A 144,179-nucleotide genomic window follows, 5' to 3' on the forward strand; every position below is an offset into this window, starting at 1 on the left:
GAAAGTGCAGAAACCTAGAGGGCAAATCTCCCACACAGGTTGTCAAGAAAAATCCCTAACTGAGTGTTTCTCATACGATTATGTTGCTGAATCTCAAGTTCAGGAACTCGGATGTAGAAAAAAAAAAAAAAGAGTAGAAGTGTTTTTCATACCTTTGCACTTGATAATAGAGCGACAAAGCTAGCGACTTCATAAATGATATGCAATGACAACCACAACACAGTCAGGTCTGTAAAAATGAAATATTTTAATTGGTGGCTTGATGAGTCATTTTTGCAATCATAAGAAACAAACCCAGAATGATGCATACAGAAGGAGCCAGAGACAGACTGCACACCGATCCAAAAAAAAAAACAAAAAAACAAAAAAACAAGTCTCTATCACACTCTTTTTAACACATCTTTTTTTAAAAAAATAAAACAGGATGATGTTAGCGACACCTGGGTTGCTTCATTGTCACAAAGGAAAAGTTAAGACATCAGATATACATAGTGATGAGACATAAAATATTTGAGTACAGCTTTACAGCATCAAATCCTGGAATCATTTCAGTGAAAGGATAGTTTTTACTTTCACACACTGTTCAGGTACGAGCATTTTTTTATTTTGAGGGACTGCTTGAAATTGAAAAAATAATAAAAAGAAAAACACTCTCAGGGTAAAATAATCAGTTTTGTATTCTGTATTTGACCACGAACGAACAGCCAGATATGGGTTTGGAGCGCAGTCCAAGAGCGGGTCTGACTTTGAATAAGAGGGTTGTGGGCACAACGCCCGGAGCTGCAGTGTTTTCAGGTCTCCAGTTTCAAGAGTACAATGAAGGGGAAGTTAATACGAAAAACACGCACAAAAAAAAAGAAAAGAGGGACATCTCTCTTTCCATGTCCATTTTTGTTACTTTGAAGGCTACACAAAAAGCAGCACATTGACTCTGGATGTATCCAAATACCTTTCATCATCGCCCCCCCCCCCCCCCCTTGCTCTTCTCTCCTTCCCGTCATGAATCATCCCTGATCTGAAAGACGCTGATCAAAAAGGAGAGGATCCAGGCTGATTAGTTGAACCTTAACAGGGAGAGGGTGGGCAGATAAAAAAGTTGATTTCTACTTTTGTTCTTCTGACTTTAAAATAACTCTACTGTTAACAACCGGATACAACTTATTATTTAGCTTAGTTCAAAAGGAAGCTTGCTTGCATCCTCCCCTTCGCCTCCGGTTGACACCAAACTTTCATAACTACATTCAGTTTGATTAAAACGTGATGTGACGCGTCTTTTTTCCCTTCACGCTTTTTTACATTCTGTGCCCCAAGGTCTTATTGCTTTCCCCTCTTATTCTTAAGATCATTTGGATGTGGATAGGGTTGGGGTTCAATAACATTTTGAGAATTTGGTGCAATATACCGTAATCATACAAAGGCCACTTTTCTCAGACGTCAAGTTGTTATGCTGTCATGCTGCTGTGTTCCAGGTTGCAAGTAGTCGATCATTTGTTCAACCCTTTTAAAGGCAAAACAACATATTTGATTGCTCATTTGCTAACACTAGCATTTAAGCACTTCCTGGCTAACATGACTTGCAACCTGGAAAACAAAAGCACGACATTTAAGCTCAGTCTCCGAGGTAAATGTCCGCCTTGTGAATATGTGATGCACCGGTGGGGATTGTCAACCAACCCTACTTGTAAATTTTGCCGTACAGAGCAAAGACGCGTCACACAGGCAGATTTCTGAACCTATAAATTAGGATTTTAGATAATCATAGTGATACAGTCCTCATATAACCGCGTCATGGGGAGGAGACGAGGACAGGGGGGACATGAAGCTGTAAAGGAAAAAGGGCAGAGGGGAGTATTATTGGCTTGCATCGCTGCGACGGTCACGCCGCTGTGACATGCTGCTGGAGGGACTTCGTTTGCGGCGCCCTCCACCACCAGAACATGGCAAGAAAAAAATTGGTCATGGAACCAGTCACTCACAAAACTCATCCTCTCTCGCTCAGGCACACTATTTACAAAGGCATACACATACGCCAATCAAAGGCATACTGTACATACTATTTACACACACAGAAACACACTCATCCACGCAGACACACGAGTAGTCATTCAAATCACTGAAGTATAATGCAGACGTAATATCTGGCAATTATTATGTTGACTAATGATCCCAGTACATAGAGGCACTGCTACCTCACCCCGCGCGTTCTTCAGGGTAAACACTGGTCGCACTAATGAACTACGGGTCACCGGCGCTGTGCGTGCCCTTTCAGCAGGTGGGAAGGAGGCTTGCTTGTGACCGGCGCTTTTACAACTCAGCTCTTGGTCAGAGGGGAAAAAAAAAAAAGAAAAAAAAAAAAAGACTTACAAAAATGCCACCCACTACATTAAGGGCTCACATTGCCATGGTGACCAGTAGTTCCACAACTCCCATCTCGAGCATTTGTCTGAGTTAAGGCTTCCAAAGCGCTTGCCGCTCACACGGCACGGTTCCTGGCAACAACCTGCAGCAGACTCACTCCTCTCCCTGCCTTTGATTTTCTTCACACCTATGCGAGAATCAGCTCTGTAATTGGCTGTTATTCTCTGCAGGACTGAGACGCATGGAAAGAAATAAAAAAGACAGAGAAAAGGAGAAATAATGAAGTCGTTAAGCGACAGGAGCTTTGGGAACCTTCAACTGAGAAACAGGCCACCCCCCTCCACAACAAGATACAAGGCTTTAGTAATGGCTATGGTCCATTGTTCGTCCATCTGATTCGTTAGCTTTGACTTATATAAAACCAATAAAAATAAAGAAATAAAGGAATCACTTTTCTTTAGGCAGCAATATTGGTCTCAGTGTTATTACAATTCTGCTTTCAAAAAAGCATAAACACAAAGAAAAATACAAATAAAATCATCCTAAAATGAGAATGAGACTGTCACTATTTCATGACCAAAGCGTGTTCATGGGTGAAATGGCTGATTTTTTTTCTTTTTTTTTTAAGCAGAAAGCTTTATTACACAACTCGGTCCCACTCTTCTTTCATCCGAGTTCAGTCTCTCATGTGCTCCCACCATTTTTCTGTGTTGAGCTCAGCCATCAGCGTACTCTTATAGCTCTCCAAAGTCCCTTTGATACTGGAGCATCCAGGAAGTAGACTGGTCCTTTTTAGCAAAGATTAGTGGGAATTCACAGACTTAAAATTTTTATTTTCTCATGCTCCATATTAGGCCACAGAGAACGAAAGGAACACAGGAGGAGAAGGAAGAGGAGGAGGAGGAGGAGGAGGGGGAGGAGGAGGGAGAGATGGATGAGACACTCGGTTGTCAGCAACTCTTAAAAATATCTCTCTGCTCAGTCAGTAATGATGACAGGAGAGACAGAGAAACTCAGAGGGGGGGAAAGGGCAAGCGGGAGCTAATAACAACTGGGCGAGGCGCAAATAACACGAGCTGATGCAATCGACCAAGCCCAGCTCGCCATAGCTCCATAAATCTCTGCTAAAGTCTGTTTGTCAGTCATCTGGGTCTTTGATGCAGGCGCCACGCTCTGTGTATGTGTATGTGTATGTGTGTGTGTGTGTGTGTGTGTGTGTGTGTGTGTATTTCACATTACATATGCATGTCTGTGTGTTTGTTCTCATTCTGCTGCTACCAGCGGTTGATAATCTGGTTCATGTAGTCCTCGGTGGGGAGCCTGCTGCCCGCCTCCTCCGTTCTGCCTCCCTCCTCGCCCTCCTCCCGCTCCTCCCGCTCCCCTTCCCCGTCCTCCAGTGTTGACACCGAGCTCTGCCGGCTGTGGGAGGGCCACAGGTTGACGCCCAGGCCCAGGCCCTGGTGGGTCTGCTGCAGGTGGTTCTTGATGCGCTGCTGCCGCCTCTCCTGCTGCCGGGTGTACTGGTAGCGCTGCTGGAACAGGTCCCTGGCGTAGTCGTAGAGCTCCATGTCGAGCTCGTTCAGCTCCTCTATACGCTGGACCTGAGGGAGGAACAGGTAGAAAGTTTTTATAAGTTAGTTTAGAGGAAGAAAAGCACAAAGGAGAAGAAGTGGGTAAAGACCATGAAGAAAGTTACAGTCGGTTGCAGGATCAATGCAACTAAACTCCTTCCATTGTATTAACTGTTGCTCAAGTATGATGTTTGAGTGGATGAAATAAACAAATAGGAAGGGCAGACATGCGGAGGCAGAGAAGGAGACTGAACACTCCAACAGTGTGGGAGTCAAAAGAATTCTATCGACCTTCTAAACTTCTTAAGGAAATGACTCCTCTCTGCTGATGTTTAGGAGAGTGTCACCGACCTTGTACAAAAAACATGGCGTTCAAAGCCTTTCGCAACTGGAAGAATGTTGTTTTGCAACAGTGATGATTCGTGTTTGAATTCTTTCCTTGGTTGACTTGAAAATGTGTCTTAGGAGCAGTTTTGAGACCATTTGCTGTCGTTGTAGCACCGTTAAACCCAAATTACAGTTCTTAAATTATTACTGGGCATTCACACCGAAAACAGCCATGCATTAGAAACTACACCAGGTGAAGGAGTAATGGTGAGACAGTCATAAATAGGAAATTGAATCCAAGAAGTCCAGTTTGGGGAGCAGATTTATGCAGTTTAAGTTTAGAACTGTGGTATTTCAAATCTCTAAAAAGTCATTGCAAACTATTGCAAAAAAGGTTGAGCCAGGTTCAACTTTGTCATTCCTTACTTGACCTTATATTTTCACACCAAATTAGAATGTATATGCAGGCTTTTTAAACACAGGTAAACCATGAACTCATAATGAGAGATGGACACAGCGTCAGAGGCTCAGAGACACAGTCATTGGACATAGGACGTGTGTTGATTTGACTCTTTCCCCCTAAAGATAAAAGCCAAATGCTGGTGAGTGAGTGAAAGGTGTTTTAGAAAGTACCAGACATTTTGGCAGCTGGCACTATTTTTACATTTCACCTGGTTCCTTTCTTGAAACGCAGGTAAAGAGCTTGAATTTCTCAAAAGGTTATCACTCTCCTGGGAAGGCTCCAGCAGCGAAATCGCCCTAATACATGACATTTGTAAAAAAGCTTTACAGGACGTCTACATGGAGGGAGAACAGTGCGTCGGCAATATGTGGAGCGAGATAACAGAAACGTGTTTGATATGTGGTTGTGCAGTGCAGCTGGCTGCATCGGCGTGTGTCATCTGCTGCGTGCGAATTCAACACAGAGGGGGAAAAAATTTGTTTAATTAAGAGAATCCCTTTGAAATCTGTGATAGAGTGCTGGATTTCATTTGTGGGCAATGTGTGTGAGAACACAGGGAGGCGACGCGTCGCATCAGTGTTCGAAAATTAGAGATGTTTGATCGGCAGCACGGGGGACACCGGCACAATGCCAGGAAGACGGCGCTGAGCTCAAGTCGTCAGCACAAAGACTTCATGTATCAGAGAGCAGTCATCATATAATTTAGGAACCGGTCTCCATCAATAATGACTCACTGGGATCTTGCCGCCACGACGGCATAAGTGGGCTTTCAGCAGCTTTGCAGGAGGTGTAAAGAACCCGCTGATGTAATTACCTGGCTTTTTTTTATAAATAACTGAATAATGTCACAATTTTAAAAAGCACCTTTAGAAGTATTTAATTTAAAAGTTGATTTAAAAAAGAAAAACTTATTTTCACTCAAAATGCCCAACACAGCCTGGCACACCTGCCGAAAAACGTCTCCACGTGATATTCCTTTCTTTTTTTGGTAATAACAATCAGGTCCAGCTCTCCACCGCGGCTGTCAGCGGGGCACATTTTATTTTTTCTCTCCTCCCAACTGGTTTTGATGTATAAATCGCTGGTCTACTGTGTACTGGAGGATATTTTTTTCGCTGGGAAAATTGAGCCTAAGAACTCCCGCATTGGTCCAATCAAAGTGTGAAGAACATGTTTGAAGCTGCTGTTTTTCAACAGTGACAGTCATCCCAACTCATTTCACAGCTATATAAGACCGCTGTGTTTACTCTCTGCTTCTCTCTTCCTCTACTTCTTTTCTCCAACTAGTTTTTTTCACTTCTGTTTGAAATAAGTGTTTTATTTCCAACCTGTAAATGGATCTGCCACGGCTGCCATGTTTATTTACTGAGAGAGTTGTTCGCTAATTACAAAACTAATCTTAAGACAATAAGATGTTTTTTTTCCCTCTATAATCATTAGAAAGAAGATACATCTAACTAAAAATCCTTCATCTTTCAGAGATCCTATCAGCAAAATGGGTTTAAAGTATCAAAGTCAAAGTACTGAGCTGCAACTATAAGATAATACAATGATAATGAAAGAAAATTAGTTGCCAACTATTTTGATAACAACTTGACTGTTTAAAGCAAATTTGTCGATCAAATAGTTGGTTCAGGTTTCTTAGATGTGAAGATTTGCTGCTTTTCTTTGTCATTTCTGAAAGTAAATGAGTTTTTGACGTTCTGGGCTGTTGATTGGACGAAACGTCACTCTGGGCTCTGGGAAATTGTGGGGAGCATTTCTATAGACTGAACTATCAGTTAGTCAAAAACCAATCAGCTGATTAACCAATGAACGAAAATGATCGTTAGTTGCTTGCAGCAGTGGTTCCAAACCTAAGACTGAGATACCCAACTGTTCTCTAGCCTTTTCAGTGAGGGGTCACAAACCAAAAAGGTTGGGAGCCAATCGTAAAATTGCATTATGTGCAGTAACTTGTAATTACATCTGTCAAACACATGTAGTGAGGTAGAGGTATAAAACGCATAAAATAGAAATGATCAAATAAAGCAAAGGGACCCGAGAATGCTACTTTACAGTCACAGACACAGAACAATGTTGTCTTCCCTGCACTATTCTAGCGGTCAGCATCAAATCAGGACAACCTAAAGTTTCAGTCCGGCTTCATTAAAGTCCCAATTTTGCTTTTGCCAGTCAAACTTTTTATCGTGACCTTCAGAAAGTTCATTTTTTTCTACACTAAAAAGATGTACATGGATGTTTTAGACTTCTATATGATTTTGTGTCTATATCTGACATTTCCTAATTGACAAAGCATCAATCACAATCACTACGGAGCCCCTGAAGGCCCAAACAAGACGTGTGATACCACTGAAAAGCTGAGAAACTTCACATTTTCATGGGTTTAAAGACGTTACATTGTTTTAGCTGTCTGAGTCTTTGAGGGTTAGATCGAGTTTTTGACTAAATATACTTGGTTACTTTCCACCACTGACTTTCTGTTGTTAAGTAAGAGAAGCCTAAACTAGCAGCAGCACTCACCGTAGCGTTGTCCAGGTCCACCCCTGCAGCGCGGGTGCTGTTGTACTGCATGAACGGCCTGATGAAGCGCAACCTGAAGGTTCGTTCGAACAGGAACTGGGTTTTCCTCTGGTACTCGGTCAGACCGAAGAAAGCCATGTCTCGTAGGTTCTTCTTGGCTGACTCCAGGAGGAGCTGGGCCCTCTTCTTCTCTGGGACCGTGGACATGTTGTAGCAGCCGACGAGGCTCAGGTCTGCCAACATACGCACCTACAGACGCGGGAACAGGAAGTGATGGGAGTTAGAGAAGGCAGCGGATGTTTAGATTAAGGAACATACAGCAAGATCCTGATCTTAAAGTGAAAATCAATGAGGTGAGTTTTAACATCTTCTGGAATTCTGCTTCAGTTTTACAGTCAAGCGACAAAAGGGAATGTGGAGATCTCACTTGTTTTTAATGAAACATTCCATTTGTGGCACTGATGCTGAAAAGCTGAAATAACAGAGAATTAACTGATGGCAAGATAATTGATGAGTCATCTAACTATGACTGCAACCAATTTTTTATAATTGATTTAATCTCTGATTATTTTCTGGGTTAATTATTCAGTCCATGAAATATCACAAAGGCCACAGTGATATCTTCAATTTGCTTATTTTGTCTGACTCACAGCTGAAAAATCTTCTCTCATAAATGACAGAAAAACTAAAAATAGTCTTTGAGAGCTTGAAAAAAAAATTAGCTGTTTTTGCTCCGAGTATGATGGACAACGATCCATCAGTTATGTCGCCGCAGACACATTTCTTTGTTGGGTGACTAATTGCAGGGTTCCTACATCTTCTGAGGACTTTTCAAGCATTTTCAAGTTGCATTTTAATTTGCAGCTGTGGTAATTGACACTCAAAAACGATTATTTCACTTCATCACATTACATCAGACATGTTTGTGCTGTAAACAACCAAAGTCATGTTCCGTGACAGCATTCTACATTAACAGTGAGACCAACTCTGATGAAGTAAATGAGGACATCCTTTGGAGGTTTGGAAAGTTATTATGGTGGTATTTCTTTCATTTTTTTGATAATTTATAAATCAAAACACGTCAACAAAGGAGTTAAAGAAAGTAATTGAAAACAGGCGACAGCTTAAATAACTGAAAACGACTGAATCTAGTAGTTTCAGCCCTGGTCTGTGTTGCAAATCCAATATTACGTACCTACTTCAGGACATCTCTGTGTCATTAGCCACATTCTTTTTTCACTTAACAAACTAAATTCACTTTGATTCTGGTGGATTTGCTCCAGAATGAGAGATCACTTCATCACTGAGTGCAATCTGGAGCTGTTGTGCTACAGTACAGGAACAGGTACTGCATACTGATGATTTGGAGCCGCAAGAGTACACCGTGTGCACCTCAGCTTGCTCGTCCACCAGGGTGCCTCAAGAGTGTGTGTGTGTGCGTGAGAGAGAGAGAGAGTGTGCCACATTCATAAGTTATTGGACCCTGAGTAATAAAAGCCCCGGGCTCAGATGAGATAAGCTGGCCAACACGTTTAGGTGGGAGACTGAGATAGCATGAGAAAAGAAGCTGTGAATTGGAGGTGTTTGTGGCCAGCGGGCGAAACCCTGACTGTTTATGTGTGTGAGCTCACATGTGTACAACTCATATTAGATCTTTCGGACATTTGTGTATAACTTTCACTTGCTTAAAAAAAAAAAATGGTTATCTATCTACAAAGTATTTAATTCTACCATCAGATACATCGTTGTTTTCCACAGAGATGTCTTCCCTCTGTTGGTATTTTCCAGTAGGTATGGATTTATGATGCTAGAAGTCTGGCCAGGTGCTAAGATGCAGGTTAGCTCGGGACAGCGGTGATGAAATCAGCTGCTTGTTTGAGTGTTTTGCAATAAAACAGGGTCTGTAGAACATGGCCGAGAGAAGCCCAAAAGCAAAGTTTAATGGCTGAGGATTTGTATGCTCCTGCAGACAACCTGGCAACATATTCCATCTTTTGAAGCTTATAGCGTGCAGTTTTTATTGCCTTCCATCACCGCTACTGGTGTGGTTAAAAGCGTTTTCTCTGTACCTGTCTGTTATTGGCCAGGTTGTAGGGACAGTCCATGAACTGCTGCAGGGTGCACCCCGACCAATCGGAGCCCTCGTAGCAGGAGGGCAGCTCCTCTGGCGTCGGGGTCCGTCCATCGCACATGTGCAGGGACGTTTTCCACGTTGCTCCCCGCTGCACATGCCGCCACTCGCTGAGGTATCGAGACACGGGGTCCCTCAGCAGAGTGATGTAGTAGAACTTCCTGTTGGGAAAGAGAAAAGACTTGCATTAGCTCAGTTTTCGCACGATAAATTGTCTTTGATATAGGCTCGATCAATCACTCGACACATCCTGTAAAAAGCTCATTTGTTTGTGCTAGTGCAACTTATTTTTCTGCCTTTTTACTTTTTTGTCACCCTTTGGGAATGAGTCATCTTTTGATTGCTCAGATCAAGTGAAACGGCAGAGATGAGAGGCGGTAGAAGCAAAAAGTGCCGCAAAAATTCCTTCAAAAATCACTGCATCATGTGTAATTCCCCAGTTGCACATGTGGGGGCACTGTTTACAACGCTTTCGTGCAGCAATTCATCCGGCAGCCACTAAAACTCAGTAGGAGGGAGGATACAGACGGGAGGTTGTCATACTTAATACCATATTATTTGCATTTACTAGAAGCGGCCCTGTGATGCACAAAAGAAATCTGTGCAGCAGACAGGAAGTAAAACTACAAATGAGCGGTAGGAGGAGGAGGAGGAGGAGGAGGAGAGGGCGAGAGTTGATTTGTCAGGCAGAGGATCAGGTCAGTGTTCGGGCCACACGGAGCAGGAAAAGAAACTGCTGGCACAAGCACATCTCACTCTGCAACACACATCTCCGCGCCGCAAACATCCTTATATCTCTGACACACACACACACACACGGCAAACATCCTTCCTCACGCCCGCACCTCCTCGGTCTGCCTCGGAGAGATGACTCACCCCACATCTGAGATATGGATGGGACCGTCTCTGTGGTGTGTAGCGTAATGGTGCATAGCACAGTTCAATGTCTCTCCAGAGGGGGACACTCCCACCAGAGCGGAGACCTTTCCAGGCCTTCACACTCCAGCTAATTACTGCAGTCTAATCAATCAACACATCCTCATTAGCCGCACACACATGCAACGTATGCACGCGAGTGTTTATGTGCAGCTATGCGCCCGCAGTGTGTCTGGGTGCGTACGGTATGGATTTTGTCTGGGCAACAGGCGCACGCCGCCGGTCGAAAAAAAATACTCGTAGGCACACATGCCTGCCCTGCTCTCCTGGGGTTGCATCACGTCAGAGGAATGTTTGCAGAGAGAATTTTGTGTGCTGACAGGACTCCACGAAAACCCCTCCCCGGTCCACACAAGCCACCTCACATATACACACAGACTCTCTGCTTCCATCGCTAAATCTTTGGCTTCACACTACAAAGCTCACCCGGCGAGAGAGGAGGGGTTGCCGGGTGGACACAAAGCCCCAAGTGTCACACAAACAGTAGCAGTGCCTGGATATTAAAAAAGACTAAAACCCACGAAATCCAGTGGCAGCGGGGGGATCCTGCACTACAAAACAACTAAACCCCTAAATCTAGCAACAGCTGAGAGTCCGCGCGCGATAAAACAACCAAACTCTAAATCCGGTCGGCGGCAAGGAGATCCTGGACAATAAAACAAAAAACAAATTTTCATCTGGGAGATCCTGCGCAACAAAACAACCACACCCTGATCTGAGCTGCAGCACGGAGAGATCCCTGCAAATGAAACAAATCTAGTAGCAGCAGGGGGATCACGGACAATGAGACGACTAAACCCTAAATCCAGCGGCAGCTGGGAGAACCCAGGCAACGAGTCAAACTAGACCCTCAATCAGAGGACAGCGGGGGGATCATGGCCATAGAAACAAGTATCTAAACTCTAAATCCCATCAACCTAAACCTCAAATCTCATCCCTGATCTAATCAAAAGCAGAGGAGAGGAGAGGCAGCGTCACACTGGAGCCCGCAGGAGACCGGGGTACATTATGGAGATTCCTATGATGACATTATCAGGATTCCTCACACTCCCCAGAGTGCAGAGTGAGTTTGTGTGGCGGGTGGACGAGAGTCGGCTGTGCGTGTGTGTTTGTGTGTGTGTGTGTGTGTGTTTCTGAGTAAGACTACGCCTATTAAATCAGTGATGACATTTTCCCCCTTTTGGCTTCTATTCAGCTGAAGAAACACGGTACTGTTTGGCCCCTGCGACAGAGACGGGAGGAGAGGAAGAGGGTGAAAAGAGAGAGAGAGGGAGAGAGGGGGAGAGAGAGAGAGAGAGAGAGAGAGAGAGAGAGAGAGAGAGAGAGAGAGAGAGAGAGAGAGAGAGAGAGAGAGAAAGGAGGGGGCAGAAGAGAATTTCAATTAGTTTTCTAATACTGTGAAAGCAGTGAGGGCCCCGAGCCCAAGTGATTTATCAAAGTTATGGCTCCTGCTATAATGAAGGCTCAGGCATATTACCAGGCAAAATAAATAAATAACATGCACGTAAACACACTCTTTCCGCTCACGCACACACGCGGGCATACATGCAGACCCAGATAAATGATCTTAAACGGCGTGTCTGCTGGGTCGGTCGGACCGCAAAAAACTGGTGCCGTGGAGACTTTCTCACCTTAAAGCCTAATGATGTCTGGCCGTGCGCTCAGATCCCAAGGTAATGATGTTTCAACACACCAACACACGCGCACACACGCGGGTTTACTCACTCACCAGCACCAGTTCACTCCCTTGTATCACACTTTCTCTCACACACTCCCTGCCTCCGAGGCGACAGCACATTACAGCAGATATTTTCTTCTCACAGGTGAGACTGAAGCGTACGTGCGCTTGTCAAATTAACTTCAAAGCTAACACGCCGAGCTCAATCTCTTCGCTGTCCACATTTTAGCACCACGTCCTCCGGCTGAGCGCAGAAATCTGCAGTCTGGGAGCAGCAGCTCTTTCAGACTGTGCGCCTTTTTTTTGTTATCTGCCACAAATGGATGAATACCCCTCAACACTCCGGTGAAAAAAAAAATCACTCAAAACCGTATTTATCAGGTGCCAGACATGTCTACTAATCGGTGAGATTTATCTCATGTGTCAAGCAGGGCTGATAAAAAAAAGAGAAAGAAGTGTTAGGCAGGGTGGGGTGTGATGAAGCCTTTGTCTGGACCGCTACGGGATTCAGACTGAACAAGGCCATATTTGTCTTTTATTTCACACTTTGTTTCTCTGTTTTTTTGTTTTACCCTCATCACAATTCAAAACTGCGGCTGTGGGGACAGGATGAAGCATGGTAGCTGTCCGGCGGAATTAAAAAAAAAGCAAAGAAAGCAAGGAGAAAACATTCAATCTCCACTTCTTTAACATCTTGAGAGGGCTTTCTGACTTTTTTAAACCTCCCTTTATCATCATCTCTTCCATTTCCAGTGAATGTCTTTGTGTTTACACATGCTGTAAATAAGAAAGAATGAGACACTTGAGAGGCTTTTTCCAACTCGCCAAGAGTAGAAGTCACAGGAATACTTGTAAGTCTTTACCATTTTTGGCATCACAATAGTCAAACGTGAAGGTCTCACACTGTAGCAAGTGACACGCTGACGTCTTTTCTGGTTATAAAGCGGGCGCTGTATAAAATACTGTATTCGGTATTCATATTTAACAGATTGTCAGGACTTCTGTAAAGTTGTGATGCCACTACTATACTGTTGCCTCCCACAACAACACCCCTGGCACGGCGGTGGCTGTAAAAACTCCAGCAGCGCCAATGTGTAAACACAGTGGGCGGTGCCTGCTCAGGCCTGTGGGAGCTGACCAATCAGAACAGACTGGACTTTTCGGGAAAAGGGCCTTAAAGAGACAGGCACTGAAAAATAGAGCATTTAGACGGAGGGAGAAGAGGTGCTGCAGCAATGGGCAGCATGATAATGTGTGTTTTGAGTAATAAAGCATCTACATTTTCTAGTAGACACCCAAAATAAAAGTGTGGACCTGATAATTTGCATAATTTGGGACCTTGGGAACGATAACTGAATAAACATCATCAGCTACAGCTAGGGACTGATGATTATCAGTAGTGGTTCCTGCTATATCACCACTTAAAGTCCCTAATGACCTGCCCACAACACTTCAGCCTTTCAACACTGACTAATCTGAACCTGCAAAGTCACTAGTGACTAACATTATCAAATAAATGTAGAGGAGTGGAATAATACAGCAGCAGAAAATGGGATGCACATCTGATCCAAATCTTAGTTATCTGTCTTTTTATCGGCCCACAACCCACAAATGAGCAAGTCTGGTCCTCAGAACGTATGCGGGTTGAATTCTAGTGCACATGGGAGCCAGCACGAGAGCATGCAAGCGTTATCAGGAGGAAACACACAGCGCCCGGGCCTGTTATGTTCTCTCAGAGCCCGGGGAAAATGAGCCCTTTGCCTGTCTCCCGTGGATCACAAATCACCACGCGCACATCCCTCCACCTTCTCTCTTTAACCTCTCTTCCCTTTCCGTTTAAATCTCTTCCCCCCTTTCTGTCGCTCGTCTTCTTTCAGCCCATCTCTTATTCTCGTCCCAGCCCCTGTAGGTGTGTCTCGTCCTGATTACGACGTGTCCTCCCATCCAGGAGTTGTTTTTTTGTTAAAATCTCAAACCAAGACGTCTTGAGTAATTGCCCTGGAACCTCAAATTGAGTAATGGTGCGGTTTAAATGGTTTTTGTGGCGCCACTTTAGTTTTGGTTAGTGTCGTTAAAGGTTAGAAAACAGGAGAATGATTTATTGGGTTTAGGTCTACAATTTCACAAGTTTGGGTTGCTGTTTTTAGTTAAAGTTTCACGCAAATTAAGGCTGTTCTGGAAGCGTTCTTTTTATGACACGGAAGCAACAACGGGAGCACAAGTACTGGGGGTGGTTGGTGGCTGCAATACACAGGAGACACACAGACTTTCTTTTCTCACCCGAGTGTGAAAAGTTTAAAGGTTCGCTTCAGTCTAAGGTTACGGCTCACGGTAGGATTTATGCTTGCAGGCACACACGTATGAGCACCCAGACACACAAACACCATGAAGCCGGCAGCATCCCGCTGCGTCGAGCAATCCATGATTTATTAATAGTTCACGGATGTTTGCTGAAACCTGATCTGCTCAACAACACAGCTCTTTGCCACCTCTAAAAATGGACCTGAACCCGACAGCTTCTGAGTGGAGAAAAAAGAAATTGATAAAAACTGAGTGAGAAGAACCTTTTTTTTTTTTTTTTTTTTCTCTCACCTGAAGTTGAAAACCCACAGATGCACAGAGACAGCAGAGGGCTGTTTATTGAATCACTGCTGTCATCTGCCAACAATTCATCACCTGTCATAAATCATCGGCTTCCACGTTTCTGATGGGTTTTAGGTCTGGAATCGAGATCCAGGTCTCCAGTCAGCCGAGAGGATGAGTCTGTAAACTTTCATTTCCACTTATTGATTCTGCTACAGCGGGTAACTCATGTGTATCGATGTTTGTTCATTTATTGCATCATGAATGTGCTGAATAATGGTGAGTCCTCTCTGTGTGTAAACAGGCCAATCATTGTGAATCATGTTGCCAAACTGTCTTCGATTGATGTGTTTATTATATTTATTAAATGATGCAATATCAATCGATCAACCGGATTAGCTGTTGCAGTGACAAACATTTGAAACGATTTGTTGCATTTGGCTTGTCTCAAAGAACTGAAGCTCTTTGGATTTTGGACGGTTGGTCAGTCAAAATGAGCAGGTTAATGACATCATCTTGGACTTTTTCATTCTTTGTAGACAAATAAGAGGCTGAGCGAATGATGGATGATAAAAAAGAAAAAATGGCGGATTAATCAGGTATGGATAAAACCACCAGCTGCCTCCCAACATTATTGTATTTAGAGGATCTTGAATGTTCTGATTGAATTGATATCTTGGAATTTGTGCTGTATTGAAAACAGTATGATGTGTTCATGTGGATGTAACTGATGACAGGACTCCAAGGCTAAGGTGAAACAACACATCAATAGATATTTTGGGAGCTTCTATTCAGTGTACAGGCACAGTTTTTCTTTATATTACTTCTCGACTCCAGAAAGCAAAGTGTCGACCTTTTGTACTTCCGTCTACATCGCTGTCAACATGTGTTTGCTGTTTGACACAGTGGTTTCCAGGAATGAGTGTTATCATGATGGAAGATAAAAGTGGTGTTGGGCTTCACAAAAGACGGACAGAAAGCAATGGAAAGTGTGTCTGTAGTAGCACTCTCTGCAGTCTGGCAGGTTCTGGTTCCAGACATCTCAATTGCCACCCACATCTCTGATTTGTTCAGAGATTCAAACAGGGCCAGTTTGTTGTGCCTGTTGAAGGTTGCTTTCACTGTTCGGAGGAACAGATGACCGGTCGCTGAATGAGAACGAATGGATTGAGATTGACGCAGCTAAACTCTAAAAGCTGCTTCTTTTTAAATGCTTCCTGTAGCGTTTTAGTCTCTGTGACCCTCAGAGACCAACGGAATAATCTGAACTTGAGAAAAAAAAACCTTTCCTCCTGATAAGACACCGACTAATGCGTACAAAATGCTGGCCTTGCGGGACAACGCAGCATTTGCGATTTGCTCAAAACAACACCGTCTTACTGTGCTTCACTTTTTCTTTGAATTGAAATCTATATTTTTTTGAATATGCGCCAGAATACAAAAAAAAATCAGATTCGGTGAAAATCCAACCCTTTCCTGGAAGGACAGCATCTCTGTGTGTGTTTCTGTGTATGTGTGCGTGTAGCTTGACATTCAGGGAAAGCCCTGGGAGCTCTGGCCTGTGTGTCTCCACTCAGTCCCAAGGAATGTGTTAGCTGTAAATGGAGATGATATCAACCATGTCCCAGTGTGTCTGTGTGTGTCTCCTTGTGTGTGTGAGTGAGAGTGTTTAGAGAAGGGAGAGTGAGGAGCGACATGTCAGGACTTGAATCTCAATAGACCTCCAGTGAGTTCTTCCTGTTCCCTTTTTGCGGTAATACACATCATCATTGGGACACACACACACACACACACACACACACACAGTCGACCTGAAACACTTGGAGATGTACCAGGTTCACGCATCAGACAGCAGCTGACAGACTTCAGGCTACAGACAACTGAAAGCGGCCCGTCTACATCTCAATCTCTCAAATCAACGCTGACCTATTAAGACTAGGCCTGACCCTTCGCCCTCCCCTCCCACTCCTGTCCTCGTCTCCCCCGCTAACCGTTAGTCATCTTCCTCCCGTGTGTCCTGGGTGTCTTCTGTCCAATAATGACGCATCGAGACGGACAGAAATAGACCCCCCCCCTGTTCAGACAAGCTCTCAAGGCGTCCTCTTCGTCTTGGCCCGGCTCTCTCGTCTCTTTCTTTCTCTCTCTCTCTCTCTTTGTTAGTCGATCAATAACAGCCTCAGGACTCAGACAAGCCTGCCTTGGTAGTCTGGACTTTTAACACAGAAGACGTACAAGAGAAGGAGTGAAAGAACAGAAAAACAGAGAGTAAAGGAGAGCGAGAGAGCGAGAGGAGACAGAGGCGACAGTGTTGGAAAGAGGGGATACAGAGGGGGCAGGTTGGACTCCAGGAGCTCGTGGTTCAATATGAGGACACTTGTGGAAATTATTTGTTCTCTCCCTCTGCAAAGATATATCAGCCTGTGCCAAGAAGTTATGGTTTATGAATATTTTCCGTCGCAACTGCCCACATCTTCTATATATCATAAGATCCTGAGTCAGTTTTGCAGACTTTTGGACGTGATTTGATTTGCTGTGTGCTGATGTGGCTGAGCAACGGGACTGGGACAAGCAGGCCAAGTCTAGTCATCATAATTGAATAAATCTCCAGCAATTGCAACTACGGCTGGAACTAATGATGATTTTCATTATCGATTAATCTTGAAAATGTAAAAGAAATAGGGGGAAAAAAGGCTCAGAGTTTCTCAGAGCCAGAGGCGATGTCTTCAGACTGCTTGTTTTGTCCAACTAAAAGTCCAGAACCCAAAGATATAAAAATTACATGACATGTGTCACAGCAAATCATTACTGTTAAGAAGAGAAATGACTGAAACAATTAATAAACCATCCAAACAGTTGTTTTAGATCGAATCACAAAGCAGCGGCAACAAACTATTCGGTTAACAGTTGAAGTAATTTTAGGAGGAAATGACTGATTGATTATCAAGAATGGACATATTAAGAGGTAATGGAAATAATCAATTGTACTATTAAAATAGTCAGCAGAGACGGATCATAAAAAGCGTTTGCCAACATGCAAAAATTGAATTGTTACGTCTGTAAATAATAATTAAGTCACCGGCAAGGCAGCTGCCAAGCTAGAGACCACTGTTCAGGACAATGTTTCAACATTTGTAAGCACGACACCACTGGATATTTTTAAGGAGACCTCAGGACTATGAGGGAAATTATTATTTTTTTTTTTTCTTCGAAAGAAGTCAGGTATTAAGACAAAAGATGAACTTTTCGTAACTCTAACCGACTGTTTTTGTACCTAAACCTAACCAGACCCTCCGCACAGCATTGACACAATATTTTATTGAAAATTGGACCCAGAGGAACACAAAGTTGCAACATAAAGAAATGTCAAGTTTTATCACATCCATAGTTTATGGAAATGTACACTGCCAGCAATTATTCTGGCGACTGAGTTAAGAACTTTTTAGTTGCACTTTTTTTTATTTTAATGTAGGAATTCTGCTCAATAGACTCAAAATAACTCCACAGTGCGATTATGATTTTAAAAAGACTGTAAATAACTACCTTCTTTCATCAATTATTGCCTCAATTTACTAATTGACTGGTCTATATCGCCCTTTCTTTTTCGATCAAAATCCACCAACAGTGAAAAACATTTAGATACTCAGTTCACCATAATAAAAGACTATGAGAAGAAGCAATTTCTCACATTTAAGAAGCTAGATTTAATTCTGGTTAGGGCCCAAAAAGGAGACTCCTTATAGCGGCTGTGAACATTACAATGTCTTCAGCCACAGTCACGGGGAGACAATTAATTTTGGTTGAACAATGAACATGTTTCTGAGCTCCTGCCGTCACCATCGGAGAATTCAGGCAAGCTCCTCTATGCATGCAAGAAGTTCTTTACAAAAAATACAAGCTGGCAATGCAAGTGAAGAGTTGCCGTGTGACTGTAACTAAAGGAGCGTGTGAAAACTTGGCTTATGCCACGAGGTGAAAAATAACGGATGGCTCGCTGCATTTCAGCACAACAACACTGCATCCTTTCCGTGATTACCCGACAAAGAAAAAGGGTACAAACAAGGCGAAGAATGCCTCTGATAGAAAGTTCAGCCCGCGGCTCGAGTTGGACGCTACGGCGCAGGAATGGACAAAAACAAAGAGCGGGCAGAGGGAGAGACAGGGGAGGGAATCCCCTGAGTGCAGAGCTATGTTCAGCAGGAATGTACCGCCGCCTGTTCGCTCATGTAACTTGACTGGCAACAGCCCAGAGAGCTGTCTGACACAGACAGAGAGGGTGGGAGAGACGTGGAGGAAATAAGATGGATCTGCTGAGGGGGAGACTGGCGGAGCGCAGGACGAGTTGCACAACTAATCGCAGATCATTTTTCAGGTTTTCACAATTTTAAGTTATGTATCCCCGATGTTCCTGGGTGATATGATGACATAAGATACAGTGTTGGGAAATGTACATTTTTCAAAAGTCAGAGATTCTGCAATAAAGTTCACAGCAGCATCCCGATCCCATAACCGTCTCTGAATGTTTTCAGACATTGTTGGCAACAATGCAAATCCATAAAAAGGACCATATTGGATTTTTATTTGATTATAATTTGAATTTTTATATCAATTTGTACCTTCAATAGTCTGTTCTTTAAAATGCTGGCTTGGAGAAAATACATTCATTGCTGTTGGATACTTTATCTGTTGTTAAATAACATTTATTTTCATTATCGATTAATCTGCTCGTCTTTTTCTTGACTGATCAATTAATTCCACCAGTTTTCACCCGTGTCTGTTTGTTGGTTTGATTGGTTTTTCAGCAGGATTACAAAAAACACTACTGAACAGATTTCCATGAAACTTGGATGGAGTATGGGTCTGGATCCAGAATAGACCCCCATTAAATTTTGGTGCAGATCACGATAAAGGGACGGGTCGTATTTAGGTGGCTGGTATCCATGAGTGGGAATAATTTGATGCAGATCAAGGGGGCTGTTGGGCCATGGCGGAGGCATTAAGTTTATCATGATTCTTCATTTCGCCACAAAAGACTGTATCCATATGATTTCCACTACTCATCTCTGAAATATTAAACATGCACTTCCTGTATTTGATGCCCATTGTGTCACAAAAGCAAAAGGTTAAAAGGTTGAGTAGATTGTTTGAGCTACGACGAAAGAAAAATGAATCAGTGGAAAAACCTCAGTCGATCTTTGGTTTTAAGCCAAAGCTGAACCAATAACTGCTTCTTTGCTTACTTTGCCTTTGGGTTGCAGCTGCATCCCAAAGTAATAAAGAAGTGATTATTAACTGAGTTTTGTACGTGCGGACCACAGCGGCAGGACTGAAACTCTGCTGCTCTGCTGCTCCAAGAAATACTGCACTGAAACAAATAAAGTTCAAGTATATGCTTAGCTGCAAAAAAAAAAAAAAAAAAAAGGGGGAAAAAAAATCCAATAAAACAATTTGCTGAGACAAATAATCACGATTATGTGTGTGGACACAGTAGTAAGAAAAATCGTCATCGGGGTACTCGTGCAGCCATAAAGGAGAGGGGAATGTGAGCCAGACAGCAAGAGGAATCGAGGTGGAGCTTTAGGTTGTTCAGGGTAACACAAATCAACCTAATGGCCCCGTTTGTGTGTGTGTGCTGGAAGTGTGTGTGCATGTACAAATCCCCCCCCACCCCCCGCCCTGCGTCATATTCATATGCCTCTTGATACCGAGGTCAAAGCAATCACTTTGCTAACACGCCGACATATGGACATGCTGCACTCGCATTACCCCACCCAGTCCCACCACACACGCACAGAAACACACACCTGCACTGTATGACATAATCCCTGCTGTATGATGATGTCAGATTATTGATACGTCCCAATAGTTCGCTTAAGCAGAGATCACCGAGGGAGACGGGGCGAGGAAGGGCGAGGTAGGAGAGAAGAAAGACGAGGAGGAGGAGGAGGAGACATGATGCAGGGTTTTGGGGGGCAATTAAAAGGCTGGGTAACGAGGCTAATGAGTAGACAGGTGGCCCCATTACAGAAGCAGCCGCACACACTCATACACACCAAACCTCCCCTCTGGCTGGGATTAGTGTGTGCGCGAGTGTGTGTGTGTGTGTGTGACCCCCCTGTTTCCCTGTTAATCAGTCTTCATATACGAGACTGGAGGCAACAGGGTGTTTCTGTGCGTGTGCATTGTGTGTGTGTGTTTGTGTAACTGGAGGCGAGAGTGTGAAATTGGAGTGATAAGGCAGGTAACATTCAAACCACCCCACCTGCCCTGCCCTGCACACACACACACACACACACATATATATATATATATAGCCGTAAACACACACTTCAGTATTTGTTTCTTTGCCTCTCCATTCCAGCGCTACACCTGTATAAGAGTGTGTGTGGGTGCGGAAAAGTTGTTTGTATGAATAAACAGGATAATGAGATATCGCTGAACAAGACGTGGTGGTGAATAGCATATATATGTGTGTGTGTGTGTGTGTATGTGTGTGTGTGGAAGAGAAAAAGACAGGAGGCAGAAGCGAGACTAGAAAACAGTCTTTCAAGGTAGTGTCAAAAGGCAAAAAAACTATTGGCTGATGTGGCTGTAATTACACAGACTGAGATAGGAGTGGTGATGCTTCACATTTACCCGCAGAGCTCGGCAGATGCGCACACGCACACAAACAAACACAAAACAGAAGAGGAGGAAGAGGAGTCGCATGAGGATAACTCCCAGTCCTTGAGAACTAGAGGCAAAAAGGAAAGGGTAAAAAAAAAAAAAAAAAAAAAAAAAAAAAATTGGGATGCGGGGAAAACAGTCCCTGAGGGAAGGGTTGAAAAATTCTCGCGCAAACCGAGACACAAAGAAACACAGAGAGTCCAGTTGGGATGGAGCCAGAGAGGAAGAAAAAAAAGGAAGATAGAGAGGTGATGGGGAGGTAAAGAAGTCGAGGTGGAGAGGCAGGGGAGGAGCCAGAGCGCTCGGAGACATTCGGGGGATACGTCTGCATATCAATGGGGCTTTCTACGCGTAGTGGTTATTATCTTCTAGAAGAGAAGGGAGAGAGAGAGAGGCGACAGGGGGGACAGCCGGGAGGCCAGTCAGTCAGTCAGTCAGTCAGTCAATCTGTCAGCCAGGCCTGGAGACAAGCCTGGGGCTGGATTTACACTCTCCGGTCCGGGAACCACAACCTCACCCTGGGGAATAGCAAGGGGACAATTGGCTCTTTAAGAATGGAGGGAAAAGTGTGAAGGGAGGGGTGCATATGAGGGATGCATGCATGCGTGTGTGTGTGTGTGTGTGTAAATGTGTGTGTGTTGGGGGGTGGATAAGGGGTCCTCCAAGCCCAATTAAGCCTGACTGCATGTCGGAGGGCTGTGCCAAACATGCCCCACCTGTTTAGAGAGGGCCAAAGGGGCTAATGAGCACTGCCTGGAGGGGGAATAGCATGTGTGAGAGAAAAATAGTGGAAAAACCGGGAAAGAAAATTCCAGGGAATTAAGGAATAAAGATGACATTCCCCAGTTTTTGTCCCCCCGCTTTCTCTCTCATTATGCAGCCGCAAGTCGAGAGACACAATGTCAGAGGGATTTCACAGCTAAAATTAGTCTTTGTTATCATATGCGGTACAGGCAAGAAACATGTGACAGGGCGGCGCACAAACACACATGCACACCGACACACACACACACACGCGCACACACAGAGCCTCCAATCAGTCAGACAAGAAAGAAACAAAACCAGCAGCCACGAAAATTAAAACCAGAAACGGGCGGAGAGGCAGGAAGCAGGGGGCATAATGAAATAATAAGAGCCAAATATTGTGCAACAGGAGCAACAACAGTTTTCAAGACAGAACGCCTCTGTCTTGTGTGTGTGTGTGTGTGTGTCTCAGAGTGTGTAATGCGGGTGAGTTTGGGTGAAAGAAGCCCATTGTCTGGCAGTGTAACTCAAGCTCCCAGCCTCAGCTCTGCCTCGAATGAGCAGCAAGGATGTGGCATCCTTCCTTCCTACCTTCCTTCTGTTCCCCTCCACCGCATTCAACCGGACGAAATCGCTTCTGGAAGGAGCAGTTCAACATTTGGGGAAATAAACTAATCTTCTTTTGTTTTCTTGCAGAGGCTTGACTGAAAAGTTGGGACAACTCTTACGTTCAACAAATACCAAGCGACAGCCAGCAGCCGGTTAGCTTAGCTTAGCATAAAGACTGGAAACGAGGGGGAAACACCTAGTCTGGCAGCCCTAGTCGACCACATAACCTACTGGGAAAATTATCCAGTTTCTAGTTTACACATTTTGTAACTGATTAAACAAAAGCGGAATGTGTTACTTGGTGGGCTTTAAAGGTGATTTTTGTAATCTTTGTTTGGACGGAACCACAATCAAAACACAATATAGTCGTGTTTATAACCCTGATGACAAAATTACAGAGATTGTAATGTGTTTGCACTGTTCCTTTAATTAGCAGCTGACCGAGGGCTTCAAACAAACTAACAGAAAACATTCAGGTGACCAGTGAGAGGAATGCAATTGCTGATTTGATTTTTTCCACACTACATGACACTCCCACACACACACACACACACACACACAGACACACACAATCAACTGGCAGCTGCTAACCCCGAGATTAAGGCCAGTGTGACAGACGTGATTTCAGGCTACATCTGTGGCAGAGAGAGAAAGAGAGCAGAACAAACAAACGTGGAGGAACACGAGGTGGACGTACACTGAGCAGCAAATTGTTACTAGCTAGTGGAGAGGGAAGAAAAAAAAAAAAAAAAAAAAAAAACAAGTGTTGGAGGAAAAAAAAGAAGAAAAGCAGCAGAGGCACGCACCATCTGTTGGGTGCATACTGACTGTGCATTCAGAGATTCAAAAGGCCGTTAATTCCACGGCAGAGGAGACCCAGAAAATGCTGTTATCAAACGACGTTTTAACAGAAATGAGAGAAATGAAGGTGGGGATGGATGCAGAGTCGCTGCCCTTTTATTTTGATTTAGCTGAAAAGAAGACAGGGATTTAAAAAAAAAAAGAAACCAGATGTCGTGTTTGTGTTTGATGCGCGCGGGCTTTTAGTAAAGAGGAACCTGGGCTTTTGGCCGTAGCTACAATTGAATTAGATCTCCATTCAGCCCCGCCGCAAAACCGCTACCGTGCTCTCCTCTGCGTTCCCCTCCCTCTTCTGTCCTTCCCAAACCATTACGACTGACACCGGAGATAATTGAAAAGCCCGCTCAGTCCGCCGCCAAAACTTCAAACCTGCTTTTCAAGAAAGGCACGGTGGAAGAAAAAAAAATAAAAAATGGAGGGAGGGAGATAGGAGAGAGGCTGAAAAAGAAAAAGTGAGGAGGAGAGAGGGGAGAGCTGCTCATTGATATGACAATTTGATTTTCTGGGCTCTGGTGTGAAGCAGCTTAAGAGGCCATCCCTCTATTATAAGGCCTGTGACATCTAGCCTCTCCAGCTCTTCAGCCCCCACCCCTCTATATATATTCATATGTGTGTGTGTGTGTGTGTGTGTGTGTGTGTGTGTGATTGTGAGCTGGTGCATGTGCGCCTCGGAGTACATGTGTTTGTGTGTGCGTCTGTCCCATGCAGACTCTCCCCCGAGTTTCCAATCCGGGATCACATGCGGGGGAATGTGAAGTCGGAGCAGCTGTCGGCCTGGCAACGCTCCTCGCCAACCCAAGCGGGATAGAAACTTACCGAGCATCAGCACCCCGACATTCACCACAGCGGAGGACAGGGCACATGCAGGGCGCGCTAGTGTGTGTGCGTGTGCATGTGTGTGTTTGTGTGCGTCAGCTTCAATAACCATTCATGTTGTCAGAAACTATTAGGCATTGCGCTGACGACCCCGCCCAGCATGATTGAGTCAGAATTTAAAAAGAAGCAGGGTGAATGTAATTGTCGGTATTTGGAGCGTTTTGGCGTCAATAAATCACCGCTAAATTAATTTTCGAGCCTGGCAGCCTCCAACCGCATCTACAGTGCCTTTTGCTATTTTGTGCCACCTGGTTGGATTTGGCATGAAAATCCGCTCGTTCGCCTTTACAGAACTTCCCTGGCATACGGCTGCTGTTCTCCCAGCGCAAACAGAGCTCCGAGCATTTGGGATTTTTCTCGCCGACGGAAGATGGAAAAACAACAAGCGAAATGAGGTTGACGGAAAAAAATTATACATCACAGCTGACATGTTTATCTTATTCTCCAAAATGAAAGTAAACAGAGGCCAGGGTTCATAACCAGAGCAATGCAGAGAGAGAGAGAAATTAAAATAAAGTCAACAAATATTCCCTTTAATGGTCATGTGTGCCTCAGTGCAGACATAAAAAGCTGTTTTAAAGGGAGGAACAAAATCAGGTGAATAAAAGGGGACTGGAAAAGGGCGTAGCATGTGTTTGTCTGAGGTAATGGAAGTCTTTACATGTGCAAAATGTGGGCCAAGGTGCTAAAAAAAAAAAAAGAGGAACCAAAAGACGAGGCAAAAGGCTATTTCCAGTTTATTGTAAAGGGTCCTATTTCGAGAATCGTTGCCGTCAAATTAACTCCAAAGATCTGGGAACACAGGAATATTGCTAAAAAAGTAGTCAGATGGGACGAGCAACACAAGGAGGCAAGTTTTAAACAAACCATCTGATTGGCCAGATTCATGAAGGCAAAGAGTAAACTTTTATTTTCCTTTTATTAGAAGAAATAAGTAAGAAAACAATGAATACATTGTCTGAAAACGTGTTCTATTGTCTCACAGAATTGCTTCCTTCCAGGTGACTGTCTCATATTAGGCGTAACAGATGTTTTTGATTAGAAACTAGACAAATATACCAGGTGAGATTGTGGATTTCAGCAGCAAAAACATTTCCAAACTCTCCCTCCTAACAAATGTTACACCGCACTGCCTGATATTCAAGTATGTACAGGTTTAAATGTACTTTCTGCTCCATTTCAATTTGCAACACAAAACATCACCAGTGTAAAGCAAATCACTAACTAAACAAAAATACTGTGTGCACTGACATCATCTACAACAACAATGACCAATAAACACTTTTAAGCACAGACATTTAGACTTTTCCTGGCAGGAAACAGCTGAAACAAGCTTTGTAAATTGGCGACTCGGTTCAAGAGCAGGACTAAGAGCCTGGAACTAGCTCACCCAAATGGTATGTAGTCATTCTTAATGTCAATTACACCTTTGAGCTTCCTGCCACAACAAGCCAAAACATCGGATTCGATGTTACACATGTGCTGCCTGAACTCCACTTAGAGGACTTTTCCTGCCCCGTGCTGCTGTGGAACAAGAGGCCTGACTGACTTACTGGCTAAACTCTGACCTGCAGTTTCTGCTGTAGTTTTACTATGCAGCGGAGATCTGTCATTAACATTTTGGGTGCGCTTAAACCCTGTCTGAACGTCTTATCGCATGTCTCTTGCCATGACTGACTTTGTGCACAGACCTCAGCAATTACTCGTGTTATCGCAACGGATAGAAATGACTGCGCAAACGGAGCATAATGACCGAATTTTCATTTTTGGGTGAACTGATCATCGGAAGATTGTATTTCACATAGTTTGGTTTGGCATTTAGTCGTAAAAGCAAAGTTGTGTGTGTGTGTGTGTGTGTGTGTGTGTGTGTGTGTGTGTGTGTGTGTGTGTGTGTGTGTGTGTGTGTGTGTGTGTGTGTGTGTGTGTGAGAGAGAGAGTCAGAGAGAATGTGTTACAGCACATCCAACCCTCAACAAGGCTAACAATACAAGATGTTGTCTCCTTGGAAGATATCAAACCACTGTTTGGGTGCAGGCTGATGTGTAATTAAACTCATGTGCCCAGCCAGAAGAAACACGTACTGACGAGCGTGCGCCCCAAAACTCCTCTGATCACATACAGGGGGGTGCAGGAGAGGAAATAACGAGGGGCAGATTATGCGTGAGGATTGTGTCCAAAGGTCAGAGTTGGAGTGTGTGTGTTGATGTGCTGAGTATATTACGGCTGAAACTCACAAGAGACCATGTGCCAAGGGAACAATACATTATGCAAATGAAGCTTCCCCATATGGTGAAAGTCAACTGAGCGCTCAACACACAAGCACAGAAACACGTGGACGAGCCAAGTGCTTTCCCTCATTTTCATGCTAAATCTGCAAATCCTTGTAACCGCCATCTCTGCTCAGTCTGCGACAGAGGAAAAAAAAAAAAAAAAGAGAGAAGACAGGAGAGGAAAACAGAATGAGAGGAGAGGACAAGAGATGGATAGCGAAGAGGCAGACGCTCAATAGAGGAAATAAGAGTAACCAGCCAATACCGTCTCCTGCTCCGACTGATTAGCATTCAGTAGGAACTGGAGGAAACAGTTAGCAGTCGGGCCCTTATCAGGGCCTGCCTGCATACCTCCCACACTGGGTCACTGTGCTGAAAGCTCACTGTGTCTTTTTACCGCGTCTTCCCACCGCCTATTATCTGTTAATCCACCCACACTGGTTCATCCCAGTGTAACAGGAAACATTATTAACTGCTGAAAAAAGATCGACCTCCAGACACGTGGGGAAAGCTAATCGCCCAAAAGCCTCCAGGACGAGTCTGCTCATCTAGCCTACGCCGTGTCGTCTCGCCTGACAGCGCGGCCGCTCTACCTACGCGGCGCTTTTGGACAGCGAAACCCGTGAGTTCACAGCCCGTCCCCCCGGGGGAGGGATGGCAAGACAGAGGGATACGGAAGAAATAGGAGGGATCGGAGGAGTAAAATATAGACTTCTGTAGAGGTCAGAAAAGGTTCAGCGATGAGAACGTGTACCAAAGACATGCAGCTGTAACAGAGGGATTTTGGTTTATTTTGTAGTATTTAACCTCCAGCGTACTACCAGCAGCTGGCAGGAGCTTCAAACTCGCAAACATAAATCCTTGTAAAAAGTAAATAAAACCATCTGTGATGGTTGGAGGTAGCCACCGCTCCCCGGCTGGGGGTTAAATTCCCCCTTAAACTTTCTCCCCTTGATGGTCGTACAGCGAAGAATGTTCCACGGGAATGTGTGTGTGGATCTAAGTACGGTGTGCGTGTGTGTGTTGGAAGGAAAAAGGTAAGCAGCGGTGGAATGATGATCCTGTGATTTCCCCTGAGGCCACATCTGCCCTCGTTGAGCAGGCCTCCTCTAAAAAAGCCCCGTCCAACATTCCTGGAGCATTCCGCCAGCATTCATCACCCGCTCCAGGACCCCTCCTCGAAACCCCCACGCGTCCCCCCTGTGTGCACCTCTCCCCCCTCAACTCCCACAAAAGATCTCTGAAGCTAGATCCAGAATGTCTGCTGTGAGACTTTCCAGAGCCAGAGCGCGATCCCTCCCTCCCTCCCTGCAGCACCGGGGTCATTGTTCATCCTCCTCTGTTCATTTCTCATCCAATCGCTCCCTCCATCCCCTTTCCCCCTCTTCCTCTCCGTCTGCAGGGATTTGCGCCTCTCTAATAGAGGCATCTACCATGTCCCACTGACTGCCGGAACAGCTGGAACTGGGATGCGTGCGGAGTGCTGCCCATTATGTGTGTGTGCGTGTGCGGCTGGGTGTGTGATCGGGCATGCACAGGCGAACATCTGTGCTGAGAAGAGCGATGGGAAATGATGTCGCGAGCGCCAAGCCAGAAATATCTGTCACACTCTGACATGTCAACGGGTCCGGCTGCATGCACTCGCAAGCACGTACGGCCGAGGACGGCGGCGCACAGACACGCCGACACCCAGCCCAACACGGTGGCGCCTCTGTTTTTTATCACGCGCTATAAATCACCCATCTTCTAATTGTCCCCGACTTCCCTGGTCTCTGACAATCTGCTCCTTGACAACCAGCCCGTATAACTGACAAACGGTGCCCCCAACAACCGTCGTCCTGGGTAACTGGGGCGTTTATCAGGAGCTTCCATCCCTTTTGGAGCTTGGCAAACCCCTGAAAGTTTGATAAGGTGAAGGTGGGCATGAAGCTCCATATTTAGACACCGCTGTCAGAGTCTGATTTAGCACCGCAGGTAATTGCACAGAGTCACAACGAAGCAGGCAGGGAGTGAGTTAGGGGTGCGGGAAAGGGAGGAGAACGAGGAGGTGGAGGGAGAGTAGGCTAAATTATGCTGAATAGCACTGCAGTGATATCCCCCCCCCCCCCCCCCCTTGCTGTTGAAACAATGCATCGCCGCCAACCACTTTTCATTGAGACAGCAGCATCAAAGCAAGAATAATGGATCCTTGCAGAAACCTCGGCTCGATAGTCGGAGAAACAAAAGCTCTCATTGTAATCTCGGGCTCTCTCCCTCCTCTCGTGCATTCATCCCAGTGTTAATCCCTTTCACATTACTCTGACTCTACTGTAGGCCATTAGAGGAGGAGAATTAGAATTCTACTGTAGATTTCTAATCTGTTCCATTACGTTCTTCTCCCGTGTTCAATCAGCCCTTGGCAGCAGGATAAAGAAAAATACAAGGAATCTATAATGCAGTTAGTCAGATACATTGGAGCCAGGCACGGATGCTCACTGGAAACAGAGTCTGGAGTTCGGGATGCAGGGGAGAGCCATCCGGCCCGAAAAAAAAGATATCACAAGTTACTTAATCGCAATCACAATCCATGACCTGAACCGTGGTCTTTGCTCTAACTTTTGATTCCGACACCAATATTAAAACACAAATAGAATTAAAGATAGTTTTGGCAAAAGCTCCTCGTCCGAACTGCCGCTAGCCGGGAGTTACGCTGCACGCACGAAGAGCCATGTGAAGCGATTTGTCCAATTAAAATAGCCATCTAGTTGGCTTCATCACTCTATTGCGATGCTCACAAAGTGCGGATCTGCTAATCAGTGGGGTTATATGAAGTTTTGAAACAAAAGAGGACATTAAAGGCAGCTACATATACAATTTGCCAGAACAGTCGGAAATGTTGTCACGATATTGGAACTTCTAACTTTGATACATGGCTTGAAAAAAACAGCGATACTCAACGCCACGTTCCAAACGACTTTTCTTCAGCGAAACAGCAGGACTGTGGTACAAGTAAATATCTATTATATATCTATCTAACACATTAAATATCACACTTTATTTAAGAAATATTTGTTTCACTTTGCTCTTCAGATTAGGATTTAAAAACAACACTGCTGAAGAGAAGAGAAAGTACTAAAGGAAATATTCAGCATCCACACAAATCAGTGTTTTTGACAACATAAGTGGAATGTTGATGCCTTCAGGATTAATCACGATCAATAATCGTCAGACCACTCACCCCTATTTTGTTGTGTCAGATATCAGCTGATGTCTAGTCGCAGTGTACAGTATTATTCTGAAGCAGTGACATCTGCGGATATCAGACATGTCGTTTATCTGGCTAATATCTTAGACTGAGATCGATAGAGGAAACAGATGTTAACAAAAGAATGTCAGCTCGAGGTCCGTTTAGTCGTTCTGGAGCTTCTGAAAACATCAAATTTTTTTCTTCACTGCTGTGTCTAAGGTCAACTTTTTTCCACACTTTTAGGCCAACATGGACAAGAACTTGATGCCCTGAAGAAGACTCAAGTCAAAACACGTAGGCGTATCTATTAATTCGATAAAGGATTTTTAACCATATCAGAGTTCCTCTGATTTTCAGTCAGGCTGCCTACATGTACCTTGGACAAGCCCGACTTCACTGATTTTTCATTTGTTATTTGCATTCAACCTGTGTCCTCATCCTTGAAGAGCACCTGATACTTAACATCGGCATCAATCCTGACCCAGTGCAGCGCTCGCCTGTTTTTTCCTCTATATGGACAAGAGGTACTCGAAATATCACGCCATAAGCTTAAAATCAATTAAATGCGTCTTTATTATCCAAAAGAGGAAATTAATTTGGTACGCAGTGTAAAGAATACATCGAGAAAAACAATAAAATGAATCCAGGAAATTAGCCACAATAGAAGAAAGCTGTACTCATCTCATATTCATCATCTTGAAAGCTGCAGAACAGCGACTAAATGTACAGGGTGAGACCATTTTCTCAATAAGGTGTTTTTATTTTGACTGATCACATTGTCAAAGCACATTCATACTCATATTTGTCTCCAGTCTACATCATTAACTGCTGCCAAATACTCACACAGTTTCTAATGAATTACCAATCAGTACACTTGCTAATGGGTTAAATGTGTAATAAGGTAAAATGAAAAAGGTCAAATGAAAAAAATTAAAGCACTTAAATTGCGGTTTAATCAAGTAATGTTATTAGGTGTAAGCTCAGAGTAGATAGTAGAGTCACTACTGACTTTGTACATTGTCATTCCACGAGAACAAATTTAAGAGACGCTATCGCGGCTACTGACGAGGCAAAATATTTCAGACTCTTCAAGGCTTCGTGGATTTCCCATCCAGTCCATCAAAACAAACTCTGCGGCAAGCTTTGGAAACCATCTCCAATTATCGCTGGCATTGTGCGGCTCTGACATCCAGTCTGTGACTTCTCCTTTTCTACACTTTCACAGAGAAATAAAATCTCCCAGTGATGAAATTGATTCCTCCCCCGGTTGTCCCATGCGATGAGCTGAAAGGTCTATACGGTGGACGGTGTGACCGCAGGGTTAAAAAAACAGCGACCACAGATACAAAACTACAGGATGCTATTGACTACACCTCCACAGATCCATAGCCACTGGACTGGAACTGGCCTTGCAGGGGAATAAGGCCAGCTGGAAAAATAGATGTGGGAATGTGATGTATAGCATCTCCGAGGCGCCTGGGGGGTTCAGTGATGATGATGAGCATAACGGATTTTACAGGGTTTCCCGCATCGACTGTGGTGAGTCAGAGCAAGTCAAATCCCAAATTCGGCTTCAAGGCAGGGTTCAAGGTTTTGTTTGCACAGTGTGGGGCAAAGAGGCCAAAGAGCATGTGTGTCTGGGACTGTTTATATATGGAGAATACTGAGAAACCCGACAAAGACATAATACAGGACACAACAGATAAGAGAGTCCCGGTTTGTGTCCGCTAACTGAAGTCCAAACATTCCTCTTTTCCAGTCTGCTCAGCTCATACACCACTACGTATAAAAGGACAGGATGAGCCTAAAAAATCCTCTTAATATGAATAAAACAAAAATAAATTGAATCCTTATCTTGTCTTTAAAAGTTAATGAACAGTATTAAAGTAGAAACAGACCGTCTGGCGAAGGGGAAATTAAGAAATAGCTGCGCGCGGATTAATTTTGTCAAGAAACTTCTTGCTTTATTAGAGTACAGCTGAGAGGGTCAGCGACGAGGGGAGCGACATGATACAAATTTGAATTGACCACCGAGCTGAGAGGACACCTCCGCCTCAGCAGCAGACGTTCAGTCTGAGAATTCAGGCTCACTTGTCTGCACTGGATGACCACATTACTAATCACCCCTGCGGGAGACACATTTAAAAAGCTCTAAACTATCATGCAGCCTGGAGCTTTTGAGCCGCTGGCGTCCATAATGTGATTATGAGAGTATTCACAGTTCTCCAGGGGGGCAGCACCAGGTCTGCCAGGTATGGCCCATGGCCATTATGAAGGAATTTTTTTGTGATGTGTGATAACTATCTGAGGGTCTGAGGCTGACTTGCACAAGGACACCTCTGCCAGGTTGATGTTTGCTAGGGGGGGAATATGACCACAGGCCTTCCAGCTGGAGACCAGTCGAGCCATTTATCATAATTGTGGGCAATTATGCTGTCTTGGGTATCCTATATATTTCACAGATTAGGATTTATTAATAGCGATTCAAATTCAGTGTATGCAAAGACTGCCAGATGAGGGTCTTTCTTTGCATACAGATGTAGCCAATGCAAGAATTTATAAGCAGCATTACAAGCCGCAGCTGAGACTGTAAGTTGATTAATTGATTATTCAATCAATCAAAAGTATGAGAGAGTACTCCATCGATTTAGCATTGCACTTGTCATGATGGATGGTTAAAGGAAAAAAGGATTAAAATCAATGCAGGAGAAGCTAAATAAATAAGTAAGTAAGTAAGTAAGTAAGTAAGTAAGTAAGTAAGTAAGTAAGTAAGTAAATAAATAAATAACTGCCGCCTACATCACCAACAATCCAACGCCATCGCCGACAGTGCGGTCAGAGATTACGGTTTATTCTGACATTTATGACTACTGAGACATTAATCACTAGATTCATCAGTTAAACAGTGAACAGCAGGTTAATGTGACAACACAAAAAGTATACTACTTCTTCGAGTTTCACTTCTTCACTGAGCTTTAATTGTTGTTTTATGAACCAGCTTGTAGGTGCATTATGGCCACCTACTGGACTGGAGTGCAGCTGTTAACTGTCAGGGAAAAAACAACAACTACATTTCCTCGGTTATTCCTATTGCTCGAAGGCAACTCCTTAGATTGCTTACTTTCCATGATGTCTTTCCTTGTAGATTCCCCAATGTCAATACCGTGTTTTCCATTAGTTAGTGCTGATATTAATTCCCTTCTTTCCTCCTGATACCTGTTTCCACTGTATCACAGTGTGTAGTAGGTCCAGAGGGATGCTTGCCTTTTTCTATGGAGTGCTAATTTAACAACAAGTTTACAGTAAATAAATGCACTGAACTACTTCAGCTGCAGTACAGTACAGTTTTGAGTTTAAAGAATATCCATTTTTGCCCTTTTCCCACTTAGCATAAATATCTTACACTTGGAACCATTTAATATGACTTTGTCTTATGGCTACATACGGAACAGCAGCCTATACACTGGAAACTATTCGCCAAATGGATTTATCTGACCTGCAGGGCATCATCTATGTTCCCCTGCTTCTTTATGCAACTCCTGAACACAGTCAGCATTAATTAAAATATGTGGGCTCGTTTCCTGACCTAAAGGGGGATTACCATTAGCTGCCATTCGTATTCATATGAGAGAGAGAGAGGCAGAGAGAGAGAGAGAGAGAGCGAGATAGAGAGCAGAGAGAGAGCAGAGAGAGAGCATAGATAGATAGAGAGAGAGAGGAGAGATATAGAGAGAGAGAGAGAGGCAGAGAGAGAGAGAGAGAGAGATAGAGTCATATATATAGATATGATATATAGATATAGAGATAGATATGATATATATATATATAATATATATTATATAGATATATTATATATATATATAATATATATATAATATATATATATATATATATATATATATATATATATATATATATATATATAATGAAAAAGAGCCTCTGCAGACTTGTCTTAGTGAGATGGTCTCAATTCAGTTTTGCCCTTGTTGCTGTGTTATTGTTATTTCACTGTGGCAGGCCCAATGACTGCTGCGTCATGTTACTCTGCTTACTGTCAATCGGCTGACACTCGCAGGAAAGCTCTGCCAGGAAACAGACCTGCAATAACATGAAAGTACCGTATGCACTTTGAAATCCCTGTTCTCTTAATTGGGATGTATGTAAGCCAGGACAGATGTGGTTTTTGAACCATGTTTACACAATGATGCAATGCTGAGACTGTTAAATGTACTGCGGAAGGGCAGATATGCAGTGGGAATTGTGCTTTTGCACCTGGAAAATAAGGATACAATTCAGCGGGGCTTTTACTTCTCACCAGTGTTCAGGTTTCCGACAGCTAAATATACTTGAGTCCCTTGAAACCTGCGAGCTTGAAAATGCTTGGACATCGAATAAGGTGCGGTGAGATTCATTGCACCCGCTGTCGGAAAAATAAAAATCCCAAAAAAGCCTCTCTGATACCCGTAGCTCTTTCCGGCTCCCAGACACACGCTCGCACAGAGTGAGTCCGGTCTGATCCAGTCTGATCCAGTCCCACGCCGGCCCACCGTGCAGCCGAGGTCAAGGGCACCCCAGTGCAACCTCCACCTGTCAGCTCAGGTTGGCAGGGGAGGGATTATGGCGCGGCGTGGGGGGACAGATTAAAGGGCGACACAAGCAGAGATCTGGAGTGCCAATCTGCCAAGCGGCGGGGGATCCCCCACTTTTAGAGCGCCGGTGGATGAGAAGTGATCGATGTCGCGAAAGACACACTCGCACACATGAGCTGGCGAGAACGGTCACGTATACACAAAGAGGCAGATGCTCAAACAAATGCTTCACTGTTTCACGGTGGACATGCAATTTCATTTGAACCCTTCCTCTCAGTAACGTCCGAGCCGGTTACCTCACCAAACAGCCCTGAGTCATGACGAATAGACTCACAAAGTAGTGCTGATACAAACTTTGCCATCTTAGCTTTAATGCGCTGTAGTTTGAAGGCACTGCAGCGAGTAATAAGCCTTGGGGCCTGGCTGTGGCGCCTGGGCTGTGAGGCTTTTGAGCACACTGCCTGAGGAGCTTAAGGCTGGGGGAAAAAAAAAAAAATTAGTGCTACCTTTAGATTCACTTGTTAAAACACAGTTTTCCCAGGCAAGCTCTCACATTATCTAGCTTTAGTTTGATTGCAGCGGTGTTCTCCTGCAGTCACGCTTTTAATTCTTGTCTAGAGGTTTCATCTCATTATACCATTAATCTAAATGGCTTTGCTTCCTCGCCGTTTTAGGCAAGCCCTCAGATGTCTTTGAGAAAACTGCAAAAAAAGAGGGAAGTTTACTGTAACTCAAGCCGCGCTGCTCAAGTAATTGTCTAAATTGGAATTCATGAATATAAGGGGAAACATTTTATTTCGCCTCCGCCGCTGTCTGACAGCTTAGCGCGGCAGAGAGCACAATCAGCGGCGGATGACACAGCATTAATGCCGGTTGTTATAGAGGGGCGAAAGCATTTCGGTGTAACAACTTTCACTATAAGGTGATTCTGTGTCCAAATGCTGACATCAGTGGAAAATGTGCACTACACACACTTACAATTTGCCGCTTGGGGAACGGTGGGTTGTTGTTGGAAACTGTTTAAGTTTAACACACACACAGAAACACACACAGAGTAAATGAGAGGGAGGGGAACGAAATCCAGATGAGTTAATAACAACGCTCCATGAGAATACACACATGCACTACGACCACACGCGCCCTTATCGTCTACGATGTCCAGCTTTCAACAGGCCCTCATATTCTCCCTCCGTCTCCCTCTCTCACTTCTTCGCGCTCCCTCCCTCTCTCTCTCTCTCTCTCTCTCCGTCCTCCCTCCTTGTTTGCCACCATTCAGAAAAGCAAAATGTGAAAAACACTCTCGCCTCCAAACACTGATTTAATTAGATGATTTAATTAACTGATTACCAAACTTCCATCTCAATGCTACAAACAGCAGCCAGCATTATTAATCTTTACAGCAATACTGCTGCACTTCCCACTCGCTGCCGAGGCTGTTGCACTGAAGGAGACAGGACAGCTGCCCTACTTACACGCCACAGTATAGCATATACTTACAATCAAACCCGCTTTAGCATTCAAACGCACCCACTGTGATATGCGCTAAGTGAACATGCGGCCAAACACGTGATACATCGGCGTGCTTTCGAGTCGGGACAGATGCTGTGGAACAAAAAAATGAAATAAAATAAAATAAAATAAAAACACACTTTGGTTCAGAAACTGTCCCAGTGGTACCCATGAGCCAACGCTTCTATTCTCCTGCTGCGATTAATCCTGTGACAGTGTGTGTGTGAGTGAATGAGGGAGGGAGTGTGTGTGTGTGTGTGTGTGTGTGTGTGTGTGTGTGTGTGTGTGTGTGTGTGTGTGTGCGTGTGTGTATCAAAGTCCCCGTTGCCTGTTGTCTTTCTCTAACAAAAGGAAAGAGAAGGTCCCAGTTAAATTAGCGAGTTTCATTCCATCAATGTTCATCATTATTTCATGGACTGTTGAATATTTTATGCCCTGTGTGTGTGTGTGTGTGTGTGTGTGTGTGTGTGTGTGTGTGTGTGTGTGTGTGTGTGTGTGTAAGCATGTCTCCCCGTCTTTGTGTATGGGAGTGCACATGTGTGTTTATGACTGTGCAACCGCTGTACTTTTGAGTGTGTGTGTGTGTGTGTGTGTGTGTGTGCGCAGGGACATTAAGTATTAACTGAGCTGGGGGGCTCGGAGATGAGCGTCCGGGTCCTCTACTATCCCAGCATGCTCCGCTGCTCTCCTGTCTCGCCTTTCCAGGATAGGAGCCTGGGGAGCTGTCAAGATGCACTGCACTGCTTTCCGTGTGTGTGTGTGTGTGTTTAAGTGTGTTTAAGAGTGTGTGTGTGTGTGTGTGTGTGTGCGTGCGTGATGTCTGAGAATGGGAGGCAACTCATGCAAAACCCAGATGAGTTAATAATGCTGTTTGAGAATCCCTCTTCAAACACACACACATTCTCAGACAGACAAGTGCATCCTCTCACACGCACACGCGCGCACACACACACACACACACACACACACACACACGGGATGCTCCCTCACTGCATGACATGTTCTTGTCTGTCCCCTCCTATTCCCTCGTCCTTTCGTTTCACGGGCAGAGAGGAGGGAAAAAAAAAAAGGAAATGCAGAAGAAGAGACAGCTCGAGGAGAGAGACGAGGGAGAGGAAAGAATGTGTCTGTTTCGACGGAGCGCTGACATGAAGCAGGTGTCGCCAGTAAATTTCTCAGCCGCCATCCCTCCCTCCCTCCCCCCTCCTCCTCCTCCTCCCCTTCTTCCTCTCACTCAATCCCACCTTTTCGTGTTTTTCGTGCCTCGGCGCCCTCTGTTCCTCCTTGTTCGTTCGCTCGTTTTCTCCTATCTAGGTCATCCTTTCTTCTGTTTCCCTGCCGGTGTACAGCAGGTACAGAGCGAGGCGTGAAAAAGTAAAAAGTGAAAAAAAGAAAAAAGAAAAAGAAAAAAGGAAAGACAGCGAGGAAAAGCTTCTGATACAATATCAGCGGAAGAGAGTCCAGCACCCCGCGAGTCTCCACCGACAGTTCTCTCACCAACATCTCCACGAGCCGAGACAATTATATATCTGTGTGTCTGTGTACTGGTTGCCAGCCTGAGGAGCAGAGCAGCAGATTCTGGCTGGCATCGCGGTGGTGGAAGCGTTTATTTTTTTTATTTATTTATTTTTATTTGGCTGTTGTTGCTGGTGTGTTGGCCTTCTGGTTAGTTAACGAGTAAATGGGCGAAATAGAAAAAGGAAGACGAAGAAGGAGGAGGAGGAGCAGCAGAAGAAGATGAAGAAGATGAAGAGGCTGCTTTCATGTCGACATCAGTGGCTCGATGCACCAGAGAACAGGGACAGCACGCGCACGGACTTGCATACTGTATGCACACAGATGAACATACGCACACTTGGATGTGCAGGAGGAAGCAGGGCGCTGGGCTGGAAACACAGATTTTCAACAGATTGTAAAACTGAAGACCACTCAGGGGAGAGACGGGGGAGGGGGGGAGGGGTGAGAGATTGGGGGGGGGAGGATGAGAAGAGGGTAAATGGAGGATAAAAAAAATGAATTGGAGAAAACAGACGGGTGGGCGGTGGAACGTGGAGAAACACCTTTCCTCACTACACCAGAGTGCACCAAAGAACACACACACACACACACACACACACACACACACACACACACACACACACACACACACACTCACACTCACACTCACACACACCAATACACACACACACACACACACAGGTCTGTACAGGTACTGTTTATGGGCCTGGCTCCGCTGCAAAGAGGAGATAAGGGACTGAAGGGAGAGGATGGCAGAAGAAGGAGGAAGGGAGAGAATACAGAATGATGGGAAATTAGAGGAGAGGCGCTTCGGAGGCGAGAGGGATCACAAGAGACAGCTCAGGGAAAACAACATCCTGCAGGTGATCGCATGCACACACGCGCACACACACACACGCGCACACACACGCTACACAATGTTCTCACTTATAAAGAAATCACACAAACACAAACTAGTCCCACAGGTTGTGTGAATGGAAGGAAGGAAGAGGGCCAATCCCATCTGGGATGGCACAAGTGTCCCACTGGGGGGATAACACACGCACACACACACACACACACACACACACACACACACACACACACCGCAAAGGAGAGCAAACACAGACACAAAGACCTTCAGACCTTCAAAGTCGAGTTAACATTTAACTAGTTTCGTAAATCAACACCAGCATAGTGAATCAACACACATGGAGCATGTGTGTGTGTGACCCGAGATTGTGAGTGCATGTGAGACAAATAAAGAGCGCGTGTGTGTGTGTGTGTGTGTGTGTGTGTGTGTGTGTGTGTGTGTGTGTGTGTGTGTGTGTAAAGCCCCAAGGACAGCCTGATTAACAAACCTGCATGACATGACTTCGACCTTTGAGACAACAGAACTGATTTACACAGACATAACAGATAAAAAAAGAAAAAAAGTATTACCTGTTGCAGAAGAGGCCACGTTCAGGAGGAGGACGGGACGGCCATGAAAAAGACAAGCAGAAGAGAGAGAGAGAGAGAGAGAGAAGACATTAAGTGATGAGCTGCATTGGTATGGGGGCGGCACAACATGTCCTGATAACAGAGTGACGCTGTGTAAACATTAGACAACCATATAAAATCCCTAAGCAATCACACCGTCCGAGATCAATAGCTCAAAATGCCACTCCTTGGCTCATTCAAGGGATGCAGGAGAATTAATTTGACAGACTGACAAGCGGAGGAAAAATGAACAGAGAGACGGGCCGACAGCTGCGGAGACAGACAGGAAAGAAAGGCCAGTCAGGAGGACAAATTGATAGGTGGATGACCTATTTATTTGGCAAAAGGCGTGACAGGCGGGCCAGCAAACAGACAGGTAGACAGATGTATAAATTGGGGGAAAAAAGAGAGAGAGAGAGAGAGGGAGAGAGATGGACAAGAAGACATATGGACACGTTGGGCAAAAAAGCAGGGAGTCTGTGCAACCGCGGGGACAGGAATGTCTGACACCTCATTATAAATGAATGAGAGATGTGTGCTCAAAGAGGCTGACGCTCTGGGGAGAAACACACAGTGAGAAATCCCCTCCCCGGAGTGGGCGACCAGATGGACAGGTAAAGAAACGGGAGGAAGAAGTGGCGGAGGAGCGATCGCTTTTGTCTTCCTCCAGACCTTCTCCTCCTCCGGCCCGGGCTTCAGAAACCGATCCAACTTGGACACTCGCTTGCGTGCAGGTACGTTTGCAGGAGGGTGGAGAAAATTACCGGAGCAGCTGACAAACAGAGAGAGAAAGTGCAAAACAGGGAGCGCGAGGGAGAGCGTGTGCGTGTGCCAGCGCCTGAAATAAGCCTGATGGCAGCTGTCAGCTTCTATCTGATGGAGGGAGGAAGAGGAGCAGCGGAGAGAGATACAGAGAAGGCAGAGAGAGAGATGAGGCGATGACAGCGTGAGCACAGGTAAGAAACGGAGAGATGCTGAGGCAGGGACGGAGGGAGAGGGAGTCAGAGATAGCATCTCCTATTCCGTCGGGGCCACGTCCTAGTCGAGGCGTACACAGCAGCCGACGCTGTCAGGAGCCGTGTGTGTACACGCAGTCACGTTAAAGTCAAATTAATCAAACAGGAGACGTGGCAAAGCTGACAGCTAAATGCGTCTAAGGTCATACATATGCATTAAGGCATTACAATGCAATGTTACTATCAAGCCAACAGACACAGATGGGTGGGGGTGGATACGAGAGTCGAGAACAAACCACACATCCTAACCTCAAAGCAGGGAGTCAATAGCGAGAGTGAGGCAAGCTTCTCATTAAGCTGCTTTTCCTCGTTAATTGGAGGATAATTTTGCTTTATTACAACTCGGCTCTTATTTTACCCATTTTTTTTCCCCACGTCGGTTATGATAAAATTGTCCAACCGGGTAAGAAACGATCAAACAGGTTGTCACAAAGCCGGCAGCTTAACCAAGATTATCTAAAGCGCTTCATCTGCAGGTAAAAAACTGAGTGGATGCACCTGAAATGTAATAATCCTGCTTTTGCAAACCTCAAACTGGCAACAGAGATCTATTTTGGTCATACTGATGTAAAAACTGATTGCACAGTGTAACGGCCGTAGAGAAATGACACCATCACGCATAGATTGGTTCATCGTAAGCCTCTGTTCGGTTTGGTCTGCCACAGGGACTGACGAAGGTCGAATCACAGTGCAGAGGATGAGCCTCTGCCATCGCGCAGCCAAAACAGGAAGGAGGCATTGTTTTCCCCAGGCGACCATCCCCAGGTAACAGTGGAATCAACTGGAGTAACTGTGGAAACTCAACACTGCAGAAGAAAGAAACCCTGCTGGTGGAGGAGGCAAAGAAGAAGGTGAAGATGGAGAGCGATAGAAACAGAGTTAAAACAAGAGCGAGCGGCTTTCAATCGAGGATGATGAATAATTCTTCCAACGCAGTATGGGTATTAATTTTAATTGTTTGCCTCCGTCTTCCATAAATAGTTAATGCATCTGTCGGAGGTTTGCTTAAAATACGTACAATCGTCTAATTGGTTTTAGATCTCAGAAACGATGACCAAAACAGAAATATAATATCCTTCCAAGCGCACGTCTTAACATGAATATATTGTCATATGCAGTTCTTCAATACAACGTTGTAGAGCCTCCGCTGTGCTCCCTGTGAAACGAGGCAGCGTTACTAAATATAGCTCTGGTATTTTTATTTTTTTTCCCCAAAGTGTAGAAATGTAAACAAACGCTGAAGCGCAGGCAGATCCGAACCGACTTCTTCGGTTTTAAGAATACAACAAAGCACTTTCATCCGTTCAAAATTCAAATTGAAACTGTATTTGATGACTAAAGAAGCGGATTTGACCCCTCTGATCCTCTTTTCTTTGTTAGTAAGATATTTGTAGCCGGGGAGGACTTCCTCGCCAGCTAAACAAACACGAAGCATCAGCATCTGCGGCGGATGTGGATCGCTGCACTGATTACCACACTCCCTGTAGAAATTGTGTCTCTCGTCGTTCTAATGTACAACAAAGGATTATCCCACTATTTATGAAATGAGATTCTGAATAATTAACAACCCCTTTCTGTTTAATTTCTCGGGGTTTACAATACGTTTACTGGAAACACTAATTGAACCACCGCGAAAACGCTTTCCTTCCTCATTCATACCGTTCGGTGTTTGTGCGGCTGAGGTGGATTGCGCTCGGATCTCATCCTCACTCCAAACAATTCTCGCTTCAGAGGTGCAGTGAGACGAGTCCACCCCCTCAACGAGGTCTGGGTTTGATTGTTTTGGTCCCAAGTGAAATTACACGGCCCAATTTCTTATACGGCCCAATAAACTGAAATAAGGGAAAAGCACTTCTAGCTCGGAAAAAAGCTGCTCCAAGTGATTTAGCTGTAAAAATGACCTCAGCAAAGGAGAGCGACACAAACTGGCAGTCCTAACACGGGACTAGCGACCCGAGAAATGCGGCAATCAGTGTGAAATGTGTAAAATAAGGTGGTGAGAGAAGACTGACCAAGCACATCGGGAGGCCCAAATAAAACGCAAGACAAAAAACCACTTCTAATGAATAGCTTTGCAACGACTGATATCCACTTTACGTCACAATATGTAATGCAAGAGTGTTAACCACAATTACTTTGTGAAGACAGCACAACATGCCCCACTTCTCATGTGTTGGAACAGCCCAGCGCCGGAGTAAAACATGCAAATGTTTCTGCGACCGAATGAGAGCGAAACCACCGGATATTTTTAGGGAGACCTCAGGACAATTTCCAGCTGTGCTCGTGGTGACAGAACCAGGCGTTTTTAACAAGACCTTGAAACACACTGAATTTCAGAACACACAACGAGAAGATGTGAAACATTTGCATACATGTAGAGTCTTGCTATTTGACACCTGATGGGTACTTTCTCTCTTTTTAGCGCTGTCTTTGTTCTCCACCAGCTCCTGAGGGGCCAGCGCCAGGGTAAAATGCAAACCTCTCATGTTAAATATCACGTTCACTTAACCTACTTTCAGATCAGGAGGTGAAAAGGATGTTTGCGAAGTTACAAGGGAGAAGGCTGCCAAGACAGTGACTGCCGTTTGTGACCTCATTTCAACATTTATAAGAGATATTTTTAAGCCCCACGTGTTTGTGGCAACAAAAGCCAAAACGTGATCTTGTCCTTACCCTAACCAAGTGGCATTTGTGCCTAAACCTAGCTAGAGCATAAGTAAAGTGCTGTCATGACATAAAATTCAGTTTTCACATATCCGTGGTTTGCAGAATCGTACATTACTGATTATCTATTCTGCCCACTGGGTTGGGGGAAGGTCTGCCTCTTTAGCTTCATGAAATTTACAAGCTAGTCGTCAACTTCATCCAACTATGCCGTTTGATTGTGAGCAGGCAGTGAGCAGCGGATTCATGGGGCCATTTTTGCTGCCTTTACCTGGAAGCAACACCGAAGAGAGCGGTGAGAATGAACCAAGACAGTAAATGTGCAGGTGAGACAACCAAAACAATGAGCTGCAAGACACTAAGGGCGTTTTTTATGTCACGTCGTATGAAGTGATTGGACCCAGTCTTAATATACAAACATTGATTAAAGCCGTTCTAATAACTCAGTTGAAGTAGCTTTGTGTGATGCGTGGAACTGCCTTTCTACAGCACCTGACCACTATGTCTAACACAGAACTCGACAGACATCCTTAGAAAGATAACTTTGAAAGGTTTATATTTTATGATTTCTCATAACCGCAGCCTTCCCGACTCAAACCTGCCTCTGTACTGGGACTACACAATGAATCATATAAAGAAAAGCCAATTCAATACCGCTGCTATTTCCAATATCACCTGAGGCTGTCATTTTTTTTAATTTTTTTTTTCATTAAAAGCAAAGAAATGTTTCAGAGACTGCTTCCTACACAACTTAATTTGGTGCTGTGGAGAATCTCCTGGCCAGTAAACAAAGACGCATGCAGGAGAAAAATCCTTCAGTTCATTTAACCCTGGCAAATCCTGAAGCATCGCCGTCTCACGAGTGCACTTTCATTTATGCATTGTGTGTTATTTTTGAGCAGTGAAAATCAAATTTGAGTGCGGAATAGAGCCGTGTCGAAACGCGATGCAACTCGTGCCAACATGCACAATTCATAATGGATAAAACTACGATGGTTTTGTCAACGCCGCACAAGCTTTTTGTCTAACCCTCAGGCTGCTGCTGCCCTTGTATATATGATTCCAACAGACCTATTTGATAAAAAAAAAAAACATGCAGTGTACAATATAATTCAGACCATTGCCATGCATGACACGGCTGATTTGTGCTGTACAACGCTCTGTGTTTGCCTGCCAAAGTTAACCCACTGGCAGAAAAAGAACAGAATTCCCTCTTTGAGAAAAAAAAAAAAAAGCCAAGAAAAGATGTTTGGATTCGAAAATATAATAAATCCGCGCTTGAAACAGCTGACAGCTGCTCTCACAACTTAATGACAGAAGGAAAAGGAAAGATAACTTGAACAACAAAAAGTTCCACAAAAGATGAAAAAGCACGATCAATGCATCACGCTGGATATTTAACGTCTCGGAATGAAGCCCCTTCATTCAGCCTCGTCATTATCATGATAATGCCGCCAAAACTGATGAATCAAAGAAGTGTTTATCTGAATTCGGTGGCTGGGGGGGGTGTGATGTAAAGAAAGTTGTAAAGGGCATTGTAATGGACCCCTGTGTGCAGTTGTTCACTTGAAGCACTTCAGACAAGGCTCCAAAAGGCCAGAACACCATGTCCGACCTTTTCACCCCAACACACACACACACACAAACACACACACACACACACACACAGAAACGCCAAAAGGGCTGACCTCTTTACGCTGATTAACATTCCATCGGGGGAGGAGGGGGAGACGAAGAGATACTTTCCCTCACCTTCTTGCCCTCAGCTTTCCTCCATTACGGCCACCATCTTTCTTTCTTTACTCTCTTTACCTCCACCTGTTCGGTCTACACTCCTCTTTCTTTAAGTTCCTCGAGCACATATATCCCCACCTTCCAACTACCTCCTCCCATGGAGCTTTTTTTTCTCCTCTCTCTCTTTTTTTAAAAAAAAAGCTCCGACTTTCCACCTCCGATCTCCATTTTCTCCCGCGGTACACTCAATGTGTCTGTGCACGCATGTGTCTGAGTGTTGTTGAGACATGTCGTGGCAGGTCCCCCGTCACTCAGCTCGCAGGCTTTCAGGAACTCGCCTGACTCACCGCATTGCACCGAGTGTGCTCACGTAATTCACACGCTCATTTCTGCTAAAAGAAAACAAATGTTTTTCCATGTACGTGAAGCCACTTACACACAGAAGACACGAGCCACTTCTGGCGATCGGAGAGACGAAACTAAAGAGACGACGGGGTGTTTCATTAACTTTTTCCTCACCTCCTCGGCTTTATTAAGACCCGCGACTCGCTCGTCTCCACACCTGCTCTCTTAAAGCCTTTCGTGGCCGTTGGTGTGCGCTGGCACGTGGCAGCATGTGTGTGTCCAGCATGGTCAAGCGTAGCCCTATAAAGATTGTGAGTGTGTGGACATGGTATTTGACTCTCGACATCCAAACACTGTGGTTTGTGGACACGGTTATTCTCGGTGCCAACGTTTTGATGGATTCCCACTGGCTGAAGTTCCTCTTCTGTTACTTTTGCTCCTCCGGTTTGAAAAATGCAGCGACACAGAAATGTTTTAGTGGCTTTTTGGGTTCATTTGGGTTTTGAATTAATTAGTACGGTTGAGTTTAAATGAGGATTACAGTGTTCAAGTGTAAAGCTCTCTAATTTAACATCAGTTTCAACTTTACAATAAACAGAATTTGAGTTTGTTAACAGTGAAATAACTTTTAAATGAACTATTCGTCTACCAACTATTAAAATGTTTATTGTAAAGTGTTACCACAGAGTTTAATTAACACTAAAGCATTACAAAAAGGTAGAATTTATCAAAGGGGTTTTGAATTGACTTGTCTAGGATTGAGAAAGTGTATCTTAATTAAGTCATTTTTCTCTCTTAACTTATTCATAAGGCCCCTCCTCCAGAATACCCAGTGTGCTCTGATTGGTCGATTCATGCACGTCTGAGCTAGCACCGCTCACCATGTCTCCAGTCGGCTCTGTTTTGTTTCCAGCTTCCAGTTAGCTTCACTTCTAATCGTGGATATAGGCATAGATTATACAAATACGTTACACAGTGACAAAGAAGTCACAGGATTATGGGTGGGACTACTGACGACATGTTCAAGGCACTTCAGGAGCAGTGGGAGAGAGGAGCTACCATTGGTGGGACTTTAACTTTCAAGATCTTTTACATGCACAAGAACCCTTATGATACTGAAGGAAAATGAAACGAAAAAAAAAACCACTTAATATGTCTCCTGCAATAAACTAAACCTCTTCAGGTTTTGGTTGGAAAAAGTTGAGGTTTTAAGACTGCAGGAAGTCACGATGAGCATTTTTCACTACTTTGTGAAATTTCATCAACAAAACCCATTAACGAGGAAACTATTAGCGGTAGCTGAGAGCACGTTAATGTATGCTTTCACTTTCAACAAAAGATGAAACGCTAACTCAAGTCTTTTGTTGCCAAAATAAAAGCACATCCTCTGGCTATGTGGATAGACTACTGAGGAAACGAAAATGATCTGATAAACTTTTGAAACCTATACGCCGTGATAAGTGCTCTTACATAAAACCAGATTATTTCTAGCAATAAAAACATCAGAACCGGCTTGTCGAGCGGGGAAAGGTTATCCTGGGTAGAGGAGATTTACATACATATATGCCCACACACACACAAACAAGGTGAGTCATAAAAGAAATCTCCTCTCTCCTTCACACAGAAAGTGAACAACCACAACAACGAAAAAAAAACTGAAAAAAACAGGCCGAGGCGAGCGCCACACAGAGCGTGACAGACTTTCAGTTATGACTTATTACTTGAGGGAGAAAAACGAATAAACAACGGAATAATGAAGAGACAAAAGGCGGATGAAAAGCTACCTGGCACACCTACGAGCGGTGCATCTTTTACAAGCCAGGCAACCGTGTATACAAGACCACACAACCACATGTCCGTATAAACCACTCACACAAAGAGGGAGAGAGAGGGAGAGAGGGCGGAGAACGAGAAGAAAAAAAAAAGTGTGCATATCTTTGTGTGTGTGTGTTTGTGTGCAGTTGAGTGTGAGCCAGACTCCAGCTGAGAGGGGAAGCAATAGCAATTCCCACTGACCTGAAAACTAGCTTGCCAGCCACCTCAAAATACAGAGGAACGGGAAGAGAAAAAAAGAAAGGAAAGAGGGAGAATGTCAGCGAGCACGAAGGCGATGAAAATACAGAAGGCGAGATTTAAAGAAATATGGGAGAGTGGCTGGAGTGTAGAAAAGATTCTGGAAAAAAAAAAAAAAAATGACACACACGCGCGCACACACAGGTGCAGCGAGGGATTACGGGAAGGAACAGGCCTCGACATCCCCCTTTTGTACTGCCGGCTCAAGTGAAAGGAATGAAGGAGATAGAAAGAAGACAGATCGACAGGGGAGAAAGAAAAAAAAAAAAAAAAAAGAGAGGAAGGGATCATGTGTGCCGCATCGGAACACACCCAACAGGACAAAAACAACACACACAAAAAAAAAGGAGTGTGTGGAAGTGTCGAGTGTGACTTTGTATGGGTGTGTAGCTGTGTGGGAGTGTGTTCCTTTTTTAAATTTTTTTATTTTGTTGTTGTGACTCCCCGAGGTTCCCCGCGGTCAAGAGCGGATCCTCTTTCTCTCTCGTGCCCTCCTTTCATACACTCGTTCCCCCTCTATTTTTTTTTTATACACTCACTCCTCGTCCCCTCCCTCTCTTTTAGCGCAGCGCTGAATGGCCCCCTCTCTCTGATGAGTGACTGATGAATGAAGTAGCTCTTTGAAGTCAAGAGTCACAGCAAGGCTGGTCAAGCGTGAAGAGACGCCGGACAAAAGACGGCGGAGAGGGAGAGGAGGGAGAGAAGGGGAGAAAGGAAGGAAGGGAGGAGGAAGAGGAGAACAGGGGAGAGGAGGCGGTGGGGAAGGGGGGGGGGGGGGGACGTCAAACAGTGAACATCCATAAAGTCAGCGAGGGGACGGAGGGCTGAATGCGTGTGGCGGAGGAGAGAGTGTGAGAGAGAGCGTGGTCTGCATTTTTTTGCATGAGCGCCCCGGGGGTATTTGCATTGAGGCGCTCAACATGCAAAAGGTCCGGCATCACGCAAGCGGGAAACAACCCGAGTCGGTACAGAGCGACATCTTTTCTTTTTTCCAGGGCAGGCCTTCTGGACAACAGGGACGTCCTGGAGGTCTTTGGGTTTCTGTCTTTTTATTAGGGGGGGCTAAAAAATTGCACTCGACTCGCCCTTTGTTTTTTTGCTCGGGGGGGCGGGGGGGGAAACGGAAGCCAACAGATTGCTTACGGGACGGATTTTTTGAAACATTGCTCTCGCAGCGCACCACCATTTAATCACTTTTGGTGGTTTTCTTGTTGCTTTTGTAGCGTTGCGGGCATTGTTTTGGTCTTCTGCTGCTTTCTGCAAATGATTAGCCTTTTATTCTTGCGACCATGGTGTGTTTCTTTTCTCCCTTTATGTGTGTTTGCCATCTAATTTAAATGTTTTCTTTACTTCAGTCCTGCTCTCTCATTGCCCCTTGGTAAAGCAATATGAATACGCCTGCAATAGGAGATTGGTGTACATGAGGGTTTGTTTGTCAGTGACTTTCCCAGTTAAACTTCAATTAAACAGAAAAATCAACTATTTACTCAGGAAACGTTGTCTGGCAGGGTGTCTACGCTTATTCCAAAGTGTTTTTCAAGCACTTTCATCCTCACAGCTGTGGTAAATTACATACCTATACACTCAAAATGAGTATTTCACTGCCTCAGTCGGATTTTAATTGTGCTACAAACCACCAAAATTCTACAGAGGGGTGACAAATTCAAGGAAAACACAGAAAGAAATCATGGTATTACCAGTTTGTAGACTTGGCATCTTATGTAACCTGGCTGAGCCAATATACAGCGCTCAAACAAACCACATATTATTATCTATTTTTATGGATTCACAGCACCCCTAAGAACTCTGGTCTCGGCGCACCTTGATCTCTGATATCTTCACAGTGCATGAAAAAAAGGCTCCTTTGGTGACGAGGGAGGATTTCTTGGGAAGCTTTTGAGCCATCACCAACAATTTTCTTGGCTGTCTAAGAGCGACACCAGCCTCTGAGCCCGTTTTTTTTTCTACAGAGAATATGAAATTTAGATGGCAGCAGTTTGACAGGCAGCCGCGCAGAAGGCTGTTTGATCGTCATTGTTTTGGTTCCGATTTGTCTAGTAATTGGAAAGGGAAATAATCAGCCAAATTCAACTCTGATGAGCGAAAAACCCAAAGACTAAATTATTCAAACATCGCAGAACTGTTTATACAGCGCGGATGATCGTACTCGATCCACCAAAGGCTCATTTTATCTGCACTTGGGCAGTTTGGAAGGGGGAATTCTGCAAACGGTCTGCCTTCCGTCACAGGGGAAAAGCAAAGACACAGATCCCAAGAAAATTTGACCTTGCTCGACTTTCGCTGGACCAAAATGCGCTGCATCTGGCAAGACGCTGCAACTGTCAATCAAATGCACGCAAGCGCACATTCCCGGTGACTGTCTTTGTAATGTGAGCGCCGTGTTTCTAATGTCTACCTCACAATCGTTGCAACAAAAGATAAAATGACTGCTGTGAGTACTGAGAGTTTCTGAGTACTATGAACTACTATGCAGCGCTCTGGCCTCCGATAAGCCCTCAGACTCACAGATTTGTTCCTCAAACTGGACTTACTGGATCCATTTCATGTCTCAAGAGGCACTTGAGAGCACGCAGGGGAAGATGTTCTCAGTAGGAATGTCTGCTAACCCCTTACAAAAGATACAGATTTCTCACGACCCTGAAACGTTTGGCCATCTTCAGTACCGAGGACGTAGTTTGCAGTTCCTTCATTGCTACAATACTAGAGGATTGCAAAGTCGTATATTTCTGAAGCGAACTAGAATTGAATCAGTGGAGTGCATACCTTGTGCAAGGCCCAACTTCAAGTCTTTTGTGCTCACTCATAGATACCAGCTGTTATATATATATATATCAAAGAAAGTGAAAAAATGCCCTGGATGAGCGCATTTCTTCGGCTTCGCGTCTCAAGACAATGGGGTCTATTCTCCATCCTCCATCCAAGTTTCATGGAAATCCGTTCAGCACTTTTTGGGTAGTCCTGACAAACCAACCAACCAATCAACCAACCAACCAACACATAAACAAACCGACACGCTCATTCACATAATAGATCGTTCAGAGCACCCTTTCCACCAGCATGGTACCATTTTAAATTCTGGCCTGCACACTAAATTTACACCATTCTGATCCTTTCAATATTCGTAACCAAAAAAAAAAAGAAAGGTGGTTCCCGTGTGAAACCACAAAACAGGTTTCCCTCGAGCTGAAATGTGGATCTAAGTAGGCGAGTCGTATTCTAGAGAACTGGCGGAAATGTGGGCTGTTTTGCTAGATAACATCAAGGTGCCAAGAATCGAGAGCACGAGCTCATTTCATCTGCTTAAAAAAAGGTCATTTGTAACTTTCGGGTCTCGCAGCAGTCGTGGGCGATGAAGACGCGGATTCGAACTTCGACTTGCGATGAACGGCATCCTGTCGCGCCTCGAGTCTTCTCAGTGTGCATGTGTGAACTTCATTGTGATAAAGATCAAGAAAGCGCATCCATTAGCTGAAGGACAGCGCCTTTGTTGTTACCATGTCGACCATGTACAGAAAGAAAACCACAAACTAGCTGTCCAATCTGACAGATAATCAACAACCCTCTTGGCTTTGGTTTGACCTTCATCAGTGGTTGATGAATGTGCATCAGCCTCTCCATGTGTATCTAGCTTAACACACAGAGAGGTTTTTTTTTTCAAATGGAGACACGACACCGACTCCGGAAAATAGAGTCTGGTCTCAGTGGGACCGGCTTTTCCCTTCCTATTAAACTCTAAGCGGCCGATCCATGTGCTCATTAGGACAACCCAGGGCAAAATCTGAAATATTGATATACTTTCCATCTTTTTACCGCACAAGCCTCTGGAGTGTCACAGCAGTGTATTGTGCATGTTTAGGAGGCTCCTGAAAATGATCCGATAGATGTTTTCTGCAGTCTAACATAAAGATGGTGGAGGTTTAGTTAGTTAAGATAACTTTGACAGACAACACAGGGCTGTCGGCAGTCGTGTTTCATATTGCGAGGGAGCAACTGGTCACAAGAGTACTTCCTAAACTTCTCTCATCGGGTTTCGCAGCAGGTTTTTCTTTTTAAAAAGACATTCCAGGGATGAACAGGTTTGAAAGATACACTCGAGTATTCCCTTTGTAATTTGGGGAAATCGACCCAAGACCACCAGATATTTCTGTCTGAGCACACGAGGACAAAGCATTCAGAGGCATAAAAAAAAAAAAAAGGGCCTCTCCATCCTACAGCTCCCTTGGGTGAGAGAGAGAGTGAGGGTGAGAGAGAGAACAGTACACTCGTCCTGTGCTTATCTCAATCTCACATCAGATCAGATCACTGGTGGATAAAAGCACTTCCTGTCACATCACTTCCTCTCTCTGGAGGAAGCCGACACGCGCTGGGAACCCAATACGACAGGATGGTGGCGAGGACGATGAAAAAAATTAAACTTTTTTTCTGGACAAGGCGGGAGGCTGGGGGGAGAGAGAGAGAGAACAGGAGTGAGGGAGGGGGGGAAAATAAAGTATAAAGAGAGATAAAGGTGAAACCTACATTCTGATGGCCCAGATCCGAAGAGGAGGAGGAGGAGGAGGAGAGACAAAGAGGTGAAGAGACACTAAGAATAGTATAACTGGATTAGCTTTAACACTGACCTTTATTCAGCAGGGTAACACTCCCTCGCTCTCTCAATTGCTCTTAACCGCCGTTACAGGAGAAGCCTGTCCTACTTCTTCACTGTTAAAGTTTGACTCAGCGAAGGATGAGACGCATATTTATTTAACCCCTGCTTGACGAGACCACATCAGCAGCCATTTTGATTACATTATTAACAATGTTTTAACGGGATGCAGTAGAATTTGAGTGGAAACAAAGCATGAAGACGACCATCCCCAGCAAAGACGATCATGTGAAGTGAATTATCACGAGTTTCATGCGTTTGGCAACCCACAAAATGTGGACTAAAGTCAGCTTCATGGATAATATTCTCTGTGCATGCCCAAGTCTGAACCATTTATACTTAACTGAAGCTTCAGTTCCACAGTATGTAAATTACTGTTAACAGGAATAAGGGTGAAACTCAGCACACGTAACAAGAAATTATGATTTGTTTGATTGTTAAAATAATAAACTGCCAAATTTCAGGTGCGCTGAGAGACACAGAGACAGAGTGACACATCTGAAAGTCACAATCACTTTTATTATGACTAGAATTAACAGATTACGAATTAACGTCGGTCATGTTAATGAAACATCTTTCCAAGAGTGTAATTGTTAAATAGTAATACAAAATGAACCCTGGGAGAACTTCAAAAACAAGAACCTGCATTACACCAAGAGTTATTAACTTGATTTCCTCTTTTTCTGCAGCTTTCAACCTCATCCAAACCTTCTAGTCTTCAAAAGGTGATAGGAAGGAAAGCTAATAAGTTAAACTAGAGTAAGAATTTCAGGTCAAAAAAATGCATTTGAACACTCAAACTTTCATAATACTTCTCTTGTTTCTTACTACTTACAACAACCGTTCGAGCCTAAAATGCATTTAGAGAAAATAATCACGATTTAAATCACCAGTATTGGTAACACAAATCGGCATGAGAAAATAACATAACAGAAAGCGGCAGTGGAAGCAACAGAGCCACCTTTCATCACTCACACACACACACACACACACACACACACACACACACACACAGAGAGAGAGAAACACCCCACAGGCTTGTGAACACAAAAATCACACAGGCCACAGATTCACACGGCAAACACCCGGACACATGCAAACCTCTGCTTGAATGCACAAACGAAGGGAGAGGACAAACTCACTCACTCACTCGCTCACTCTCTCTCTTCTCAGAGAACGTGTGCAGCTTAAAAAAAAAGGAGCAACTCTGGTGATCTACAGCTCTGCCCTGGAGCGAGGCAGACAAACCAAGTGTAGCAGAACGAGGAATCTCTGCTTTTTCTGTCTCTCCATGAGTGGCATCAGCACTTTAGTTGTTCTGGTGGAACTCTCACACGCACACTATGCACACACACACACACACACACACAGACAAAAGACACTGGCATGATGGGCAGAAAAATAGAGGGGAATGATGGGAAACAAGACGGGTTGAGGCGTGGAAGGATGCAGACACAACGCTATCATTCATTCTCTTTTTTGTGGATTTGGTAAAAGTTAGCATACCGTGTGCGTGTGTGTGTGTGTGTGTGTGCCAAAAGAGGAGACAGTCCCAATCAGTAAAAAAACTCCTCCCCTTAATTCAAAGAGGCAGTATGGGATTTGCATTTTTCCCACAATTCAATTAACACGCCTGTCAGCCTTCTCCTCGCCGTTCACATGCCTCCTTTGGCCATCTCTCCCTCACACACTCATGCAAACACACAGACTCCCGCACACACACACACACACACACACACACACACACACACACACACACACACACACACACACACACACACATCTATATCAGCTTCATGAATAGATGCATTTATTCAAAAACACACAAATGCAGAGAATTGATGCATTTATTTGTTTTTACAAATAAATTCGAGGGCACTCCGGCTGAGAGACGCGGAGGAGCTCCCGAGCCACATCCTGTCTGGACTTGTCACATTCAGGCGCATGAAAAGACAGAGCTGTTAATGGATGCAGGGTGCAGTCTCACTCTCTCTCTCTCTCTCTCTCTCTCTGTCCTTCTCTGTCTCAGAAGAAGGGAAGGAGGGGGACAGACAGTGAGTGGCAATACGCGGTGTTACAAGAAAAGACAGACACTCGGGGGTCGTTATGTAGCGAGAGACCAGACGATTCAGACAAGGCCAAACCGGATTTAGAAACCAGGAACTGGGATCAGCCACAGATGCGCTGACTTTGCCGCGGGGCCGGCTAATGACTTCAGCTAGCCCTCTTGTCTGATTAATAGCCTGTAATCCCATTCTCGTGGACGGCATACCATAGCACTCTGCGGCACCACTCATTAACCACTATAGAAATGCCCCCTAATCAGCCCGTCCCTTTTTAGCTATCGAGGCTAATGCTAGGCTAGGCTAATCAATAGGCGGTAATCCTGTTGGCGGAGCTGCTGCAGCGTGGCGCCCCTCATTACCAGCCATAGAAATGTCTGCTAATCATTCGTCGCACGGTTATTTGTCCACAGGGCCGCAGAATCACTTTGATGATGATGTCGGTGTGTGTGTGTGTGCGTGTGTGTGCGTGTGGTGGGGGGGTGTTGACATTTGACAGTCGAGACAGAGGGTGAAAGAGAGAGAGTGACACACAGGGACGCAGAGTCGCTGTAATGATTAAGAAACACATCACTCTTGCTTTTCTCTCCTCGTCTGCCCTCTCCGTCGAGCGTAAGGAGAGGCTCTGCTCCACATCGGCGTCATTCAAGTTTTATCAATCAATGAAAAAAAAAAACAACCCCTCTCCGATCTATAACGGCTAATCAATAACGAGGGCTTGCAGGCTTCACAGACCACCAATAGAGACGGCTGACGGTGGTCATGCGGATCCCGCTCCTGTCTTTACAATTCACTGAGGTGAAACAGACGGGTCAGATCAATGGCTGCAACAGCCTCAAGTCAACTTGACCGGACGGGTTTTTGCGTCCTTTACGGTTTGGATTGGATATGTTGATGCTGTGATCCTCCTAAAAGACTGCGAGGATCCACACCTGACATCACTGAACACCAACAGTACGGTCAGAACGGCATTATTTTGACATTTGATGGGATTGCCATTCGATTCCAGATCAGTGGGAATGATCATTTTTGTATCGTAAACTTGCACCGTCTGTTGCAAAAGGGCTGCAAGCGCTCAGTGTCGGAAGGGAGTTGAACTAAAGCCCCGTCCGCGTGAGTTCGTAGCGAGAGGCCCAACGGAGGCATCCACGTATCCTATTGAGCTAAAGTCTCTCAACTCTGAATTGCGAGGCCGGGTTACACGCTACGGTGACCCGAGGCTGAACCTGAGCTGAACTCTTCTAGTTGGAGTGGAAGCAGCGTTGTAGCTGAGAGGGGCCTGTCAACACTCGCCTCAAGCAACTGAAGAAGAAAACACATAGGGGCCATATCTCACCCTTTTATGTGAGAGATTGCGTGACTGTCCGACATCCTTTCACTGTACTGTGAAAGGCGGTGAATAACACTTGAGGAGCCACTCGCTTGACTGCATTATCCGCCGTTTGAGGGATGAGCTGGTGTCGGACTGTGGGCCATTGTATTGTGTGAGTGTATATAAACAACAATTATAGAAGTCTTTTTTAAAAAACAAAAACCTAGAAAGCATCTATATGTACCACAAAAGGGGAGAAAATATGTTTTTGACCTTGATACACAAAATATTAACACAATGAGATCTGAGAATGGATCATCAATAATGTGGATATACTGACAAAGTGGGCAAAGACAAGAACAGAACAAGTAGATAATAAGTATAATAAGTTCAGATAATTACATCAAAACCAGGAAACGACAACACCTATTCCATATCACGATATCCAGAATCCAACACGATATATAGTTCTATATCACGATAACAATATCATAACGATAAATCTCCCAGTCCTACATGACAGGCACTGGTATTAAGCCACCGCTGGTAAAACCCCATTAGAGTCTGGTTTCCACTAAGACAAGCGGGCTTAGGTCCCATAAGTGAAGGCGATTTGAGCCGACCCACGGGCAGGGAATAACTGGCTGGAGGGATGTGGGAATGTTTGTTGGGAACGCTGGAACGCGATGCATCCGCGGGATGAGCGGACGTAACCGGCTTTGGAGCGCCCGGCCGCCAGCGCTTAAACCTGGCTAATCTGATTGGATTAACACCAACCTGCATGGTAACGCGTGAGCGCGCGCGAGTACACACCCGTACAGACGCGGACGAACACGCACATTTGCACTGTATGCCAATCAGCCGGAGCTGCCGCTGCAGCTTCCTGGAGTTCATCTGGATTCTGGGTTGTGCTGGCTGGCTGGCTGGCTGATGGCACCACGCTGGGCCTACCGCACGCACGCGCATCCGCTCTCATGCCATGCAACACACACACACACACACACACACACACACACACACACACACACACACACACACACACACACACACACACACACACACACACACACACACAGAGCCATCTTAGAGTGCAGTGATTTGTGCTGTGAATCTGAAACAGACCTATTGAAAGAACAGTAAAGCCCAGTGCTTGACAACCGTGCTAATTGAGTAGCCCCCTCCCCAGCAATGAAACTAAACGTTTTCACCCCCCACTCCTTTATCTTTTCAATCACTCCCTGACAGCTCTCCTCTTGTCCCACACTCATCCCATCCTCTTCCTCATATCACTCTTCATCGCCTCCATCTCCCCCCCCTCCAGCCACCACCCCCCCCCTCCCTACCCTTTCCCTCATACTCATACATGTAATCATTCATTAGAACCAAGGCAGTTGTCCATTAGGCAAAGCAGCCATTTTGGAAATTGCAGCAAATCTTCCATGAAAAGACATTTCCTCTAATGCGGTGGTCACGCTCGGAGGGAGAGGGAGGGAAAGATGGCAAAGGAGGGAGAGAGAGAAAGACGAGTGGGCAGAGATGGAGAGAGGAGAAAAGAGGAGAGAGGGTGGGTGGGGGGGGAGAGAAGAAAAGTGAAGGAGTGAGATAGAGAGCGAGGCCCCCCCCAGCCATAAAGCCAGCAAGCGGAAAGCAAGCCTGCTGTTTGATTAGAGAGTGACACCATCAGGGAGGGAGGGAGGGAGGGAGGGAGGAAAGGATGGGAGGCGAGGGAGGGAAAGTGTTTGCAAGGCGAGCGGAGGGGATGAGGGGGAGGCGGGAGAGAAAAGAGATGGAGAGAAAAAACAGGGAGCGATTGGAGAAGGGCCGCGATAGAGGCAGTAAAATTAGCCCCATCACTTTACTTACTAAGACGCTCTATGACACACTAGGATTAAAAACAGACACACACACATGCAAAGGACAGATGGTATCCTCCATCTGAAAGTGTGGCTCTAATTTGAGTAAAGTGATAGGAACCTCCTTAACCAATTAGAAGGCCCATATCTACGGCCCTGCATTAAGGCCGGCGTCTGTTTGTTTCACGCACTCATTAAAGTGTGTGTGTGTGTGTGTGTGTGTGTGTGTGTGTGTGTGTTGGTGTGTCCCCTGGGATCCGTGAAGAACATTAAAACTGATATAAGAGGTAGGAAGTGACAGATTCACTCTGAGTGGCTCTCTGCTGACTGCGCGACTTTCTTTTCTCCCAGAATGCCACTGTTCATCTCGATCTCATCTCATCACCGATCAAAGGCCGACCTGTCTCTCCTACTACCAACCATTCATCCCCGCCGCCGCTCGCTCGCGCATTAATGCGCCTTCCTCTAAAGCTGACACATTTGTCACCAAACCAAACTAAGCCTAATCCATCGTAGCATTTATTTATTTATTTATTTTCTTTTGCATCCCACAATTTATGATATCCCGCAGTTGAAAAACAACCACATTCAATCCAATTTCCTCGATGTCTGGGAAATAAAAAGTTAACAAGTTTGGCGGCTCTCTCGAAACAGTTTTTGGAGAAACTGTGCAGAACTCAGTGATGCAGACCGGTCTGTACGATCAATAAATAATACAGCTGAGACAATGGGGCTCGGAAAATGTTCCAGCATCAATACAAAACAGTTCAATAGCAAGGCTGGACTTTCACAAATGTTTTTTCAAGTAAATCACTGTCTCTCATTTACAATGCCAACTGCTGAGCTTACACAGTCATCAGCCAATAAGTTCATTAATTGATAAGATCATCTGCAAATATAATTTTTTGCACTGTCATGCATTTTGGAAAAATAATGACACTGTGCATCTTTTGGACTGTTAATCAGGTGAAACGAGCTAATTAAAATCTGTCAGCAAGCAAAACCTGCGATTGACACTCTTCTTGCCAACTTCTTCTATGAAATAATTGTTCTCGCCGCCTGAAGCAGAAGCACTTATATTTGTTTTTATCATCAAACGGAAGCATCAAGCAACATGACAGCAAACATCCATTACAACTTTCAATTTCTGAATCTATTCGACGACTTCCATCTTTTCCAAGCGCGTGTGTGTCTTTCAAAATTCAGGAGGCGTATTTATGTGCCTGAATCCAGCTGATGGAAATGGTCCTAATTCACATTTTATTTTTGCAGCGCTTGAAACGTTTGTGTAAAATCCGCTTGACAGCTGGATGAGAACACAGCTGCAGAGAGAGACGCCGAATCTCGACGCTGGAACTGCTGCTGCTGTGGCGAGGTCAACGGTTTTGTAGATGGGCTGTTTCCTCTTTTTCTGCCTCTTCCTGCTTTAAAAAAAAACCCTTTCTCCCTCCACAAAGTGAGCAGGTATGCTGCGTGTCAGATGGGGTAAAACAGAAAAAAAACTGTAAACCTGTCACACTACTGGCTCGAGCTGCAGCCTGTTTATTCTCCGCCACACTGACAATACACACAGCTGATTTGACAGCTATGCGTACGACGCCGCGCCAAGAAATCCCTCACCGCCTTTCTGTAAACACAGATGATCTTCTTCACACTTTCTCCGGCCTCTGCACCGGCACTGCTATTGCCCTCAAGACAAATGTCCCAAAACAAGCATTACCGCAGCGATACGAGGGAGCCCGACCGTGAGGAAGACGAGGGCGGACAGAAGCGCGAAAAAAAAGGGGAGAGCGAAGCAGACAGAAGAGGGAACAACGCTGAAAACGAAGGGGTGAGACTGTGCTTTCGGTTTCCCCTCCAGAGTTCCTCGTTGTAGCGATTCACTTCTCCTCCCCGTAGAAGTGGAGCGGTGTGTAATATGGAGCAGCACTGTTTTTCTTCAGGGTGCTATTAAGCTTATGGTCCCTTGTTCCTCCTGTCATGAGTGATAGGATAGTCGATTATACCGGAGGCAGCAGATCCTCTCTGTGCCGCGCTCACACCCATGCATGCATACCTCCACCGCTCTCATCCACTCTGCCTTCCTGTCTTCTCTCTCGGCTCCCGCGGCCTCTTCAGGTGCACACACACACACATACACACAAATACACACCCATACGAGAAAACAGCGCTCGCAAAGTGATGAAAGGCTGTTTATCCTGCATCCACTGTGATATCTCAGCGCGCCATGCAAAATGGCCGGACACGTTATCACCTCTGACCAGGGGAAACCACGGGAGTCAGGACTGACGCCAGCAGCAAATACCAGCGCTAGTGTGTGTGTATTTGTGTGTGCCCCAGCGGTAATAATCACCCGGATTAGAGCGGAGCCAAACCCCCGCAGGGTCCCCCCCCACCCCCCACCACCACCACCACCACACCCGCCCCTCTCCCCTCCTGCCGGCCCAGCCCAGCCCTGCCTCGGCCCTGCCTGCAGCTCTGATCCCCCAGTTTGAGCCGCCATGGGAAGCAGAGCAGCCGGCCTGACATCTCCACCGCGTCTGGCTGCCAGACAGACAGGCAGAGAGGCGAAAAAAAATATCTCTTTCTTTTTTGAATTCCCACGTTTTTCTTACCCCCCTCCCGAGTCCGTCTTTTGTCCTATTGATCATCCGCGGACAAAATAAAATAAGGGATAAGCTCGGCCAATACAAAGACACGTAACCCAATTCAACAAGCATACCCTTTAACCACAAGGGTGCAGTGAAATGGAAGTTGATATAGCCATCAATATGTCTGGGTGAGGGATGCGATATGTTGGCACCAACAATGGGGAGGCGCGGAAGGGAAGAAAAAAAAAGAAAGAAAGAAGGGTTATAACTTAATAAGGATGCGCATCGTGTCTGGATACCTCCCAGTCAATGTGAGGGATTATTACAGAGTGGAAATGTTGCCTGGATGTATTACACTCCCCCGCCTGAAATAAATTCAGCCGGATCTCAGCGTGCGATCGTGTGGGAGGGCACCCCGACACCGGCAGCACCTATCAACAATTGTCACAGGGCGCCGCTGAACCCCTGTGGCATCTTGTGACAGCGCCGCGTTGAAATGTCAATCAACATTTAGACTCTCAGCATCCAGCGTCAAACCCCCACTGTTTCAGGAGGATGCACAGGATCCTTGCACTTCTTCTTCTTCTTCTTCCTCCTCATCATCATCATCATCATCATCATCATCATCTTCTATTCCAAAACCATAACAGGAGTAACACCCTCGATCTGGGATAGCAAACCCACCAATTACATCCATTACCATCCCTGGATGTGTTCCTGTTATTCAGCCACAACACCCTTAAAATCACCTCCTCTGTTATCAGCGGTGTCACTATTACTTTTTTTTTTTTTTTTTATAGGTGGCGTGGATTCAAAACCAAACATAGCTGTGTACTCGTGTAAAGTTTGGATATTTTGTGTGAAGAGATGCTTTAAAAGAAAGACAGAAAAAAAAAAATGTTACCCTTAGATTAGGCCCATTATAATTGGCTCTCCAGAGGGGCTGCTGCATTAAACAGCCTGCATTAGAGGCTGTTTTGTAAACCAAGAAGTAGGACTGTCAAGAGTATAAAAGAAAAGTGGGAATAATTTGGGGGGTTTTGTAAGAAGTCTGAGGTAGAAATAAATCTTATAGTGACCTCACGGCAGATCCCGGTCCTGCGGCAGCAGCATGACATGTAATAAAGCAGTAATCTAATTAAAAGTTTCAGCTCATTTCATTTAAAACATGTCGAGACAGTCGTGACAGATTCCCAGCTTGTTATCTACAGGTTACAACCTCACATTCCTGCCTGACCCTTCAGTCAAATCTCGGGTTCGTGTTCCTACCTCTGGTTCTTCTGCTTGTTCTCCTTCTTGTTGAGGACCCCCGGCACACAGTTGGTGAGCTCGGTCCAGTCGGCGTGCAAGCCGCAGCTCCAGCCGGTGGAGAACCGGGAGAAGAGCCAGGTCTCCTTGCGGTTCGGCCGGTAGCAGGTACACTTCTTCTGGCCCGGTCTGCAGTCGCAGGGGACCTCCAGGCGGACATTCTGGACCAGGTGCCTCCCGAAGGTAGTCCCCCCTGTCTTCTGGATGTGCAAAAACACGATCACGTCCTCCCCCTTGATTTGGAAATCGATCGTCCTCTCCAGGTCCCTCACGGGGAAGAAGTATTTCTTAACGTAGTGGGGGTCCGGAGTCGGGAAGATGTCCCCCTCGTCTTCCTCCGTGAAATACCCGTGCGGGGAGCCGAAATTGATCACCCCGGGAGCGACGTACTGATAGAGAATCAGCATGAAACACACGGATCCGACGACGATCAACAAGAATTTGCTGCTCCTCTCGACCATGTTCCTTCCAAGTGCGGGTCCCGCAGTACGCTACCATTTCCCAGTCAAGCCGACAACAGGGAGCAGGGCGCTCGGCTCCGGCATTCTCGGCTCTCGCCCTCCCCCTCTCTCCTCCAAGACGGACTCGTTTTCCTCGGGGCTCAAGAGTGGCTCACTCCGCTTCGAGGCGACCGGCGAAGTTGGCGCATCGTTCACTCCCGAGACTGTTCAACACCGTGAAAGACGCATTGTAACTCGCCGAGCGAAGCCCCCCCGCTGTACGCACACGACCCTCCCCCGGTTCACTTTACTTTGGCTGTTAACCGTCCGTACAACAGGCTCACTGCATCACCGTGTAGTTATGTACCCAAGATGCAGCGCGACTCCTACCTTTTCAACCTCTCTCGCTCGCTCGCGCTCTCTCTCTCCCCGAAAACCAACTGAAAGGGAGAGTCGCTTTTAATTTATTGGTTGACGCGTAACGACCACGTCATACACGAGCGACCAATAGCTACAGGGCAGATGAAATAATGGCCCCCCACAGACTGAGGCTCATAACTTCTGACAGATATTTGTCTGAGAGTGTTTTCTGAGTGCACTCACCTTCTCGTGTGTGTGTCAAAAATAAAAAAAAATCTTCCTCAACTTGTGTTAGCCTAGCTTTAGCTTTAAAGGGCAACTTCATCAGTTTTTTACGCATTAAAGATTAGATCACATCACTCCAGTTTTCTAAACCTGCAGTTTTCTTTTTGAGGTCGTCAGGTACAGATCTGGTTTTCAGTCCCTAGAGCAAAAAAACTAAACAGAGAGAAGTTCAGTTATTATGCGCCACATATCTGGAACAAACTCCCAGAAAACTGCTGGGACCGCTCTGAACACCTCTTTTAAATCGAGGCTGAACACCTTTCTGTTTGCCACAGCCTTTCACTGACGCAATTTCAAGGCTGTGAACTGCAGGGTGACTTTTACTTTCTAGTTTTGTCCCTTTTAAACATATTCCATTTTAGCTTACTTTCCTATTTCTTAACTTGTGTTAATGTTTTGTTCATTATTAATGTCTTCCTGCTTGTGTTTAATGTATTTCAAATGCAGTTTTTAATGCTGTTTAATGTCATTTTAATGCCCCTGCAAAGTAAGTTGCCTTGTGTTTAAATTGTGCTGTACAAATGACAAAACGTGCCTTGCCTTCTGCATATATGAAAAAAAAAAATTGTATCTGCATGTAATTTTTAAAGAGACAAAGTGGATGTCACAGGACCTAATTGCGGGGGAAAAAAATAATGAAATGTATTGCAGTGTTTTGAAAAGGAAAAAATCATATGTAGATAAACAATTTATCTCGGACTGCTTTTCAAGACCTGCTGCCTACATTACCCACAATGCATCTTCGCCACTGAGTGGCATCACTGGAGGCAGTTTATCAGATTACATGCAGCTTCCTCTGGAGCCACAAAAACCTTCATGCTACTTTTTTACACATATGCAGTAGAACTCCCAAAAATCTGTAAACACACTTAAATGTGTAAAATTGGTGGTGATACCCTTTAAGAGAAAATGTTCATGTCTGTACTCGACTACATCTCACAAGGAAACATTGTACTTTTTGAATTACATTCATGGAACAGCTGTAGTTACTCGTTATTTTGCATCGATAATGCATCGCTACAGGCAAGGCTGGATTATGCTGTTGCCCAAGGCCCTTTGTGTTGCCGCAGGCTGTTTGGTTATTTTTTTTCTGGCATTTACTTTTGGTTATTCTAATATTTTTAAATGTGTTTTGGTAAAATTTTCCACTAAATCACGACAGAGGCTGGGCTCCAGAGTGGCTCCTGCGTTATTAATCAAATATCAAAGTCCTGTTTTATCTCGTACAGAGGCTGCGTGTCAAAAGAGATAAATATCTAGCAAATGGACGTATTAATCCTTTTCTGAAAAAAATTTACGTTTGCTTTGGCTTCTTTTGAGTTTATTCAAAAATGTCATACACGTCACAACTTATAAGACTTACAAAATGAATAATTCTTCTTTATGTCCAAAATTAGGCTACAAACCTACGTTTTCTTTTTTATAAGCTATAAAAACTCAATGATCAGTGAGTGCTATCAATAGATTTTTGGGCAACCAAAGCAATACTATCATTTAAAACCTGCTTGCGTATGGTACGTTTGATTTGAACTTTATGAAAATGATGATTTCTGTCCCAAAAAATCAAACAAAAACCATGCAACCAGGGAGAAAGTTACCATCCGAATGCTTTTTTTCAAAATAATAATTTCAGAAATGTTGTGAAATCCTGACTTTTGGTTGGAAATACATTTTTGTATCCACCGTTCATTTTCCCCCAAATTATGTGAGTATGTTCTCTATTATCCATATAAAAGAAACATGGAAAATTGTATGGATATCTTTAAAAAATGATACACAGCATAGAAATTAACAGAGAAGGGTTTCCAAAAAAATAACTATTAGTCTAGTTGGAAGTGCAACAGGTTAGAATTAATGAAGAATGCCTCTGAATGTTTTTAATGTTTTTCTCTTCCTAAATTAAATATGGAAGTAATACAATCGTATTCAACGCCTTTAATGTTTTTATAATAAACAAAGAATAGCAACAACAACCAAAAAAAAAGAGGAAGCAATGAAAACAGTTGCAAAGTTTCTCGCTTTCAACGCGGCTGAAATGTCCGACATCCATCAGATCAACAATCCCCGTTAGGTTCCCGTTGCCTCTCGCGTTGCTACCGCTGGTGGTCAGCACTGAGTCCCCTGCTCTTTAATTCAACAGAGCGACCTGTCAGGTGTATTTATGTGATTCCCAGGGGCGATTACTGTCGAGCATGTTTTGACTAATCACATCTCTGAGTGAGAGAGAGAGAGAGAGAAAGAGAAAGAGAGGCGTGTTTGAACTCACATCAGACTGGCTCCACCAGAGCTGCTTTCTCCAGTTGTTTCCACCAGTTCCCCCCTGAGGTTGAGCTCCAATTTCTCAGGCATTTTTGTTATTGCAGATGTTTTTATTGTGGTAATAGGGCAGAGCGAAAATGACTGGCTGCTGCTGTGTAATCTTGGTGAGCTACCAGCGCCTGATTCCCACATGTTTCTTAAATGAAGCTCAATCAGTAAGATCAGCCCAATCAGCAGGGCCCGGGGGTGTGAAACCAAGCAGTTGCTTGTGGCTGATGGCAAATGAGGTTGGGAAGAGATGAGGGTAAATTTTCACTTTGAGTGGTTTGGGTTGATGATGTGATGTGCGCTTAGTCAGCCTGTAATTGCCTGTGTGCTTATCCACAGTTTCGGCTCCCATGATTTCCCAGATGGATGTGGATCTCTGAGGGCCCCGCGCCTGCCCTCATCCCCGAACCTGCTATAACTTATAATATGTCAGGTAGGTTGGAGGAAGGAGAGGTGTTCAAGAGTTATAGATACACGTTTTAAAACTCATTCTGTGTTTTTTTTTTCACCTTTCCCTTCTTAGACGATGAGTCTTACAGGAAATGAATTGAAAACTTTTGCATACAACGTTCTGATAAGTCTCCCGTTAAAGAGGATTTATAAGTTGTCCTGGCGTTATAAATCACTATTTGTCCTCCTATATGGTCATAATGTGGTTATAAATGTTGGTATATAAATACATGGCATTAGGCGCTCATTAGCTCAGTTGGCAGAGCTGGCGTCCCATGTACAGAGGCTTTGTCCTCGCTGTAGCTGCCCCGGCATGAGGACCCCCGTCACTCTCATCCTGTTCCCTGTCATCTCTGAAGCTGTCCCATCAATAAGGCCACACAAAAGCCAAATAAATAAATAAATGGCATTGTAAAATTGCCCCAGTTTCTTTCCGTCAGCGATCTCGAATATGTTGAATCTTCACATTTCTTCAGGTTGGAACTTGAGACTTTCCATTTCACACTGTGCTTGTGCTCAGGTTAGATTTAGGCACAAACCCCGCTTGGTTAGGATCAGGAAAATATCATGTTTTGGCCCCAAATACCTATTTTTAATTGCCACAGACACGGCTGAAGATGTCCGGATGTCACGATAAAAAAAAAAGACTCATCTTTGTTTCCACCATCACGGTGTGACGCTGTCTAGAACCGTTGCCTTCCCGACTGTTAACACCACCACCATCCCCTCCGGCTCCCGAAAGGACAACCGGGTCATAAACATGTAATGTGAACATGACATGTTTTCTATTAACGGCCTGAAGCTTGTAGCTGTAAAACAAGAGTAAATTATGTTGAGATCACTTTGGTTCCGATGTAGAAACGCTTAAAGAGTGACTTATGAGGATGTGGAGCCGAACGTCTGCTGATGCCAGCTTTCTTGAAAAATTTGGGAACTGATGCGAAACCACACATTTCTTGAAAAACATATTTCAATTTCCGTCACATGCCCCAGGTTCTCTTTTTTAACACTTGTGGCTTCGACCTCTCACCGTCATGAGACGTGTGTGTGCGCTCGATCTGTGTGAAATATGAAGATTTGCTGCGTTTCACTGCTGTTTTCTTTCTGTTTTATCAGTTAATTAAAGATGAAAGTTTCCCGTTTCCTCACCGGGCGAAAAATCATTTCTTAAAGATAATGTTCTTGGCATATCGCCTTCATTGGACGGTTTACAGCTCAGGCTTGATTGCCACCTTAATAAGCTCGGGGCTTACAGTGTGGATCAACTGGTTCGTCTGCACCATTAAAACTCAACAGAAACCGACATGACGAGCACCTCGAACGGATCCTTCTGTTGACGGTGTTTTCACTACTTCAGTTGACAATTACATGATGCACATCCCTGAATAAATTAGCACAATCGAATGAACGCACGGCACATGTCGGACCGGGTAATAAAGGGTTAATTAGGGCCCCCGCAGGGCCTCATAAGGAACTTAATCCAGCTGTGCTTACAGCGCGGATATAGACAGGAAATATGGTGCGAGAGAGTGCGTTTGGTCTATAAAAATGTCTGGAAGTAGTGACTAATGCCACTTACACAATTTCCCAGAGCCCAGAGTGACGTCTTCAGATTATTAGTTTTGCACGACCGAGAGTTTTTCAAACTCAAAGATGTATTTATAACTCTCATATAAGACGCAGAGAAGGAGAACATTTTACATTAGAGAAGCTGGAACCAAAGATTTTTTTTTTTTTATACTCAGGAATGAAAATCCTGTCAATGAAAAGATTTAGGCTCAATCTCACTTCTAATTTTTTTTTACCTCTGCCTCTCGTTTTCGTGTCGCCCTGCCCCTCCGAGCAGAGATTCAGCCCCCCAGGACCCTCTTACGTCATCAGCTGTCGTCGAGGACATTTCCAATATGGAGGCTTAACCTGCGGTGATTTCTCTCGTGGCAAGTTTTTTTTATCACAATGTGATTTTCCATTTATCTGACGGAGATAAAGAGCAAGGACGCCAACGATTAGTTTACAACCTCACTCAAGTCGTTAAATAAACCCAGAGAATTGCTTTATTAGCGGGCCTCTAGCGGTACATTAGCGACCCGTGCTCACGGGCAAACAGAGGGGTGAGGCTAAGTGGCGTGGAAAGGCCTCGCTGGTTCACCTCCACACTCATCTCCTCTGTTCCTCCTCCTGTCCTCCATCCGCCACGGGTCCTCTGGGCTTTCCGTAAAGCCCCGCGGCCGCCGCCTGTGCCTCACAACCGAATCCTGAATTTGTTCTCATTTGTGGAATAATGGAACGCACCCCCCCACCATGCTCAGCTCAGCTCAGCTCAGTCTGGGTTTGGACTATTTGCACCTTGACTGAAGACATCATTTCCTCCCGTTTCCCCGTCCCCTTCCCCTCGCCGAGATTATCCCAGCATGACTGGCGCTGAGCGGGCGAGGCCGAACCAGCGTGTGTGAGCACGCTTCTCTCAGTCTTGAATAATTCAGCCTGCTTATTTACATGTGCTTTACTTACACAGAAGCAGCATCCGCCTGTCACACTGCTGTTAAACACACTCATGATTATGACTTCTGCCTCGCCCCTGGCATTACCCGCTTGTATTAAATACTGGGGGATTTTTTTATTTTTTTTTTTGCCACTGTGTGTGTGTGTGTGTGTGTGTGTGTGAACGTGTCTCGCTGTGCTTGTAAGACAGAGAGAAAGCGACTGAGAATATTAATACTGTGTGTTTGCGCGCGTTAACTCGGTGTGTGTCTGCGGCGGTGTGTTGGCGTGTGTTTTGCTCCCACCACGCGCAGTGTCGTTATGAGCGGTGTTACTTAAAGAAGATGGATGTCACAGAGTGTGTTGCCCTCTGGCTCGGGTATAGAGATATGACAGTCTGTTTATCATCAGAACCAGTTTATTGTTGCTTTTGCATAATGATCCTGTTCAGATGGATATTTTCATACTGTTTCCAGAGGCTTTGAGCTGCGTACGATGTCCCCCGTGCGCACGTCGTGTCTCTTCGCGTCCTGTAATGCGTTTTAGGAACATTTTATCAACCGAGGTCCGTCTCGAGGTAATAAAATAAGAGGTCATGTGTGTTTTAAGAGGAGAAACAAACACTAAACAAGCGCATGAACAAACACACACACATGCATATTTACATAATGCTTCTTGCCCGTCAAGTGCCCTCAATTAAATTCCTTTGTTTATTAATAATAAACAGGTGGTGAGTGGATTATGGCCGCTCCTCGTCTCGGGTTCGTTCTCGGCGCTCACGTCTTTGTCCTGAATCTGCTGTCAGGCCTCCCCTAATGTCCGCCCTTCACACACACATCCACACTAACGCACACGCATCATGCTCAGACATGCTCCGTCTGTTTGTGTTTTATTTTTCACTCAGCCAGCGGCCGGGAGTGAATTCCACCGAGGAATAAGAAGAAAAAAAAAAAAACACAAAAACAAAAAGGCGATCGGGTATTAAAAACTGAACACACACGAGAAAGCAAATTTCCCCCCAAACTCGCTGGTGAACTTTCTTCTTTTTTTTTTTTTTTTTTGCGAATGCAGCGGCACGTTTGTTTGTTCTCTCTAAATAAACAGGCAAAAATTAAGCCAAAAGAATTACTAATCTGTTTTCACCGTGGAGCCCAGAAAATGAATTATTCCCCCCCCCCGACACACCATCCGAACCTTTCGGAGTGTTTCAGACACAAATATTTTCTTTGGATGTGCCTAAGGGGGAAGTGCACACTGTAGAAAGAAAACAAAACTGGGCGCCATCTATTTCCTACATTCCAGAGTCTGTTAGTGTTTCAGAGTGTGTTTGTGTTCCAGAGAGTACACTGAGGAAGTTTGACAGTGTGTGTGTGTGTTCATGCGTGACGTGAGATTTGTGTACGACTACGCGCATGTGTGTGTGTGTGTGAGAGACGTAAACGTGTGCATGCAGGTGCATATTTGCATGCTTGTGCTTTACATGTCTGTGTGTTGTAACCTCACACTCAGTCAGCCATGTCGTCTTGATATTTAGTTTTTATATCACTGATTTGTTTTGCGAATTACGATTGCGATGCTAGGATCACGTTTACAGACATGCAGGATGTTTTTTTTTTATTCCCACATGTAGGTTTAGGCAACAAAAGCACTTTGGTTAAGGTTAGGAAAAGATGGCTGATGTTGCTGAAAGTCATGACTTTTTTAATATCCAACCCACAACGTGATCGTTCTCTAACATTTATCAAATAGTGTGAGAGCCTAGACATGACGCTAGGAAATGTTAACCATGATGATATATTCTTGTAAGAGATGATGCAATAGAATAAATACAATACATTATAGGTAGTGCTGGTTAAATGTTTGAATTGTTCTTAATCTGTATCGCTGTACCAGCTTCAGTTGCCAACTACAAGAAAAGAGACTAAGCCAGGGTGCTAGTTCCAGTGTTTTCTTTCTTCTGATTGGCTTATATCGGATTAAAAATTTGGTAACCAACCTGGGACAGTGATAATGAACACTGGTAGAGGCAGAAGGTTTGAACAATGGCACTGTCCCTCCAGCAACCTTTTCCTTTTCCAGCTCCTCCTAGGGGATCCCAAGGTGTTCCCAGACCCCCCGAAATAGTTATCTAGACCCCTCATTGTGTCTTGGATCCATCCCCCTCTCCTACCAGTTGGATGTGCCTGGAAACCTCCAAGGGAAGGTCGCCCAGGAAGCCTCCTGATCTGACGCCCGAACCACGTCAACCAGCTACCTTTTAAATCTTCATAAGATTATTACTAATACAGGTAGACGGAGGCCTTTCCTACCTCGCTAACGATGTGTTTCTCGTATGGTTGGGCAGCGACTGACGTTCCTTTCCCGTACGGTGAATCTGAAATCATCGTGTTACCATTATTCCTAGAATGTCATAATCACTGTTGCTGCGGAACCGTCGAAGCAGCTGTTACGATCATTTCCACTTACGAAACAGCGACGAACACCACATCTGGAGCACCGATAGGACCCTCGCTGGGGTTCACGGGTCTATACGCAAATTTCACTCATTACTTTTCAGTTTTCTGTTGCTTCTAAAATACGTATGTTCCTGGCAACAGACATACATCAGCTAATCTCCCCTCCAGCACACCCAGCATTAACCTTCCATATGTCTTCTGTCTAACTCTGCTCAAACATTCCTCAGTGAGTGCGTGTGTGCACATTTTTTCCAGCGCCCGCGCACGCCTGTACTGTACTTTTCTCTGCAGGGTTGTTATTTTTCGAGCGACAAGTTGACCCTGGAACCTTTTCTGCCAGAGGACATATGTTTTCAATGGGTGTGTCAGGTTCGACACTTAATTCTCTCCCTCAGACATGAGGGATTAAAGTCCATAGGCGTGCGTCTCGAGGGACTTGGATTATCTCATGTTTCGAGGCAGTTGTTAATGATTAGGGCTTTATTTAAAACGCTGCGCATAACCACTGTCTGCTGTTTACTGGCCGCTGAATGGGTATTGATTTGTGGAGAATACCCCGGCTCGATGGCGGATGGCTTTAAGAGGAAGGCCGTGTTCAAAAAAACGGATGCGGCAAAATCGAAGTTTGCCATTAAAAATGTATTTTAATATCCTTTTTTTTTTTTTTTAATCATAGTTTTATCGTACGAGCAGCTTTAATTTGGTGCATGTTGGTGTCTGATATTAAAAAAAGCCAAGTTTCATACCCTCGCCGTACAGAGGCTCAGTTTGACGTCTAATCCGATGCAGGTGGATGCGGCGCGGACATCGTATCCTAACTTTTTGGGTGAAGGAAATGCCTTGTGATCGGTGGAGAATAATATTGCGCTCAATATCAATTTTCTCTGTCAACATTTGCCTTGGGAAATTTAGCCGCTACAATGGCAGAGGACTCGGATAACCAAAGCTCTTTGTTTGAGTGGAGTGCAATCTGATCTAGCTGCTGCTCCAGTTCTTGGAAGACAACGGACGGCTAATGGAAGCGGCGTAACCTCACACTGTCTCACCCGCTCTCCCCCTCTCCTCCTCCCATCCCTTTTTTTTTTCTTCCTCCCTTCATTTCCACCACCCTCCTGAGTCCTTTCCCTCTATCCCCCTCTTCATCTCGTCCTCCCTTTCCTTCCTTCCTTTCATTGTTAGCCACATGGCATGAGTTTCTCACAGAGAGAAAAGCCACACTCCCCCCCCCCCCCTGTCACACCGCTTATCTTGCTCTGAAATAAATGGACAATAATTACTGGGCTGTTGGTGGTTTTCACCTCAGAGTCCCATTTCTCCTCCTCTCATCTGTTTCGGTCGTTTCATCTAAGCTTCAGTCACCCTCTGCCCTCCAGCTCAACTTCCACTTCATGTCAATTGCATGTTCTTGGCGTGACTTATTGGCAAATACAGTATTGTTTGGAGGGCGGCTGCGGCGTCTGGCTTTAGTGTAGTCTCTCTGCAGTGAGCAGATTGCAACCAAAGCTCTGTTTTCAATCGCACAACGGACCCGCCAAAGTGTCTTCAACGGACATGAAAACAAATGTCTGCCGCGTTCAGGTTCATTAGGGTCGGCTGTGATCACTGCCAAAATGCAGTACATCGTTTTAGGGTGTTTTCCACGCCGTGTTAGACTCAAGAGGAAGTGGAGGAGCATGCAATAGACCGTATTCACCTGGCGGCCATGTTGGGGAGCTCCAGAATAAATGTGAGGCATGTTCGTTTCTGCCAAACCACAGTTAAAACGGGATGTTTCTTTGTGTTGCAACTTCCTGTTTGTTTGGGTTGAACTTTTCTATTGCACTCTTGTCACAGCGCTGTGCTTGTGCCATGTTTGGGTTTTTGGCACAAAAACCACTTGATCGTGGGTTAAGAAGGCAGATCTCCTTGAAAATCACCCAGTTTTGTCACCGCTAAAATGGCTGGAAAATGTCCACAGGTCTCTATCGGACATTTGGACAATTCCAATCCTGTTGAGATGGAGCTGACTGATGTTGAATGAGACCTCTGGACATTTCTAGCCTTGTTTGTTGCAACCAAATCAGATACTTGGAGCCAAAAAGTGATGTTTTTACAAACCCTAACCAAGTGTTTTTTGTGCCTAAACCTAATCGGAGTACAAGCACAGAGACTGAAGCTAAAGAATGTGACGTTGCAACCTAAAAAAATGTGAATTTCCAACATATACTGAGTTGGCAAAGATGTAGCCATGAAACAACTAGCGTAGCTTAGCTTGGAAACAAGGAGAAACAGCTAAAAGAAGGTAACAAATCCACTTATCATTTAAAGTTTATCTAATTTGTTTAATCCGTACTGAAACCAAAGTGTAAAAACTACATGTTTAGGTCTTTACATTTGGTATAATAAGCTCAGTGTGACTTCATGCATAGATGAAAATGTCAAAGTCAGTTAAGTCTGGGATGTTTGAGCTTCACATGAGCACACCAAACACGATTTAAAAAGAGTTTGTGTCTTTTCAATTGAATCATTTGATTTTATAGCAATAGAAACTTGATGTTCTCTGCAGTGTTTCACCTCTCAGCCTGCTTGGGTTTTTCAGGAAATGAATGCGAAACAAATGCGACACGGAAGGAAGAAAAATACGCATCCATCAATCTATAAATCTGCGGAAACGAAGCAGTAGAATAAAGTATAGATGATTTGTGATCACTGGTATGTTCCTTTAAGCAAATGACGACTGTATATTGTAAATTAGATTGGGGCGACGTCATCTTGATCACACAGGAAATGCAGCAGCAGATGGCTGCCGGATCAGAGAGACAGGGAGGGAAAAAAAAAAAAAAAAGCATACATCATAACGTTTGCCTTGTTTCTGTTTATTTGTTGTCAGATGGACAGAGGAGATAAAACTGACTCCATGATGGGCACAGAAAGATGGAAGCCAGAGCTCCTCCCTCCCCCCCTCCCTCCCTCCCTCTCGGCTCTCCCCCGCCCTCCCCTTCCTCTGCCTCCTAAGTATAAGCAGATTAAAGTTAATGATCTAAAGTGAATTAGATATTTAATCATCTTATCATCTTAGTGTAGTCAGGTCATAACTCTGCGCTGATCTGAAATCCCGTCTGTTTGACAGCGTGCAGCGGAGGCACAATAAGCTAAACTCAGAGGTCGGGCCTGCAGCCTCCGGTAGGTTCCACTAAATCAATTTGGCGATTGAGAAATTAAATTCACCCCCCATTATTATTATTTTCATTTTTTTTTTTTTTTTTTTTTTTTGTTCCCGGAACGCTCTGCTTTGGTATGATGTTGAAACTGTGTGATGGAGGACAAACCGTAATGGAATGGAAGTGACCCCGAAGAGATGAGAAAAAATAACCTGCGAGACGCCTCCATTGATTCATCTAATCTCCTTCTTCCCTTTCCTAAACTGCTCCCCTCTTCCTCCCCTTTGCCACGCTCGCCGTCGCCCTCCGCCTGAACTCTCCCTGATTGAGGTGCGAGCACTTTGATTTCGCACACTCGGCCGCCCCGCGCACCTTCTCCCTCTCAATTTCCCCTTGTTTTCTCACTATACCGATATATCTGAATTTATTTCCATCTTCTCAGCCTCGCCGCGCTTTTTACACTCTCTGCGCCTGGAAATACAAACACCGCAATGTGGTTGTTATTCATGTGTAGCTACGTGTATCTCTGCTCGCTATCTCAGCGGCGTGTACTCACACTTTTCACCTACAGGAGTTCTTGAAAGCTCCGCGCGGAAGGAGAAAAAAAACAACTGAATAAAAAAAAAAAAGAAAACGGAAGGCTGTCATGTTTCCAAAAACTCAGTTGTGACTCATATTACCAATTTACCATGACCGTCTGTCTCGGGCTGCTCAAGGTTCACAGCCAGACAGATCTGATGATGGAGAGTCGAGGGGAGGGAGACAGACGTGGAGTGAAACACGAAGTGAGATGGAAGCAAGAGAAAGAAAAAGCGGGGAAGGGGGGGTGGAAAACAGACGAGTTATATTACTGCAAAGAGATAATGGCTGCCGGTCCGGCAACGCAGCCGGTTTCCTGTACGTTTTCAAAGAGAAATGCTCTGTTTCAACACCATCTGAGGCCTCCCGCGCCGCCTTATGACTATGGAGGATCACCGAGAACAAAAAACATCAAAGGAGGCTGCAGCTTGTCTGCCAGACGCCGAAACAGCGTGTGTGTCTGTGTGTGTTTGTGTGTGTGTGTGTACCTTAAAGCAGAGCCTGCACCCGCTCACAGTTAGGCAGATTGTCAACCCAATTTTAAGCACACGCATATGCATATGAAATAAAAACACACACACACACACACACACTCTCTTTCTCTCTCTCGCAGAGGCGTATTTGCAGACATCCATGTACAGTGGAGGCAGCATCCCACCGGTGCGCCGAGTGAATTTGTCTAAATGTCACATTACCGAGGCAGTCACATGCGCCTTTTCCTCTACAGCCAGCCAGATAAAAGCCAGTGGGGAGGGAGGGGGGGGGGGGGGGGGGGGGGGAGGGGGGGTGTGTGAGAAAAAAAGTTGTTTGGGAGAAAGGGAGGATAGATACAGGAGGTAAGTATTCGCACAGAAGAAAGAGGAGATTCTGGTGTGTGCGGCGTCTGTCACCGCTGTAGCTCTTTGTGGTTTCCTCTTTGCCGCAGTCTTCCCCTTATCTCTCCTCCCCACTCCACAGGAGATAAGTGTGTTTCAGAGGAAATTAATGATTTTTTTTTTAGCTCGCTGCATTCATGCGTATTTTGTTTTGCTTATTTAGAATAAGGCGGCGAGGGAAAAGGGGGTCCAGGTCACGTGCTAATTTAGTGGTTTTTGCAACACTCTTTGTGTACGTGCAATCATTTTACTGAGAAATAATATGTCCACGTGCATAAAAACAGCGTGCAGCTACGCTTTTTCATTATGAGCGCAATAAGGAAATCATCAAAAGCGTGGTTCCCCTGTAGATGAAGTAGATGAGTAAATGAACCTCTTTATTGCCATGGGGTAAACTTCATTTAGACTAGATTAGGGCTTCTGTTTACTCTGTTGCAGGATGAAATGGATGGTCAAAGGCCAGGAGCCTCATTCACGTAAAGGATGTTCGTTCCGCACACATCGTTTGTGGGCTTCATCCATGTTTTCTTAATTATGAGTGTCCCCGAGTGGCAGCAAAAAATCTATCTGTTGTCGGTAGAGCTTGTTAAAGTGAAACTCTCACCAAAATGCAACCTAGGCTACTTTGTGAATGTATATGAGTCAAACCTTCATGTAAAAGCATTATTATGACAAAAGAAGCGCTTTTAAGATTTACCGTATTTTCGTTTTTGGGTCAAACTAATTTTAAATACGAGTGCTTGGGGGACATTTTTGAAAAACACTAAGAAGGCTCAACACAACATGAAACTTTGCTCGTAGTATCACCGGGGTTTCTACACATGAACACGAGCATTGAGAACATCGTTTGTGTACACAGAGTTTACTGAAAAGAAAGTTTTTGGACAACTCACGTTAGCAGATGTTTCCTCCGCTCGCCGCCGTCCTGCAAGTGAGAAGTGACGATTTCCAAATGCGACGTAACACGGAGGAGTTAAGGTGGACCGCTCCTAAATCGTAGTTCCATACAAATGGACGAATAATTTGTTGTTTTGTCGTTAGCGAAAAACAATATTGACCTTGAAATTGAAAAAGAAGCCTCATATAAGAAACAATACTAAACTAAAAAGCGGGAAAAGTCAGGTAAGATATCGCGTGGACAGTTGTTGCTGGAGGACAAGTGATCCACCTTAACTAGCGGTCCATACTTCTCGGCTGCCATGACGGCAGCTAGCGGAACAAGCTACTGCTAACGTGAGTTGTTTAAAAACGTTCTTTTTAGTAAATTCTGTGTACACAAACAATGTTCTCAATGCTCGTGTTCATGAGTAGAGACCCTGGTGATACTACGAGCAAAGTTTCATGTCGCGTCGAGCGTTCTTAGTGTTTTAAAAATAGCGATTTTGATGCTATCGCTAATTTGCCCCAAACACATTGAAAATAAGTTTGACCCGAAAATGAAACTACGGTAAATCTTAAAAGTTCCTCTTTCGTTGTAATTATGCGTTTACACGATGGTTTGACTCATATACATTCACACAAAAAAAGCCTAAGTTGCATTTGCGAGAGTTTCACTTTAATCCGAAACTTTCGCAATTTAAACTGAAAAGAACCAAACACAAGACACACAGAGGGAAGTTTGGCCGTCTCCAGCCGTGATTGTGGCGACATAAACAGGCATTTTAAGCCAAACGGTGATTTTCTAACCCCAACCAGGCGGAGCATAAGCACAGATCTGCGACCAAAGAAAAATTGAACTTCACCCTAATCAAACTTGAGGTTGCCACAGAAAGTAATGTTCAGATTTAACTTACCTGTGGTTTTGCACAGAGTACTTAACATTTATTCTGGCGATGTGGTTATTTTTCGAGACAGGTTAAAACTCAAATAGCGGTTCAAACAGGCCTAACTGCGGGTGATTTTCTTGGCAATTTTGAAGAAGCATGATGTGAAGTAAGCCAAGTCTGTCCACTTCGCTCCTCCACAGAAATAATTTAGATTGCCACGACACACCGGACACTCGGTCCGCTCATCCATTTCGGTTTTCGAGAACTGCCTGTCCCCCTACACACCTGGCAGCCGGCAGATGCTTCTTGGTCCGTGGTTTTCAAATCAAACGCCATCGTTTATCTTCTTCACACATGTGTAGTTTTAGGTGCAATAACTGCACCGGTGGCGCCGGGAGGAGTCCGCTGCTTAAAAACGATGACCGTCTCCCCTCAGATCAGATACACGGAGGTCTTAACAAACAAAGAACCTGAAGAAAGGACTACTTCTTTTTTTTTTTTGCGTGAAGGTTTATCCTTCCTCTCAGTTCACTCAGAGGGTTAACTAGTATTGATGGATGTCCCTCTGTCAATAAGACACATGGTAGCAATCAAATGACAGTTGAACACCGATCGACCAGACACGGAACGAGCAGGTCGGCTCAGTCGCTGTGAGCCGGACGTGTACGTTTTTACACATTTTTGAACAGGTATTGGCGTTTTCTTCTGGGTGTCTGAAGAATATCCGTTATGTGTGATGAGGCTGCTGCTTTAGGAGATTTTCTTTGCCGGACTGATGGTGCAGTGAGAGGATGAGAGGACACGGGCTCTGCAGTGGGAGGCTTTTTCATCACCGTGCACATGTGTTTGAGTTTTATGAAGCCCACTGTTCGGCTGCGGAAATCGACTCATTTAGCAGCTCAACCTGACAGCAAATTCAAGCAACTTTTTCCTCTCAGTCTCAGCTGGCGTTTAGATTGAATTTATAAATTGTTCCGCGTTTTTTCCCCCTTCTTTCTCATCACGATCTCCGGTTCACCGCGTCTCCGACTTGTTTTGATAAGTTGTCAATTTATGACCTTATTTGTCTCCGATGTGTCTCTATGAATAAATGTTTTCCCCCCTTCCTTCCTTTCTTCCGCCCTCCTTGCTCTCTCCCTCCCCTCTGTCTGTGCCGTATGGATGAGTAGTTACATCATTAGTATGCCATTAGCTCTGATCATTGATTCCTCCTGCAGATCCCCCCCAACACCTCCTCCTCCCCGTTCGCTGACACGGAATTCTGAGGAGATCCGTGAACTTTATCACCTTCAGCGTTCCGGTTTCCTCCTCAGAATTCCCACTGGATCAGCACTTTCCTCCCCTCCAGACCTTTTCTAATTATCCTGTTCCTGCCTTTCAATAAATAATTACAATAAAGGTCATCAATCAAAACCGAAACATTGATAACTGAAGAGAAAGTCCAATATCCCCTTGGCACAGCGGTGCTGCTGTCATAAATACGATGACGGACTGTGTGCCTCGCCGTGTGTGCATCCTGGCGAGTGTGTGTTTGTAGCGGCAAATAATTTTCACATAAATCATGTGCTATGAGATAGATGAAAAGGACCAGGGGAATGCAGTGCACAACATGCGCCGCTGTGATTAAGCTTTGTCTATTTATGTGTGTGTGTGCCGGCGTGTGTGTGTGTGTGTGTGTGTGCGTAGTTTTCAGATGATAAAGGCGACAAAAGTAAACAAAATATGATCAAACACCGCGGTTTGACCGGGAATTAAGCTCAGGCTAAGCCCACACACATTGCACACTAAGCAGCCCTACTGCATTTTGATGAGCTCGCACAAACACACACACACACACAAACACACTCACGCACACCTGCATATGCTAATGTGAGCCTGCAGAGCTGTGGGGTAGTCTCTTTGGTGCCAGTGATTGGTTCCTATCTGTCTTGCCTGGAGGAAACGGCGAGGCAGCCAGGCCTCCCGCCAGGCTCAGCCCAGAGAGGAGGCTCTGATAACGGGGTAGAAATGTGAGCCGTCCTCGGCGTCAGCCTGGAGGAACTGCCGCCTCGGGCCCTCTTCTGAACTGATGCTGCAGCCTAAATGAGTTTCTGTGCCTGGCAGCTCAGTCGGAACTCAACACAGTTAGACGCTGTTGCCTCCGCGCACAATTCGCACACGCAAGGATGCACACGCTCACACACCGATCTGCGAAAAAGCACTCACCCGTGCGTGCACCTGGTCAGCCACTTACAGAGGGAAATTAGAAAATCAGAGAGGGACATTGTCTGTTAAAAGAGTAAACAGCCTCGCTAGTTGTGTTTGAACGTGGGAGCCCAAATGCATCCATTATCCTGTTGCTTATGGAGGCATTGTGCTCTGCATGTCAACACTCCGCCACCCCCGTACACTCATCATAATGCAAAGCCAATCACACACTCACACACACACACACACACACACACACACACACACACACACTGAAACACACACACACTCACAGCTTCAATGACTCCAAAATGAGGAAATGACTTCCATTGGACTTTAAAATATTCTTATCCTTTTTCTTTTGCCTCCCTTCACCTCACTTCCCCCTCTCGATCCGTCTCCTTCGCTCCCGCCTAATTGGTCCAAATACACGCCGGCGGTGGCACAAACAGCCCTAAATTAGTTTTCATCAAAACACAATTCCACCTGAATTCGACCTGCAAATGTGCTGAACACACAGAGATAAAGTGGTTAGGCCTTTTTCTAGCGGTGTCGAGAGATGATGGTTAGGAAGGCACAGATTTGCTGAAATGGAGATTTTTTCGCGGGATAGCGTTTGGTGGGAAAACGGGTTTCTATTAGGGGGGAAAGGTAATGGGTAGAGCCAGGCATGTCTGTCTACGGGAGAGCGAGAGGGCTGAAGAGACGGAGCGTGAAACAGTTTGCTCGGCGTGTCTAAAGATAGCGAGAAGAGCTGAGAGGGACGGGAGGAGAAGGTTGTCAGTGGGTGGTTAACCAGCCGATAACGCTGCATTCTAAACAGGTGAAAAATGCGTCACGGATCCGATCTTCGTCCAAGCTGCTGATGACTTCTCATCATCAGCCGCTGGTGTAGACGTTATCATTGTGTAGACGCCTCACCTGGTGGCTCCTGCTGACATTCATAATGACGAGTTGATACTGTGGCGTTTCTATTTGCCTGTCAGTCCGAAGATATTTTTATTCATGTCTCATGCAGCATGGCCTCATAAGACGCTGTAAAGCAGAGCCTGAATGCAGTATATACAGAATGTTTTCAAATAACACTCCAACAAGCTAAAAAAAAAAGTTTCAGCGGACCTTCACGACTGCGACAAAACTCATAAAAAATGACAAATGAAGCGCATGGAACCGAACCTGCACGGGGAAAAATCCTTAAAAAGTTCATAATTGTGTCTCCAAATGGAAGTTGACAAAACCGATCACACCTCACAGCCCTTTCAGTAGTTCTTGTGGAGCTTTCTGTCACACACAGATGATCGTCATCAGCATACAGCATGCCCAACTTATCATGCATCGTATACTCAAATTTTCCCATTATCAGAGAAACAACAGTGTTGACGTTGTGCGCGGTGCTGCAGAGATGTCTACTAAAGTCCACTGAAAGTTTTGTACCATTAAGAGGGGCGCTTCGGCAAGGAGATATAAAAGCAACTCGAAACAAGACTGAGGTTAATTGCCTTCTGAACTTGGTAAAACACTTGGTCAAACTCGACACGAACACAATAAGACTCACGAAAAGAGTCTTGATTCGTCTTTTCACAGTAACCTCTGATTTGGAAGAAATAAATCCTCAGCTCAGCATGCGAGATGTGGAAATATTCCCCCGTCCTCACTCTCGCTCCTCTGATTCTTCACGCCTCTGCGGTACCAGTCTGCTGTGTCTTCTCGCCCCCACGGGTCAGAGCTGCTGTAAATCACCTCTGTATTGTACCCCCGGGTCCGCCAACTTACATCATGTCAGTTTCGGAGGTTGTGTTCAGCTCCTTTCCGGCGTCCAGCAGTGTTCACTGGGAGGCCGGTCAACTGAGTGGGTGACTCTCCCCATCACTGAACCGCTTCCTTACAAGCAAGGTACTACAGCAGCAGGGTAGCAAGTCTAGTATAATAAGATATAGTAATTAGTTACGTTGCCCCCTATAGTTTTGGCAAAGTTTTTGATTTAAACAAACCTTATTTTTGCTTCTTCTCATGGTCAGCAGTTGTTCTGCAATAGCCACTCACTGCATTTGCATTCAGTAATTACCTTTATATAGCTGTTATTTATTGTAATTGGCGGAGTCGGCCATTTCAACACCGGATTTGGATTTAGATTTCCCACCTGAGCAAGAGGGATTAGCAGGACTGTGAAGCGGCATTTTATCACATTGATATTACCATCACTCTTTAGTGTTGACTCTCTTGACACAGAGAGCGGCATTGAAAAAGGCACATATCAGGTATTCATTTCGCAGCTGAAGACGGCTGCACGACGACCCTGAGAGAGCAAAAAACACGCTGCGACTTGAGAAAACAAAAGCAAAATAGACAAAACGCGAGACAACGGAGAGAAAAGCTCCGCCATTTGGTTTCACATTTCACATTTGATTGGGTTTTAACTAAATGAGTACGTTTTGATTTGTTTTGATGTCGCTGCAATGCACCCACCTGTCTGGTTTTCTACCTGTGGCGTTGACCTACTCACACTCATGATTGAGGTTTCTTTTTCATCTCCTGCCCTGATTCACTGCTGAGTGACAATGACAATTTCCAAGAGCCTGCTTTCTCAGAATGAAGTGAGGCTAAATTACCTCTATTTCAAGCTACCCTGCGGAGTCCTCGATTGAAGCAGTCGCAGGTTTGTTTACATTTAAAGAGCTCTCACCAGAACACATCATGTTTAATTCCGAAGGCTTAACGAGCACATTGAACCCACATTTACAAAACTTTTCCTGTGTTTTTTTTTTTTTTTTGTCCGCAGGCAGAGAACCAGCGACGAACAACAACAACAACAACGCCTCAGCGGTCGCTTTAAACTCGTCATTAACGTTATGATATCAAGTGTTTCAGTCGGTGCCAAAACATTAGCCGACTTGATCGTTAGATGATTGCCAGAAAATGAACTGACAACGGTTCCTAATTTCATTTGTTCATCAAGTAAGAATGCAAAACAAGAACCACTCTTGTGAACAGATTCATTCTTAAGTGGCACATATGAGAGATTTATTAAAAGTATCTGAAGCATACTCACAACATTTCTCCTGCTAGGGTTTTCTCCTCAGCCCAAATCTGTTGCAGTCTGCCTGCCTTGCATGGTTTGCAAGGGATCATGGAAGTTGCTGTCTTCTACTGCTACAACTAGCGTTTATTTGTGTGATCTATGAAGCAGTCAGTTAATGAATTGTTTGGCCTTTAATCACAATTTCGCAGAGTCCGTCAGATCGCTTCTGTGTCCAACCAACAGCTGTAAAACCCGAAGACTCTTCGTGTAGCATCACAAATTGATATCACAAATGTAAGTGATTGATTTTCCTTCGACCACCAGCTCACACGACACAGACCTCACTCTCTGACGTATCCGCTGGTGTTTCCCCAGAAGCTGAATTGAGCGTAACTGTGAGTACAATTGCAGATTTTACATACATATTTCACTTATGTAGTATACATACATGCATATCTTTAAAATAATGATGCAGAAATTGATTAAACAGAATATAGAACTAGAATGAACTTTACTTGATCGTTGTAATTAGTGGTGGGCTTGAGAGAATAAAAAGGCCAACAGCTGAATGTTTTATTGCGCAACTCAGATTTACAGTATAGCCACTGCATCTCTGTCATAAAAACACACGCGGAACTATTAACTGTTTAACCATTCAGAGGCGCGTAAAGGCCAACTAATTACGTAGCCTGGAGGGCAGCCTGCAACATGTTTTCTCCACAGGAAGGGAACCCTGGAGGGCACTTTATCATCTTTTATCTACCGTATGGGCATCCAAGAGAAAAGCTTTTGTAACGTTTACATTTTTTTTAATAACATGAAGGAACATGATTTATTTTTTACAAGGTGCACCTCCTCATGAACAGGTGGCAACAATGCCATGGTAGCAACTTGTCAATCGCAATGTAGCCAAAGAATACCCCGCATTATCTTTTATTTTCCTCTTAATGGGACGACAATTAACAAAATAAATGTCATGCTATATTGCTGAAGGCTCATAATGAGAGTTTGAGACCATATACATTTTCTCATAAGCTTCCATACAAGTACTAGTGCAGTATCCCTGCTGGCCATGAAGGAGGACGCAGGTTTAAGGCTTCACTTGTCAGACTAGAGGGCTCTGTCCATACATTATACAGTCAGTGGTAGACACAGTTAGCTACAGTTCACCCACAGGTGGTCCTATGGGGTGAAAAACACTCCGACATTGTAAAAAATTTTATTATTTAAAAGAAGTTAAGCAAAGTCAAGGTGCGTTAAAAATACTGTTACTGTTCTGTGAAGTCACAATACACAATGCCATGACTCCAGCTTGGTCAGTGGATGTTGAAACACTTCGTCCTAGCATTCACAAAGTGCTTTTAAAGAGACTTCAAAATATCTATAACTATATGTGTATATATATATATATATTGTTTGTCACCATATAGAACCAGTCACAATATTTGTTTACACAACTTACTAACTTCTAACTAGAACCCCTGCCTCACATACTAGCTGACTTACAATTTATATTTTCTTTTTTGTGGTGTTATTTGAAAAATGTTAGTACCTCACTGATCTGAAATACATGCTTGAGATTTATTGTTCATTGATAACAACGCTTTCACTAACGTTAGGTTGGAAACCCAATTTACCTCTTGGGTGACAGACAAAGAAAAAAAAAAGACTTCTTAAATTTACCCAAAACAGTTAATCCATCCTCCGGTAAGGTTTCAAAGTTGCCAGCAAAGCAATGCAGTTCATGAAATAAGCACAGTAGAAACTTCAGATAGCTCGGACCACCCTGTTTTAAACTATGTATCTTTGAACGTTAGAGTTACCATTAACAAGTTTGCCGATATTGCATGGTTTTGTAATGCGAATCAACCGCCAGTCGTCTACCGCAAACGACAAATGTCATTCGCCTGGAAAGTACAATATTATCTTAAGGTCATACTTCCAATCCCTACCTTAGAGAATGAATCTGAAGTATAAACTCAACCAGAATTTCGAATAGCTGAGCTCTCGTCACGTAAAGGTTCTAAACTACAGTATTCGTAGCCTCCTCAGCACATGTAATTACTAAAATTTAGCATTCACATCTGCATAACATTGTATTTATTAGAGCGCTCGTGCGATAGATGGATAACATAAAACTTTTTAACATTTAGGCCTGTAAACATTTTTCTAGTAGGCACCTAAAATAACAATGTGTAACCTAAAAATGATCATAATACAGGACCTTTAAACGTCATTAAAATCCATGGGTTTTATTAGCATAGAGATGCTAAATTAGGGCTAATAAAAACAGAACAAACTCCCGGGCTGAACAACATCAAGACCAGCAGCCACAGTAGCCATCACTCCAGAGCGTCTCCCTTCAGGAGCCTTAAGCACTTCCTCTACCGGGCCAGGTGCACCTCATTGAACAGTTGAAGATGAAGCACACCTGGCCAGAGCCAGAAAGGACAGGAGGGGAAAAGGGACAAACAGCATAGAACACATTCCGCTGCAATGATACAAACAACTTCCTGTACTTCCAGTCCAGCCTGGGTGAGAGCTAAACCACTAGATCATATATTTTTCATCAAACAATTGATTCATTTTAAACGTAGTTGGCAGATCACTCAATAATTAAAGTATATCTGACGCCAATAGATTTACCAATTCATAATGTTGTGTATCTATACTGCTGATAAATAAAACAGCTGACTCCTAATTATTTATTCACACACAGGCAACGTTTAAATCATAAAAAAAATGTAATCCTTGCGACCGGAAGCTCCAGGTGTGTTTACATCACAGCACGGCGACTTCAGGACTTATTAGGAGCACTTTACACGGTCTGTGCTGACTTCCCCTCCACTCTCCTCTTTGCTGCACAGGGAGGCAGCAGGGGCAGAGGAAGGAGAGGGCGGTAATGCTGCCATCAGACAATATTAATGGCTTGTGCACGCACGCGCGCGCGTGTGTGTGCAGTGCAGTGCGTGTGTGTGTTTGTGGTGTGTGCGGCAGTCTCATTAAACAAGGTCTAGGCGCACTTAGTGTTTACAGACGATTATGCTCAGGCATCAACACTGATTGGAATAGAGAGATAATTGTCCTAAACAAGATGGGGGAGAAGTCTCTCACTCTCTCACACACACACACACACACACACTCTCTCTCTCTCTCTCTCTCTCTCTCTCTCTCTCTTTCTCTCGTTCTTGCATACACACACACATTTTTTGTCATATGATATTCTTGAGACTCGGTCGTGCTCATCTGCGTCGCTGCCTCGCGTCGCTCTCACCTTTCCTGCTCTCCAGGGACCGACTAACACCTGTCACGATCCCCGCAGAGACATTTGCATCTCCCCCTGATCGTCCCTTTATATGATTACACGTGACAAATAAACTTGATTGATTGAAAGCCGTATAAAATAATTAATCACGCGTTTGCAGCAAGCTTCCCGGCGTGTGCGCACGCAGAGCAGGTGTTCCTGCGCGGCGTGGGAATAACTCAATAGCTGTGATGTAAAAAGCATCCTTTAAATATGACTGAGTCATTCTCAGCCCTGCAGACCGCGCCGAGTGTGTAAATGCACTCCATTGTAAACTCGTGAATTACTTTCCCATAATGCACTCCGTCAGCCTGACCTTGGCAGAGAGACTCAGCTTGCCTTCCTATAAAGCAGGCTGTAATGCTGGCCGTGTCACAAATGCAACACAACACAACACAAACACACACAAACTAGACTGAGTGGGTTTTTTTTTTTTACATCTGAAGCAAAAGAGCAGGTAAAGGAAGAGGAGGGAGGAAGTGGAACAGCAAAGTTTATATAAAAGTTTTGGTTTGAGAAACTTGCTGGATAGTTGGCGAGCTAGCCGCTAACAAGATAGCTACCCAGCCCGCCTGCTGTAGAGGCTCAGACGAGTTAACTTTAACCCCAGTGATTGGATGTTTTATTTTGAAAGCAGCAGCACGTAATTCTCTGAGAAACACGTTCTCAGGCCAGCACATCAAATATGGCGGGTTGGTCAGTGGCCTTAAAGCCCCAAACCAAGTCAGTTCTGCACATGACGGTCGGGTTAGGCACAAAAACTACTTACAATGCCGGCTGAGACTTTCAAAATAAAGGCTGCCAACGGGCATTTCACATACTATGACAGTTCGCAGTTTTTTTTATGTATGCAACAGAACTTAGCGACCACCCACCCCGACCATCCTACACGTGGACTTTTTTATATTGCTCTCTAAACGACTACGGGAGCTTCCGGAACTGTTTCGCAAAGGAGAAACTATAGCGCCAATTGTTGGGAGTGAGGATGGACTGGTTAAGTCACTTTGTCTTTGGGAAAGTAGTGGTGCGACCGGGCCTCACTGCTGTTCTTATTCCATCTCTACCATTTTACATGCTCCGTCTTTAATTCTCCTTTCCCTGTCATCTCTCCCTCTCATCTCTCTTTTCTCGCCGCCTCTTTTCTCTCCGACTCTCTCTGTCCCCTCCATCTCTTTGCATTTTTTATGCGTCGTTCCTTCAGTTGTGTTTTTGATTAATATTGATTTAGCTGTAATAGTTGGGCAACAGGGACCCCACATTTCAATAACTTCTAATTACACGCACGCACACACACTCAGACATGCGCGCGCACGCACACACGCGCGCGAGCTTTCGATAAATCTAATTGCAAGTTCCACTCATAACGCCCCTGAGCCCCGGCCCACAAATTACAACAGCAATCTGACATCGTCAATAAATATGGGTGCCATTCTGCCCGGCTGAACTCTTGTGGAATGAAAGATGCAAATAAATATTGTGAGATATTTTCTTTGATCCCCACTTTTTCCCCCCGTCGGCCTTTTCTCTTCTCCTCTTGTGTTCTTTAAAAGCTTCTGTCTTTCCTTCTTCCCTTCCTCCTCTCTCTCTATCTCTCTCTCTCTCTCTCTCAGCCCCCTCTCCTGCCTCGACTTTTGTTTCAGCTGTTGATTCGGCATCAATCATTGTGAAATCTAATTTGTCAAACCTCAATCTAGCCCGGGCCCCCTCTCAACCCCCGTGCTGCTGTCTGTTTGTCTGGAGCCCCCCACAAATGAGATGTGTGATAAGGCAACAGAGGGAGTTCTGCCGGGGAATAAAAACAGACTTTTGCACTTTGAAGTCGGAGCAGATCAAAAACAACAGAGGCCTCTTTGTGGTACAAAGGGAGTGTTTCTCCCCTTCATCCTTCTTCCCCTCGTTCCTGCACCTTTTCTTCGCAGCCAGTCTGTCACTCTGTGAACCGTCACATATCACATACGGGCTCCCAACCTGCCCCACCTCCACTGCACTATCTAACTATCTACCTACCACAGGCGCGTGTGTGTACAAGTGTTAATGTATATGTGTGTACGTACATGTGTCCCTTGAGGGTTTGTGGCAGGCGGTGCGATTTGCACAGTCTCAGCGCTGGCACACAGCTGATAAAGACATGCGGCGTGTTCTGTTTCGTCTGTTTGTCTTCTCATTTCTGGGTCGTGCGCTTTTTAGTCGCGTCTCGCAGGCAATCTCCCTCCCCCCCGTTATTTCGGCGCAGTCGCAGTCTTTTCCCGTCACTTTGACTTTTTTTTTTTCCCGCAGCACAAGTCTGGAAAAGACGTCGTCACTGTCAGCGCTGGTGTAATGGACGTACAGTACATCTTGTGTCCCATCAGCCTCACAGCGACCCTTCATCACGCCCTCCCTCCCCCCTCCGCCGGGGCCCATGTTCCCGACATGGGAGTCATTTGTCTTTTCTGTGTCCGCTGCGATGATGTGGGATAACGTCGGGGGCCAGTGGAGCAGACAGGGGAGTATTGGAATATCGATCCTCCTCCGCTCTCCCTGTCCTCCTGCTGGAGGTTTTTTTCCCCCCCTGCCCGTGTGATGAAGCGACTGGTGCTGCGAGGTGCTGATGGGGTTTAGCTCCATACATTGTTTCTTATACCTTTTGGGTGCGTGTGTGTGTGTGTGAGAGAGAGAAAGAGCAATTTATTTGTAGCAGGTAGTTGTTCGTAGCCGTATAGGAGTGTTCATGTTGGGAGTTCACTCTCTCTCTCCCCCCATTCATATCGCTTTGTTCCCTGCAGTGTCTGTTTACACTGAACACTAATGACTGCGCACGTCAGTCAGATGCACGGATAAAAAAATAAAAAAAAGAATCTGCAGATGCGACAGAGTCATCGTTGGATTTATTCCTGGAGATAATGAAGACACAAACAGGCATGAAGGAAGAAAAAAACAAGTAAAAATACGGAGTAAATGCAACATGCTTAAACTGAAAGGAGGTTTATTTCTTATTAGGAGGCTCCATTTCTGCCATAATGATGACAGCTGAAAGGGGAATTACAGTATTTTTCAACCTGGGCCCTATTTACACATGTTGCTCTGTGAATGATTCATACTTACCAAAAGCTTTGGAACTGGTCCAGTCGATCGCCTCAGCTGGCAGCTGCGACACAGCTGCAGCGTGATCCCTTCGGGGCAACTACTCGCATCAAAGTCACGTCTGTAAAAGGTGCTTGTGTTTGCCACTGACGGGCTGATGTGTGCATGTGGAATTATTGAAGAACCATTTTTCCGACTGCGTGAATTCATGCGAATGCCCTCTCGAGTCGGAAACAACATCTTGGGAAGTCCGAGAACACTTTGGCACACGAGTTGCTGAGCTGACGTCATACGTAGCCGAAACGCGGCGGACGAAAGCAAACACTGGGTTGGTGGTAAGAAACTTTTACCAAAAGACATGTATTGTATCGTTTCCTTTGCTCTTCCCGTTCACTGAAATGTAGGAAACAGCTGTGGACGTGTTGTTTAAACATGCGAAACAACTTGCTCCTGAAGTCGGAAGAACGACTTCCCACCTCGGGAAATGGGACCGTCCGATGAATGTGCCACGTCTCTTTGATGAAGCACTTACTTTTGTGCAAATCAGTGCAAGAAGTCGATGCCTGGGTTCCTTCTCGAATCAGCTGGAGCTCAAATATACGGACAGATATCGAAGCACGGACTCCTCTGAACCTCTAATAACGCCAGGTAAATACTGCAGCCAAACCTGCACTGAGAGCAGCTTCAGCTCTGTCGTCTGGCCCAGCATGGCGCACTGTCTCGCAGTTTCTTCACAGAACAGTGCCAGACAGATTATATATGAAGTGTCCTGCCCATTGAACAACTGGTATGAACTGTTACTCTGTGGTTAAAGGTTTTAAACTGCCCTCTGTGCTGATTTCATCCGATCTCATTTCAGGGACATAAAACCAACATTTTAACGGACTTGACAGGCGGGTACATGTGTCGATGTTTTCTACTCCGCCTGTGCCACTGCAGGAGAAACGCTCCGCTGGTATAATCACACAGAATTATTCTCCTTCTCCTGGTGGATTTAATGGTGGAGTATTTGCTCGATGGAAAATTTTCTCATCTAACTCCCATTACAACAAAAGCATGACTGACTGAGTGATAAAAGCCAATTGTTGTGTGTCATCAGAGAGCCCCTATTATCCCTTTGGCCCGGCCTCTGCTGTGATGTTCCGATCTGGTCAGCACTGCTTACTTTGGCACTGGAGGGAGTCTGTTTCTGCTAAGTGACTCGCGGTTGTTATGGAGCTCAGCGCGCCGGCATGGAAAGAGACGTCTGCAAAACAAAAACAAGCCGGGGAAAGATCAACACACGATAGGTGAGAAGAGGTGATAAAACATCGGCGTGACAAACCAAAACAGACACGGCACGGCGGTGCGTACGTAAGCACATGTAAACTGAATATAGGCGGATATACACACATACGTTAGATCTATGTTTCCCAAAAGCACTTTTCTATAAAATGTTTAGTCTCGGTCTTTTTTAAGAGATTTCCGTTGTTTTATTCAGGATGAAAGGGAAATGTAAATGCAAAAAAAAAGTTGTGTAAAGCTGCGTTGTTTGGAACTGAAGGCTCCACATTTGAAAAGGAAAAACAATCTGGGAGTTTGAAGTGAGCTTACCAGACTTCTTCAGCCCGCTCCTCATCTCAGCTCGAGGTGAAGCGTCTCAAGGCTACAGTACGTTAGCCGCTTCTAACATAAAACACCTGAGGTCCTGTTGCATTGTTGGTAATGTGGGAACCCGGACCCTCATTTATCTACCTGAATTCAGCATTGGTGAATCCCACGTGTTCTAAACCACAATGCTTGTGCAAGTTAAGTGCCATTTGGTAAAAAAAAAAAAACAACCATCCCTTTCTGATTTTTCTCCAACGCTGGAACGTGCTGGTGGCCAAAAAACCCCGGTGAAGTGAACACTTGGATGAGCGCAGGAATGGCTTTGGTGCGTTTAGTTTCTCGTGCCAACCGAAGTCACAAAGCATAAATCTAGAAATACCCATTTTAAGGAAGCGGTACGTACTCAGAAGCCACTCCGTGCTCCCAACCCAAACAGGCCAGCGTGCTCTCTGATGAAGCTCGGTGTTCAATCACGAAGACGATCCAGATGCTCACAGTTCTGTCTGTCCTACTCCCTCCTCTCCAACTTGTTGATCAGCCGTCTGTCTCGATCAAATCAACCAGCCAATCATGGCGTAGCCGTCAAACTTGGAATATTTACGTCTCTCTGCTGCTGTGATCTGTCGTCTCAGAGCAAAATCGCTGCGACTCTCCTCCCCTCCGCTCACCTCCAGTGAGTCCGCCATCACCACAGGGCTCCACTGCAGGGGTTTCCTATACTATTCATCATTCCTCCTAAAATACAATGGAGTATATGGACTATAATGGACGAGGCCGAATCGCCAAAGACTCTGATGCATCCTCAATTCATTCAGAAAATAAGTCTCCTGATTGAGATGCGAGATGAGCCGTGTTTTACATTTTGAAATTCTGACACCAATTAGGCTTTAAATCTTTCTTCTAACTAGACTAAAATATTGAGTAATTATTGATCAAAGACAATACAGAACGTATGTTGACGTTGAGATTGTTTTTGCGCGCTTCCCTGTTCCCTATTCAAGCTCTTGATCAGAGCTGTGCCGACTCTATATTTACACACATTCCTTAGTAAAAGTACCCTTTGTTCTGGAATGACTGTTCGCACCCTTGGCACACATCTGTGCATACACACTGCTGATAAAAGAGGGCCACGGCTTTAACAAGGACAACAAAAAGACAATATATCTGCAGGGTTCGTACGGGTGCTTGAAATCCTTGAAAGTGCTTGAATTTCAAAGTTGTGTTTTCAAGGTCTGAAAAGTGCTTGGATTTTAGTTTAAGTGCTTGAAAGTGCTTGACAATATAACTCTGTGTCTTGGCAACATTGGGATCAGACTGGATGGTTTTCTTATTACAAGGAGAAATAAAATCAGTGTGTGTGTGTGTCGTCACACACGCAGCCTGGTAGGAATAGAGAAGGATGGCTGAGGAGAAGGTGAATTTGATGAAATTTGGACAGATGACACGTTCAATATTAATAAACTGTGATGAATAAGCGAAAAGCTTATAAAAGTTTATGTCAAAAAAGAAAATTACAGGGTGCTCTCAGGTCTCTCTTTGTCCCAGTGCAAGTGTACCTGAAGAACACCAAGTGGCTTCCCTTTTTTTGGATAAAACTTTGTGTTCTCCTTTAATTTCTAAAGTTTTTCCTATCATGAAACATCATTTTAGATGTTTACAGCATAATACAATGTACATAATTGTGATAAAAAGTGAAAAAAATAATCATGAGTATATATATTCCTGTAGATATGTATTTTACCCCAGCGATAAGGTGCTGGAAAATTTTGTAAATGACCCTTAAACGTGCTTGAAAAGTGCTTGAATTTGACCTTGAAAAATGTGTACGAACCCTGTATCTGGTTCTGTTACAAAAAAAGTGGGAGTATTTTATATAATCAGTATATTCTGAGAATTAGGAGAGCTGGAAACACACAAGCACACTGGATTTAGCTCACAGCGTTCTGGGGTTCATAGAGAGCAGCAGGTATTACGTGCTTTGGAAGTAAGCGTTGCCCTGGTTTCCCTCGGCAAAAAGCCTGTGGGATATTTGGGGTGTTGCCGTCCCTGCGCACAATAATGCAAATACGCACAGCGCAGCAAACGCCCGCACAAGATGCAAATCACGCAAACGCAACGAGACACATAAAACGGACAAGCACATTTGCGCGCACACGCTCTTGCACATGTTTGTGCAGCGCAGGGCCTGATCGTGATCTGCGACCGGCATGTGGTCGAAACGCCAGCACATCAGGAACAAAGCAGTAATTCAAACGTGTTCCACCTTCCACCTGGAGAGCCAAGACGCTGCATATCATTTTACAGCCTCTGTGCCGCTTTGCACACACACACACACACACACACACACACACGCATACCCGGCCCACCAATCCACTCCTCAACGCCACCTAAAGTAATTTGTCATGTTCGTGATAAATTATACCCTCTCCAGTTCATAGCCTACAGAGGCTGGGGAGAGAGAGTAGGTGGAGAGAGAGGGAGAGCCGGTTATTTACAGCTGTCAGTCGCATTCGGTGCTAAAAGCCAACAAATGAAACATGACAAAATGCGGCGAGGTGAGGAGGCGTTTGTGCGTCGTGCGGCGACTTGCGCGCGGTATTTTGAAGCCGTGGGTGGTAAAACCTCCGGTCACTTACACGATCGTGCAGACTCGACAATCAAATTTGTCCTTTTTCGAGCAAATCAGAGCCGTCGGAATAAAAAAACGTCAACAATCACAGTCCGAGTTAAAAGGTCAGCTCGACCCAAACACACCTCGGGTGGCGTCTGGACTGTGTTTATTTTCTCAGGTCTGGAGCTGCCTGTCTCCACCCCGACAGTATTTAATGTTGTGCTTACAGTATTGATTCATTACAGTCGAAACCTCAACCGTAAAGTCTTGGCCTGGTTCCTGACCTCTATATTAATGTGTGACGTCATAACTCGTTGGCAGCTGTTGGGTTCAAACTGGATGACTCAATTCGGCTGTCTGACTGCACATGTAATGGAGAGCAGAATCCCAAAAGCGTGAGTCAGAGGCAGACAGGTTAAGATACAAGTTCATGTTTACTAGAGCTGAAAAGCGGGCAAGGTCGAAAGGTAAAAAGCACGTTGGCATGCAGAGGTATCCTAGAGGGAGGCGAGGCGGAGGGTAATCCATTCGATGGTCGGAGAAGGCTGGAGAGCGGCTGCAAACTGGACAGTCTGGCGAGGAGCGAGTGGAGATGAGCTGTTTTTTTTTCAACAGGGCAGGACTAGTGAGGGGAATGGGAAATGGGTTAGCAGGTGGTGGGAGTTGTAAGGAAAGGAGTCACTGCAGGGGGTGATTGAGTGTTCGGATCTGAAAGGATAAAGAATGGGAACTGACCACCAGAACCATTGAGAAATGGTTTCAAACTGGTTTCACTGTCCACACCTCTGTAATCACTTTCTTCTATCATCTGTCTACGGAACATGGGTACCAAAAAGCACCAAAATGTAACTTCCTTTCTCTCGTTTCAGCCGTTTCAGACAGACTGTCGCTGCGGCTAGCTCTCTAAAAGAAAAGAGGGAACAATAGAGAGCAGCAACGGAGGATGATGAAAATGTAACGACAGGCATCTTTTACTTTTTACTGCAGTCTCACGTTGAACTCGACGCGGACTGAACGACAGCGCTTGGACGCAGGAGGATGAAAAACTGTGTACACGCCAACAAACGCGCATCAAAGCGCCGCGCCGGAAAATAATGTCGTTTGGAGCTGGAGCCGATAAATAAATACATGAATGAATTAATAAGTAAACAAGAGAAATAATACATTCATAAATAAATAAATCCTGCTGTCTTTTGACATGGAAATAAATACCCTTTTTTCATACTCTGTGTGTCCGCCTGTAATGATATAGGGGACCACGCAGTCAAAAAGCTAAAATTAGAGCAACATAAATGCAGAATGTTTTGCGCCTTGAAACACAAGACGTCGACATTGTCCGCTTCTTTCTTGCTGGATTTGTTTCGTTTCAGTCCTCTTGGTATAAGTACGAACTATCTGCATGGCGAGGTGTATAAGGTTCACAGTAGATTACAGTAGGTATGTGAAATGTTTTCTTCGTGTTTCATCAAATTACCCGGCTGTGCGGAACTATCGAAATTCTGACAGTGAGGCCCACGAGACGATCGATGTAGCTGGGGGAAAAAAAAAACGGGGGCAAACAATCACATGGCCGTTCTCTAGTTAAAAAAAACCCACACGTGTGCTTCCGAGCCAGCGAATGTAATAAACCGCATAAGTCTTGGAGGTGCAGGGCGGAAGAATAGGGCAAATCTTAGAATAGCCTAACGCAATATGTGTGTTTATGGAGGCTGCATGCCCACAGGAGCAGCGTGAGGCATGGCTGGAGACACAGCCAGGGGAGAACTCATCTGTTCCTTGGCTCTTAGCTGTTCCAACACTCATAATGCCTCCGTCCCCTGGGTGGTATTGCTTCTATAATAGCCTGCAACTATGCAGCACTGAAAAACAACCTTGCTAATTCTCACACACCGCGAGGAAGCGACCCATGGAGGGGGAGAGAGCGAGAGCGAGGGCGAGAGCGAGGGCGGGAGGGGGGGGGAGAGAAAAATCCTGTGCATGTATTCCCAAGTCCGACAGACCTCTTTTGTATTCAGGTAAGTTGGCTTTACCGGGGAAAAAATGCTGATAACTCCTTGACACAAGGTCACACATTATATCCCATTAAAAAGCAAACACAGGTGTGTGTGTGTGTGTGTGTGTGTGTGTATGCCACGCACGGATACGCGCAATCACGCACACACAAGTTGACGGGTCAACAGAATTTATGTAAACCACTTCGTTTCATCTTCATAATCGCCTGAGGGCTCTCAGCAGTCAGGGTCACTGACACGATTATCCTATTATATTAGATAAAATAAAGGAGATGGCGAGCGAGAGGTGGTGAGAGAGAGAAAGAGGAGAGACGGTCAGGAAGGAGAAAGAGAATATTAAAAAGGCTCAGGCATGCGGGAGCGTCTCCAGGTACAGTAAAGAGGGATGTGCAGGAAATACAATGGATTCCTCTGTGGCTGCTCAGAAATTCTACCCCAGGAACAGGTGTGTGTGTGTGTGTGTGTGTGTGTGTGCGAGTGTGTGTGTGTCTTAGAGTAAAGTCAGAGGGAGAGAGATGGGATGAGTCATAGGGAGTGACAGGGAGAGAGAGGGATTTTTAGAGTGAACTTTGAGTGTACATCTCATATATTTTCATCTGGCCTCAGGGAGAGCGCGGTCTGGCTTCACTGTCAGCCATGACAGACTCCACTGATTGGCTTTGTTCACCGCGCCGTGTCTGCGCGCATGCACAGGTGTGCCCGTGTTTGCAGGTGCGTCGCGTGTCGATGTGTGTAGATCTGGCACTGATGTTTCGGTGCCGTCGTCTGTTTCTCTTGTTTGCGGGTAAACAGAGAGCCAATATGCTGAGAGTTATTTTTATATGCACAACCCAATTTGCATGAACAAATATAATTGGTGGTAAGTCTGCCCAGATGATGTTTAAAGGATAAGTTCAGCCAAAAATGGAAATACAGTCATTATCTCCTCACCCTGACGCTGATCAAAAGTCTGGTGAAGTGTTTTTTTTTTTAGTTGTCCACAAAAGTTTTTCCAGTTTTTGAGGAGATTCGCAGCAGAACAAGAGTTGCAGCATTCTCTTAGAGAACTGAAGTAGCTGGAGACTTGGTCTAAAAATGTAAAAAGAACAACTGAAAAGACATTCTTCACAGAGCTCATCCAGTGCAATCCATGTCTCAGGAAGCCCTGAGATCACAAAATGATTTAAAAAGACGTTATTTACACCCTCGACGCGGAGGTCGTACACCAACTTTAGACAGGGTGCACGCTAACACTTTTAGCTTAGCAGCTACAGAGATGATTTCGGCTTTGAAAAAGAGCACAAATTATATCTTTTCTAATTAATTTGGGATCTTGGGGTTTTACGGAGACTACTTGTACGCAAGGCAAGCTGTATGGAGCAGTTTCATGTCTTTTTCAGTTGTTTTTTAAGCGTTTTGGTTGTGAGGGGACCTGAACGCAAGACACACAGCGGCGGGAAGGTAGACAAACATAAAAAGCTAGTTTTAATGATGAGAAACTACTGCCTAAAAACTTTAAAACAAGTCCCCATCTATTTCAGGTGTTTAGCAGAATGCTGCAACACCGTTTTTAGGACTACGAAACCTCACCTAACTCAAACAATTTCCAGTTTTTGGGTGTACTTATCCTTTACTGTCAACACAGAGGAAAACCTTTATACTGAACGAATCTAAAAAACACCTCAGTGACAGTGCAAAGTGTTCATACTTGACCGAAAAAGGTCAGAGTCAAGATCTCTAGAAGTGGAGAGTCAAAGGTAAGTGGGATTTGAGATTATTAGAAATATTTCACCTCTTCAGCTCTGACCTCAGAACAGATGAATCAGAATCCTCACAGACATTTTCACTTTTAATGCTTTTCTTGTAACATGACTTGTGATTCTGTTCCGACGAGTAAAAGTGCTCGGTTAATATAAGAGAGAGATTTCTGTCTTTGACTGAATAATGATGACACGAATGTTGAGTCAAGCACTCAACAAGACTTACAGTAAAGGGGAACTCCAGCAATTTCTCACTGTACAGGCAGAGGATCAATCAAAAAACATGACAACAAAAGACGTGGTGTAACGTGGTGAAGTTGCAAGGGATTGTGGGGGGGTTCTTGTCAACAACCAGCACCACTGCTGAAAGCTGTGAGGTTCAGAGCAGTGTAGCGTATTAAAGTTTTATGTCTACGTTTAGACGCGTTCGTCAACTCGCTTCCTCTGTCTGACGATGATTCCTCCCAGTCTGGCGATTTACCTCGAAGTTATAGTGACAGGCAACCACATGAAAACGCCACGACGTTGAATAAAATTCCTGATTTGTCTGCCTTCGAACATTTTTTGGAAACTCTGGGATGATTTAAGAACACATAACAACCACAACAACTCAATAAAACACAAAGATCTGGTCGTTTTAAATACACATTATATCTTCATCTAAGTCTGCTAACACGTGTCGGAGAGGACTACTAGTGAAATTGAATTGTGGGTAATGTAGGCACAAGATTTTGCCAGCATAGTTACCTTGAAGACTAAAGTGCTGTTTGATGCTGTCTAGACGTGATTCACATTTTTTGAGACAGACAAGATAGTGGAATCAATCATCTTACGAACTCTTGGCCCAAAACACTAATAAGCACATTTCTTCAAAAATATTGAACTATTCCTTAAATATAGATGGTGCAGCTTCATCATTATTCGACCTAAATGTGATCTTTCCTCAGCCGGAATCTGAAAGGTGTTTTGGTGGGTCACAAGATCCAATCTCCGGCCTCTGACTGCGCTCTCGCTAACTGGGCTGATAAAAATGTGGCTAGACTCATAATCCATAAAGCACTTTTAATTTTCTCCCACATGTATTCGGGAAAAGCAAATTATTAGTACATGGATGCATTTGTAGTCAAGCGAGTTGCTCTACAGAGTGTAAATTCCGGCAGTAATGTGTAAGAAGTGTCTGACGGTTGTGCACCGTCTATGAAATGAGTCGAATCTCCGCGGAAGCAATCAGCGGCGCATAAAACCAACAAAAGAAGATGAGAGGAGGTGAGGAGGCGGTTCTGATGGAGGTGGTCGATTACTAGGATTTTAAGTTTTGAGCAATAAATTGGATTTATGGAGGGAGGATTGTTCCAGGCTTTTACTGTTGACCTTAAAACATTTCGTGCCGCCCCTCCGCTCCCGTTCAATGAACTGTTTTTTTTTTTGGATGTGCTTGTGCATTTCTGATGAAAAAAAGTCGAGGCGATGAGAGCCAGGTGTCAGGGATAACATCTCCCCAGCTGTGATGAACTTTCTAGCTGTTAGGAGAAAAATGCATTTAACTCTGAGTGACAGTGAAGATTAAAGCCTCCCCTCATAAAAAGATAAGAAATCTGCAGACATTTTTCTCGCTTTTTTTCAACGGTGGGTGTTTCGCCGACGGAAACGCGACGAAACACTCGAATAAATCAGCACTTATATGATTCATTGCATTTGATGGCGGCTCTGTGAGAATAAATTCGGCGGAGGGACGCGGAGGGAAGAGGCGGCTCGCGTTCGAAAGTTAACGCGACAGCGGCACATTTATTTTGGAAACCTCCTGAGCTAAATGAAAAAAAAAACAACAACACACTGGAGCCTCCTAATGCAGCCAAAACACATTCTGGAGTCATAACGCTCCGGCACAGAAAATGAGAAACAACAAAAGAGGCAAACCTGGTTTATCACCTGCCTTGCTGTGCTCTGTAATGGAATGCTATTCAAATCCCCAGCTCCCCTGAATACTCTGCTGCGTGGCCGCGATCCAAAACAAAAACCTCCTTCACTGTACCCTTGACGCCGCGGCCCTAATGGTCCTTTTTGATGACGAGGCGAGGAACAGAAAACACCCCGACAGTCAATTCTCCAGACTGGCTCTCTTCATGATGAGCTCCGACGTGGGTGTTTGCTCAAGGGCAGCAGGTAAGTTAAGGGGGAGGTGGTGGTGGTGGTGGGGGGAGTACAGTGTTCTCGATCTTGGAATTCAGCCCACGGTGTCGCTGCCGTGTTTGACACGTGCTGCGGCGCATTACAATCAGCGCGGCCGTCACTCAGCCGGGCCCCTCCGCTTTGAGCCCAAAGCATCAATTCAATCAAATGGGCTTTTTTTTTTTCCCCCGATCGCCATGCCTCTGGAGGAAAAGCCCTGAGCATAGGAAACATGTCAGTCGAATGTCTGACACACACGCTATCTGACTGATCAAACAGCCACGCAGATAACAACTAAGCGAGGGCGGCCTGTGTCGGCGCGAGCGAGCGAGCGAGCGAGCCAAGAGTTGCTGCGTAAGAAACCTCAGCCATTGATTGATGATAATGAGTCCTGCTTAAGAAAGAGCACATGATGGGGAGGGAGAGAGGAAGTGAAAGAGAGCTGAAAAATGGGGAACCGAAGAAGAATGGCGCGGAGGAATGAGAAGCGAGAGGTGAAGCCGCAGATGTAGTGCACGAGGAAAACCAAGGCGGAGGGGCGAAAGAGGGGGGAAGAAAGGTGATGTGAGGGATGCGAAGAAGAGGTGCAGGAGGAGGAGGAGGAAGAGAAGGAGGAGGAGACGGGGGAAGAGTAAAAAAGAAAAAGAAAAGGAGAAGTTTGTTCTGCAGAAAAAAAGCCAGGCCATCTGGTGAGATGGAATTACATTAGCGATGCACATACAGCCCTCATGGTTCCTGTCTCATCAACACATAGCGCACGCTGAGATGGTTTATCTGCATGTGTGTGAGATCACTGAGAGCACTCAAAGCGAGGTTTCGACCTTGGAATTTTTCACCCAAAATCCAAAGCCGCTTATCCATATTGAGCGTTTACTCGCGCCGGAAAAAAAAACAAAAAACTCTTCATCCGGTCAAGCACCTCGCGGCACGCTGGAGCGGCGCGAGGTACCCGCGCCCCGCAAAACGCCTGTTCAAGCTGCCCAAAGAGACATTAAGAGGACCGGGGGCGGCTAATGCTCGCAACTATTACCTCACATAAGAGCTCTCCCACATTCCCATTTACTCAATATTTCATGCATGAATAATCCAATACAGGCAAAAGTGCAATATTTCCACCAGGGCCCCGGCTAGATTAGCAGAGGGGGTTCGGCGCTGTCCCCCCCTGAGGACTCCCGGGCTTCTCCCAGGAACACGGAGCAAAAGTAATCAGACACAAGACACATCTTTCTTATCTCCGGCTCGCTCCTAACAAGCACATAATTGCTAATATCTTTGCTGAGCTGGAGAACGAATACCCCGGAGACTGGCTATGTATATACACCCTGATAGAGAGATGAGGACGGGTTGCTATAGGAACAAGGAAGCCTTAATGCGATAACGGATGGTGGTGGGAGGGGGGGCAGGAGGAGAGGGAGAGCGAGCAGCAAGGTTGAGAGGCTGGATGACTGTAAACTACAGCACTTGTTTGTGTCCCCCTTGAACTTTTCCCTTTTCATGCTTTATGGCGCTACAACAGTGAATCACACCGCGAGTAATTAGGCCTCTTTGAAACTGATCAACAGGGAAGACTGTTTAGTGTCAAAGTGAAAACAAATCTCCGCAATTTACACTAAATTAAGTACAATTATGGAATAGAAAACAGCAGCTTGAATAGGTTCTCGCTGCCTTTTTTCTGTGACAAACTTTAATTGGTGCTGACACAGCAGCCACTTGCCTTTTTTTTTGTTTGTTTGTTTTTTTTTTTTAGAGGTTTTATAATGGGCTAAAAGAAAATCCACTGTGTGAAAAAAAGAAGCTCGCAGTTGAGTTGCAGCGAAGTACAACTGTGTGCCAAAAAAGTGGATCGAAAGGACAGAGGAACATCCCCGAAAAGATCGTAGTACGACAGTGGAAAGTCGCGTAGCCAAGACACAACAGCCCGGTCACCACGGTATGATGTAAATCAAAGATTACGTCCAAGGTTGATATTTGTACCAGACTAAATCAGGAGGCGTAGGGGAAGGAGGTCACGTTAGCACAAGCAACAGGCCTGCCAACGGGTTGTTCGAGTGGGCCGCATTTCAGACCATCTCCAGCTGTTTTATCGTCCACCAAAAACCAGCTGTTTATCATCGGAGGTCCGACCATCTCCAGCTGTTCATGCGCCAAAAAACTTGAATCGAACGGACAGAGGGACATCCCAGATCGATCCATGACGAGGAGAAAGCACCAGTTTTGGAGAAGGATACAAGAAAAAGAAGGGCGCAGAAATAAAACCGCTCGTAGACATTTTGGCTGCCGCTGTGCTGGGAAGTGTCCCAGAGACTCAGAGATGAATGAAAACACTCACAGAGACCAAAATTGAGCTTCCTGGCTGTCACACTTAATGCCACTCCAGCCAGAGACAGTTACGACAAGAAACTGACCATTTACAGCGAATGGCTGACGGCAGCAACAAGTACCCTGCAGAGATAACTGACGCCCCATCGATAAACACACGTATGAACATTGAGTGTTTTTCAGCAGAGGTGATTGTGAGAAAGTGTGAAAAGGGTTACGGTGCCCACGCTGTTGGACCTGCATGAATTAAAAAAATGCACTCAGGCATTTACTTTTAGTTGAATTAATGATTTAGTTTAAGTTTTCAGAGAATCCCACTCACGCCAGCTCCTCCAAACTACACTGACGAGCAGGAAAAACGTTCTCCCGCCGTGTGAATGTATAGCGGTCGTGACATGCCAGCGTTAATAACGCGGTAAAAAGCAGAAGCGGGTTGGTGTGTAACCCGTGTCTCACCCGTCCCTCGCTCATACAGTGAAAGATGAAAGATATTTCATGGTATCCCTGCAGAGTTTATCCGCTACGGTAGATAAAACGTGATACAGGGTGCTCTAGGGTGCCCTTCAAGTGGAGAAAAGTGGTGACGCGCCCTTTAATGTACCCTTCCAGTTCACTGTAAATGTATCACGACCTTCTGCACGCTGGTGCCCTACTTTTTTGTTTTGTGCTCTTGCCCCGCAAACATCCTCCGTCCGCCGGTGAACTATATGATTGCAGGTGTATTGCTCGGTAACCCAAGAGGGGATTTTCGTGTTTTTTTTTTTTTTTTTTGCGAACATGAGGGTACCACAGTGTTTTATGTGTGTAGTCTGTATCTCTTATCTCACTAACTATGTTTTGATAGGTGCTATATAAATAGCGCTTCTTCTTCTTCTTCTCAATGAAACATCAAAACACAAATGTTACGCCCAGGCCTCGATCCGCTTCTGATTTTTTTTGCCGTAAAGACGAGAAAGCGCTGTAAACATCCGCGCCGCTAATTATTCTCTGTTGTCTGTCTGCGCGCGCGCTCGATTTGAATCGGAAGAGTTGATAAATCAGTTTCACCTCCGGTGGCATACAAAAGCTTAATTACACCTACCTGTGATTCCCCGAGTTGTAAAGTAACGAAAACAAGAAAGTCCACGGGGGAGTGCGATGTCGCGGGTTCGACAACAGATGTGATAGACAGCTGGTAATTAGAGGGCAGAAATAGAAACGAGGTGAGTGGGAGAAGAAGCGGCGAGAAAGGTGTGACAAAAAGAGAGACACCTTGAAAGAAAAAGAAAAAAAAGGGAACTCTGGAAATGCCTATTTTTATTGGTATTAAACTCACCTCAGCGGGCGGCGAGATGCCACACGCACAAGCTCCTTTCTTGTAAAACTCATTTGTCAGAGTTATCAGAATACATCAGCGGGTTCCTTTTATTGAATTGAAAAAAAAGAAAAACTGTATCGTTCTTAACAACTGCATTACTGGATTACCAGCCAGCTATCTGTAATGTCAGCTTTTGTACTGCGACATGAGGAGAAAAAAACCGAGGCCATAACTTATGTGTGTCACATTATGTTGGCCGAGCTCTAATCATTCTTTGATGCCGGAGGCGCCTCAGTCCGCCTCCCCCTCTGTGTCTTTATCTCTTTCTGTCTTTTTGCCTCTGTGTGTTTGTCTCTATCTTCTGCCCTTTATCTCTCGTTTCCCTCCTCTCCGTCCCTCTGTAATGGTATTTCAATAGGACAGATAGCCACAGGAATCCAATACGCAGACCGTTTAATTGAGTCTTTAATAGGTTGTCTGATGTCTGCTTGCTGCTAGTTCATACTGAGAGACGCGGAGACCGAGTCGCACTTCAAACAACACGCCACCGCCTGCCGGACCCGTTTTTTTTAAATCTTTTTTGGTCTTGAAAGGTCACTTTACATGTCTGGATCCACAGCGTTTACATGTTTTGGTTCTCCTTTAATCATCAGGAGAAAATGCTCTGCTGATCTTTCTTGCTTTGCTGACACGGACCCACATTCCTTTTTTTTTTTTTTTTCTTCATGGATATGCAGCGATATGAGAGAACTCTGCTCATTAGAGCCGCGTTCATCCCCCAAGTTTTTGGTGTATTGATTTAGATTTTTTTTTACTCCCGTGTGATAGTCTCAACAAACACCAAGTCAGAAAAAATAAGCCATAAATAATGTGCTTTCATTTTGCCACAGTTTAATCTCTAAAAGAAACTTAAAAAATACCAAAAAAACAGACACCTACTCCGGTAAAGCTTGTGTTGACATGAAAGAATAAGTGAACATGTTAAGTTTAAATTTACTTTAGACCCGAGCAAAGTCATCTACGTGTTGGTTGAGGCCCTCGACTCATTCACTACCCCGCCCTGCTTTATAATAGACAACACTGCACACGAAGATGAACGTCCCATCTGTTATCTGGGTGATGAACCGCTGCTCGGCTGCTCAGAGCCGGCCAGCTTCCGGAGGAGAGTCGGGTGCAGAGCCCGAACTTCTGGAGGAATAAACACCTGATGCCTCAGCGGACTCTACTCGGATCTGGAGCTGTTTAGCGACAGGAGGAGAGCTCAGAGCAGCGACTGAAAAGACAATGCCAAGTGAAAATCCGGAAGGTTTGTTTTCCGTAACGTTTGTTTACGCAACAGCATCCAACCACTTCCTAGCTGTATGACTGTGTCACATGATATAATGAGAAAGATGTAAATAAACTCTAAAATGTCAACGTAAATCTCACACACATTCTTTTAAACCCCAGAAGTGAAAAAACACTCCAGTTTTTAATTTGCTGTCATCTGTATTGCTGAAATAGCATTTGCGCCTATAATTTGATTTCCTGTGTTTATGCTCTGCTAAAGAACAGTAGCGTTATATTATCCCAGCAGGAACGTGGCCGCCTTTAAAGTACGTTCTGTCGAAAGGTCGAAAACGCTACAGGGAATCCTTCCTGTTTCTTCCTGTCATCCACGACAGTACAGGTTTGAAAGTTGGTAAAGTAAATGTGTAAATCCTGTTTTTAATTTATTCATAATTCATGTTATCTCATCTGCATTGATTTTGATGTCCAATTTAGTTTCACTAATGCAGAACATTCAGTGAAGACTTCGAGGACTCCTCTCTTAAAACTTAGTTGGAGTTTGTTCAGCTGTCTGTAAAGCCGTGCATCTACACAGAGTGAGGCGAGAAGAAACAGAATGAAGAAGTCTTCATGTGTAGTTATGATCCAGCGCTGCAAAATGTAGTGAAATGCTTATGCAATTAAGAGTCATTCTCGACCCTGGAAAGAGTAGTTTGATTGCACAGTGCCAACTCAAGGTCCAGTGCTCGGCTTCTTCCGGAGCTTTATTGCAGCAGCGGATGGAGTTTGCTCAGTTGTTAGTTTGGTCTGTAAATACATCACGGAGCTGCTGATAACATCACAGATAGAAGTCGAGCAGCTAAACAAACAAACACAATCAGACATAAAGGACACACACACACACACACACACACACAAAGTAAAGAACAGAATTGGCACTCTTTTCCAAGAAAGAATCCCATGCACGAATGTCTCCCTGTTTTCTGTAGAGTCCAGACAGATACATCTTACGCTTGTTATATAATGAGGATGACTGCGAGTGGATGATTCAGGTTTCCAGTCTGTTATGAAAGAAGGCTTGTACGGTACGCTTGTTTGTTTCTTTGGCTCAGAGATTACGCTCTCAGTGTGTGTGTTTGGATCATTACTGATACTGTTTAAGTCAGAGCGGGTTGTTTCTCTCGCCTAATGATGTAAGAACGCCGGCGGTGAGTTTAAAGGTGAATCCAGACAGCTGTGATACAAAGGTGTCGGAAGAGGATTGAGAGTCTGTTTTTCCCTCTTTGTTCGGCTCGCGCGCCCCTTTCGTATGTAGATTTGTTTACGAGTGTTCACGTGTGAGCGGATTTATGTCAACCTTTGTGCATGTGCACGGGTACGTATGTGCTAACCAGCGCTGCAGGGCCGTGACTGTATTCTATCTGAATAACGGAGGGATAATTAACATCTTCACCTGGCTGCTGGTTTGTTCGTTTAAAAAGCCTAATTAATCACAGGGACAACGTTGGGACTGGAGTCTGAGCCGCCGAGCGTGAAATTACCTTTCTCAGAGACTGGGCTCAAACGTCCATAAACAGTGATCCTGCCAGCCTACCCTCTGTACCCAACTCTTTATCTCACACTGAGCACGGCCTTGGAGGGAGGGAGCGCAGGAGCAGGGAGAGGCCAGCAGAGGTGGGAGACGGCGTAGAGAAAAAGCGAAGCAGGAGATGTTTTTTTTTTCCCCTTTGTGATGTCGCAACGCGCGGGCACGGCGATGGTCCCGCTTTGCCGCGTAAAAATAAAGTTATCTGGTGGGCCAGGTATCTGGAACACCTACTCCGAGCGAGCTCTCTGGCCAAATCGATAACTTTGAACTCTCCCAACATGGGAGCGCAGAGAAAACTCTTTACATCAATAGACGCGCGCTATCATATCCCGCCGCTGGTGCTGAGTACAGTTCTGGGAGTAGCTTGTATGAATCACTCTGGACACCCACTCTCCTAACCCTCTCCCTCTCTACCTACCTGCCTGCCTGGCCCGGCAACCCCCCCCTCAACTCCCTGCCTCCACCCACCCACCATGAGTCGCCATCAGCATCAACCGTCTTTGTACTTAACCTCAAGCATCACAGCTAACTCGTATATCAATGCTGCGTTGAGACAGAGGAGAAGGGATACGAGCCTATTTCTGGCTGAGTAGGAGTGGATGATGGCTGATGTTTAGTGTGTGTGTGTGTGTGAGGAGTTGTTGAACTTGATGGAGGTGTATGTCTCATGGACACTGTGGAAGTGCAGTCTGACTACTCAGATCTCTGACATCAAGTCACATGGCAGCACGTGTCTGGAAAACAGACCACATGCCGACAACCATCTCTGTTTAACAATGGCGCTAATCTCCTGCCGCATGAGTGCATATTATTTACATCATTCGGTTTGTGTTACGATCTTTGCGTAATGTCTGGGTGCAACGAGGGGGAGTGATATGAGTATGACTAATAAAAGTAACAAAAACCTTTGCAAAAACACTCGCTGCTGCAACAGAAATCCGGAAAATGGAAGCAAACAAGGTGTCAGGGATTCCAAGGCCACATTAACAAAGGCGCCGCATTAACTAGAAAATAAACTCAGTTGGTCCACAGAAACAAACTGTAGGGGTAATGACTAACAACAAGTCAGAAGAAAAAGTGCAAGGAAAATAAACTGTGGCGAACCCGCACAAGGTTTTTCTCAGAGTGGTCTGACTCAAAGCATACAGACTGTCGGTGCAAGACTTTCCCTTTCACGATCTGTGTTACTGTTTTCCGTAGAGCGCTGGTAGTCGTTTTACCGTCAGGGCTTGTCTCCCGAAATATGTAAAACAAGTTCCCTTCGACGCTGTTTTATACTCGGACCTAAGTTACTATCTCTGCAGGAATGTTTAAGATGAGCTAAACAGAGGTGCATCAAGGTACAATCAAAAATCAACAAGTTTCAACCAAAGTGACAGCGGCAGCACCAAGTTTGAAGCCAGTTGTCGGGGATCGCTGATCGTTGGGGTTAATTCAGCTCCACTGACGATTGAATGAAGTTCAGGTGTGGGCGGTTGAGGCCCTCAGGTGTTGACGATCCGAGCGGCAGACTTCCGAAACCGTTTAGTGCCTTTTTCCCTGGTTAATGAATGATGATTTATTAGGCTGTTGAGCTGTTAACCGAGTCGTGTCAGCTAGAATCGAGCCTTCTGTTCATACGTGCTCGGGTCTTGCGAGAAACACACCTTTTGTCGCCAAGAGAGGTGAGACTTCGCTCGCGCGCACATTCACGGCTGCTTATAAAGTTTGGAATGCAACAACGGGAGGAGTGAAAAAGACGCGACGCCGCGGGGCGAGGGTGTTTCAGGTTTTTTTTTTTTTATTCCTTTTGTCTGAGCTCGTCTTTTCAAGGTTTCGGCGCGCGTCTGTCAGAGCGTCAGACAGCATCCGAATTCAATCTCCACAACCAAAAATATGGATAATGTGACAAATACTTCATCGAAAAGGTTGCCAAGGTGTATGAAGAATTTGCACCTCTCTCTCGAGCTGTTGCTTTCATTCTTTACACGACTACTTCCGCCACTTCTCCTGAGCACAATGAAGAGAGAGTGGGGAGACTGTGCGAGAGAAAGTCTGCTACATTATCCTCATTCATGAAATTCATTGTGTTTCTCCCCTCGCCTTTTTTTCCCCCCGCAACACCTTCAAGAAATGTCCTTTCTGAGCAATTTTGCCTCGAGGCATGTTTTAGAAGCACTTTATACGAACTAGTTTGTTGGAAGCATACGGTAAATACTGTTCGAGTCTTATAGAAAGAGGTCCAAAGGAGGATCGGCATCAGATGAGACCGCTTCCTGTGTTTACTTCACAACATTTGGGGAAATTTTAACCCTGTCGCCAGAATAAATGGTTAGGTTTAGGCACAAAACCCACTTGGTTTGGGTTCGGGTCAGGAAAACATCACATTTTGGAACTAAGTATCTGTTTTTGGTGTCACAAACAGGCGGGAAATTGTCCCAAGGTGTCCACAAGCGTCTCCTCCACCTCCCGATTGTCATAAACATGTATTGCGAACGTGAGTTTGTAGAGATGTCAATGCGGTACTTTGCATTTGAAACGTAGAAATGTGAACATATCAGTGGTTTGCCAAACTCTTAACTGCTTTCATTCTGGAGCCTTGGCTGGCAATTTTGTACTTTTTTACTCCAATACATTTATTTGGGAGCTTTTAGTTATGAAGATTTTTAACATTTTTACAGCTGAAACGATGAGTTGACAGATCATGATTTTGTTTCATGGTTCCAGCATTTCAGATGTGATGATTTGCTGCCTTTCCTTTTAATTATTTTAGTAATTATAATAATTATACTGGAGGACACCAGCCGTCCAACACATGGTCTGTTCTCACTCCATTCCCTCAGGGGAAAATGCTCACAGAGCTTCAGAGCTCGGGCCAGACAGTTTATACCCCCAGGCGGTCAAAATAACGAACAGTGTGCAGTTTATGTGACTCTCAGTGGACTACTACTTATATTTTGCGGGTAATTTATTTCTTTATTCATATATAACTTATGGCTGGACCGTTCCATTCGAATGTACACTTGAGCCTTTTTACAGACCGGACAATTAACTGATTAAAAGAGAAAATAATCAGCAGTTTAATCCATAATGAAAATGCTTTACTTACAGTCCTACAGCAGACAGAATGAGCTACAGTAATATCCTGCTTTTACATTAATGCACAAGTAATTATATCTTGATGATTTATTAGAATAATATCACAGTCACAGGGAACATTTATCTGCATTAAGCACTTTTAATACTTTATAATTATACTTACTTACTTTTGCTCAAGTAACACTTTCAGTTTCCTTGTAACAGTGTATGTTCAGAGTGTGGCATCAGTTATTTTAAATGATAAGTTCAGCCACAAAAGGAAACTTTGCTCATAATCGACTCGCCCCTCCACGCTGATAGAAAGGCAGGGGAAGTTTTGTAGTCGGCAAAACATTTCTGGAGCTTCGCAGCAAAACAGCGTTGCAGCATTCTCCTGTGCAGCTGAAGTAGACGGGGACTTAGCAGCTACAGCAAAGATTCCAGCTTCAGGGGGTGTAAATAACATCTTTCAAATCAATTTCAGGGCTTCTGGAGACTTTAATCATGCTGGCCGTGCTGTACGGAGCCATTTTATGTTCTTTCAGTTGTTTTATTACGTTTTGAAATGTCCCCATCTTGTTGTTCAGGAGAATCCTGCAACACTGTTGCACTCTGAAGCTCCAGAAGTGTTTTGTGAAACACGAAACATGCACATAATGACAGATTTTTTCAATTGTTAGGTGAACTTGTCCTTTAAGCAGGTGAACGATCTGATTTCTTCCTCCGCTCCAGTATTTAACCCCATTATTAATTAAGTTTCAACCTCAACACCGACAAATATGATCGCGCATGTTGTGTTACAAGTAATCCTCTACTTTCCCTCTTTCCTCTATTTGTTATACAGAATGTCTTTGTATTATTTATATTTCATTACACATTTATTTGGGCTGAATCAACAAAAAAGAAAGAAAAGTAAAAGAAAAAGCAGTATTTCGCTGGAAGGTAGCAAGTGCCGGTCGGATCACACCCAGTGCAACGGTCAAACACGGCAACACAATTCCCGGATGATCTGAGAGGATGCGGAGACAATGGCCTGCCGGGTAGACACTCAAGAATCCTCACTGCATCGATGTGTGTGAGGAAACAGAAACACGCAGACCTGAGCGCGCGCTGTGAGAAACCATAAGTGCCAAGAAAAGCCCCGCTCCACGACACACACACGCTCACAGTTGCAGACACAAACAGAAAACACAGTGCTTCTCCTGGGTCAGAGGGGACAGCCAATCTTCTGTACAAATTTGTGATGAGCAGTGTGTTTTGCCGGCTCCTGTGGGAACTGGCACAGATAATTAATTTGGTTTCATAAACTTCTGTTACCACATACCGGGGCGGCTGGGAGCCCGGCGTAAACAAATATTTGAATTATGGCATCCAGACGTCGACGTTCCCAGGTAATCCGCATGGAGTAATCATGTGCGTAATGCGTACGTGTGTGTGTGTGTGTATAAACGCGTGGATGTGTGCCTGTTCTTTTCTTTTTTTTTATTTATTTACAGATGAGCAGGCATACGACTGCTGCTGCTGAGTTCCCAGGGAAATCAGAGCACATACAGAAAGAGAGAGAAAGCGGGAGGGCGGGTGCGCGCGGGGGGTACAAATAAATAAATTTGTCGAGGAAGGGAAGGGCGCGGGAAAAAAGAATTAGGGGAGAGGAGGGGAGGAGGAAGAGGGGGGAAAGAAAGGCAGAGTTTCAGGGAGTAAAAAAAAAAAAAAAAAAAAACGTTGACGCCAGGCTCTCTCGCTTGGCAGCTGACAGACGGAGAATGTGGGCTGGTTTCTGGGTTGCAATCAAATCCCTATAAACAGAGTGATCGTTCACTCTGCCTAAACTCTACTGCATTACTGCCAACCAGTGAGGGCACACACACACACACACACACACGAGGATTCTCTCTCACACACACGTGGATGCAGTGATGATAACAGATAGGTCGGGTTTACGCGCACAGTCTGTGCACACTGGAGAGCAGAAAGTGACGATTGGAGGGTGGAAATGACAAGAAATGTAAGAAAGGTGTTGGAAATGAAAGAGATTATGTTTAATCCCTATATTCCCTCGGGGGGGTCAAGGGTGCCCCGGTGCGTCTGTCTCTGACGAACCTTATCGAGCGTCGTGATATCTCGGAGGCGATGCAGGAGTCGTGACTTTGTTGTCGTAAATGCCTGATAAGCTGCTTAGCGATATAATATTCGGGGAAATATTAAAAAAACAACTTCGCAGGCAGGTGGTTTAGAATAACAGGATGAGTGGAGAACTTCTGCACCCCACGGATGGAGTTTACCTTTTGATCTCAGTAAGAGGCGACAAAACACCTGAGTGTGTGTCTCGGAAAAAAACTAAACAAAAAAAAAACCAGTCTGCTTCTCTGTTTGCACACACACCAAAAGAAAAAAAAAAACAAAAAAAAAAGAAATCGTTGGGCTTCACGTCAGAGTCGATCAAGAATTTCTTCCATCTCAGTCTGGACCAATACGCTGGGAGCTTACCTGTGCACTTACTCCACTCAGGGGGAGAATCAGCGAGCATGGAAACACCAAGTCAGGGAAAAGAAAAACTCTCATTGACTTCGCACGCTTCTTAATGCGTCTGCCTCAAGGTCCCGCCGTCCTCACACAGCAACTCCCATCAAACGCTGATAACGCACACTGCGCTGTGAAGTGATGGGGGTTGTTCCCTGCATGCGTGCCACAGGTAAGCTGATCGTGTGGATTTTTTTCTTTGCTCCTGTAGTACGAGGGCTGACTGACTGACAGGTGGATCGTCTGACTGATGGAATTCAGCTCTGCTTGTCTCAAAGACTACACCTGTTCTCGCAAGAGCACACGTGCAGTTTGCGGTGGTAAACGGGTGAGTGCTGGCTGTTTTCAGCAGCGCATCAAACTCAGTCTGACGGGGCTTTTTCACGCTTTTATCCGTCAAAAAGCTCCTCTTGTTTTCAAAGTAGACACCATTATCCCTCTACACCTGACGCCCTGAGATTGCAGCCATCCGATTGAGTGCTCATTTGAGCAGACAGGAGCTTCTATGTCCGCCCTAGAGCCTACGACAGCCAGTGAGTGATCATGTAGATAAGTGGCCCACTCTCTGTTTTCTCTCCTCTCTCCTGATCTACCAACTACCATGTGGCCAGTGAGTCTTTCAAATGCAGAAATGAAAGGTTTATTACGGTTTTTAAAGCTTTACACTTTAAAATTATGCAAGTTTATGTAGTTTGAATGCGCTCTGCTCTTTGAATAAGCTGTTTGTTTGCCTAAGCACTTGTTTTTGACTATTTTATATGCACAAAGTTATTGTAAATAAAGAAATGAGGACCTGTGATGAGTTTTTGTCCCTGTTACTCTCAAGCAGGGCTGTTATGAGGTCGTAAAATTACATTTTCTTTTTTTTTTGCCAGGCGCCTGAATATTTCTCCAGGAAAAACACGTGTTAAGTTCCCATTTCTGGTGATATTTTTGTTAAATTTGCGCTTGGAACATTTAAGACTTTATGATGTGGACCCATCGGGGCTTCGAGTGGGTAGTTTCAGGTCATTGAAAAATTTAGACGAGACAAATGATTAATTCAGTGTGTTCAAACTCCTATAGATTAACGCCAGAAGCAATTCAAATCAAAAATTCAGTTTATAACCCTTCAAAAGAACCAAAAAAAAAACATGCCACGTATACCAAATGGTTCAACAACAGCTTTGAATTGACTTTGGATCAGCGTCTAGTTTAACTTACATTTCCAGGGATTAGAACAGGTTAAGAATACCTACAAAATGACTGGTGAAATAAGTGATAAAACACTTCATTCTAACTTCATGGGAACAAGTTTTTACAAAAGTTCTTTCCGGTTCAGATCGATGCCTGTTTGTCAATAAGATGTTCTAGCCGTGAGCTTCAGCTCTTTTTCTCGACACACCTGTCCCTCAAGGTTTTTCCCTCAAGGACGCCTTGTCCCCTCTGATTGATTGACAGACCTTGGACAGCTCCTCGCGTCAACAGGGACACTGTCAAACATGAGGTCAGTCCGGCATCTGCTCTTGCGCAGCGAGGCTCAGCGCCGCCACACAGTGCAAAACGCACCATCTTGCAGAAAAAAAGAAGGACGTCGCCCCTCTCCTCTGTGCCTCAGTTTGAAGATAAAGAATTCTGGGTTGCGGATCCGGGGTGGGTCCAATCCGTCTCGCTGTCTTCAGGCGCCGCAGTGACAACGCCTCCATTGTCACAGCTGAGAAATGGTTTCCCACTATTTGCATTTTTATTGATGCTCCAAATTGCAAATAGCTTTCCCCTCCTTCTGTCTTTGTCTTTGCGTTGAGGAAAAAAAAAAAACCCTCATTTGTTCAAGCAGACCCTATATAAATCACTATAGCACAGTGAAGTGAACTGAACTCATCTCTGAATAAAACATCAGGGCTGTGCACACCGAGCACACTGGAAACACTTCAATTTGGCTCTTTGAGATTTTGCTGTATTCTGCAGAGCCGGATCACATACGGGGAAAAAAAAGACAACACACACGCACACACACACACACACACACACACACACACAGCATTTTGACACAGATTACATCCAAAGCTCAGGTTTTTGGAATTCTTCTGTCAACTCACTGTCAAACACAACCCACTACATTCAATAACGGGCGACACAGTAATTGGTCAGACACATTGATTGTCTTGCTGTTTGCTCCACAAGTGCAATATAGATCGGTCCATTACCACGGTCACTACCCTGTGGTAACAAAACAACACTATCTGCACTCTATATGAGCGCAATTACTTATCAGTCAGGGAATTTCTTCTTTTCTCCCCTCCCTCTCGTCTCACTTTCTTTCAAAACGAGCGACCGCGAGCGGCTGAAATTTCATTGTTTATGTATTTATTCATTGTGAAGCAGGGATTACTGACTTTACAAGGTCATTCAAACAGATGAGTGAATACTCTATTGACTGAAATGTAAATACGGGCTGATACTGGGCTGCAGTCACACAGCTACAGAGTACAAGCAGCTGTCTTCATTGTCCTTCATTGTCAGCCAGAGGAGCAATAGTGTTTTCCTTAAACTGCTGATTAAGATGCTCCCGCCTCCATCAGGGTCTGGGGATCTTGGGAAATGGAACAGCAGAAAATGAGATGTTGATATTGATTGTACAATCTGAAACAGAGGGCACCTTTCAGTTTATATTAAATTAAGCTGCAGACATATAATAACCCCTTTTTCTTTACACCTGTAACCTTAGATGGAAATATTATGGGTATTATTTGTAAAAGCATCATGTCTGCACGGGAAATAGAGCTAAAAGCTTGTGCCAAGGACCTCTATATGAATAAATGAACATTTCTTTTCTTGCAGCTTTCTTTAGGAAAGCGCTGTGCTTACGGTCTTGTAGGTTTAGACACTAAAACCACTTAGATAGGTTTAAAAAACCTGTTCTCCACGAACACAGCAGGAAATAGTCCGAAGTTGAAACACAGTCTTGAACCGGGGTCACTGGCTTGGCAGCCTTCTTGCTGAGCTCAACCTCTCCACCTCCTGATATGCAAGTCAGGTAAAAAAAAACATGTGAGGTGAATGTGATATAATGTCAATATGGTACATCGGCCTGTGACGCATATGAATGTAAATGACTGCCAACACACTGGCCTGGAAAGACGGCACAAATTTGCATTTATTTTTTGAGAAAGAATGTCGTTTTCAGTAAATGTTACTCGGCGGGAGTAAATAATGCATTTGTTGGGAATTATTTTCAGTTGTGCATTAGACGGGTTAGTGAGTTTTTTTCATGGCAGAAAGAGGTTGGATGCAGAAAATGACTCAGGAGCTTTGTAATGACAGAACATGTCGCTCAATACGACAGCGCGGCTCATTGATGTGTTTATAAAAGTTTTCAGACAACAATGGAGCTCTATGGCACAGATGAATGATTCATATCAATCCTCGGCTATATATAGAGGGCAATGTTAAATTTTGGTCTGTGTGGGATTTGATGACAATAACATGAACATAAATACACAATTCTAATGCAGCACTAAGTACAGATTGTTTGCAAGCAGAAGCCATGTTAAAGATGCATTCGTGACGAAGAGATCGAGCTGATTAGACACGTGAGTCGGAAACAACTGGGGCTGATAACTAAACTGGAAAAACTGTCCGAGATGTCAACATAGGAGATTAAAATGTCTATTTTCCGGTCCAGTTGAGCTGCAGGTGTCAGAGAGCGCGGCGTAAGTTAAAGCGACAAAGGTTGTTATCCCGCGCGTTAAAGGGGCCATTCAGAGCGACAAACAAACAATGTTATCCTTCCTGTCTGCTTTCCGCTGATCCTCCCGTCCTCTCTTTTTCCAACAGTGTGCTGTCAAATCCTGCTAAGCTCCTCATCTCTTCATCGCATCCTTCTTTCTTCTCTTTTATCATTCCTCTGACATGTTGCGCAGAGGGGGTAAAATGGAGTCATCCGTCTGTCTGTCAGAGCGAAAGGTCGTTGGCCGGCGAGGGGGAGAGGGCAGGACGGGGGGAAGGTCACCTCAAGGTAATGAGAGTGACCAGGCTCTCATCAGCAAAATCAAGCCTTGATAAGTAGGATACAAGTAAAACAAACCGCTAATATCAGAATCACAAAACGATCAAATTATCGTAAACATTATGGCCTTTTCTTTGGAATTATTGATCGTACATTGTACAGAGGGCACGATGTTCGTATGAAAATATATGTATTGTACTCCTGGCAACACTGATTAGTTTATAATGATAATATTATTAAACTTTATTGTATAGCAGCCATAAAAAAAAAGTTACAAAGTGATAAAAAGTTGCAATAAAAACAGAATCCAATAAAATGGCAATACATAAAAGCATTAATATAACAGTAAGAATAATACAAAAGTATACAATAAGACATAAAACCATGAAGGAATTAATCAAGTGAAAGCACATTTAATGAAGCATGTTTTAAAAAGAGATTTAAAAGAGGACACAGTGACGGTGGCACCCCTGGATTTCCGTCTAACACCCACATGGGGTGAAACAATCGCTGATATACTCAGGAGCCGGTCCCATCACAGCCTTTAAAAAGCGATGATTAAAATCTACTCTGGAACACACAGGTAGCCGGTGTAATGAAGCCAAAATTGGGGTTATTTGCACTCCCTTTGTTTGAATTCGTGAGGAGTCTGTTGGCGGCGTTTTGAATTAACCGAAGTCTGGAAAGGTTGCGTTTGCTTAAGCGTGAGTAGAGTTGAGTTACGGCGGTCTAGTCTGGTAGTCAAGTTAATGGAGCGAATACATCATCGCAGAAAAAGTCTCCGTTTTCTACCTCAAGTGTGAAAAGAACATTTTTCGAACATGTGCACATAAACAGGTTGATATGGATGCGGTTTCTCTGGATATGTGACACTCGGGGTTATTTGTATTCACCTCGTGACCTCTCCTCAGCACTCGGTGTGGGTGGTATCAGATATTTGTTCTGTATTATCCCAGAAATACAAATCCCTCCCTGAAATGGGATGAAAAAAACATTTCGATTCTGCTCGCACCTGATAAAAAAAAAAAAAACTTCACATCGCCTCCTCTACAAAGAGGATCAGTGTGATTCCCTTGAGAGAGTTGGATGTGGAATTCAGCCCCCAACATGTGCAGAGCGCTTCTGACATATTCGCGCTCGCATGGATAAATGCGTTGCGTAACCAGTAAACCATCTGTTTGAGAGAAAAACGCCAGAGAAATGCGAGGTAAACAGTGGACGTGATGATGTAAAAATGATTTGAATTAAGAAAGGTCCGCGAGAGACGAGCAGACGGCGAGTTAGTTAGATAATTGGTCTTTGAGGTGGAAGAGGGGAGGTGGTGTTGAGTAGGAGAACAAAGATCTGAAGAGGAGAGGGGAAGAGAGGTGAGGAGGAGTGAAAAAGAAAAAGAAACGGGGTGAAGTAGAAGAGTTCACGGACAGCTGGCTGATGAAGGGGCTGAGGGGAGAGCGGGTGAAGAGCGGGAGGGGCGACTCCTAATCTTGTTGTTTTTTCTGCCTATGATGTCTCCTGTCGAAACCGGTTTGCCCCACGCTTGTCTGGGTCCACAAACACAGCACGCCACTCTCTTTTTCCCATGCAACTCAGCACTATGTCAACCTGTGCCGTCTCAGCCTGTTCACACAAAGGATAACACTCGCTCGAGGGGGGCGCTTCACACACATGTGCACGCAACAAACGGACTCATTTTCGAACCTGCAACAGCAGCAACTTTTCCCTGACGCACCTCTGACGCAGCAACACAACTGAACAGAACCAGAAGCTGTGATGGTGCTGGTGTTTGTGATCCAGGACAGAACAACACAGAAACTGAGATTTACCGGGGAGATAACGTGTGGGAATTTGTGGATTCGAGAGGCCTTTTTGGCACTCAACATCCTCTGTGGAGAAGGCATTTGGATATGTAAGGTCGCATTTTATTATTACCACAACAACAGCACCTCCTACTGGTGGGTAACAGAACAGCAGGGGAGCCTGGAGTGGAGTGCGACAGGACACACAAAGTGACTTCCTGTGCGCTGCTGGTGCCCCAAATTTAAACACAAACACCAGATACTGTTTCCGAATACAACATCATTGATTTAAACCTAAAAATATGACAGACTTAATGTTAACACCAGTCCTAAATGATCCAGAATGTGTCACACTGACAGCAGAGAAGGTGGACAGCAGGCGGGAAGATCAGGGCATTAAGTTTTTATTCCACATGACTCGACAAAGACTGAACCTAGTTTCAACCTGAACTAACGAGGGGGGTACGGGGGCGCAGGTGGAGAGAGGCAGAGAAACACAGGTGAAGGGAACGATACCAGAGAGAGAGAGAGAGAGAGAGCAGAGAAGGCTTGATAGGTTTGAAAAAACACTGGAAACAGGAAAAGGGCTAACGAGACAGATGCGAGACAGGTGCGGAGGGGAAGGCAGGCTGGTGAGGTGCACAAACACAGACACCTGAAAAATAACCAGAAAACACACACACACCGAAATGAAACTGAAATGACAGGACCATGACAAAATGGTTTCCCTAAACTTGGATCCCAAATATCACTACCTTCTGACAATTTATTGGAAAATGTCAGGCAAAATAAGGTGACACAATGTGAGCCACGGTACCAACTCAACAAAAACTCATGCAGAAAGTAACCCACATGACAGATACTCATTCAAATGGATCAGAAACTTAATAATCAACCAGAAGTAGCCAATTATGTGAAAGTAAGGATGTACATGAAATCAACACAGGACAGAAAGCCACACGTCTGCTTTCAGTTTGAGCTTAAAGAAACCTAAAAAGGAGGTAGTATAAACTTTAAAATGACTTCATCGTTTCAAAAATAAAAACACACGGTCGTCTGATGAGCCAGCAGTCTGCGACCTCAGCACCAGCAGGAATATATCACAAATAAAACAAGCCCATCGGGGAAAGGCAGCGGCGGTTTAAATGACATCACCGATCGATAAAACACACAGGGTCCAACGGGCCATCGTGGAAAACTGCGAGGGAGCTAAAGTTGTTATCTCCTCACTCATGCTACATCCAGCAATACGTTTCTTTCCCTTCCTCTTCAACCCTTATTGATTTTGTCATCCAGCAGACGGAGACATCAGACTCAGGAACGAGCAAAGTTTCGGCGTGTCGGGTTAAACAGATGCTGCGGTTGATGCGGAGAGGACGTTAACAGGAAGTAGCAGACGACTCGCGACAGGAGGGATGAACCCAACAAGCAGACTGAAGCTGCATTCTGAGAAGCATGCTGGCTCGCACATGGCATAACGCAACCTGCACTTCCTCTGTGTCTTGGATTCGGGTCCCTTTTTTGGTTAAACATTAAATAACCGCACACAAGAAAACCCCATTCGGTAAAAGTGTTATTTCCTTTCAGTCTTCACTTTGATGAAGAAAAGAATAAAGTCAATGCTGATTCAACGCACATCTGTCCACAAAGAAGATCTTAGTGCAGAATGACCGCCATCCAAATGTTATCTTACCTCACTGTTGGGTTTTAGGACTCATTCCTGTCGCCCTGTATTGATGCAAATGCAAGATATTCTGGCTGCTGATCCCCAATGTACCCATTGGCTACATTGCATTGTCAGATTATTTGTTTTGTCAGAAATCAAAACTCAACCCAAGTGTGTTTTGAAGATTGTAGCTAAGCCGCTGCAAAGATAATTGCAGTTTGCTTCCTGAGGTCTGCTAAAAGCTAGGACATAATAGGCCTGTTGTTTACTCATACATGCTGTTTTTCAGGCGCTTCCTTGACATTAACCCCTCCGAGAAGGGAGAAAAGGCCAGCTTGGGAAACAGCAGACGACAGGCGAGGGAAGGTCTCCGAGAGAGTCTGCATGTCGCCACTCTCCTGAAGAACTTGGTGGGTTTTGAGTGGCACTTCATAAAGGTTAGTTAGATGTCCTTTCTTGTTTAAAATGTCTCTCTGTCTGTCAATTGATTCATTTTTGTTTTTCTCTCTCTGAGCTCAATTTGTACTCTTGTTTATCTCTCACTCCGTGAGCTGTGACACCTGAATGCCAGCCCCTCTGCCGATTAAAATAGAGGATGTTTAAAAGCATTACAAATCAAATGTTATCTTCAGTCTCTTTTACTTTCTAAAGTGAAGAGAGCTTAAGCTGAACATTTAGAAAGCAGTTTTGTGTGTTTAGACAGCCCGTTCTCACTTCTAACACGTCAAATTCGTCAGACAGGTCGTCCCCTCTAATGTCACTTATTGTGAAATCACTAGTGCAATAGTATAAACAGCAGGTAAAGTTCAGGTCGAGGGTGATCGGGGGGCTGGACAGGTCATACACTGGACTTTCAGGGTTTTTTTCAGGGGTTTGCATCCTCTTTGTGACCAAGAATCTCAAGTCATTACTCTTAAGTTATGTTAAGTAAGTAAGTAAATGTAGTGATTTTTACCCAAAGTATGATGTTTCCAAATCAAGTGGTTTCGGAGCCTAAACCTAATGGAATATTCGAGGTGCCTAAACCCAACCAAATAGTTTTGGAGCCTAAACTTAATTAAGTAGTTTTGGAGCCTAAACCCAGCCAAGTAGTTTTGGAGCCTAAACTTAACAGAGTAGTTTTGGAGCCTGAACCCAACTAAGTAGTTTTGGAGCCTAAACTTAATGGAGTAATTGCGGTGCCTAAACCCAACCAACTAGGTTTGATGCCTAAATCCAACCAAGTGGTTTTGGAGCCTAAATGTAGCCATTTGTGAACATTTGACAACAAAAGTCATAATGTGTGAGCAGTTTGCTAGAAAGATTCCTTTGAAAGCCTAACTGGACGTTGCATATGTATAATTGATAACGTGATTGCGGAGCCCTTCTCATGCAAAACTAGTGTAAGAATGGGAAGTAGAGCATCACAGTCTGACCGAGCTGCTGTATTTGCTAAGAGTGAAATGTTGTTCCAGGCTCATGTCGTATACGTTTGGTTACTATTTAACGAGCCACAGGATCCCAAATTGATTTGAAAAGATGAGGAGGAGACAGCCAAGTAACACGTCTTATGTCCTTTCTAACAATTTATTAACCTATAAAGCATTCATACATTATTTTTTTTACCAAATAATAAAGCCATTTGTCACAATTTTAAAACCTTAATATTGCATGCCTGAGACTGGTACCAAAACAACTGCAGGGTCAAATGCACAAAATGTGAAAGTAAAAGTTTCCACTTCAATCAGAGTAACAGCATTGTGCACAAAGTGAGTCAGTTGTTTGGCAGAGTTTTTCTGGTGAAAACACTCCAACTATAGAGCTGAAGTGTCTGTGTGGTCCTCGAATAAGCATGCAACAGATCACTTGCTTGCTCTGAGTCGCTTTGATGTCTCCAGCGCCCAAGGCCGCCGCTCTCTTAAAGGAATAATCAGTGACATTTAACTGCCTTGTTGTACAAAATGAACATAATACATCAGCGGGGGTTTGCAAGAGCCGAACAATGCCTGTTGCTCTCCTGCGACATCCGGGCTTTATAAAGGAGCAGTCTCGTCCATCGTCTTATTTATTTATTAAGAAGGAAACAAAGTATTGTCTGTAAACACTTTAACCTTGGAAAAAGGAGACTCTGCCATGGCTGCTGCAGCATCTTTCATTAAAGAGAAAAACGCAGTCTCCACATTCTCTCAAGTGAGCTCGGCTGAGAGCTATCTGCTGAAGCCGAAGATCATTTGTGCCGTGCAGGATTCCAGCAGACAAGAGACGATAATAAAGTGCCACCTTCACCGAAATAATGTTACGAGACCTCAAGAGGAACACGGTGACTGCAGGAACTCAGTGTGAACCGAATCAAACACTTCCTGTACAGTTAAGTAGCACCGACTGTTCCCTGGCGTCATCAAAGTGCCGTCGCCCTGGCAACAGAAAACAGGTTTTTGAACTCACTCCTCTCAGATCCAACCTTCGGAGGAAAACGCACCTTCATGAGGCAGATGAACATCGGCTGGCGACATTTGGCCGGCGTTTCTTTTCACAATGGCAGCTCCTCTGGAAGTGCTTATCCACATCTGCAACCTGCCGTTGCAACAGGAGATACCTAACAGATGCTCCGCTATTGGAGAGCTGGATCACTTTCGTCAGGTTAATGACGCCCGCGGCTCACACAGACAGAAGTCGGTACAGTAGCCAGGATTTGTCAGGCTTTTTTTAACAGGTCAGTTCCATGTTGACTCATGGATATGTCACAGGCCTGTTTCCTGCGTCGGTGCACATGAACTCTGTCTGTACCGTATGACGAGTCGGTTGAGTGATACCAGTGTCACATGACTGGAAATTGTCCCGAGGTTGTTTTACATTTTTATTTTATTTTTTTAATTTCCAGTGGTGTGGAGCTTACAAATGTTGAGACACCGTTGTCCCTCGTCAAAATATCCAGAGTTTACACAAATGTTGAAACGCAGTCTCAAACAATGGTGTCTGGCTTCCCAGCCACCTTGATTGTACCTCCACAAACGTCCCCTCCTAAAAATAGAAATAATTATGTTTACGTCGCCCGTGACGCGTACAAATGTGAACATAACAGCTGTTTGCAGAAATGTTTGCTGGCAAAAAAATGTTCCTGGGATGTGGGCTTCAGATGCAGTTGGAAAACCTCAAATTTAAGTTTTAAAGTGTAAATATTGATATTTTGAAGGGAGAGTTTTTGTATCGAGAATTCACTCAACTTTGAAACTGCCCTTTGTGTGTTAAAGATCATACATGTGCCGATCTCACTCAATTGATCCATCAGCCTCACTTAAAAAATGTTCCTCAACCCAATATGGGGTTCCTCTTTGTTAAATATTAGTCTGAATTAGAGCCACATCAGGATGCATAGAGGTTAACGATCATTTTTTAGAAGTGTAACGCCGCACGTACACGAAGTGCGAGCTGCAGGCGAGGATGGATGGAGGAATGTAGATAAAGACAGCGAGACACGGAGGAAGGAGTGGCTGATAGCAGTTGGACAAGCACTTGACCTTTTCCTCTCTCTTTTTTTTTTTCTCACCACATGCTGCTCCACCTCACTTTAGCTGCACACACACACACACATATGCAGACAGGCCCTTGCGGTGTGTTTAGCCCTGAGGATGCCATCTGTACCTGCCTGTTTGGTATGCAGAGGGCTCTGCCCCCACTCCCAGTGAAGCCTATTCCCCCTTTAGCTGTTTGTGGCTCTACCTGCCCCCACTTAGCATTCCATTATGTATATTTGTACATATGTGGGATCATTTTTCCTTTTGTGTGTGCATGCATGATCTGTTTGTTTGTTGTCTGCGCCCCCCCTGTGTGTGTGTGGGTGTCATTTCTTTCTGGTTTGTGTGTTGTAAGACAGATTTTAGAGTATGGTGCTGACTTTTCTTGAAGCATGAGGGACTAATCTTTCAGTGATGGGAGACCAGCTGTTGTGCTCGACAGCGAGATCATCTTAAAAGCTTCATACGTCTCCCGGCTGAGTGTGTAAATTTGCCCCGATCTAGTTTATCATGGAAATTATACGGTGATGTACAGCTGAATAAACGATCAGGACTATTTTGTCATGCACTGTTTTAAGTGCACGCTTGGATCTGTCTTTGTTTATGTGCGTGTTTCGGTGACACGCGCCGGGAGCACCGCTCCAAGACCGGAATGAACTGAGGGAATGGATCAGCGGTATTTTTTAATTAGTGTAGTGTAGTGTATTTTTCTGAGCATTGAACGCTTTGCATGCATGGGAAAGGCTTGATGAGAATGTTCATATTTGCCTCCGATTTTCCCGCGTCCCCGTCAATGATATTTAAAACTTAATTAACAGATGATCAATAGTGTTTACACTGTAAAGCGACTGGGGCAGATTCTAATTAGAATATCCATACATTATTAATGACATTAGCAAGCTCTGAAAATTAAAAGGAGACAACTGCCGCGTTCAATTAAGCCGGCACTCACAGAGAAAGAGCGTCGGCTAAGGAGTCGGTGGAAACGAAAAGCAACAGAAGAGGAGCGGGGGGAGCGAGCGAGGCGTAGATCAAGGACGAGATGGATGGAGAGCGATCAAAGTCCAGCCAAGTCAAAGAGAGTTGCTTATGTTGGCTGTAAGTCATCTTAAGGCTAAGTGACATGCTATAACTGAAGGGTATTGCTGAGATTAATCAGAAATAACTCCCAGTGTAATAATGATGTGTTTTATCGCAGAGAAAATGCAGCTGAGCACTCAAGTTACCTATAGCGCTCTGGGAAGGAGAATATACACACGAGCACAGAGTCATTACATTAACAGATATGCACCTGAGCCCCTCTACAATAAAGACTTCGACAAGTTGTTTAAATAACATCAGCAAACCTCTGAGGGTCACTATGATTTATTGCAACTTGGGAATCATTTTTATAGTTTTGACCATCCTTTCTGGCAGATCTGACACCACGGTACTCACAGCGGTGAAGTCTAGAGGGAGGAGTGGTCCGACAGTCAGACAGCTTACTGAGGTTATCCGCTCTACACTGATTCTTTTCAGACGCACCTGAAATGTCGGTAATAAGCCACCAGTGCATGAGAAAATTCAGCTTTATTGCCAATTAAGTGAAAAATGTGTTCTTTCTCCAACATCTGACCAATATTCTGGGATTATGGAAAGACTGCAGCTATGGCAAATAAACTGTGGTTAAGATGTGGTTTCAACGAGACTGACGCATGAAATGTGTGGACACACTAAGCGCTCGGCTGGTGAGTGACAGAAGGGGCCGTCCACGCGATCACTGCACTGTAACTATGTGAGCATCCGCGCTGATTGAAGGTTCTGTAATCAGGAGCGCCGAGCACACACTGCACGCTCCAGCTGTGTGAGCAGCCTGAATGGATGGATATTGATCACCTGTTACTAATGTAGGTTGGTTGCACAGAAAAAAACAAACAAACAAAGAATCCCCAGAAGGATGTGGTTTTTACAGAATTCATGAGGAGATGAGGAGTTCTTCTCTTTTTCGCTGTCGTCTTTAGAAGACGCATTTCACGAGTTCTTTTGTATGAGTCAAAATCAATTACCCTGGCTTTTCGGCAAAGAACAGAACAAGCTGCAGAGACCCCATCAGAACCAAGGACTGTCTGGAAGTGTGTAGTGACGAATACATGTTATGCAAGTGTTTTATAAGTTGTATAATTAAACAAGACTGAGTTATTAGAGTAGACCTACTGAAGAGTTTCGCAATGGCCATCAATTAGCTTGCATCGGAGAGGTCGGCTACAGTTAGAAACAATTATAATCACTCCTGCAACATTATTTAGTGGAAAACTAATCAAGATCAGGATTCTGATTGGCTGCCAGGGTTTTTATTCCTCATCAGATTGGTCTGAATGTGATCTCAAGGATGTCGTTTGGAAATGTCGTTGTTGTCGAGTTGAATTAGAAAGATTTTTAAAACTGTTTACTCATAATTGTTGTTATAATCATCTTCGTTGGTGTGAACAGAATTTACATTTTTGTCTGTGACAGGACACAAACTCTCGTCTCCTGAATGACAGTTAGAATTGCTACACAACCCTTCACCAGCCCAACATTACGTACTGTGCAGCCCTTTCGCACTGGGTAAGAATCCCACTAACATCTGGCTCGTGACTTTAATGTAAATGGGTCCAATCAGGATTCACTCCCGGGGTCAGGTGACTCTGCAGCGGTCACAGGTGTTTATCGGCTCCAGCTCTGATCAACATGCTGAGGATTGGACTGCAGCCGTTGCAGCTCACGGCTGCCGGCTGATGCGACCATTTACGAGTCATATACGCCACCGAACATGTGAAATATACGGCTTCTGTAACGTCTTTAATGCATCGGAACTGACATGGCATTCGGCAAAAATCAGGACTGTTTCGCCAAAGGATGCCGGGCTGGAAAACTGTGCAGAGCTACAGCAAGTGTGATGTGTGTTTGCAACATATTTCACCGTCTGGCTTTGTTTTCTCCATAAATATAAATCTTTTCATCTAAATTCTTTTTGTGATGTTGCTGCAATCCCAGTTTTCGTACAAAGGGGAAGAATGGCCAAGGGCACGATAATAGGAGACGTGTTGTATTAAACCGTAATTACCCTTTAACAGTCACTCTCAATAGTTATATCAGCCTCAGTGCAAAAAGAGAAAGACTGTGAGATCCACGGCTGAAAGTAGCATGTGAATATCATCGTAAGTTCATCACGGTTCAGCCGCTGCCAGCCGTGTCAGGGGAGTAAGAAAGAAAACTTCTGAGGGTGAAATGTAAGAAACTCCGAGTTAGCTAATTACGAAAGGAGCTTAAACACTCATAATTAGCCTTTTCTATTGTAGTATCGGGTTATCACAATGTCATGTCAATGTAATTTTAGAGGGAAGTCGAGGAGAAGTGGAAAGAAAAGTGGAGTTAGATTTGAAAAGTAGCACTTAGAGGCTCAGCTGGGAATCCACTCGAATCATTCCGAAGGCATTTGGTCCCCACTAGTGGTTTCAGCATCCATTATACTGCGCTGACGTAACGCACATGGATGTTTTAAATTAAAGGAGAAAAATGTGGGTTGATTTTTTTTTCCACCGGTAAAAAGCATTTTTTGTTGAAGTTAGACCAACTGGGGTCTTATAGCAAGTATGTGACAAAAGAAAGTACAAAATCATGACCCGTTGTTAAATTAATGTCAAATAAAATTCACCTGCACTTAAAGGAGAACTTCGGTCGATTTAAACATGCAGCTTCATTGCTCAAGCTACCCTTGACTTGCCAGTACCGAAGACGCGAACACATTTGGTCCAACCATTACAGAGCTCCGTGAACGGTAATCAGTAGTTAAAACAGTGTGTTTGTGCAAGCAGCCACTTACCTGTTTGTTGACATCCGTGTCTTCCGGTAGCTAGACCAAACTAGTCAATCCGTCGAGTGTGCACTTACTCCCTCACTGGCGGAGACGGAAACGTAATCCAGCATTTTCGTGTTTATGTTCATAATGTACATGTCCATGTTACAGCCTGTCTTGAGCCATGAGCCTTACAATAGCCTGTTAAGCCTGTTAAGTGCACACTCGATGGATATGCTAGTTTGTGCTATACAAATAAACTTGCCTCGCCTTGCCTTGCCTTGCCTTGCCTTGCCTTTGGTCTAGCTACCGGAAGACACGGATGTCAACAAACAGGTAAGTAGCTCCTTGCACAAACACACTGTTTTAACTACTTTTTTATTCAGTTTGAGTCATACACGCTACAGTGCTGTGTGCTAAGGTGTCTGCTGTTGTTGCATAACATTCGGTGTGAGATGCTGAGCATGTTAAGACGCTTAAAACACAGTGTAAAGTTCTGACCCCATGCTGTTAGCTGTCAGTGCTAAGTCTCCGTTCACGGAGCTCTGTAATGGTTGGACCAAATGTGTTCGCGTCTTCGGTACTGGCAAGTCAAGGGTAGCTTGAGCAATGAAGCTGCATGTTTAAATCCACCGAAGTTCCCCTTTAAAAATATGAGTGTAACATAGAAGAAAGTGGTCACCGAGATCCAATGTGTTCTTTAGTGAGGTGCTGTGGGTGGATTTTGGTACCGTACATTGCCCGGCTATTTCCAGTCTTCATGCTAAGCTAAATTAGCCAGCAACTGGTGGGAGATTCATATCAGTTGACATGACAGTTGTATCGATTTGAGCCTGGATATCCAACGTGAACCTGTAGAATTTGGGTTTGGTTTTGGCTACAAATATATTTTTGTTTTATTTGATGTCTATGTACATAATACGATATATATTTACATAATATACACTGTGTGACTTTGACATTTTAATTTACTGCTAAACTGACTGAGAATAGTTTTAGGTCTTTGTGTTAAATGCAAAACAACAGTGGGGGCGGCTGTAGCTCGGCGGGTAGAGCAGGTCGGCTAGCGATCAGAGGGTCGCTGGTCCAAATCCCAGCTCCGGGCTGAGCTGAAGCTGCATGTCGAAGTGTCCTTGAGCAAGATACTGAACCCAAAATTGCCTAGAGACAGCTGGGATTGGCTCCAGCAACCCAGCGACCCCATAAAAGGGATAAAGCGGTTACAGACAGTGGATGGATGGATGGATGGCAAAACAATGGTGAGCTACGATTGACGCCTGGTTCACCAGTCATATAACAGACAAATCCCAAGCGTGCTTTCTTCCTATCTCAGCTAAACAGCCAATCATTTAACAGGTGTGTAGTTTGGTTGTACGAGTGTGTGACTGAAGACAACAGAAGAGTGTGGAGTGAGAGAATGAGTGCTGACGGAGAGGGAACTGTGAATAAATAATATATCAGATCATTGAGATCATTTATTTATGTGTTTTCACTATTTTTGCGTCTTTCAATGTTGCATTAACAAAGAGATTATTACCTATGTGCCCAGATAAAGTGGCTAAATTCCCAACAAAGAGGTTAAATTCAACCTTTTTTTATCTCCGGGTCATAAAAATTGTAACATTTTCTGCGATAAATGTATCTCTGCAAGTAACTCCCCATCACTATGCTCATTCATATTTTAAGATGCTACATATCCTAATAAATTCCAGCCATTAAAGAGCCTGACAAGTCAGCAGAGGAAGTACAGAGCGTCTCTGCAGCTGAGGCTCGTGCTGGATTTAGACTTAAAAAAGAAACACCTGTCAAACTGGGGTCAGCCTCGGTTTTATACTCTCCTGGACTCGGTCAAGAAAGAACATAAGAATAAATCTCAAGCTACTCCTGAATTGACAAGTGTCGGCGTTCACAGATCAGCCTTGAAAAACATCACCCGCTCAGGAGATAACCCCATGGAACTAAAACTCGTATTCAACGCAGAGTTGAAAGGTTCTCTGTTTAATATCCTTGAGACCGACGTAGATTCTCTATGCTGAGACTTTTCATCATAACATCGCCCTCATAAAACGGTAAACATCTCTGGAGAGTGTACATGCTCTGGCCATTTAAAAGGCAGCCGGAGCATGGACACTGTAACATTCCCGTGAAAAGACTCTTCAATAATGCTTTTTTAATTGGTCCTGCAGAGATTAGCAGGGCCCTATTGAAGCAGATCACACGACCCTGAGTCTTCAGACGCAGGATGAATCGCTGACACTGTACAGCGAGAGTAGTAAGCACACATAGGATTCTCGGTGTCATTCATCAGAGGGTAATAGATGTGCCCAGTAGGCCAGAAAACAAGAGAAAGCGAGGAGCGGCGAGGAGGAGAGAGGCAGGAGGGATACGTTCATTTCATCTGCGATGAAAGACAAGAGACACAATATCAAGACGTTTGGGAGGCCATCTTTCACCGTCTCTTTACTCTGGTCGTGTGTGCATGCGTGCGCGCGTGTGTGTGTGTGTGTGTGAGAGAGAGAGAGAAAAGGGTAATTTGATTTTCTGTCCCTCGTCTCTGGCAAAGGATCAGGACGACCAGGCAATCTTGTTCACTGAGCTTCCAGTTTCACTTAAACTTTCAGCCTTGAAACACAAGCTCTCTCTCTCTCTCTCTCTCTCTCTCTCTCTCTCTCTCTCTCGCTCCGGTTTTTCTTTTTATGCAGCAAAAAATAGGTGCATGAACACACACACACACACACACGCACACACACACACACACAGTCTCATCTCTCACCCTCCGTAATTAAGCCTTCATCATTGATTCTGGGGGCGTTTTGGCCGTGTAACCTAATACCAGTAGAAACATTTCTTGCATTCATAACACAAGTGAGTGTGTCTGTCTTATTTGTTTTGCGCCGGTGTGTGCATTCCTGTGTGTGTGTGTGTGTTTTGGCGCGAAGGGTCGTGTTTCCTTGGATACACTGATGGGCTCTCAGACCGCTTGTAGCGGTCCATTAGAGATCAATGGGATCCCTGCTCCTAATTCCTACTATCAGGGCGCCTCTGATCCTTATCTGCTGTGTGGAAAATGCAGTCAAAGCCATTTCATCCCATCACACACACACACACACACACACACACACACACACACACACACACACACACCATACAAACAGTATGTATGCACAAGCATGGATGTACTCACAGGCGTGCACCACAGCCAGTGTATGGGGAGATTTTCTCACCCACACACAAACAAATCTTCCAGGCGGCAGGTGCATGTGTGTGTGTGTGTGTGTGTGTGTGTGTGGTGAATGAGGAGGAGATGAATTTCTATTGAAGTCTGAAGCACAGATGATCATTGCTGTGAATGGGCCCCGAGGTGATGGTGGTTAGACCGTGAAAGGCAAAGCTCCTGAGCTCAGGATCGGTATCTCAAACCCACAGTTGGAGAAAAACAAGCCAACACACAGTGACACAGCCGCAGAGGGTTTGGGTGCTGCTGCTGGTTGATATCCTCCCTCAATCTTCTCCGGGGAAACAGTTTAAAGATATACTAAATATACTAAACCATGAAAAAAAACACTGTGCAGTCAGCGTCTTTTGGTGATGGCGGCGAGGTTTTCACCGCACAGCCTAATCCGGTAGACAGAATTTGTCTTTTGGTTTTGAGAACGAAATAAACAAACGGCCCCCCAGAAATATCTTTTAACCACCCTCTAGTTTTTCTCTCCAACACTGATGAGCTTCGCACGTAGCGCATGTAAGTTTAACAGGAAACAGGGACGTTGATTGAGGTTAATCTGGGGAACCAAGCATGCTCAACTCTTATTGGACCACAGAGTGAATAAGGGCGGGACTTCAGGGGTCGATCCAACTTCTTGTCCGTGCTGAGAGGTAATTTTTGGAACTTCTGAAACTCCTTCGACGCCCAGAAATAACTGCTCACACTTCACAACTCCGAGGCTTGAAGGATTCCTCGGCTCGACTCTCCACACACACACACACACACACATCTTGTATGTTTGTCCCCTGTGTGTGTCGGTGTGTGTACTTGTTTTCCTTATCAGCTGTGACTTCCATTGTGGCGCTGCCGTTGTGCTCGGGCGCTCCGAGTGTAATTCGAAGAGGTAGGTTACTGTTCGGGTAAAGCGATACAGCGGTAAACGGCATTGTTGTACGGGAAGCGGAGGGATAACGGAGCGGTCTAGATTTCACAGACGATCTCCAGCTGCCGTTATCGCACCGAGTGTAATGAAACCTTTACTGGTCAGAAAACAACAGGGGCGGACATCCTTCCTCGTCTTGTCCCCTTACCCCCCCCCAGCATCCTTTCCTCTTCTAACCTTTTCTTCATCCTCCCGTCTCCTCTTTTTTTTTATCATCTCCCCCATCACCCTTCTCCTAACCTTCTCCCGTCATCATTTTTTTTCATTTCCTATTTCTTCACCTTATCCCTCCAGTTCATCGCGCCACTTTTCCTGCATCCTCTTCCCCCGTCCTTCCCTCCGCATCTTTGCCTCCTCCGAAATCATCGTTGTAGACACTGGCCTTTTGGGGGGGGAAACACAGAGGATGAAAAGTAGGAAAAGACACCTTCTTCTTCTCTTTTTTCTCTTCTTTTTTATTTTATCTCTTTGACTTCATCTTTTGCAATTCCGCTCTGCCCTTTTTTTTTCTCCCCCTCCCACCTTTCAGCCGCTCAAAAGACTTATTTTCGTTTGCCAAGTTATCAACCTCTGTGGAAATGTCAAACGCATTTTTTCGTGAAATTACAATACAGCTCCATCTTTGGTCGAGCGGCGGCGGAAGCAGCCACGAGCTTCGGAGGAGGGGAAAAAAAAAGATTGTTTCGCTCCAGAAATCCCTCAGATTTAAGCCTCTCAGACAATCAACCAATTTAGTTAATAAACTAAATTTTCACAACAAGTCTTGCCGTTTATGTTGTTTTCCTGCTCTCGGCATGTTTCTGAAAGCCCCCCCTCCCCGCTCCCCCTCCCCAAGAGAGCTTTTCCTTTTTTCGGTCGAGCAAATTAAAGACGGCTCAGAAGAGGCTCTCATCACGCAATCAACTAATCAGCCGCAACGCCACACACACATTCCTCTCCTCGCCCCCCCTCCTTCCACCAGCCTTATCATTAGAGGGCATTCTATCCTCATTCAGCTTCTCTGAAGATCAGTCCATCACGCAGGCGGGAAACAGAAAAACACACTGTTCTTATCCCGCTCGAAAAATAGATTTATTGATAGCGTCTTTCTTTGATGGACGGCCAAAGCAGCCTCGTAAAAAGGGCCCATTCTCCGCCTCAGATGTTTGCAGGCGTTGTTTAGAGGCCTGTGTGGTTAAACGGGCCTCAGCGGGCCACTGGTCGAGCTGGTGTTTACCCCCAGGGCAGTGGAGGGGGGAAGGCACGGAGGACCTGGGAAACCTCCACCCCATCCCCCCCCCCTCCACCCGCCGCCGCCACCCTCTCTCGCCGCTTTCCACCGGAGCAGAACAGCGGCGAGCTTTCACAGCAGAGAAACCACAGAGACGCAGGAGGCTGATAAGAGTGAAACAAGCCATTGAGTCTGGCTCAGAGAGAAAGTTTTTCATTCCTCCATAAGTGTGGGAAAGAGTTATGCCATGGGAAGAAAGATGTGTGATGGGAAAAAAATGTCTGCGCTGCTGAGAAACAAGGGGAGTGTATAAAAGAGATTTAATTAAAAATCGACTCTTGATGGGATTACTTTTTTGAATTGGAAGATTTTTGTTTTGTTTTGTTTAATGCACTCGTTCTCTCTTCCGACTCGGCCTGACCTTGGGTTGCCTTCGCTGCCTCGCCATCTGATAGTCGAGCTCAAATACAGAGCGCCATCCCTCCACCTTGTCCACCTATCCGTCTTCTCCCCCTCCAGCTCCCTCCACCTCTCCACCTCTCCATCTGGCCTCCTCCCCCTCCACCCCTTCCTCTCCTCGTCGTCCACTTCTCCCTCCGTCCTCGTCCCACTCAGCTCTGAACAAGACAGATGAAAAGAACAACCGATTCTTTATCGCCCTGATTCGCTATCTCATCTCTAATCTACTGGGCCCAGCAATCCCCCCCCCCCCCCCCCCCCACCCCGTTCAGCTCAGTTCAACTTTGAGTGTGTGACTCAAAGTGTGCATTCATGCGTGTGTGTGTGTGTGCGCAGCTTCAGAGTGATAAACCGATAGCATCTCTCTCTCATCCCGTTCTTCTGCCCCACAATGGGCCTCATAGACCGTAATAGTGCTTTCTTTCTCTTTCCATCACCCTCGACGGCACAGTCTGTTCTACAAAAGTAGTTTTCACATCACTATTTTCTAGATTGGCCAATTTTGTTTCTGACAAGAGCGCCGAGCGCGTGCCCCCGCCGAGCCTCCACCAAAGCGGCATCGGCAACGAGACTTTAAGAGTCAGGTCACAGGTTCTGCTTTGGCGAAATCTTAAACGTGACAATGGCGGCTTGGTTCCTTTTGTGTTTCGACTTCAGAGGAGACAATTACACCATACAGTAGAAAAAAAAACAAAACAACGACTTTTGGTTTCACTGATGAGCTTGGGAAATAACGCTGCATCCGCAGCATTACTGTCCATTGTAATGTCTTCATTGTAGTCGCACAGTCTGAATTCCCCCTGAATGCACAATCAGCGGCTCAGACTAATGAATACAGCTGCCTCCTCTGACCTTGGCGGAGATGAGCGAGTCCCCACTGCCCACACATGCATGATTACACACACATGCAAGCGCGCACACACAGATCTGGCATCTGCACAACACGCATCGAGCGGCCTTCCTGTCAAAGCGACGTGGTAAATGAGTCTCCGCTCGATAGTCCGGGGGGCCTCTCGCGGTACAAATTATCGTCGTATTCATGAGCTGACAGACCTGTTACAGACAAGTATCGGCTCACCTGGTGTGTTGCTGGCAGTTACAGGTACAAACTGAGTATTTCTTCTCTTTTTTTTTTTCTTAGCGGATCAATGCATCGACCGATCTGTAAAGGGAGAGTCTGCGTGGAGCACGCTTTCTCACACAGAAGCTGTCAGTGTCCGGAGGTCGGCGGGAATTATTTATGCGACGTAGCTGTTGTGTTAGCTTATATTTGTTAAGCGATGTTAAGCTGCTGTAGAAGCCTTCATTTACAGAGCCGCCTATTCCCCCCCCCCTCCCCCAACGCGCTCGCTAACTGCACCCCGTGGCGCACATCCATCCATCACCGGTGCGGGTCAGGCCTATTTGTTTGTTTAAAGAATATCCATTTCAGCGGGCAAACAGAGCGTGTGTACATTAGCTATTTATAACTCCACATGAGCGTAGCCGTGCCTGCTGGACACAAATGGCCCACGCTTATGGAAAGCTGTACATCACGCTATGGATTTATATTAGACACAGAATCAAAACATATGCGTCTATCGAGTGTGTGTGCTTGTAAACGCTGGAGGACAAGAAAAAGCGCATTGTGTTCTCAGCGTCGCCTTTTGTCCAGAGTGTTTTTTTTGTTGTTGTTGTTGTTAATGCCTGAAGTTATTAAGAATTTGATAAAGAGAAACAGTTACGGTAGACTTCTCAGCTGAGCGGCTCTCTGTAGCACAGAGGAGGGGTTTCACTCAATAGAAACAGATCTGGAGAAAAGTTCAAGTTCACGTGTTTCTTTCCGGTTTTAATTTTTCCTCACGTTTTCTTTTCTGTGTTTCAGCTTTCATCTTCCTCCAGCTTCCTCTGTCCTTGTATCTTTGCTCCTCATCCTTCGTGTTCAGCGAACATCGTCTTTCACCTCAGTTTCATCTGAGCGTCACCCAGTTTACCATCCAGAGCTGCTTTATACGCATTCTGAAGGACAGGAGGTATGTTCTGAGCGCCTTTGTCGTATTGATGAATGAAAATAATTTGATGGCTTTGTTGATAAATATGAGTCATCCGCTAATGCTTATTTGCAGGGACAGTTTCTCAGTGAACTCCATTGGCAGATAAGCAACGTCAACACTGACGTCATCACCTAGCAGACATGTGAAAAACAGCTGCAGTGAAATCAAAGTCGAAGGGTGCTTTGCTTGTCGCTGAACACATATGTTTACATGTTTTAATGCTCAAAAATTAAATTGAATACTTTAAAAGCTCTGTTTTTTTTTACTTCTGTCACTTTAAGCGCCGCCCTCCCAAATACCCAAAGCCTGCTCTGATTGGTCAGCTCACACACGCCTGAGCCAGCACCGCTAACAACAGAGCTGCTGTGCTAAATCAATTCTTATGTGCCAAACTAGCCACGAGGCATCAATTCTGAAGTATGTGACGTAGTTTGATGTCACAATTAAAGGTGAGACTACTGACGGGGCATTTCAGGAGCAGTTTTTTTCCGTGGGAGAAAGGAGCCTCTGTTGGTGTGGACTTTGAACTTTCTAAACTTTCAATATCTTTTTACACGCACAAGAATCTTTATAACACACGGAAGGAAAGAAAAATACCAAAAAAGCACAACAGGTCTCCTTTAACAGCTGACGTTTTCCTTTATGAGGAAAGAGCATTCAACGTTTGATGTATAATCTCGTTATCCAACCTGTAAACAAAACATAATTTAATTTACCATTACGACACATGCAGAAATCACATTCTGTCTTCGTTCCGTGCAGCTCGACTTCACACGTCACCGCTTATTTTGAGGACCAACTGTGCGTGTTTGCTGATAGAATATTTAGGATGAAAATGAAGCTGCCAAACACAACATCATACAGCGCTGGGATGCCAATCACACACATCACAAGCTCTAATGGCTGCCTGGTGAATAATATCGATGCAAACACCGACAGTTGGCTTCCAATCTGCTCATCCTGACGATCGGGGACGGTCTAGAAATATCCACACAAACAAGGGTCTGATCATTTAAATGCTTTGTTGTGGGTTTGTCTTTGTTGGCAACTTCACAAACAGAGAGAGGATGTGGTTGATTAAAACGATCAGTCGACTTTTTTTTACTTTTCAGTCGACGGTTTGTAACTGCAGACCTGCATCGAGTCGGCGTGTATATTCGTTTTTTTCATATTAAAAGATGGGTGCAGCTTTTTGCAAGTTTTTCAACTTCTTTTTAAAAGCAATACTAAGTCCCTCTCTTAAGCCCTTTTTACACAGCCTCTCCGCATTATCTCCGGAGCGGTGGTTCGGCAATTCTCCGCCGATGGTGATTCACACAGAGTGAAGCATCTCCGCCTTCAGGTGTGTAATTCACACAGAAAGCCGGCGCTGCGGCTCCTAAGAGGCGTGACGGTACACGTCATGTTGATGACGTCTGTGTTTCCCCAGGTGTTCCCCTGCTAATCTAAACCCACGGACAGTTTATGATCATATAGATGCTGTTATAATGTGTAGTGATTGAGATCCTGACCCACCTGGAAAGTGACGGAGTTAAGTTTTTCGCGCTAAATTACATAATCACCACCAGTAAACAGGACGCTGTCTGACTCTGTCACTCGCAGGGATGGAGGCTGTTTTCTGGGGGAAATTTCGGTGAAGTCTCGGTCCGGAGGGCTGACGGACGCGGTGATTTATTTTCATCACAAACACTCGGTGAGTTAAAGTTTTTTGCCGGTGACAGACGCTGTTTTTCGGGCAGAAATGTGACGAAGAGTCGGTAGGACAGACAGGAGGATGGACGCTTCTCCACGTACAGCTGTGGTGTTTGTTTTCCTCATATAAGTTGCTAAAGACAGTTGCAGTTACTACGTTACTTTTGTTCGGTCCTGTAACGTTGCTTTGTGGGACATTTCTCTGTATTTAGTTGAGTGAAGGACCTGTGCAGTTATCAGACTGTCAGACCGACACGCCCTCGCTCCGCGCCTCCGGCTTATCCGTTCATACTGGGACGGCTCACCAATAATGCGGCCCTGATACTACCTCCAGAGGCGGATCAGCGCCGGAGCGAAATTTCCCCCCTCTCCGCATCTAAAACTTTCACACAGAGGCGGGGGCGGAGAATTGGCGCAGGATCCCCGCATGCAAACGGCAGTGTGAAAGGGGCTTTTGTAGAGTGACTACAATGCAAAAGATGGAGGTGAAAATCCGCTGCATCCACTCAAAAGTGTCTGCTATCTTGTTCCACCTTTCTACACGGACACACCAAGACTAAACCGTTTGGCCACATAGCAGATATTTTGTCGTCTTTTTCTGCAGATTATTGTTGCAGATAAATTATAGATGTGCCACATCTCATACTCCACAGTCCTCTGAAAAATTCTGTTATTATTTTTCTTTCATGCGGTTATTTCAAGTGTGCACAGCTCCCTCATCTGAAATGCATGTTTGATGCTTTAATATTTCATTAATAGTGTACCTCCACTGAGGCCCAACAGTTCCCTTTAATTTAATCAAGCCCAATCTGACATCAAACTCTTAAGCCCTGTGTACTCATTAACGCTTTACCATGATTTCCGCTCACCAGAGCTAGGATCTGCATCAAATTGTACTCACTGCTACTATAATACGCCTGTTTTGTTTTTTTTGTTTGTTTTTTTGGATCAAGAGCCATGCACTGTTGCATGAGGAATAGCGAAAAAGGTTGAAAAACACTTTATTTGATGATGTTAAAGCAGAAAACCCATCCTCCATACATGTGTCGTGGAAATCCGTTCAGTATTTTGTGTGCAAACCCGTCTGACCGGAGGCCAGGTGTCACAGTTAGGTTGATTTGGTTTATCAGACACCTTAACAGTATATAAAATAAGCACAGCAGTAAATCTGGAGCACTGTGTTTAACAATAAAACAACAGAAATAAAGAAGTTTGCCAATTTCACATTTCTCCACAATGCAAATCAACTGCCTGTATGAATGCATCTAGAATGGTTGCTTCCTCAGTTTGGAGGCATTCTGTGTTCTCTCCATCTTCTCCATCCTTAGGTCGATATCGATACCCCTAATCTCCACTTGTCCCCCCCCCTGTTCTCTCATTATCTTCCAGATTTTTTCTCAATCCCTCCTTAACCTCCGCCCGTCCCTGCTGTTGTCAGACTGTGCTCCAGAAGCCAAGGGCAGATGCCCGAGGCTCTGTCCCTGGATGGGCCTTCCAGGTCTGAAATATACAGTTTTCTATACCCCGCGTGAGATCGAAGATCCGACCTGATGCCATATTGGCCTGCCAGCGTCCAGATTACACACGCAGCCAACACGGAGAGCTGTTAACTGACAGATGGTTGAAGCATGAATCTGCATTCAAGTCAGTGAAAGCTGGAGGCTTAAGGTTCTCCATGCTTGCACATGATAAACAGTAGATGTGTGTACTGGCTCACTGTGGATGTGTGTCAGTGTGCATCGGCTTGTGTGTTGCATTGTGTGCTCAATATTTGTAACTCGGCAGTTCCTCATGCATAAAAGAAATCATGTGTGCCATTGACTGTGCATGTGTGAGCGTATTTTTGGATGTTTGCCGGGCCCAGAATCAGCAGAATGCCACCGGAATGAGAATAAGTGTGGCTTTGCCATGGCAACAGACGAATGCCAGAGCAGACGGGAGCAACGGAATTAAAGCCCAACGTTCATCACAGCAGGCAGAGAAGAACGGAGGACCTGATTAAACCACCAGCTCCGCTCCTGGAGCCCTCAGCCTCGGCTCTTTTTTCATCTCCCATTTCAGTCTTCCGTGAGAAGCGACAAAGTGAAAACCAGCCCCGACGCCTTCAGATTCGTGTCGACACAAATGTATTTCTTGCTCATCTGGCGAACGTCCGTGTGCTCTTACGAGACAAAGACGCAATAATACGCCTGATAATACAGTTATGTGCGGAGAGCGGCTGACAGCGGAACGAGTGATGCATCACCAGCCTGAGCGCATCAAGGTAGATGTCGACCTGATAAGTGATTCAGAGTTTAAACTTGTCTGCTGGTTGCATGACAGAGATCCTTGATTGGTTCATAACCGCTCGATGGAGTGCTGGTCTTACGCACACGCACACATTTCACCACATATACACACCGGGCTCTGACTAAGTGCGGTGATTGATAGCTTCCAATGCACTGCTCAGTAGTTGGGCTGACTCACTAGAGTGTGAACTAGCTGGTTTCTGGCTCCATCCCCAATGTCCCAAAACACACCAGGCTAATCCCTTCTCCCCTATTTTTTTTTTAAGGGTCAGCAGAGAGGACTGGACCTCTTGTTTCTTTTCACTGAGGCAGCAGAAATACATGGAGGGAGACAGAGGAGGATGACACGGGGTTGAATGTCACCTTAGGTCAGCGGGTTCCCGAGGCAAGAGTCTTGACCTTTTTCCTGTCCGAACAGCGCTTTCTGCTTTTGTTTCCTAAACTTCCCTTGATAAAAAAAAAATCAATATTTATTATAAATATAGATTTATGTACATGTGTACACTGTTGGCACACCTCTGCGGGCTTCTCGTAATCCCTGTTTTTCTCTCACCAGCCTCACTTCTCTCTCTTTTTACTTTCCAATACTGTCCTTTTTTTTTTTCCTTTTTGGGGACTGAAGACCATGAAAGGAACGGGCCCCCCCTGAGGGCGAGCCCATCTTCAGCCTTTGTCCGACGATATTAGTTTGTCCAATGATATTAGCCGAAAAAGAAATTAACAATGCCGTCAAATTAAAAAAGATCAATCCGTGACCTTGTAAAGACAATTATAGCTGCTCATTCTGGTCGCACTGATGAGTTTCTTGCAGGTTCATCATCATAAGCTAAATAAAGTGCGGGCCGAGATCAAAGCCAGCGAGCGTGACGCCACTTTAATATAATTCATATTGACGTGTGTGATGTAGTGACCGTGGAGAGTCAGCTAGGGGGTAGCAGCTAAACAATGTCCAACCCCAGCCATTTATTCTCCACATTTCCTCCCCTTATAGTCGCTCCTGTCAAAGAAATTATCCATATCTGCTGCTGTTATCACATCTATTTTTAGTTAAGCACAGTTAGAATTTTCTGGTTATTACACGTGGCGACGTTTCATCCTCCTCCTTGATCTTCTTCACGCGGGAGCCAATAGAAAAACTTTTTTGCTGCCAATAATGGATTTTTTTCCCCGCGCCGCTGCGATCGCACGCTCTCCCTGAAATGATTTCAGGCTTACTATGAATGGAAATATAATTTATCAGGTCCCCTCTCCCGCTCGGAGATCCTATGGAATACACATACATAAAGGAGGCAATATTTCTGGAAATTGGAAGGTATTCTTATGATGATTTCATGTTCTCTGCTCAGCACCTCTCGCTCGCTCTCTCCCTTCAGCGCACCCTGTAATTTCACTTGTAATGTGAGAATGATGGAGTCGTGATAATGGCACGCTTTCATTTCATATGAGACAGGAAGACTCATTACAGGCCCTGACATGTTTCTCGACGGGGGAGTGAATCGCTTCCTGTTATCTCCACGTCCCGCGTCTCAACAGTTGTCAGTCTTACATTTTGTTTTCATCACCGGGTTCCATCTTCAGAGTTTCATTAGTGCCGGGGCGGCGACTCACCGAACTCAGTCAAGCATAGCTAAGTATGACAGAGACCTGTCTTAGTTGCGAGGTGGTGTATTGTGGCTTCAAGCGCAAACAGACTCATTTGTCTGCTCTCGCTGCGATGCAGGCAATCAAAAAAGTGTGGGTATCAAAGGGATTAAAAAACATGCTGACCAACAATGCCGTTATCTCTGTCCAGACATTTGGCACAAAGCATTTTTCATATAATATCTGCAGACGAGGATCTACTGTCTCGTTCAAAACTTTTTAAAAAATCTAACCGCTTCAGCAGTGCACTCTTTAATTAACTTTTTCGATTCAAAATCAGAACAAAGTAGCTAAAAAATCACTATCGAGAGAGAAAGGGACACCACCAATAGGACTCAACAGTAATTATATACAAGAGTCTTCATTAAAAATTAAATCAATTGAGTCAGTCTGCTGGAGACAAAAAAAGGCAAACCATGTGCACACTTTCTCCCTGTGTCGGTTTTAAGATAACTTTTGGCTTTCTGTCGTGAGGAGCATTAAAAAAACGTTTAACCCTATACACAGCATGCCATTCTTAGAAAGTACAAATACTTTGTCATTGTACTTCAGTAGATTATTTATTAAGTAGAGTATTTTCCCTTTTACTCCCTACATTTGGACACAAATATCTCCTTACATCATCAGAACAGGCTGTGATGGAGGATTGTGGACTACTTTAAATGTTGCGTCACTGCACGCCGCCTTCCCAAAATCACAAGACCGATTTCAACCTATCAATCCATGTCGCACACGACAGATGTAAGATGAAAGGATGGAAACAAGATGGAAAAACAGACAGAGAGGGAGACGGGATGGGGAGAAGAAGGCGTGTTAGTGTGAGCGACCCTGCAGCCGGAAATGATGCTATCTGACGTCCAGGGAATGAGACTCAACAGTTAACTACTATATTCCACCAAGAATTCGACACCGAATTAAACTGACACAGGACCCGTTTTGCTCATTCTTCAATGCATGTTGTGTGGGAGAGTCCTGGTATGTTGGTATTTTGGGGGGAATGTTGTTCTGGAATCTGGAAATACTGACTGAAGCCAAACTACCAATGGACCCCTTTGTACATTCGCTAAATGATGACACCGACCTGGATATTGGTGGAAACTCTCGGAGGGTTTGGCTTGCAGGCTTGACTTCATAAATGATTCCAATTTGTCTGTGTAGCATTGTTTAAAATGTCAATTATTGTTGGATGGAGGAGATGGGGAAGAAGGAGAGGAGGCGGAGGAAATTTTTAAAATGTAGTTGCGACAGTAATTTCATTGCACGTCTTGTATATAATATACTGCTTTCGTAATCAAAAATGAATGACAAAGAAACAACTAATGTATGTTTCTGGAGCATTTACAACTCAGACAAATCCTACCCAAGTGTAATAGCCTTTAAAATATATTAATATGATGCGAGGTTCAGTTAGATTTGCACAGAAAAAGTGGGTGGGAATGTCCTTCAGAGGGATACATTTCATTTTATACTTTCAGTGCATTACACAAAGAAGCTGAAGCTGAAATATGAATTCGGTGCAATTAAAGAGCAATCAAAAGGGAGAAAAAGCAAAAACTGTGACTCTTCTTTAGTTCAGGGTGTAGGGTTGTAAAGACATCTTGGCAAAAACTTGAAAATAAATAAATAAATCTAAACTGTGGATCTTGTTTGCAAGCCGCGGCTTGTGTACATTGGCGTTCGCTTCAGAAGGCGCCAAGAGATGAAGAGATATGATTAAATAAGATCTCACAGGAGCTGAGAGCGCCCATTTTTAAAATTCTTAGGTTTTTATCACATCGTCTACAAGGCACCTACAGTGAAAAACATCAAGAAACAGATTAAACAGGCAGGCGACGGTGCCACCGGCATCTCGGCCTCCTTATTTCTACTGAGTGTCCTCTGAATCAAAGCCAAGTCTCTCTCTCTGTGGGGGTTTACAATAACATAGATCCTGGCCTTAATAACCCACACAGGTCAGCACAAGCAGCACACGCTCGCTCTATCCCTTCGCTTCTCCCGACCCATTTCTCAACTTCCCTCCCCGGAGCATTAAAACAGACAACAGACCTTGGTTAGGTCATGGCCAACACAGACCTCATTTGTCACAGAGGATGAGCATCTATGAAGCTGGATTGTTAATTATGAGTGTAAAATAAAGATGTATGAGGCACAAAAATTGCAGACACACACACACACAGGGAGATGATGCACGGGCTCACACTTTGCAAACGTTTGAATGAGGAATTCAATTATGCATGCACACACACACACACACACACACACAAACACACTTGGTTGCCCGTCACTGACCAATTGCAGACACACACACACACACACACACACACAGTGCAATTAGGAGCTGAATAAAGATGTATGGGAGCTATGTATTCCATGACTCTCACTGTATTACGTAATTAATGGGTCTGGGACTGTGCAGTTTTAGGAGGATTAGTTAACTGATTAACACCAAGAACACTTTGTGCCGTAAGACGATGGGATAGCGGTTCAGACTTACAGTCGAATTCTGGGAATTTTTCAACAACAAAAAACTCGCTCCTCTCCTACTTTAAACCTCATTACTGCATACATTAGTTTCTGAGGTCTGACCTTGAAATTCTGTACATAATGTAAGTGGATCAACTTTTTGCAGATGCAGCGTCGTGTTCCAGTTATTTGTCCCTCCATGTGGACTGAAGTGTGAACGAAGCAGAGCTCAAAATCTAAACTATAAAAATCTATAAAAATCTAAAAACTATATTTTTCTTTAAACGATCCAGGCGGGTCAAGGCTGAGTGGAGTGTGCTGGAGACAAACTGGTTCGTGCAACAACTAGAGGCAAAAAAGTTAATATGTGCTTTGTCTGGAAACTTTCAGCCTGCCTTTAAAAAAAAAGTTGGATTTTGGACAGTTTCTCCTTGAAGGCATTGATGGAATTGCACTCGCCTGCACACGAGAAAAGCGAATAAAGCAGCTGTGTAAAGAATGGAGAAATGGATTGGGAGAGAAATTTAAACCCTCGTTACTTTCTCCCCGCTGCACACCTGGCCGGTCGCTGTGCGAAGTGGTCACGATGGTCAGATTGTTGGTCCCCATTCCCTCTTTGTGTGGGAAGGCTCAAGACTTGTTTGTTTGTTTCCAACAAGCTCTTTGTGAGAAGGGTACAGATATGCAGTGGTGGAAAAAAGTACTCACATCCTTTCCTCAGGTAAATGTAAAAATACAATGCTGTGAAAATATTCAATTAAAAGTTAAAGTCCTGAACTCAAAAACTCAAAACGGCGCTTTAACAGGCAAACGTTTTTGGTTTTAATTAGGCAAATGATGATTGTACAACAGAAATAATGACTCCTTCTGCGTTTAGATTGGTTTCCTTTAAACCTCACTCACAACTGTGACCTGTAGTTTGCCCAGTAAACACACCACCCTCTTCGGCTGTTGCGGCCCCTCTTGCCCGGCTGCTGCTCTTCTTGGGTTATACTTCTGCTCTGGAGCCATTCCTCACAGCCAGAGTGTCTCTGGGCTGGAGAGAGCAGACAGGCCGGATGTCTGAACGATGGGATGCCCCTCAGCGAGCAGCCCCACCTGCAGAAACTCGGCCCGTTCACTCTGCCAAGGTCAGAGACACTGCTGTGAGCCGAGCACCAGCACATGTGTGTAATATATATCACCGGCGTAGGTCTACATGCATGTTACGGGCCATGGATGTCAAGGAAGTGATGGGCCATGATGCGACGAGTCTGATGTTGTTGTTGTTTTTGTTGTTGTTGTTGTTGTTGTTGTTCCAGGAAAATTGGAAAACCAGCGATATGTTCTTTGGAAGTGCTCATTTTAAAATTCAGTGGAGAAGAAGCTGTCAGAGCTTCTCACGGAGACAGACTGACAAATGGGCTGACAGGAAGTCGAGTCAGAGTTACAGTCTGTCTGAGTGACCGACTAGCGGACTGACTGACAGCCAGTCAAGAAACCAGTCGGATAAATCAAAGCAGGCTGACTGACTGACTAAAGGCCAGCAGAAAGAAAAAAAAAAAAGCTGCGGGCAGACGGAGAGAAATGAGTGTTGTGAGCGTCGCCCGGGAAGAGCAAATAGCCGTCGCGGTGACACAGCGGGGTGGTGGCCGGGCGGAGGCGGAATAGAGGGAAAGAGATGGGGCGTAAAGAGAGCAGGGTACAATACTGAGGGGTGCTGAGGCGGTGAAACGAGGGGTTTGAACTGCTGATGTAAGCGTGGACACACTCCCTTTTTCTTTCTCCCTCGCACACACACACACTATCGCACACACAGCGCTGACAAGCTGTTTCTACCCGCGGGAAGTCATTCAGGGTTCAGGGGTTCAAATGAAAACGAATAACAGCGGCCGGACGTATTGCTCTTCTCCTCCCTGGCTCCTTCTCTCGCTCTTTTCTCGTTGCAGTCGTGATCAAGCATTTCCCCTCCATCTGCCTTCCCCTACTCCTCAGCCCACTTCCACATTCCCCCGCTTTTCACCCTCACCCTTTTCTCCTCAGCCACCCTCGGCTCTGGATTTCACACAGCTCCCTTTAAATATTAACCGCTACAGTCTGAGGAGTTTCGTTGTACGCGGCGCAGCGCTCGCAATTCCATATTCATTTTAATCAGCATTCAAAGGGCGAGCATACTCTATTCATTCTAATCTGTCTTGAGCATTTTAATAAGGACCATTCTTAGGCCGCTCCGCACCGAATTCTGTGCCGTGGAGGGATCTCTCAGGGTCATACTGTGCGTTTGTTGCCATCTGTAATTGGTTGTTTTCTCCTGCGTCGTGTGACAGCGCCGTTGCTTGATTATTCCATTTTATCAGGCGTCTCTTGATGCTTTCGAGGGCGGGGATCGTAATTTTAATCGGGAATTTGACGGAGCAGAGCGGCTGCTTCGGCTGACGGAGCGTCTGTTTCATCTCGGATCAATTAACAATGGGATACACGCAAAAGATGTGAAAGTTTACAACTGGTACTCGTCTGAAACCGGCCCATAAATATATGCATGTCACAAAGAAATTCCCCAAATGCGGATGCTCATGCAAATAATCATAAGAGGCTTGGGTGGGGTTTTTTTTTTTTGTAGTGTGTGTGTGTCAGGTTGTGTAGAGAAAAACACGAGAGCAAAAGAGCAGGATTAATAAAATATCAATCGCAGGTGCCCTGAGAAAATGTTGCTGTTTCATTCATGAAACTTTGCAGCTCTGACCCTGTCAGTTTGATTTGCGGCCTCCAGGAGGGGGAGAGCAGTCGAGGAGACACAGGAGATGTACAAGTTTACAAACTCGGATTTTGAAATTCAGCCCTGCGTTGCATCCAAGTTGTTTACAAGGTAGGAAAAAAAAATAAAATCAGCGTGTCCTCACGGGGGTGCACCGCTACTTTATTTCATCAGAAACAAGCTGGAGGTATTAATTATAGACAGCTTTTCCAGAGGGCGGTATACATGTTCGTATACAGTTATTGAAACCAGCATTTGGGGCCGGTGGAAACGTAGGGAGGGAGAATTAAGTTGACAGAAATTAATTGAAAAAAGTTAGCAGCAAAAAGGTAAAACTTGCCAAGCTTCAAAATCAATTCCTGACCTCGGAAATGTTGGGACACAGAACATTCCCTCACGGTGCGCTTTGGACCTTTGGTGAACTTTAACTCGGTCACATGGTCTTCATGTGTGGATAAAGTTTTCTCAGTTTGCATGGAGGTAGTTTTGCCCGACTACTATTTCCAAGTTGGAGAACTTCAGTGCTTGATACAGACGGTGTAACAGGCTGCAAAGACAATACTGACACATGGCCACCTGATGAATGTGGGTCTTTTATTCTCTGTTTAGATCTGCGGGGGACTGAAATTAAGCCTTTTAATGAATTCTGAATACAAGAATATGTAAATTAATGAATTCTTACAACTGGACATGCCAGATGGTTGTGTGTAACGAACCATCTGGAAAAGAGCTGCTAGGAAATGTTTGGAAAAAGGGCACGCACCACGAGCGGAGAAAGTTGGCCCCTCAAACTTTTACCAAAGCCAGCGTGAAAAAACATGTTTCCCCATCAAGAAAAGCCTTCAGTGTCGTTCTTTCAGTGAGATATACTCTCCAGTCGTGATGCAACAGATGCTATAACAGCACTTACGCTAACTTCTTCAGGAGTCGTCATTGTTGATAGTCGTCGCGGCTAAACTAGGCTAAATGGAGCTGCTGTCTTTACCTGCCAGATCATCACGGGATGCTGATGGGGGGAACCACAGGAGACGGGAGCAAAGCTTGAAGCCTGGAAGGATGGATGAATCCAGCTGCCTCGCAAAACAAGAATTATCAGAATTGAGCAACAATCTACTGACATGGATGCCAGTGGTTAGTAACTGCTAGTCGAAGGATGGTGTCCTCCTCACTCGGCCGACATGCGCAGACAGACATGACAAAACAGCGACTTGAGTCAATTCAAGCCCAGAATGTGTTAGCAAGGAATGGCAAAACCAGGTGAAGTTAGGTTGGCGGTCCTCCTGAAAACAGCTGCCTGGTGAGGCTGGAAATGATGCTGATGAGAACAGCGAGAAACCAGAAGCAGC

At 44.8% G+C, this 144,179-nt stretch overlaps 1 protein-coding gene and 1 long non-coding RNA gene across 3 annotated transcripts; one reads left to right on the forward strand and one right to left on the reverse strand.

Annotated features, from left to right (window-relative positions):
* Window positions 1-227: 227 nt before the first annotated feature.
* hs6st1a (heparan sulfate 6-O-sulfotransferase 1a) lies at window positions 228-61,383 on the reverse strand. Its single transcript, XM_030444034.1, has 4 exons — window positions 60,483-61,383; window positions 9,312-9,534; window positions 7,243-7,491; window positions 228-3,959 (listed from the first exon to the last, which is right to left on the reverse strand). Exons 1-4 carry the CDS (start codon window positions 60,980-60,982, stop codon window positions 3,633-3,635), a joined length of 1,299 nt encoding a protein of 432 aa, XP_030299894.1. The 5' UTR covers window positions 60,983-61,383; the 3' UTR covers window positions 228-3,632.
* A 54,396-nt stretch (window positions 61,384-115,779) lies between these two features.
* Window positions 115,780-135,482, forward strand: LOC115566427 (uncharacterized). Of its 2 annotated transcripts, none has more exons than XR_003980982.1 (4): window positions 115,780-115,820; window positions 117,144-117,291; window positions 131,847-131,994; window positions 135,097-135,482. It is a non-coding gene; the product is annotated as an uncharacterized LOC115566427 (long non-coding RNA). The 2 variants fall into 2 exon arrangements; XR_003980983.1 differs by lacking the exon at window positions 135,097-135,482 and adding an exon at window positions 132,088-132,219.
* The last annotated feature ends 8,697 nt before the right edge of the window (window positions 135,483-144,179 follow it).

The sequence above is a fragment of the Sparus aurata genome, chromosome 16 (assembly GCF_900880675.1).
Source record: "Sparus aurata chromosome 16, fSpaAur1.1, whole genome shotgun sequence".
NCBI classification, from domain to species: domain Eukaryota; kingdom Metazoa; phylum Chordata; class Actinopteri; order Spariformes; family Sparidae; genus Sparus; species Sparus aurata.

Bases quoted from the DNA above. Each gene is read 5' to 3' on its own strand.
- hs6st1a (XM_030444034.1), bottom strand. From the start codon at position 60,982: ATGGTCGAGAGGAGCAGCAAATTCTTGTTGATCGTCGTCGGATCCGTG. The intron at 7,492-9,311 runs GTACAGAGAAAA...CCGCGTCTGTAG, and splicing joins ACCTGGCCAATAACAGACAG to GTGCGTATGTTGGCAGACCT. The intron at 3,960-7,242 runs GTGAGTGCTGCT...TTCCTCCCTCAG, and splicing joins TGGACCTGGACAACGCTACG to GTCCAGCGTATAGAGGAGCT.